General features: G+C 46.3%; 3 protein-coding genes and 1 pseudogene across 3 annotated transcripts; all 4 read right to left on the bottom strand.

Annotated features, from left to right (window-relative positions):
- Positions 1 to 33,054: 33,054 nt before the first annotated feature.
- FIGLA (folliculogenesis specific bHLH transcription factor) lies at positions 33,055 to 47,712 on the bottom strand. Its single transcript, XM_065891332.1, is given in 5 exon segments — positions 33,055 to 33,085; positions 42,829 to 42,893; positions 42,896 to 43,057; positions 44,616 to 44,768; positions 47,420 to 47,712. Coding segments are annotated over 5 exon segments (612 nt in total). The 5' UTR covers positions 47,621 to 47,712.
- Positions 47,713 to 62,719: 15,007 nt separating this feature from the next.
- Positions 62,720 to 74,003, bottom strand: CLEC4F (C-type lectin domain family 4 member F). The gene is given in 8 exon segments (XM_065890814.1): positions 62,720 to 62,851; positions 63,072 to 63,104; positions 63,106 to 63,127; positions 63,496 to 63,614; positions 64,517 to 64,668; positions 69,391 to 70,509; positions 72,990 to 73,106; positions 73,943 to 74,003. Coding segments are annotated over 8 exon segments (1,755 nt in total).
- A 5,812-nt stretch (positions 74,004 to 79,815) lies between these two features.
- CD207 (CD207 molecule) lies at positions 79,816 to 98,144 on the bottom strand. Its single transcript, XM_065890813.1, is given in 8 exon segments — positions 79,816 to 79,970; positions 82,047 to 82,195; positions 82,680 to 82,798; positions 83,465 to 83,616; positions 84,217 to 84,579; positions 84,582 to 84,590; positions 85,940 to 86,056; positions 98,111 to 98,144. Coding segments are annotated over 8 exon segments (1,098 nt in total).
- Positions 98,145 to 99,353: 1,209 nt separating this feature from the next.
- On the bottom strand, positions 99,354 to 132,728 carry LOC136133554 (hypoxanthine-guanine phosphoribosyltransferase pseudogene; annotated as a pseudogene).
- Positions 132,729 to 144,179: the final 11,451 nt, after the last annotated feature.

Here is a 144,179-nt window from a genome sequence, read left to right as displayed (position 1 = left end):
CCATCATGCCACGTGCTCTCCCATCATGCCACAGCACAATCACTCAAGCAAGAGAAATTCATTCTGTCTTCTGCTACATTACCCTTTTCTTTATACCTTCTACACACGTTTTATGTTCCAGGGATAGTATCTCTTTATGGGTCGGTGGCTTGGAACCACTTACAATTTCAGACTGACTGACCTTTCTGAGACATTACTCCAGGATAAAAAAATTGTTTCCTTTGCACTCAGGGGCATCACAATTTGAAATTCAATTGTTTTGTACACTAGATCAACCACCAAAATAGTATAAGGGCATTTGCTCCTTTCAGCCTCTGCCTTCATATCACACTGGATACGAGGCCACTGTGACCTGTGCTTTCTTAGGAATTCATAATGGCATAAAATTTTTATGAGTTTAGAAAATCGTGACATGTTCTTGCTGATAGGAAAAACAGGTGTTTTGACATCCCAGATTGGTTGCCTCCACCCAGAACGGAGGAGACAGCTTGTATTCATAGCAGAAAATGGAAAATAGCATAACCTGTATGATTGTTTTTCCCCCCAGGCCACTAGGCCCTCACTTGTGGAGAACATTCCTGTGCTCAGGTTTGATGACCTGATTGCCTTTTGCCTTATCATGTGGGTCCTTTCCTCCTCCTCACTCATCCGCAGAGGTAAGGTTAGAAATGTCACAAATTGACGCAGAGATCAAAAAGAAGCCTCGTTTGGAATCTGTTGTTTGTCTCTGTATCTTTGACATTACTGTTTGCTGTATTCGTCAGGCTAAGCTAGGTTATGCTACAGTAACGCCTCCTTCCCCCTGCCTGTGCTCTCCCTGACCGCACAAAGTAAAGGAGAAGCCTCCTTCTCCTACAGGAGGCTCGTCATTGTAGGCCCTACCCGGAATTGGAGGCATGTGCTTTAGCTCTCCTGGTGATTAGAATGTGTGGCCGCAGTGGTGATCACTGAAGACCTTTGCCATTGACGAGGTTTCCTGGGCCACAAGGCAGCATCTATCGCCTCTAAGAAAGTGAAAGCCTCTATCTTTTTGCTGCTTTAAATGTTGACCAGAAGAACTGGCGATACTTCTACAGTGCATTCCAAGTGCATTACTTTAAATGTGGCAGCTATATATTTAAGGGATTTCGGATTGTTAGAGAGGGAAGGTCCAAAATCCATTAGAGCACATGGAAGAAATTGAAATTAGTTTAGGAGTGCAAATACACATCAAGCCATTAAATAATTTAAAAGGTACTTAGTGTGGCATGGAGCCATACAAGTACGGGCACTCTTAAGCTGCTTGAGATGTTCTAAGTGAAAATGTTTGGCAGGACTAAACCTGAAGGCTGATGCGAAAAACCTGAAATTCTATAGGAAGCATTCTCTTGTGAAGGACAGTGGGGACAAATGTTTAAGAAGGGCGATCTCCTGGTCGCTAACGCCATGGGAAATTGTGTGTGTGGCAGTCACTGCCAGCTGCCCATGCAATATTCACCCCTTCTTTCTCACTAACAGAACTTCGATTTTATCCAAGGTACAGTATGCCCCCTCAACCTCCATTTCTCAGCCTTCCCTGAAGCTAGAAGCAGCCATTTGATACAGTCCTAGGCAATAATGTGTAAGCAGAAGTCGGCAGGGAATTTCTGGGCAAGTGTAAGTTCCTGATAGAAATGCTATCCCTTCTCCCTCAGCACTTCCTCCTCCTTCTCTCTGTCCAGAAGCTATTCGGTGGACCAAAAAGTTCATTCGGGTTTTTCTGTAACATCTGATGCAACGTCAATAGTTGGGAGATTGGAAACGGAGTAGCTGGTCTGCAAACTTTCGAGAGGAAGAACACCACCTACGAAGCATGGCAGAGCAGAGAGACAGAAGGAGCCTGGCATGTTGATGATGTCGTAAGCCACTGAGCCAACCCTGGGCTGCCGAACTCTGAACTTTCTAAGTGAGAGAAATAAACCCCTATTGGACTAAGCTACTGCAGTTGGTTTTCTATTTCATGAAGTTGGAGGCAATACTTAATCAATATAGCGCGTTAACACAGACAAAGAATTCCCTGCCCAATAAACTTTGGAATTGGCACGGTAAACCCAGGTCCTTGTAACAGGACTTTGCCCAACCATTTATATCCTAGATGCCTGGTGATGCTTTGCGAGGAGGATAAAATACAGGGTCCCCCAAAATTTTGTTTCATGTTACGTTCCCTGAGAATAGTGCTCTACCAGATATACTTTGGGAAACAGTGTTCAAGGCGCCTTCTTCCTCCCACTTCTCTCCCCCTTCCCTCCCTCCAGGGCTAAGGAAACAACATGTCTTTGTAGGGCATACAAGTATAAATTCTTAGCGAAAGTTAAAACATAAAATCATCATAACTTTGCTTGCTGGGTTGAATAGTGAGTGCCTCCCCCACATACTGTGACTGTGACCTTACTTAGAAATTGGGTATTTGCAGAAAGTTAAGACAAAGTCATAGGGGTTAGGATGGGCCCTGAATCCAGCGGCAGGGTTGTTATAAGGAAAAGGAGATTTGGACAGAGAGGCACAAGGGACACACAGACACAGAGGAGAAGGCTACGTGACAGTGGAGGCGGATATGGGAGTGATTCAGCTGCAAAAGCCAAGGAACACCAGGCATTGTGGACCACCAGCGTCAAGCAGTAAGAAGTAAGGAAGGCTTCTTCCCTTAGAGCCTTCAGAGGGAGCACGGCCCTGCCGACACCTTGATTTCAGACGTCACCCTCCAGAACTATGAAAGAATACATTTCTGTTGTTTTAAGGCATCCGGTTTGTAGTATTTTTGTTAAAGCAGCCCTAAGAAACTAATATACTTTGTAACATTATAACAAAGCTTAAATAGCTGTAATTTTCCCCCTGTATCCAGGGCTGAGAATTAAGGATAGATGGAGACCTAGACTCTAGAGAGCCTGCCTCAGCCCCACCCATCTCCTCTACCATATTTTAGATTCTTGAAAGGAATTTATATTCTTCCTGTCTCTTTTCCTTGAAATCAAATAACCTCTTGAGAACTCTGCCATTAAAAAAGGGAGAAGGTGACATTTAGAAAGAAATGCCCTGAAGAGCAGCTTGTCAGGAACCTGGATTTGCAGTTATTATGGACGCCTACACCCTGGGTCAGTGCCTTGTCTTTTCTCGGCTCCATTTGCCTGAACCTATGACTAGGGGCGGGGTGGGGTGGGGGGAGGCGGGAAGGGTGGACTGGAAGATCTCTACGGGCTTTGCACCTCGACAGGCTGGAATTCCGGCGGCAACGTTTCATGTATGTGACATCTGACACGTTACTCAGAAACATAAAGACAGATGAGTTCATTTGTATATAAGAATCTTGCTTCCTAGGGTATTTCTTTGAACTGAACTAGAGAAAGGAATGCAATTTTATGTTTGGGGTAATGTTTGCCTTGGCATATTGATTCTTTAGAGAAAGGTGTAATAGAACTTGCTAGGTAATGAATGTGGGTCTTCCTTTCCTACCCTTAAAAGAAATTCACATTTACAAAATGAATTATTCACATTACAAAATATGTTGTTATTTTATGAACAAGTTTACTAAAGATTTCCTTTAAAATAAACAACAGAGCAAAATAGTGACTTCACCTGCTCTTTCCCAATCTAAACAACCCAAGATCCTTCAGACTTTCTTCATCTGAACTACTTTCCATCTACCTGACCACGTACTTTGTTTTTTCCTGAACCCCAGCCACTTTTCATCATACATTGTAAGTGTGATAACCAACACAGAGCACAATACTCTCAAAACTGAACAATGCACAGAAAGTTTAGGAAAAGAATACATCTTGGAGCCTGAAGGTCATTTTCTCAATGTATCCCACAGGTTACAGAAAATGCAGCGATGTCATGAGAAATGAAAGCATCCCTGCTTTTCACAAGGACACACAAGATACAATGTCTTTGTAAGGTACATCATGATATTGTAATTATCAGACAAAAATGTTTTAAATGCAAATAGGCCTTGTCAAAAATGGTTTGAGGAAGCCAAAGAGACTATAAATTCTGTAACACACACACTTTGGACATTTGCCTGTGGACATTTGCAATGTGATTTGTGCTTACCAAGGACACAGACACCTTAAAACAAGACACTGTCTCCCTAATTATGTAATTATATCAACAGCACTATTGACTCTTACATTGACAACAAAGGAGAAAAATAAGCCAAAATAATGAATTAAGTTTTTTAAAGTCATAAACTGCAGGTCTATGTGGGGTTACCTAGTTCTAAGTTTTTCTCATTCAAAAAATGAAATTAATAATCCCATCTACCTTATAGGGTTGTCATGATAACTAGATTTAAATACATTTAAGTATAAATGTATAGCATTGTCTTAGTCTACTTGGGCTGCTATAACAAAATACCCTAGACTGGGTGGCTTGTAAACAAGAGAAATTTATTCCTCACAGTTCTGGAAGCTGGGACGCCCAAGATCACATCACCGGCAGATTCAGTGTCTGATGAAGGTCTATGTCCTGGTTCATAGAGAGCTGTCTTCTTGCTGTGCCCTCATATGGGACAAGAGGCAAGAGAACTCTTGAGAGTCTCTCTGAGGTCTATTTTATAAGAGCACTAATCCCCATTCATGAGGGATCTGCCCACTTGACCTAATCACCTCCTAAAGGTCCCACCTCCAACCACCATCACATTAGGGATTGGGTTTCAACATATGAATATTGGGGAGATGTAAACATTCAGTCTATAGCAATCATTAATATAGTCTGACATGTAGAATGTACTCAGTAAATGCCAGTTACTACTATTATTATGGAGCCAAGTGGAAAGATTTGGGATATGCTTTAGAGAATTGAACCAATGGAATTTTCTGATGGATTAGACAAGAAGGTGAAGGAAAGAGAGAAACCAAGGACAATTCCAAGACTTTTGGTATGAGCAACTGGGAGGATGATGTAATGAAGAGAAAAGTGGGTTTGAGGAAATATCTCAGGAACTATAACAGGGTCATGTGAGGTTTGGTCTGAGATGCCTGTAAGATGTCCATGCGGAAATGTCAAGGAGGTCATTGGGATTACGAGTCTGCAGCCTCACCACTCAAAGTAAGATCCCAAGACCAGCAGCACCAGCATCACTTGGGAGCTTGTTGAAAATGCAGAATCTTAGGCCCCAGACGAATGAAATCAGAATCCGCATTTTAACAAGATCCCCAGGTGGTCAGCATGCACATTAAAGTCTGAGAAGCGCTAAGCTAGAGTTCTGGTGAGAGAGAGACTTCGAAGTCATCAGCATTTCAATGGAGTCTGAAGCTAAGGCCTGGACGAGCTCTCCTAGGGAGAGTCTGTAAGGAGACTAGGTGGCCCTGGGTAGAGCCATGGGGCTCTCCCACATTTAGAGGTCTGGTAGGGATGAGGGGAACCACACAGAGGAAGAGGAGGAACAGCCAGTGAGGCTAAGGGAAATCCAGGAGAGTAAAAGGTTCCAGAAGGCCAGAAAGTGGAATGTTTCAAGAAGTGTTCAACTGTGTTGAACGCTGCGGATGGGTCAGGTAAGATAAGAACAGGGTAGAGGCCATTAGGTTTGGCAACATGGAGGTCATCGATGACCTTGACAAGAGCAATCTCAGTGGTATAGAGAGGACAGAATCCCAGGTGCAGACAGTGAGGAAGAAGAAGGGGGACGGGGAGCAAAGGCAACTCTTGCAAGTTTTGCTGAGCACGTAAAGAGAGAAATGGGGTAGTAGTTGAGATGCCTACGTAGGAGATACTAGAGCATGCCTGACCACCAAGGGGAATATTGCAATTGAGAGAGGCAGAGAGGGAAGGCGATGATTCATAAAAGGGAAAGACCAGCTGCTGGAGTAGTGTTTTGAGGTGAGAGGGAAGGGGCCCAGAACCCAGAAGGAAGGACAGCCTCTGACAGAAGAAGAACTCAGCTCATTGCTTCTGTTTCTCAGTGAACTCAGAGGCACCCAGCAAGGTGGGTGGGGTGGGGAGGGAAGGAGATTTAGAGAAAGGAGGAGTGAAGTAGTCATTTTGGAGAGTGGGAAAGTAAGTGCCTCAGAATTGCCAGGTAGTTAGGGAGTCTTTTGAGATTTTTGGCTATGCATTTAAGAAAACCCACACTTTCCCATAACATGCTTCATTCCTCCAAGAACGTCCTACCCTAATGCATGAGCCATAAATTATGAGAAAGTGCATCTTCTCCATCCATTCTCATTATTCCCGTAAGCATTTTATTACGTTAAAGGTCACCATCAGAAGAGCAAGGCTAGACAAGGAGTCATTGCAGAGCCACAGCAAGATGGCGAGACAAAAGGACAGATGCCCTCTGTCCCCTCCCTGAGACTTATGGCTGGCGGTGACACAGAAATTAGTGACATGAAAACACGAGATGCCTCAAGAGAGGAAGTTTTTCCTCCTCGTCTCACAATTCACAAGAAGAGCTAGGAGATCCCTCATGAGACTAGTACTTTGGTAAACAACACCAGCTACTGTGAACTGCCTTTAATTGAGTTTTGAACAAGCCCCAAGTCAATAATGCCTCCTTGGTTACCGCCCTTCCTGCTTGGAAACCAAACTCATTGAACAGTCACATAATTCTTTGCAGCACCCACTAATCCAGCTACATACACCCCCTGTGATCCCAAAATCAAAAATCTAAAGCCTGCCTTTTGCCGGAGCACACGGCACTCACAGCACACACCTCACACCCTCAGCACCTGCATGCAGTGTATGTGGCCTCCTCGCGCCCTACAGCCACCTCTATTTTCCCTGTTTCAAAAACCCATTGCCTTGGGAGTACACACCCTCCAACTAGACTTCCCATCACCCCTCCTTTGGGCTAGCCTCTACCGCTCACCTGGTCACTCGTCTCGATCACTGATGACTTCAGCTCCTTCCTGGCTGACCGTCTGTCTTCCCCTCCATCACTATCCTTACTCATTCCTGATGATGTCGACTTCAGCCTCCACATCCATGCAGTGATCCACCCAACACCCAACCTCACATTTTCTTGGCCTCTAGAGCCAATGATCTCTCCTTTCAATCCAGCCTCAGCCACCCACTCCCATGGGCACATACCCTAGATTTTGCTGTCACCAGCAAGATCACCACCTCCCATGCCCTTCCAGCCCACCTACTCAGATATCCCTCCTCTAAGAATTCAGTGTCTCCAAGACCTCCTACTCGTGTTCTCACCCCAAAATCCACCCTTTACATCCCTTCTTCTCTAGCTTAAGTTAACTACTCCAGCTGGGTAACCACTTTGCAGAACACCTCTAACCCCTCTGTCCCTCTGTCCTCCACTATTCTTACCTTGCAGAGCCCCACCTTTGGTCAGACCCTACATGACCTTGATTCCAGTGTGCATCTGAGCGTTGACCCTTGCACACAACCGTGCAGACTGGACTCATTTCAAAATTCCCTCCACACCTTTCAAATGATTCCTTAACATTGCCAGGCAACCTGTCTTTCCCCCGTGTCGACTCTTCAAGAGGATCGTTTCCCACCTTCTCATCTCTCCTCAATTCTCTCCCATACCCTCCTCACCCCCACTCTCAGCCAATGGTGTCGTCTCAAATAGCATAATGAAATGCTTGCAACCGGCCCACGCTACCTCATTCTCCGACCCAATCCCACTAACCCACGTGAGTCAGCTCAGTGTCACCTCCCCAGAGAGGCCTTCCCTGACCACTCTGGCTAAAGCAGCCTCCTCTTGTCCACTCTCTGCTTACCTGAATTTATCTTCTGCATAATAAGTATCAGTGCCTGGCACCATTCGTTTGTTTGCATGTTTAGCATCTTTCTCTTCTTCCTAGAGGGTGACCTCCTAGTTTGCCCTGGTATTCCCAACGCCTGGAACAGTAGCTGCGCCTAGAGGGTGTTCAGTAAATCCTTGTCAACTGACTGACTGATATTCGTAGTTAAACCACGCAAACCTACCTACAACTGTAATAAATCACTCATTGCTGCTAGTATACCTCAATCATGGTTAAAACGTTATGGTAGAATACACATGACATAAAATTACCATCTTAGCCATTTTTAAGAGCACAGTTCAGGGGTATTAAATATATTTATAACGTTGTCCAACCATCACTACCATACATTCCATAACTCTTTTCATCTTGAAAAACTGAAACTCTATAACCATTAAATAATAACCATCCATTCCTCCCACCCCAGCCCCCAGCCACCACCATTCTACTTTCCATCTCTATGATTTTGACTACTCTCAGTACTTCATATAAAAGGAGTCCTCCAGTATTTGTCTTTCTGTGACTGGCTTATTTCACTTAGTGTAGGTCCTCAAGGTTCATCCATGTTGTAGTATATGTTAGAATTTCCTTCTTTTTAAGGCTGAATATTATTCCACTGTGTGTATATACCACATTTTCCTTGTCCATAGGTGGACACTTGGGTTGCTTCCTTGTTTTAGCTAATGTGAGTAATGCTGCTACGAACATGGGTATACAAATATCTCTTCAAGTCCCTATGTCAATCAAATTTAAACATAGATTTTCTTGAACATCTTTTATTTAAACTTTTTTCCCCTTCCTTCACCCCCGCCCTCAATTAACAGTAGGGCTGCTATCTGGGCCAAATAGATCTATTTTAAAGAGGTATTGGGGAATTCCCTGGCGGTCCAGTGGTTAGGACTCTGGGCTCTCACTGCCAAGGGCCCATGTTCGACCCCTGGTCAGGGAACTAAGATCCTGCGTGCTGGGCAGCACGGCCAAAATAAACAAATAAGTAAATAAATTTTAAAAATTACTATCCCTCTACTCGACCATCAAAACAACTCCTCTTTAAAAACTAAAATAAAATAAGGAGGTATTTACTGACTGAAAGTATAAAGACCAGAACTTGGAGTAAGCAAATTTAAAAAATGGAATCAATATTAAAGCTGTCTTCCTCCCTTCCTCTCTCCCTCCCTAAGGGAGCAGCCCCTCATAGTACAAACCACAACATCCTCCAGAGAAGAGCTCCAGAAGCAGCCTGTGCAGGAGGGAAGGATCAGGTACCCCGGTCCTGAAATCAGCCCCCTGACATCACCTTCCTCTCAGCAACTCTCCCCCAGTCTCCCATTCCACTCCCCCTCTTATGTTTCTGGTCCCCCTTTGAGACTAAAGAAAAATCCTTTCCCTGTTTACCTTAGAATGGCAGAGCCTTGCTGACATTTAAAAGACAAGAAACAACAAAAAAGAGATACTGTGGCATTTAAGCAAATGAAAAGATGCTCACTGGCATTGATCATTAGGTAAATGCAAATTAAAAACACAGTGAGGGGCTTCCCCGGTGGCGCAGTGGTTGAGACTCCGCCTGCCGATGCAGGGGACACAGGTTCGTGCCCCAGTCCGGGAAGATCCCATATGCCGCAGAGCAGCTGGGCCCGTGAGCCATGGCCGCTGAGCCTGCGCGTCCAGAGCCTGTGCTCCGCAACGGGAAAGGCCACAACAGTGAGAGGCCCGCGTACAGCAAAAAAAAAAACAAAAATAAAAAACAAAAAACACAATGAGATACTACCCCACACTTATGATGGATAAAATTTAAAAACCAACAACGACAACAACTAACAATACCAAGTGCAGAACAATGAGAACGCTCACACATTGCTGGTGGGAATGCAAAACGGTGCTGTCATTTTGAAACCATTTGGCAGTCTCTTATAAAGTTAAGCATACACTTACCACACTGGAATCCCACTCCTGGGGATTTACCCAAGAGAACTGAAATCTTGTGTTTATACAAAAACCTGTAGGCCAATATATATATATATATATTTACATATATATAGTGGCTTTATTCACAGTCATCAAAAACTGAAAACAACCCAAATGTCCTTTAGTGAGTGAATGGCTAAACAAATTGTGGTACAGCCATCCAAAGGAATATACAAAAAGGAGGGACTATTAATATTGTAACAACATGGTTGACTCTCAAAAACATTAGGCAAAGTGAAAGAAGTCAGACACAAAAAGCTACACTGTGTGATCCCATTTTTATGACATTCTGGAAAAGGCAAAACCAAAAACAGATGGGTGGTTGTCAGGGGCTGTGGGTGGAGGGAGAAGATTCACTACAAAGGGGCACGAGGGCCCTTTTTCTACTTTGATTGTGGTGGCGGTTACATGACTGTATATATTTGTCAAAATTCATAGGACTGGACTTCCCTGGTGGCACAGTGGTTAAGAATCTGCCTGCCAATGCAGGGGACACGGGTTCGATCCCTGGTCTGGGAAGATCCCAAATGTCAGGGAGCAACTAAGCCCGTGCACCACAACTACTGAGCCTGTGCTCTAGAGCCCGCGAGCCACAACTACTGAGCCCACATGCCACAACTACTGAAGCCTGTGCACCTAGAGCCCATGCTCCACAACAAGAGAAGCCACCGCCATGAGAAGCCCGTGCACCACAACGAAGAGTAGCCCCTGCCCGCCACAAGTAGAGAAAGCCCGCGCACAGCAACGAAGACCCAATGCAGCCAAAAATAAATAAGTTAATTAATTTTAAAAAATCATAGAACTATACATCTAAAGGAAGGTGAAGTTTACTATATATAGCATATAATATCATATATAACATATTAATAAGCTTGACTTTTAAAATAAAAAGCACAAGTAAACAAATTAAAATGTGACCTTCTGCATAATACTGGGAGACACAATAGTAAATAATACCAGCAATACAAACAGCACCAGAAAAAATCATTTTTAAAGAACTGGTTTCTGATCCTACGGTAGTGGGGTACAGTGTGTACAATGTAGATTATAAAGCAAGAATGGAGACCTTCTCAAAATCTCAGTAACTTTGAAAGACTATTTTAGCAGGTAAAAGGTAATGGAGAATCTCAAATAGGAGAGACACCAAGATATTACAGATCAGCTCGTGGGCTTGCTCTGCAAATCAAAGCCCCTCTTTCTTGTCCCTGCTCATTTCCCAACGGCCTTGACCTTTCTGGGGCTGCAGCCACCCATCCGTAAAATCCTGGTGAACCCAATTCACAGCAATAAAAACAAAGCTCCCTTACATAACTAAAGCTATAGATCTGCTTTAGAACATTGTTAGCTTAATTAAGTATTGCCTTCTGGGTGTCCCAGTTACAGAATTTATGGATTTTTGTCCCACTATTATAAGTCAACTTAATTGATTTGTCATTTAACAGTATTCTCCAGCTATTTTCATTTTGTGTTTGAAGTTGACTAACGGTTAACATCGTAGTTAAGATGAAAGCCTCCAATTTTATTAAGTAGCAAACAGTACAAAACAGTAGACATTCTTTTTTTTTTTTTTTTTAGCGGTACGCGGGCCTCTCACTGCTGTGGCCTCTCCCGTGGCGGAGCACAGGCTCCTGACGCGCATGCTCAGTGGCCATGGCTCACGGGCCCAGCCGCTCCGCGGCATGTGGGACCCTCCCGGACCGGGGCACGAACCCGTGTCCCCTGCATCGGCAGGCGGACTCTCAACCACCGCGCCACCAGGGAAGCCCCAGTAGACATTCTTTGATTATGAAAAATGTTGAAAATATACAAAATTAGAGGGCACACCGTAAGGAACCCCAAGCACCCATCACCTAGCTTCAGAGTAGACTGCAATTTGCCCAGGAGAGTCCGGTATATGCCTCCGGTTCCCAAGTAATTATTAGCAGCACCTCCTTTCACTCTAAAAGTGCCAGTTTAGGTGATAGATTACACTCAGCCTCAACAATTTTTAACTCATGGGCTATTTTAGTTCACCTCCAACCCCACTCATCCCCCAATAAGAAAAAGATTCTTTTGAGACAAATCCTAGACATTGTATCATTTCTTCCATAAGCAAGACAGACTTTGAAAAGGAGATTTTAATTCCCTGACAGCCTTAACTTGATATAGCTTCAGTTCAGAAGTAAATATAACAAATAGTGGCTTCAAAGCTGCTAACAGTTTCATGACCTGTAACTTTAACAGAGCTAAGATATATAAAGCAGGATCCCCAAAACTGTTTTCAGTCTTAATGATCATTGATAAGACTGAAAAATGAAGCAATAATCTCCAAATTAGATGAAAACATAGAGACAACTGAAATTTCTTGTGCATCATAACTCCAGATTTACTTTCTGAACAAAGAAATGTTGGCACCCACAAATCCTTGCTTCTCATCCAGGTAAAAACAAAAAACCAGCAGCCCCTCCCCTGTGAGAATACAATCTGTTAGTTCACTTACTTTTTCTGTGAGTTCCTTACTTTCTAGGTCTAAATCAAATGTACTGTCAACTCTGACAAATGATCTTCCATAGCACTCGGGCAAAAAGTGTGACCCAGGTTCCTAGGAGAACTTTTCATCTTCTCTGAATTTTCATTTTTATCCTAATCTCTTTTAGACTATTAGCCAAACTCTTCTAATTTTCCATTTCCACTTTTCTGGAGTGTCTACAGAGAAACAACTGAGCTCATTAGAATTGTATGTAAACCGGGCTTCCCTGGTGGCGCAGTGGTTGAGAGTCCGCCTGCCGATGCAGGGGACATGGGTTCGTGCCCTGGTCCAGGAAGATCCCACATGCCGCGGAGCGGCTGGGCCCGTGAGCCATGGCCGCTGAACCTGCGCGTCCGGAGCCTGTGCTCTGCAACGGGAGAGGCCACAACAGTGAGAGGCCCGCGTACCGCAAAGAAAAAAACAAACAACAACAAAAGAATTGTATGTAAACTAAAAGTTAATCATTGAGTAGGGGTAGAAAAATGCTTCAGTGTTTCTGGACTATTGTAGATGGGAGAACATATTGGAATTGAGTTGCTAGGTGCTGTACCTATTTGAAAGCATTTTCATAACAGAGAAAAGCAAACTTCACCAGTGTTTGAATTTAAATCACGGCCATGCCAATAGTTTGTTTTATCACTATTATGCATGGCTTGACTGAAAATTAATACCTTGGCTTCTAATTCAAGATGGCAGGCCTAATCCCACCTACCACTATGTTTTACTCTCTTCTTAGACTCCATTAAATTGATAAGGGAATAAAAATACATAATCCCACAATGACAAAGTAAAAGCACATCATTAACAGAGAAGAGAGTTCAACAAGTTTCTGAAGGACAAAAAGCAGATGGAGAACTGGTGACAAATGGTTGAAAGCAAAAGAAGCCTCAGCCTAGATTTCAGGCAGAGGATGTTGGAAGCAAGGAGGCAGATGATCTGTGTGGCAGAGCCCTAAAAATGTCCTGGACTCTGAGATGGCAGGTGTTATGGAGGGGAGGAATTAAAAAGAGAATGAACACAAGGGCACAAACTGCAGTCTCTATACAGAGCAGTGGACCCTGCCCACCCCCTCTCCCACCCCCAGAACACAGTGGTTCACAGCCAGGCAGACAGCTGTAGTTACCTCTGTATCTCAAACCGGTATGTATATACTGCTGTTTCTGAATTTATCAACTTGACTTCTGGGTGAGTCTTCTTAGAGAAACTGTACACACTGCAGGGGCGAACTAGAGCAGCTCTGACGGTGCCGGTGCCCTCAGAGTAACAGAATCCATTTGAACTTCACCCTGGAAGCATTTTCCACTGAGTGGTCCAAAGGTTGAGATGTTGGAGCCCCTGAGGAGGATGTGAAATCCTAGCATATTACTTGCCGTGAACAGTGAAAAACAGCAACCCAGTTGGATAATGAGCACATTAAGGGTTTTCATCATTTACAATTACCTTACAGACAAATCATAGAAACCAACTATGGCAATGGAACACAATGAATATTTTATCAATTTTGATAATGCAGAAGTAAATGTACAGCTAGAGGGAAGGAGGAAGCAGGCAAGGAGAGGTGATGGTATTGGTATAGCCTTATCTTACAGAGTAGAGTCAAGTGACCCAACCAACAGTCCATGGGATGAGAAATCTGGTTTTTATAAATGCATTGTCTGGTGTGGCAGGGGTGACCAGAAGGCAGTGAAGGGATGTAGGTGTGGTGTAAATAGACTACATCCTTGACTCTCACGGCAGAAAGTCACTAGATGATGATCAAAGTCGATAAATTCAGAAACAGCAGTACACAGAATGGAAAACACAGCTAAAATTGGTTCGCCTGTGGAGAAAGCATTTGGGGCGGGGCAGGGATTGTTGCTTTCTGTCAGAAGCCCCTCAGTCCTATTTGATTTCTTAACTATACACGTGCGTTGCCTTAAAAACAATAAAAATTGGGGGACAGGTGACGAAGAAGGAAAAATAATGGTATGTTTTATGAAATACAATAAAGGAAGTCTTCTGCAATATACGGTCGGAACAAGCATGGAATGGGTTAAGCTGGATGCTGCATAACTATGGTAACAGATGTAGCTGATTTAGGACACAAATGAGGGTGTTGGAAGGATCTAAGAGAAAGGTGGTGCAAAGAGGGAAGAAGAATAAATTCTAAATAAAGGAATGCTGGGATAACCAGGATAGACGCTCTGCCACCTGACACAAGTAAAGGTGGAAAGAACTGAACCTGCCCTCACTTTTCCAGTGTCTTTTCACCATCGATTTTTACAAATAAAAGCCAAGAGATCCTTATATCGGCGCCATGCAGAGTAAAGAAAGCAAACACGATGAAATTCATACTCAATAAAATAATTTAGGTGGAAAACCATGTCCGTTAAATGAAATTCCGTCTCCATAAAGCCCCCATGCATTTCAAAGTTTAATAACTTCATTTGTTCTTCGAGAAAAACAATTTATAAATGACACTTAAATGCACATGTATTGGCTTTCCCTTCAATAAAATGATTCACAATTGAGCATATGCAGTTAACTACCCCTTTCAAGATTCCACAGAAAATTACTGCAGGAATATAAAAATAGGAACAAATCTGCATCACTTCTGGTTACCAGGAAGACTGCCATCCACACGGTAGAATCTCTGAGGAATCGACATCTTTGTAACATCGATTCTTCCCATCCAGGAACATGACATTCGATTTCTGGAGTAAATATTGGTAGTTCCTATTTTCTGTGGAAGTTGTCCATTTCATCAAGACTTTCACACGTTAGGATACAATAATGCATAGTGTTCTTATGATTTCAAATCTCTTCTTCTCCCCTTCACTCCATATATCATTTCTAGTGTTGTTATTTTTTTTTTCTTTTTTCTTTTAATAAGGCTTGCTAAAAGTTTGTCTGTTGTGGAGAGGGGGAATGTCCAGAAAGATGGTCTAGCCTACATCTCCAAGGAAGGAGATGTAAAGCAGTAGGGGTAGGTACGGAATTTGGGCTTTATCCTGAGGGTAGAGGAGTGACAAGATTCAATTTTTGTTTTGGAAAGATCACTGTGGATGGATGGAGAGAGGTTGGGCTCCATGTAGGGAACAGAAGCCGGAAGCTCTTGAGTAAGCCAGAGTTCCAGCCGGACATTATGGCTGTCTGAAACAGGAGCCCAAGCAAACTAGACTAGCAGGATGGAGGGCAACCTCATCAACCTAGGGACCAAGGTCTAGCTGGACTTCATGGAAGCTACTAGAACTGGAATCACTGTGGCCACCTCAAGGGAGCCAAGTGGCTTCTCTAAATCGGCGAGATAAGTAGGGGGATGACCCATGATCTATCCTCACCCTAACACCCTCCCCTGTTTGGCCTTAAATGGCTACCAGCCCTGAGGTTCCAAGTCTTCACAGGTTCATGCCTGGTCCAGTCAGCTGTCTGTGTGTGGGGATGGGGTAGAGGGTGTCCAATGGTCCTTAGTGCTGCCATTCACAGAAGCCAGAGGGATTTGCTACTTGGCTTGATAAGTTCTTTCCAGCCACTTCAAGGCTGGGCCCAGGGAAGACCATTCTAAGTATTGTATAGAGCACTGAAAGTTGTTTTCTGGCTACCACATCCTAAACTCCCTAACCTCCAGGTCCTGCTTGGGTTGTTTGAAGGTTGAGGTCCTGGGTCAGATCAAGTATGTTAGGGATATTTACTGGTGGGCCAAGAGGCACTTATTTATATACTTATGTATCATTGTCTTTAGCCACAACTGTTGGGTTGACTTGAACCAACCTGGTTGGAAGCTTCACTGAGGGCCCCCTGGGCACACGTCAAGACTGGGTCCAGGCACTCAAGGTGGAAGGTGCTGAAAGAGTCCCTAGAGCCTTTTGATTGATACACCCACCCTCTCCCCAACCACATCACAGCCCTTCCAGGACTTTCAGGCCTGGAGCTTAAGGATTATTCTAGGTCTCAACTAGGAGAACACACCTGCCTCTTCCCAGGAGAGTCACTTATTGAATCATGGGCTGGCTGTTGTTGGCTGGCACTATTTGTACCATATCTTCTTCGTAAAGAATATGAGCCTATTGTCTGCTCTCTTGCTGTTCTCTAAAACTAAAATAGATCTGTCTTCCTTTGCCTGGCACCGTTCCAATTTTAGCATTGAAAGCCCCCCATCCCAGGAAACCCACCAGTCCTGGGCAACCAGGTCCTAAGTAACACACCATCAAATAACTCTGTGTGTGTGTGTGTGTGTGTGTGTCTATATACATGCATATGTCTATGATAAGTGGATATCAAAAGGAAAGCAATCAAAAATATGATGATAGTGGAAGACTAACACACTTCTTGTAATCTCTGACAGATCACCTAGGTACAGAGAAAATTTTAAAAGAGATTTGAACAATATAATCAGTAAACTTGTTTTAGTCCATACAATCAAACATCGTACTCCACAGAGAATAGGCTTTCTTTTCACTTCATTCAATAACGTTGGCAAATCTTTCATTTGGAGCTTATCCTGGAAGATAGACCAGGATGAATTTTTGCTGGAAGCTTGCCATTCTTTGAGTCCAGGGCATTTTGCTATTGTTGTTGAAGACAGAGGCAAGTTTTGTTATTACTGCCTTAAAATTCTTTCAGACTAAATCTATGGCAGTTAAGGTATATAGAGTCAAATTTGGGGCTGCAATCTCTCTTCTAGAGGTTCAAAATTCTATTCCAAGAATCTTCGGTCTGTCAAAATGCTTGAATTATATAGCCCAAAATGCTTGAACTGTATAGAAATCCCTTTTGAAGGAAAAAAAATATCTCATGGACCGAGGGTTGACCTAAGTCACTTTTATTAAAATATAACTTAAGTATGTACACTCATAAAGACCAGTTCAAATACTTACACTTTATAACTTTTATAAAACTAGAATGCCAAAACAAATGTGCAAATAAATACAACTATCCAACTTTAAAAGGTCAAGTTAATAAAATTAATTTACTTCAGCAGATAATATTGTTTTGCTGAAACTAAAATACCATTTGGGTTTAACAATAGAAAGATGTAGCTGCAGGTCTAGTTACTACATACTGCCATTATCTGAATTTTTCACTTCAACATATTAATGCAAACAATACATAAAAAATGCAAAACAATATTAATAACCTCAAAAATGTGTCTGCTACTTGAAGATAGTTCAGATATCATAACTTAAAATGCTGATATCAAACCATCCTGGGGTACCTACATAAATGAAGTGCCATTTCACACTAACAAAAATAGTATTAGTTGCTAACATTTACTGAACATAGATATGCTCCAGGTATTTCACATGTAATACCTGTAATCCTCACAATCTTACTATGAAATCAATAACGCATATTCATCCACATATTACTGTAGCAACAGAGAGGTTGAGTAACCTGCCCAAAGTCTCACAGCTAGTAAGTGGAAAAATGGATTTGAAGCCAGGCAGTCTGGCTCCACTTAACCATTACACCAAATTAATTGCCTGTCTCATTGCTTTGGACATAAGGTACTTATTGGGAGATTGCTAAATCTGCACTAAATGGAGATCTAATCCAATTATTCTAAAACCAGCAAAACCAACTCTTTCATTGTGTTTTTACTACAACACCTGCTGCAAATAAATTGCTGCAACTTGGTCCATACAAAGGTGGAGCTGGCCCAAGAGCTTCATTCCTTGACTGTATAGCAGCGGTCACCAGATGCTGTTCTTTTTTGAGTCTGGCGAGCCTGTGCCCTGGGTGGACTCACCACTCTCCCCAGGTGTCTCGATTTAAACTCCCCTCCCCCTCATCTGTGCTGTGGCCCCAGCCACCAGGCCTGCTCCTGGCCCACATGGGAAGTTACAGAGGCAAACAGAGGCCCCAGCCTTGCTTTGGGGGTTGCCATCAAAATGATCCAGAACATGGTTTTAATATTTATTATTGAAGATTATCACTGAAATAAAACCACTGAATTTTAGGGAATACACAGACCTCTCAAAATACATATATTCGCAGAACCCCAGGGGTCCGAGACCTGTGGGGTAGTAGCAGGATCCCTCACACTAAGGGACACTCTAAAAAATGCTGAGTGAAACCCATGTGTCTGATGAGGGCATGATTTAGGACATCTTTCCAAACACTGCATCATATCTGAAAAAAGTTCCTTTCTGCTCTTACAATCAAGAACTGTTGTGCTTCTCTAAAGAAGTTTTTATTTCGTGTTTTTATGTCTGGACACATGACATTTTGTGTTTCATGCTTTTCCTGCACAGCTCTTTTTTTTTTTTTTTTAACATCTTTATTGGAGTATAGTTGTTTTACAATGGTGTGTTAGTTTCTGCTTTATAACAAAGTGAATCAGTTATACATATACATATGTCCACATATCCCCTCCCTCTTGCATCTCCCTCCTACCCTCCCTACCCCACCCCTCTAGGTGGTCACAAAGCACTGAGCTGTTCTCCCTGTGCTATGCGGCTGCTTCCCACTAGCTATTTTACATTTGGTAGTGTATAGAAGTCCATGCCACTCTCTCACTTTGTCCCAGCTTACCCTTCCCCCTCCCTGTGTTCTCAAGTCCATTCTCTAGTAGGTCTGCATCCTTATTCCCGTCTTGCCCCGAGGTTCTTCATGACCATTTTTTTTTTTTAGATTCCATATACACGTGTTAGCATATGGTATTTGTTTTTCTCTTTCTGACTTACTTCACTCTGTATGACAGACTCTAGGTCCATCCACCTCACTACAAATAACTCAATTTCTTTTCTTTTTATGGCTGAGTAATATTCCATTGTATATATCTGCCACATCTTCTTTATCCATTCATCTGTCGATGGACATTTAGGTTGCTTCCATGTCCTGGCTATTGTAAATGGAGTGGCAATGAACATTGTGTTTCATGACTCTTGTTGAATTATGGTTTTCTCAGGGTATATGCCCAGTAGTGGGATTGCTGGGTCGTATGGTAGTTCTATTTTTAGTTTTTTAAGGAACCTCCATACTGTTCTCCATAGTGGCTATAGCAATTTACATTCCCACCAACAGTGCAAGAGTGTTCCCTTTTCTCCACACCTTCTCCAGCATTTGTTGTTTGTAGATTTTTTGATGATGGCCATTCTGACTGGTGTGAGGTGGTACCTCATTGTAGTTTTGATTTGCATTTCTCTGATGATTAGTGATGTTGAGCATTCTTTCATGTGTTTGTTGGCAGTCTGTATATCTTCTTTGGAGAAGTGTCTATTTAGGTGTTCTGCCCTTTTTTGGATTGGGTTGTTTGTTTTTTGATAATGAGCTGCATGAGCTCCTGCACACCTTTTATCACAACTTGTAATCAGATACTCGTTTTTCGAGATTTCTTCGTGATTGTCCGTTTCTTGCATTCGGCTGTAAATGTTGTCAGGGAAGAGACCATGTCTGTCTGCTTCACCCCTTTGTTCCCAGCACCTCTCACAGAATCTGTGCAGAGTAGGTCCTCAGTGAATGTTTCTTGAGTGAACGAGTGAGTGAATGAGTCAGTGAACAAATAAAGCATATGAACCGTAGGCTGGTCAATTTCCCTTTTCGTGTGAGCTGCTAGAAAGTTCAGAGCTGGATTTGTTTGCCCCTCATATGTTTGTATTTTTGCATTAGCCTCATTCTTAATACAATTTTATGTCTTTACCTTTCGCTTTCTTTTTCTTCCCATCTACTTCTAAGTCTGCCTTGCTATATTTTATGAATCCCTGTAAACTGTCTTAAATCCCTTGTAGAACACAGTAGGTGATAAATATATTTATCAGAGTCTTTTTTACATGTATTTAAAATCTTAACCCTAAACCCTCTGCCAACAAACACACTTGATCACCTGTAAACTCTTAAGAATAGCTGAGAGTTACTAATTCCAGCACCAAAAAAGAGTGATTCTCCAAAATGTATTGACATCACACTGATAATGAAAAGTTTGCTTTTACTGTGTCCTTCTAGGGGTGGGGGGGTGGGGATTGAAGGTAAGTGGGGGGGTGGGTTCTGAGCAAGATCTTGGTCCGCAGGCAGAATGAAGGTAGAACATTATAAAGTAGAAATATTAAATGGCCCAGCTCCTTTTTAAATCTGTAACATATACTCTTCATACGTCAGTGAGAGGGGTGACTTGCAAGTGTGAAACTTCACAGCTCTCTTCCCTGGTCATACTCATTTAAAATTTAAAGCACTTTCACTTCAAATGTTACCAACTATTTTTCCCTTAAAATAAAACATCATTTTCAAATCCCATGAACGAGGACATACCTCACCGCACAAGTTCAACATCTCCTGTATCTCCACCAGATCCACACCCTAGATGTGAGAGGCGGGAGTCCACCTTCCCCATCCTTTGCTCCTGCCAGGACGCCGGAAACCCCTCATTTGGGGTTAGTCAGAAAGCACAAAATGTCCCTTTAGGAAACTGAGATTTGATTTCTAGTATTAATAAGGTTCATTTGAGCTGATTGAATCTTAGCCGACAAACTGCAAGAGGAGGGAGGAGTAGACATAAAGAAACAGATGGGTAATAATCATGTGTCAAAGATAAAGGACAATTTTCAAAAGAATTGGATAGGGTGTGGGCTTAGGGGCTTTTCTCCCCCTTCTTTTCTTATCTCTCTCTGTCTCTGTCTCTCTTTCTCTCTCTCTCCCCACCCACCCGCTTTTTTCTTCTTTCTTTTTTGTCAGGGGGTGGAGATTAGAGAAGAAAAGAAAAGGGGAGAAAAGGCAAGACAATAGGCTAGACCCGAGCGCCCGATCAGCATCCTAAAGCAGTCTGCCCCTCCCTTCCCCCCAACACCAGGTAGACTGGCTGTGGTCGCGATTTCAAAACAAGCAGACGATGCCCACCCTCCTCGCGGGTGGTGCGTGGCCTCCTCCCGGGTGCAGGAGGGGAGGGGAGACAGGGGAAGAGAGGGGAGGGAAGACGAAATCTAAGAGATGAACAGCCTGGCCCGATCTCCTCGGGGACAGTGGCCTTTTTTCCCTCCAAAGTGGTGGAGTCGCATAAAAATTCAAACCCCCTGGGGTCCGCTCACGTGCCAGCGGCCCTCCTCCCAAGGCAAGCTGCTGCCGACGCCGCACCTGCTAGCCCCGCAGCTGCGGCGTCGCCACGGCGATGGCGAGGCCCGGGGAGCGCGCCCAGCCCTGCCGAGCGGGTCCCGCGGTTCCCCGGGAGGGCGGCGGCGGAGCGCGGAGGGAAGGGAGGGGCGGCCCCGCGAGGCGAGGCTTGCCGCCCGCCAGCCAGCCCGGACCGAGAAGAAAGCCCCACCTGTGAGGCGCTGCTCTCGGGGCGGGTGGGTTCGATCTTCCCCAAGCAGAGGCCAGCGCTTGGCAGCCCGCTTTCCAAAGAACCTCCAATGTTACATCAGCAACAGAAACCTTTAGGCATAAAGCACAGACGAGGGGAAGGGCTGCCTCGCAGACGCACTCACTAACAGACGCTCACCGATCTGGACCAACCAGCTCCCGTTCGGTAGAAGGATGCTGTAGGGGGGGTCTCAAATTCGCTTAAAATAAACAAAACCAAGGCCAGCCCATGGCGCCCATTCCCAAGACGGGCTTACCTCCTGCAAGGCATCTTATCCATCTCTCGTCTTCCGCTGCGGGTTGTTGGGGGTTTGTTCTGTTGGTTTTTCTTTTGGGGATCTGCTTGATAAATGCACCCAGCTAATCGGCAGAGCAATGTTTTCTACTCATCCTGCAGCCCCGCACTTGCCAGAGCTGCCTGGAATTCCACCAGCAACGCAGCTTCTCCGCGTCAGTGGTAATTACAGACAACAGAGACTGCTACTCCTTGACAAAAGGCTTTCGTTCCCGCTCGTCCCTTACAGCCCCGATGTCAGAATTAAATCCATTTCCAGCACGAGGCTAGGAGGAAATGAGAGCTCTCTCGGCCCTGTGCGCTGACAAAAGGACGCTTGGCGGTGCCCACAGCGCCCCCTCTAGCGGGCCGCTGCCCGGACGCCCGAGGGCCGCGGTGCTGCAGTGCCCCCGCCCGCTCGCAGTCTCGCCGCCCGCGCTGCCGCAGTCCCGCCGCCCAGGCCCTCTGCTCACCGCCACTTCCGCACCACGAGCTGACCGGAACAGCCAAGAGCCAGTGTGAGGATGTGGTCACTAGGAAGAAAATCTGAAACTTGAGCTCAGATAGAGGTTGTATCCTCTTGGGATTAAATAGAAGCAAAGTCTTGTATTTGTAATATTTTTTGTCTAGGAAGGACATCTTGCTTTAGAAGATTAATTCTATTCATAATTTTAATAGCAATTGTTTGGCCATTTGAATTCCAAGCCAAAATCATCCCTATTCTAATGATGACTCCATTTTTCACAAGGGCAAAATGTTTCTTGTTGCCCTACCCTCTGGGGTTATGGATGGGCCCAGCTCCCACCAATTCTCACTACTTCCACCTCTCACCCGCTCCCCTCTCGCAGTCTCCCACCCCGGCGGGAACAGGTGTTTGGTGAACGTGCAACTGGAGGGAGAACCAGAATACTTGGTTACGTCCCAGACATGCCATTAACCAGCTGTGTGACCCTGATGAAGTCACTTAACCTCTCTGGGCCTTATTGTCTTACTCTGTAAAATGACAGTGTACCTAAGGCACCTCCCACTTCTACTTTCTGATAGTGTTTCTCAATGTGGGGCCCTCAGAAAGTAGGGATGTCAAGTGCTAGCTTGAGACTTTAGGCCCCATAATCTTTAGTCTTTAGACTTTAGAGCCCATAATCTCCATCAACTCCCCAAAGCTCACCTAAATCAACAATCACACTATGTTTTTTTTTTAACATCTTTATTGGAGTATAATTGCTTTACAATGGTGTGTTAGTTTCTGTTTTATAACAAAGTGAATCAGTTATACATATACATATGTCCCCATCTCTCTTCCCTCTGTGTCTCCCTCCCTCCCACCCTCCCTATCCCACCCCTCCAGGCGGTCACAAAGCACTGAGCTGATCTCCCTGTGCTATGCGGCTGCTTCCCACTAGCTATCTATTTTACGTTTGTTAGTGTATATATGTCCATGCCTCAAGTCCATTCTCTAGCAGGTCTGTGTCTTTAGTCCCCTCTTGCCCCTAGGTTCTTCATGACTATTTATTTTTTTAGATTCCATATATATGCATTAGCATACGTTATTTGTTTTTCTCTTTCTGACTTACTTCGCTCTGTATGACAGTCTCTAGGTCCATCCACCTCACTACAAATAACTCAATTTCATTTCGTTTTATGGCTGAGTAATATTCCATTGTATATATGTGCCACATCTTCTTTATCCATTCATCTGTCGATGGACACTTAGGTTGCTTCCATGTCCTGGCTATTGTAAATAGAGCTGCAATGAACATTGTGGTACATGACTCTTTTTGAATTATGGTTTTCTCAGGGTATATGCCCAGGAGTGGGATTGCTGGGTCGTATGGTAGTTCTGTTTTTAGTTTTTTAAGGAACCTCCATACTGTTCTCCATAGTGGCTGTATCAATTTACATTCCCACCAACAGTGCAAGAGGGTTCCCTTTTCTCCACACCCTCTCCAGCATTTGTTGTTTGTAGATTTTCTGATGATGCCCATTCTAACTGGTGTGAGGTGATACCTTATTGTAGTTTTGATTTGCATTTCTCTAATGATTAGTGATGTTGAGCATTCTTTCATGTGTTTGTTGGCAATCTGTATACCTTCTTTGGAGAAATGTCTATTTAGGTTTTCTGCCCATTTTTGGATTGGGTTGTTTGTCTTTTTGATATTGAGCTGCTTGTAAATTTTGGATATGAATCCTTTGTCAATTGCTTCATTTGCAAATATTTTCTCCCATTCTGAGGGTTGTCTTTTCATCTCGTTTATGGTTTCCTTTGCTGTGGAAAAGCTTTTAAGTTTCATTAGGTCCCATCTGTTTATTTTTGTTTTTATTTTCATTTCTCTAGGAGGTGGGTCAAAAAGGATCTTGCTGTGATTTATGTCATAGAGCGTTCTGCCTATGTTTTCCTCTAAGAATTTGATGGTGTCTGGCCTTACATTTAGGTCTTTAATCCATTTTGAGTTTATTTTTGTATATGGTGTTAGGGAGTGTTCTAATTTCATTCTTTTCCATGTAGCTGTCCAGTTTTCCCAGCACCACTTATTGAAGAGGCTGTCTTTTCTCCACTGTATATTCTTGACCCCTTTATCAAAGATAAGGTGACCATATGTGCATTGGTTTACGTCTGGGCTTTCTATCCTGTTCTATTGATCTATATTTCTGTTTTTGTGCCAGTACCATACTGCCTTGATTACTGTAGCTTTGTAGTATAGTCTGAAGTCAGGGAGGCTGATTCCTCCACCTCCACTTTCTTTCTCAAGATTGCTTTGGCTATTCGGGGTCTTTTGTGTTTCCATACAAATGGTGAATTTTTTTCTTCTAGTTCTGTGAAAAATGCCAGTGGTAGTTTGATAGGGATTGCATTGAATCTGTAGATAGCTTTGGGTAGTATAGTCATTTTCACAATGTTGATTCTTCCAATCCAAGAACATGGTATATCTCTGCATCTATTTGTATCATCTTTAATTTCTTTCATCAGGGTCTTATAGTTTTCTGCATACAGGTCTTTTGTCTCCTTAGGTAGGTTTATTCTTAGATATTTTATTCTCTTTGTTGCACTGGTAAATGGGAGTGTTTTCTTAATTTCACTTTCAGATTTTTCATCATTAGTGTATAGGAAGGCAAGAGATTTCTGTGCATTAATTTTGTATCCTGCTACTTTACTGCATTCATTGATTAGCTCTAGTAGTTTTCTGGTAATATCTTTAGGATTCTCTATTTATAGTATCATGTCATCTGCAAACAGTGACAGCTTTACTTCTTCTTTTCCGATTTGGATTCCTTTTATGTCTTTTTCTTCTCTGATTGCTGTGGCTAAAACTTCCAAAACTATGTTGAATAAGTGTGGTGAGAGTGGGCAACCTTGTCTTGTTCCTGATCTTAGTGGAAATGGTTTCACTTTTTCATTGAGGACGATGTTGGCTGTGGGTTTGTCATATATGGCCTTTATTAAGTTGAGGAAAGTTCCCTCAATGCCTACTTTCTGGAGGGCGTTTATCACAAATGGGTGTTGAATTTTGTCAAAAGCTTTCTCTGCATCTATTGAGATGATCATATGGTTTTTCTCCTTCAATTTGCTAATATGGTGTATCACATTGACTGATTTGCGTATATTGAAGAATCCTTGCAGTCCTGGGATAAACCCCCCTTGATCATGGTGTATGATCCTTTTAATGTGCTGTTGGATTCTGTTTGCTAGTATTTTGTTGAGGATTTTTGCATCTATATTCATCAGTAATATTGGTCTGTAGTTTCCTTTCTTTGTGACATCTTTGTCTGGTGTTAGTATCAGGGTGATGGTGGCCTTGTAGAATGAGTTTGGGAGTGTTCCTCCCTCTGCTATATTTTGGAAGAGTTTGAGCAGGATAGGTGTTAGCTCTTCTCTAAATGTTTGATAGAATTTGCCTGTGAAGCCATACGGTCCTGGGATTTTGTTTGTTGGAAGATTTCTAATCACAGTTTCAATTTCAGTGCTTGTGATTGGTCTGTTTGTATTTTCTATTTCTTCCTGGTTCAGTCTTGGAAGTTTGTGCTTTTCTAAGAATTTGTCCATTTCTTCCAGGTTGTCCATTTTACTGGCATAGAGTTGCTTGTAGTAATCTCTCATGATCCTTTGTATTTCTTCCATGTCAGTTGTTACTTCCCCTTTTTCATTTCGAATTCTGTTGATTTGAGCCTTTTCCCTTTTTTTCTTGATGAGTCTGGCTAATGGTTTATCAATTTAGTTTATCTTCTCAAAGAGCCAGCTTTTAGTTTTATTGATCTTTGCTATCGTTTCCTTCTTTTCTTCTTCGTTTATTTCTGATCTGATCTTTATGATTTCTTTCCTTCTGCTAACTTGGGGGTTTTTTTTGTTCTTCTTTCTCTAATTGCTAGGTGTAAGGTTAGGTTGTTTATTTGAGATGTTTCTTGTTTCTTGAGGTAGGATTTTACTGCTATAAACTTCCCTCTTAGAACTGCTTTTGCTGCATCCCATAGGTTTTAGGTCGTCGTGTTTTCATTGTCATTTGTTTCTAGTGATTTTTGGATTTCCTCTTTGATTTCTTCAGTGATCTCTTGGTTATTAAGTAGTGTATTGTTTAGTCTCCATGTGTTTGTATTTTTTTCAGATTTTTTCCTGTAATTGATATCTAGTCTCATAGTGTTGTGGTCGGAAAAGATACTTGATATGATTTCAATTTTGTTAAATTTACCAAGGCTTGATTTGTGACCCAAGGCATGATCTATCCTGGAGAATGTTCCATGAGCACTTGCGAAGTATGTGTATTCTGTTGTTTTTGGATGGAATGTCCTATAAATATCAATTAAGTCCATCTTGTTTAATGTATCTTTTAAAGTCTGTGTTTCCTTATTTATTTTCACTTTGGATGATCTGTCCATTGGTAAAAGTGGGGTATTAAAGTCCCCTACTATGATTGTGTTACTGTCGATTTCCCCTTTTATGGCTGTTAGTATTTGCCTTATGTATTGAGGTGCTCCTCTGCTGGGTGCATAAATATTTACAATTGTTATATCTTCTTCTTGGATTGATCCCTTGATCGTTATGTAGTGTCCTTCTTTGTCTCTTGTAATAATCTTTGTTTTAAAGTCTATTTTGTCTGATATGAGAATTGCTACTCCAGCTTTCTTTTGATTTCCATTTGTGTGGAATATTTTTTTCCATCCCCTCACTTTCAGTCTGTATGTGTTACACTACGTATTTTTTAAAATGTGGTGACAGAGCAAGTACAGCTTCCAGAAAATCCTCTGGTCACCACCGCCAACCAGATCATAGCCCCTCTGCTCCCTCAAGATTCTGGGGTACCACAGTCCCATGAAAATCACCAGACCCCACCACAGTGTTGCTGCAGAATCAGAATCCCTGGAGGTGGGCCCAGGAACCCATATTTTTAACAAGCATTCCTAGGGATTCCTTTGCACACTAACATATAAGAAATGCCACTGTATGCAAGCTACTACTGACATAGAAAAGGAGAAAATGCCCACCACAACCACCCTAGGACACCTGGCAGTCATTTCATTTCAGAAGCCAGAGTAAATTTTGTCTTTCTGCTCTAGCTCCCCCAGCCCTCCGTCCCCTGGTCTCTACCCATCCTTCCCACTCAGAGCTCCTCATCCATTTCCACTTCATCTTCAGAATCAGAGTCCATAAGTTCTCTCCCCATTCTCCCATCAAAAGCCACTAGAATTACAAGTATCTCAGCCACCAGGACCCGAGGTCTGTCTGGCCAGAACCAGGAAATGATATGTTTATGGAGACACTTCAGGCAACTGTGCACTACTGGTGCCGAGTGACAATATGTGGGAAGTTGGAAATTCCTTCTCTGGAGCCCTGAAATCACAGGTATGGTAGCCCCTTTTCTGAACTAGAACCCAAAAAGGGAAGAGAGAATTTTTGTTTAGTCCAGAAATAGCAGGTTTCATAAATCCCCTTGGTCATCACCATCTCTCAAAAATTTCTCTTCCTGGTGTGTTAGTAAGCTTTCTCAGGCTAATAATAGCAAACTCTTTTTGGCTCCTGCCATTGTTCTGAGAGCTTTACATGCATTTTACTCATTTAATCCTCACAAGAACTCTATGGGGTGGAAATATTATTACCCTATTTAATAGATGAAGAGACTGAGGCACAGAGAGGTTAGGTAACTCTCCCAAGGTTGCACAGCTAGTGGGTGGCCAAGCCAGGATGCAAACTTAAGCACCATGGCTCCAGAGCTGAACCCTAACTACTACGTTGCCCATGCCCTCTCAGAGGGGAAAAAATTTTGACTTTAAAAAGCAGAACTAGTACAAGACACTGATAAAGTCCATAAGGCTGATACATTCTCCTTTGCCCCCACCAGAAAAAAGAAAAAACCGATTCTGCTTTGATTTTGCTCTTCTAGCCATCACAGAATCTTAAAAAAAAAAAAAAAAAAAAATCCCTCCAGCTTCTCCCAGTATGCCATCTGAATATGATGAGTGCTGGGAAGAGTTGTGCCATTCTGTGGCTTTAGGAATTATTCAAATGTCAGATGGGAAACAAGACTTCATTGTATTAATTTCCATATTAATAGCCTATATGGAATTTTAGTTGAAGTTCCAGAAGTTCTCACTCAATTCCAAATTCACTTTGAAATCCAACAGAAGGAACTAGCCTCCAATAGCCAGATAAAATTAGACTTTCTGTTAGGCAGTAAAATTATTTCTAATCTCCAAGCCTCTTGACAAAAATGTTTCTAGTCAGCAATAACTTGTAAGGAGAGACACCTGCAGTGTCTAACACCTGCAGTGTCTAACAGATCTATGTGGCAAGGAACTGAGGGTGATATCTGGCCAAAAACCAGCTAGAAACTGAGGCCATCAGTCCAGAAGTCCTAGAGGAAATGAATTCTGCAGACAACCACATAAGCTTGGAAGCAGATCCTTCCCCAGCCAAGCCTTCAGCCGAGACCCCAGCCCAGACTGACACCTTGATTTCTGCCTTGAGAGAGACCTTGAAGCAGAGGACCCAGCTAAGCCACACCCAAGCATGACTTCTGACCCACAGAAACTGTGATATAATAAATGTGTTGTTTTAAGTTGCAAAGTTTGGGGTCATTTGTTGCTCAGCAATAGGTAACTAACACAGGGCCTTAGCACTCTCCAGGGCCAGACATTCTTATCAACGGCCTTCCCCAGGGCATGCTGGAGGTGCTGGAGGAATTGACACCCCAGGGAATCGGCTCTCAACCTATGACCATCAGGAGTTAGTGGATAAAGAGCCCGGCTCCCTCCTCTGTAAGTGTGGGGAGGACCCCCTGAGGCGTGTTGTGCATAGTTTCCCAGGAGGCCCCAGCAGGACTGAGCCCCAGCTGCCCACAGAATCACCTGCTCAGCATGCATCTTTCATTGTCTGGCTCTTCTTGCCTATATCATTTTCCCACTCCCCTATTGGTATTTCCTGGAATTGCCTCCCAGCTAAACCGCAAATTATGGCCTCATTTATGGAAAGCAAACATAAGACAGGAGAGAGCAGGGAAGACAGGGCTTTCAAAGCAAGACCAAGGGTAAATTCTAAGTCTAGATCTCCTGAAGACACCACTCTCCCAACAAGTAAAAGGTCAGCCAACCCCATGGCTGAGGCCTGCCGTGGAAAGAGAATGAAACTTGGGTCCAGGGCCTGGGGCTCCAGCCTTGGTCCCATGGACTGTGTGGCCTCAGTAAAGACTCTGACGCCCGGGTCCAGCTGTAAAGTGAGGGTAACAGCGCTTGCTCTCTGTTATGGGCTGACTTGATCCCCCCAACCCACATTCCTATGTTGAAATCCTAACCCCTAGTACCTCAGAATATGACTGACTGTATTTGGAGTTAGGGTCTTCAGAGAGACAGTGAGGTAAATTAATAAGACAATTAAGAGATTAAAAAACTAGGTCATGAGAGTCCTAATCCAATAGGATGCTGCCTTTCTGGAAGAGGAAATGTGGATACAGACTGACACAAGGAGAAGACAGCCATCTACAGCCAAGGAGAGAGGCATCAAGAAAACAATCCTGCTGACCTCCATCTCTTGATCTCAGATAAATTTCTGTGGTTCTAGCCCCCCAGTCTGTGGTATTTTGTTATGGCAGCCCTAGAAAATGAATATTCTCCTACCACCCAGGGTTGTCATGGAGACCGAATGGGACAACAAGTGAAAGTACTTACAGTCTTATTATTGATGCCAAAAGCTCAGCCTCTGTGCACTGGTGCTGAGTCAAATCTCAGTGGCGGAGTTTTGCATGAAGTAGAAAATAATAGCTTTATTGCTTTGCCAGGCAAAGGGGGACACAGTGGACTCGTGCCCCTCCAAAACTATGTGTCCCACCCCAGGAGGATTTAGTGAGGAGTTTTATAGCAATAGTTCAAGGGTGGGGTTGCTGACAAGACTAGGGTGTGTGCAGGGCCTGCACTCCTCTAATCTGGTCTCAGGTCATCTTCTTGATGAGCTTCTCTGGTTCCTTTGATCTCAGGTGGTCTTCTCTGGTATGAAGAATGCTGACATCTTCCATTTGTTGGGTTTTAATTCTATAAAGAGTTTAAAGATATTGTTATGTGTATCCCTTGAGGTGGAACCAGGACCCTGCCCCAAGGCTGCACTATTGTTTCTTAGCTGCTCCTCCCCTGTCTCTGCATCCCCTCCCTTCCTGGATGACCAACTGTTCGAGTCTGCCCTTTGGATCTCAGGGAAGGTCCTGGAGGCTGGAGTCTGTTCCCTACAAGAAACGGGGAACACGGAAAGGCTTCCGTGCCCAGGAGCCCCACAGGGTTCTGCTCAGTTTCATTATCACTGATTAAAATGAGGCCACCAGCAACGGTAACCCCACCCACATGAGGGAAGAACCACACAGGGCAGGGAGGCAATAAACACGATTGGTGTGGAGAGGCCCCAGACTCCAGAGGCAAGGCAATCCTTGTTATAAAGTGGCAAAGAACTTGGCTAAATTGTGTATTAGTGTTTTGTCAAAGGTAAAACTTGAAAGTAATGACCTTGGATATTTAGCAGAGGAGGCTTTTAGGCAAAATATTGAAGGTGCATCCTGGGTCCTCCTTACTGCTTACAGCAAAATGCAAGAGGTGAGAGATAAATTAAAGGAAGAATTGTTAAACAAAAAGGAACCAGAACTTAGAAATTTAGAAAATTCTCAGCCTATCTATATTGCAAAAGGTGAGAAAGCTTGCTCTGAAGAGAGCACTAAGGGTGTGGCTGAACAACCGTTTGATAAAGAGATCATGGGTGCAACTCATAGACTTAATCAGCTATCTCAACAGAGGCCAGGAAGAGAGATGGCATTAAGAGCAGCAAAGACACTGCCAATTTGAACTAAAGCAGGACAGAATGAAGGAAGGTTGTCAGGACAAGACCACAGAGCTATTCAGCGGCAAACATGCACTGTTCTTCAAGGAAAGGGAAGAACGATCCACAGGCGATTCAGAGATTCATCTGGGCTGCCACTCTGACCGCAGGCCCCCTGGGCAAGTCTGTTTCCTGTTAGTTTCAAGGGCAGGGCCACTGCAGAGAGCTGTGTGGGGTTATGCTGCCATCCCAGTGGACCTGGAAGGTGGGACGCTGAGCCAAATAGGATTATTCTGAAACCTTAAAATATAATGGAATTTGCTTTGCTAAGTTCAGGGCTTGCTTGGGACCCATCACCACTTTCTTCCAATTTCTCCCTTTTGGAATGGGAATGTCTATCCTGTGCCTGTTCACCACTATAGTTTGGAAGCACATAACTTGTCTGGTTTCACAGGTTCACAGCTGGAGAGGAATCTTGCCTCAGGATGAATCATACCTCGAGTATTACCCAAAAGTGATTTAGATGATATTTAGATGAGCCTTTGGACTTTAGAGTTGATGCTGGAATGAGGTAAGACTTTTGGGGCTGTTTGAATGGAATGAATGTATTTTGCATGTGATAAGGGCATGAACTTGGGGAGTAAGGGGTGGAATGCTATGGACTGAACTGTGTTCCCCCAAAATTCATGCACTGAAGCCCTCACTGTGACTGTATTCAACGATAGGGCTTTTAGGAGGTCATTAAGGTTAAACGAAGTCATAAGGGTGGGGCCTTAATCCAATAGGATTGGTGTTCTTATAAGAAGAGGAAGAGAGACCAGAGTTTGCTCCCTCTCTCCACCATGTGAGGACACAGAGAGAAGGCAGCTGTCGGCAAGCCAGGAAAAGCAAACTAAACCCTTCAGACCTTGATCTTGGACTTCCCAGCTTCCAGAACTGTGAGAAGTTTCTGTTAAGCCACCAAGTCTGTGGTCTAGGTTATGGCAGCCTAAGTGTACTACACACTTTCTATGCCTCAGTTTCTCCATCTGTAAAGCAAGGATCGTTGTGCCTATCTTGCAGGACTGTTATGAGAACAAATTAACATATGTAAAGTATGGAGAAGAGGCCCATTTATTAAGTGCTAGGTCTTTGTGAGCAGTCATTATGACCATGACTGTCTGTGTTCAAGCTGCTTGAGCTTGCACGAAGGTGCCATATGGTCCTAGCTGGGTGCATGAAATTGAGAGAGTAGAGTCAAGTAAATTTGTGACAGGCAAGGCCATTTAAAGGGTAATTGTTAAACTTTGAATTATGACAATTTTTTTTTTAAAGAGACTCTAAAACTTTCAAGACTGCATTTATTTGTCTGTAGAAGATAGCCCTGGGCCAGCCTTTTCACTTTTCATACTCGAGGGAACCTGAAACAGAAGAGAGCCCATTGTAAATGGCTAACAGACAGTTTAAAAACAAACAAAAACTTAGTTAGTAATCAAAGATGTTTAAATTTAAAGATACCATTTTTTGCCCATTACAATTCTATCATTTTAATAGATCTCATCGTTGGCAAGGATATGAAGGGCTTGGCACTCTTACATAGCTGGTAGTATTATAAACTGGCACCAAGTGGGACTTCCCTGGTGGCGCAGTGATTAAGAATCCACCTGCCAACGCAGGGGACAACGGGTTCGAGACTTGGTTCGGGAAGATCCCACATGCTGTGGAGCAACTAAGCCTGTGCGCCAAAACTACTGAGCCTGTGCTCTAGAGCCCGCAAGCCACAGCTACTGAGCCCACGTGCCACAACTACTGAGGCTGCGCTCTAGAGCCTGTGAGCCACAACTACTGAAGACCGCACGCCTACAGCCTATGTTCCGCAACAAGAGAAGCCACCGCGATGAGAATCCTGTGCACCGCAACGAAGAGTAGCCCCTGCTCGCTGCAACTAGAGAAAGCCTGCGCACAGCAACGAAGACCCAGTGCAGCCAAAAATAAATAAATAAGTAAATAAATTTATGTTAAAAAAAAAAAATTGGCACCAAGTCACAGATTGTACCTACCTATGACTCAGTTCTACTTCTGGGAATCTATCCTAAAAACAAAATGAAATACAAAAAAGAGCTAAACACATCAGGTTGAGAACAAAAAACTGAAAACAAATGTCCAACAATTAGAAAATTGTCCCATTTAATGAACCATTAAAACTTGTTATAAAGACGATATAATAACCTCCAACCATGCCAATGATAGAATAAGAAAACAACATACAATGTTATACACCTTATGATAATTTCTTAATTCAGTTGTAGGAAAAAATTTTGCCAGCATAGTAGTAGATTTCCATCTGTGGCTTTTTTAAGATGGTAAGATCACCCTGGGCTTCTCAATTTTCTGAAATCTCAACTTAAATCCATGAGCTAGAAAATAAAGTCACTCAAATCATGGTCAGGCACTTCAGAAATGGAAACCCGGATGTATATTAATATGAAATACTGCAAGCAAATGCTTTAATTTAGCGTTAAAAAACATTTATTTACTGCCTAGTCCACTCATTTGCATTTCAAGGGTAGCTCTGTTAGAACGAAAGACCATTAAAAGGTTTAACACTATTTCCCCACATCTCCCAGGCCCAACCCTTCGTCCACGCGCTGGATGTCGGGCCAGTTACTTAACTTCATTCCTTAGTTTCCTGACATGTAAAATGGGCATAACTGTTAGTACGTCACAGGACAGTTATGAAAATTAAATAGGTTATTACGTGTAAACTGCCAGGAATAGTGCCTGGCACAAAGTAAGTATCAATATCTATTTTTTCTGATCTTGAACAAGTCTTTCCACAATACATGTCATCAAATTTCCTTTTTTTGAGTTCAAATTTAGCTTTAGAAGTATTATTTTAAAATTTTTAAACTTTTTACACAACCAGAATGTTCTAAACCTAGAAGACAATTCATGTATTGCTGTGTTTACCTAGAAGGTTAAAGGATAATTTCATCTTATCAGCCTACAGTCCAGTGTATTACAGATTGTTGTCTTAGTTTCTTTTTTTTTTTTAAGTTAGCTGGGAAATTCCAGGATTGTAGTATTTAAGTATCGGAATACAAAAACTTGAAGTTTATTGATGTTGTCTTATTCTCACAGTTCACTTAAAAATGTTGGCCTCATCTAAGTCAAGGAGTTGAAGGTCCAAGAAGAAGGGCGTCTGAGGAATAGACACCCAGCCTGCAGTTCAGCAACTTTAGTAAGGTGGGTGTAACTCCTGCTGTTGGTTGTGTAGCTGGATAATCTGACATACTATCCAGTGTACCCTTCCCTCCACCCACTGAGTCAAGGCTGGGGGGTGGAGTGACGGGGCGGGAAGGGATGGATAGATACCGACCAGAAGTCCTCAGAGTTCATTTCCAAGCTTAACAACAGTCTGAAAAACAAGACTCTCATTTGAAAGAGGCCAACTTTGTTGAAAGGGAGAGCTCTGGTGGGCAGAGCTCAGATGGCTGCTCATGGGGTGCTCACATGAGCAGGGAGGAGGCAAGATATGACAGCAGAAAGCCTACCACAACCGAGACGGAGATGAGATTGAAACAGCGGGAGGTGGTTCCTCAGGGAGGATGGACCAGTGTGTAGAAGCTGCCTGACCCCTGGGAAGGGTCCTGTACTGTGCCATCCCGGCCTTGACCAGGGGACGGGGGAGAGTTCCAAAGGTAACAGAACCCAAGAAAGGCAAAGTAGAATCTGAGGAAAGCAAGGATCAGTACCCACTTCTCAGGATATAGTCTCTCAGAGGAGCTGGTGAGCACTGGCTGAGGGACATCTTTAGGAACATGGGCCTGAGGGCAGCCGTACAGCCCATCTGGGGCGGGAAGGCTGGGGATACGAGAAGAGGCCTGCGTTCTGAATGGCGTGGCTTAGACAAGAGAAGCCACAGGGGGGCCATGGACACCCACAGTGGATGTCAGCTCAACCACACCTAAGATAAGGGGCCAGAGAACTAGCTGGGCCAGAGGTGGGGCAACACACGAGGCTCCCACCACAGCCTCTGGAGTGTACACACTCCTCACGGTACCAGAGGAGGGGCAGAGGGAGGAGGGAGATCACTTAGGAGGCAAAGGAGCCGCCACACGGAATATTCTGAACGCTGAACTGACTTGGCTTTACTCAAAGAAGACAGGCCTTAACGGGGCAAGATAAAGAGTTCTCCCACCATCTGCGTCATAAGGGGTTCTCAAGAACAAGTGGAGAACAGTGTAGCAAGTAAAGTGGCATTTCTTCCCATCTAAACTGTGCTCTCATTGTTAATACTGCTTCAGTGTGTGAAAGTCCAGCCAGGACCCAGAGATCAGAATCCAGCCTTGTGGCTGCAGCCTCACTGCCTCCTGTCTGGAGGGAAAGCCATACAGATGATCTTACAGCAAATGAAGCTCATTCTGAGCAGGGCTTTGGCCACAAAGTCCCATGTGGTCTGTCTCCTCTCCTGGGGACCTGGCCCAAATAGCATGATGCAGGGGGACTCTGCCCCTCAGTGCCTCTCACCTCAGAGCAACCCCAATGAGGCAGGTGTCCCAGGCCTGTCTTCTACACCAGAGGTACTGGAAGGACGACTCCTGGAGGGAAAAACCTTCCAAAAAGGAAGAGAGCGATCCAAAGAGGACCGGAAGAGTTCTGAAAAATAATTGAGTCGTATTTCTAATCCCTTTACGCTCCCACTAAAAGATCTACCTTTAATACTGTGTCTTTGGCGTACATTTTATCCCTGATCTGCTCTGAATAGCCCCGGAATTAGAACAGGGGAGAAGGTGGCAGGTGGGAGGATACACTGACCTCCCTCAGGGGCAGGTTTATGTGGTCCGAGCATTTGGTGGTTTTCTGCTGACCCAAAGGAGCTGTCTGTCTCCAGGGAGGTCCCACAGCACATCAGAGAAGTCCTGCCTCTAAGGACCCTCTCAGAGAAGGGTCTTTGAGAGATCCTTCCATCCAATTCTTGCCATTCTCTTCCTTGTTCATGTGGGACCAATGAGATGAATCTTTCACAAAACTCATATAAATAATCCCTCCAAAAGTCCACAAGAATAGATGAGAACTAACTCCAGTTTATTTAATCACCAGACCCATTATGTGTCAGACAAATGGCTTTCTCAAATGATTCTCAGCTCACTGACAGACCCAGGGGCGCACACCATATAGAGATCTCCTCAAGCACACCAAGCTTCACGCCACACACACAGTCACATGCACACGCACAGGCAAAACCCACTTCCATGACTGACTCAATCTTTTGTCCCCATAGAAAAATCTGAGTTACGACAAAAGAAATCTCCCTCTCTTATTTTCACAAAGAAATAAGGATTTGTCTTCCCTGTAACCTTTTCTTCTTACTTGATCAGATTGGGCCTTAAGGGTCTTCCTTGGGTGCTGGTTGGATCTCTTCCTAAGTAGCTGTAGCCTGGGGAACACTCCACCAGAGGTGGCATTACTCCAAAGTTAGATGGATCCTGTCCTGCATGTACCACATCTCACCTTCCCAAAGTTCCAGACAGAATGACCAGCATTCATATCATCAGAGCACCGACCCCTAAACCCCCGAAGTTTAGAAAACAATAACGTCCCAGAGCCAAATGCAACCACTCGTGCAGCCTTTCCTCTGTGCCCAGTGCCCTTGGTCCAGCACGGCAAAATTAAATGCCTACACTGGAGATGCAGCAAGAGGGGGTGGGGACTGACAAACCAAAGAGCACCTACCCCATCAAAAGGGAAGTTCAATTTTTTAAAACACTCTGCTGGCTAAACTCATCAGAATATGCCCACTAGGCCACAAGTAAATACTGGGGCAGATAAAAGTGATTCCCAAGGATAAGCCTAGACCTACCCCCTGTCCCGCCACACACACACACACACACACACACACACACACACACACACACACACACATGCTCTACTATGGTGGAATTTTTGCTATCACACATAACCGCTACCTGGAGGAAACGTGAGATGGAAGGCAGAACGTAGGTGTTTCAGGGCTTTCTCAGGATGCTAATAAATTCATCCCAACTAGCCAGACCATCTCATTTCAGAGCTTAAATTGCTATTAGAAGAAATGTCCCCAGTGGTTAATTTCACACACAGATGACCACAGCCTGAAGAGGAGGGGTCGAGGAAATCTACCACCCACGAGGCTTCCTTCTCTCAGAAACTCTTTCCAAGGAACGCTCCTATGACAGGCCAAAATTTAGAAGTGTATAATGGCGACACATCCAGGTCCCGTAATAGGCACTTACGTTCATGCATATAACGCTTTCCAGAGCTTCTCTGGCCCCAGCACAACTGGCATCTCACTTCAACACTGAGGGTGGTCTGTGTCCAGGGACACAGTCTCTACAGGAGGACAGGCAACTCTGAGCAAAGTTCAGAGCCTTGCATGATGTGAAATGCCCAAGCCATAGCCACGGGTGACAAATAGAAGGAATAAACAATGGTGGGTTAGTGAACATCTTGCCACCCAGTAATGTCTAATCCCAAAAGAACAAAATCCTACACCTTGAAAGTCCAATTTTAAACAAGCCTCCCTGGACCTTGACATTAATCCCTATCCCTACCGAGGCCAGATGCATGGCTGGCCCACGTCCTCTCCATCCACGCACACACTTATTTGCTGATTCGGTCCCCAAGTGAACCCGCTCTGGCCCGAGCAGTTCATCTCCCGTCCTGCCATCAGCAGATTCTTATGTGCTTCACTGGGGATTTTGCCTCTCAGGAATGTTGTTGATATTACACAGCCTTTTCTGACCACACCCCCAAGTCCCTCCAAATGCCCATCTCTACCAGCACCAGATTCCACTCCTCAGAGATCCTCTCCAAGAGCAGGAAGAAGGGTGCCATTCCTGCAAACTGAAGCTGGAGGGGACCTGCCTCCCAAATCCTGAGCCCCTCTGTATATGAGCATTTCAGTCCAATGAGCCACATCGGCTGTCCCCAGGTCTCCAGTTAGGGTATCTGGGCAGACCCTGAAACCCTATGTAGTTGCCCTTCAAATAAATGGGAATGACCCCTTATGACGATTGTTTGGCAAATAGAGACCAGTCTGAGCTTTGTTTCCTTGGCCCCTTTATCTTGATCCATCCTAGAGAGGGTTATCATGGAGGGGCAGCCTGTCATGGGTGTTGTTATGGGCTGAACTGTGGTCCCCAAAATACAGTGGAAGTCCTAACCCCCAGTACCTGTGACTGTATTTGGAGTTAGGACCCTTAAAGAGGTGATTAAGTCAAAATGAGGCCATTAGGGTGGGCCCTAATCCAATCTGACTGGTGTCCTTATAAGAGGAGGAAATTTGGACACATAGAGGAGAGACACCAGGGCAAGCACACACCCAGGAAAGGCCATCTGCAAGCCAAGGAGAGAGGCCTCAGAAGAAACCAAACTTGCCAACACCTTGATGTTAGACTTCCAGCCTCCAGAACTGTGAGAAATAAATTCCTGCTGTTTAAGCCACTCAGTCTGTGTACTTTGTTACGGCAGCTCTAACAAACCAACTACAGGTACTAAAGCCCAAGAGGGGCAAGGAGAACAGCCATGCAGGGAGGAGATGGTATGGAGATGGGAGGTGAGTTACCCACTGGATGTCCTTGAGGAAAGTGATTCCAAGGCTGGAAAAGTACAAGATGCTCAAGCTTGGACCATCTTCTGCCAGAAAGGAAGTGATCAAAGAATGATGGTGACATTCAAGCGGAAAGGCAGCCCACTTACAAGGGCTGTCACTGGCCACAATGAGGACAGTTTGAGTAACAAAATAAGTCATGATATTATATGATGATGTAATAATCCACTGAATGGAAAACCACGTGTCTATAGTATTAAAAACTGAATATAGAAACAACCAAAATGTTCTACAATAATAATTAAACTGTGGTACATCCATCCCATGAAGTAATACTCACCAATAAAAAGGCAGAACAGACTACTGATACAATAACTTGGATGATTTAAAGCACATTGTGAAAAATGAGCTTAAAAAGGCCAGTCTCTAAAGGTTATGCACTGTATGTTTCCACTTATACAAAATTCTCAAAACGATAAATTAGAGAGATGGAGACCAGATTAGTGGTTGCAGGGGTTAGGGAGAGTGGAGGAGTAGGGGCAGTGGGTGGGTGTGACTATAAAGGGTAGCATGTGGGACAGTTTTATGGTGATGGTTCCACAAAACTACACATGCGATAAAATGACATGGAGGGCTTCCCTGGTGGCGCAGTGGTTGAGAGTCCGCCTGCCGATACGGGGGACGCGGGTTCGTGCCTCGGTCCGGGAAGATCCTACATGCCGCGGAGCGGCTGGGCCCGTGAGCCATGGCCGCTGAGCCTGCGCGTCCGGAGCCTGTGCTCCGCAACGGGAGAGGCCACAACAGTGAGAGGCCCGCGTACCGCAAAAAAAATAAAATAAAATAAAAATGACATGGAACTATACACACATAATACCAATATCGACTTTCTGGTTTTGATATTGTACTACAGTTACATAAGATGCAGCCATGGGGGGAAACTGAGTTAAAGGCAATAGGGGACGTCTCTGTCGCAAAATAAAAAGTTTAATAGAAAGTTTGATGGGGCTTCCCTGGTGGTCCAGTGGCTAAGACTCGGCACTCCCAATGCAGGGGACCTGGGTTCAATCCCTGTTCAGGGAACTAGATCCCACATGGCGCAACTAAAAGATCCCCCATGCCGCAACTAAGACCAGGCCCGGCCAAATAAATAAATAAATAAATATTTTAAAAATAAAACAATAGATATCACTTTAAGAAAAAAAATAGAATGTTTGATGAATAATGAGATATCTAGATAATTTCAAAGCACCTTCGCACAAAATGCAGATTAATTACAAAAGAAAAGGGCTAACTTTAAAGTGGAAAGGCCTGGAAGTCACTACGTTAAGCACCTGATCAAAGTGAATGTCCTTAGTAATGCGACAAATCAAAATCTGCCCCTCTCTGATAGGGTGCAATGAGTAGAAAACCACAGCACTTCCATATTGCTGCCAAAGAGGCATATCTGAATCTAATCAGGAGGAAAGAGACAAAACGACTGGCCTGTAATCTTCAGATGTGTCCAGGTCATAAAAATTACCTAAAGACCAAGGAATTTTTCCAGGTAAAAGGAGGCAAAAGGCAAGGGACAACTAAACGCAATGCATGATTCTTAACTGGGTCCTTTTGCTAGAAAGCACATTTCAAGACTGTTGGTGCTACTTGAATGGGGCCTGAGGATTACATGACTGTAATGCCACATAATCTCCTGATTTAGTGGCTGCACTGGGGGTCATACAGGTGAACGTCCCCATTTCCCATTTGAAGGAAATGCATGCTGACGTCATTAGGGGCGATGGCCATCAGGTTGGCAAATTACTCTCAAATGGATCAGGGAAAAAGTTCTTTGTACTATACGTGCAACTTTTCTTAAGTTGATTTTTTTCAGGATAAATGTTTTTAATTTTTTAAATGAATGATCTGAATGTCAAAGACTGAGAAACCCCTGACAAAACTGATGAAATCCTAAAATCCTTCTGCAAAAACTGGCACTCTTTACATTCAGGCCTTGGAAGTCACACTTGACAGAAGTTATACACATACGTAAAAAAATCTCAACTATGTGATTCTCTGTTCATTCTAAGAATTAGCACACCCTTCCAATTAACACCTTAGACGTGGTTAGCTAAAAGACTAAAAATTGAGTGCTGTGTTCCCTTTTTAAAACATTTCCAGCCAGAACTTTCCTGTTTCCTACTAGAAAATGATAGTCCCCACTTTAAATCAATTTACCATAAGTTGGCAAATTCAATGATCAATTATCCTTGGAAAAGCAGGACTTCCGTTGTACATCCTTGATGCTGGCACGGGCCTGCTCTGTACCAGGCCCAAGGGGACTGGCTGGAAGGACTAGCCAGGCACCTCACTGTGAGAATGACATGGTGATGCCTACCTGATAGGGACCAGTGAGGATTAAGTGCAAGCAAGATTCTTGCCTTAATATCTAACGCACTAAAACCACATTTGGGGAAGCATGACCATTACTAACTTAGACAGTCAGGTTCAAGGTTCAGTTCACTCTTCTCCTTTTCAGTTTCACTCTTTGTTCTCAGTCATTCCCTGTCAGCTCACGTAATAGAATAGGAATTCTGTATCCTAAGAGTTGACTGGAGAGGGAAGTTTTAAATCTCAAGTGGCCAGAACTGGAAAATCTAGACTGAGCATGTGCACAAGTGGGATCCTTAGAAAACAGTAATCAAATCAGAAACGAGGCCAGCCAGTCAGCAGAGAGCCTGTAAGACCTCAAACCACAGCGGAGCACTGGTAAGAGCCAAGTGAGAAAACCCAGACCACTTGTTGCAAACAGAATGACAATGCCTGGGGCCCGTTGTTGACTGCTCACCGATCAATACTGACTGCTTCGGAAAGAGAAAAACAAGTACCGTATGCTAACACATATATATGGTGTCTAAAAAAAAAAAAAGGTCATGAAGAACCTAGGGACAGGACGGGAATAAAGACGCAGACCTCCTAGAGAATGGACTTGAGGATATGGGGAGGGGGGAGGGTAAGCTGGGACAAAGCGAGAGAGTGGCATGGACATATATACACTACCAAACGTAAAACTGATAGCTAGTGGGAAGCAGCCGCATAGCACAGGGAGATCAGCTCGGTGCTTTGTGACCACCTAGAGGGGTGGGCTAGGGAGGGTGGGAGGGAGGGAGACACAAGAGGGAAGAGATATGGGGATATATGTAGAGCTGGTTCACTTTGCTATAAAGCAGAAACTAACACACAATTGTAAAGCAATTATACTCCAATAAAGATGTTAAAAAATAATACTGATTGCTCGTGGCGTGGCAAGCAGACTTAATAAAGTCCAAGTGAACACTGACATGCCAGGTACTGTGCTAGACACTCTGCTGACATGATGTCATTTGAACCTCACAGTTACCTTATGTAGGTACAATTATCATTCCCATTCTACAGATGGGGAAACCAATGGTTGGAAAATTTTAGTAGCTCACTCCAGGTCACACCGCAAACAAGTGGTAAAACCAGGGTTTGAACGTCAGCATTCTGCCTCCAGAGCCTGCACTCATCTGCTCTTCTAAACCACCTCCCACCACCCCCCATCATTTGTTACTCCACGGCCCCCACTGTTCCTTATACCACGCTGAGCAACTTGCTTAGTTCCAGACTCCTGCAAGCCTTTCTTGTTTCGGCAGCAATCGTGTTGGAGGATGGAACAAGGGGTCTTGCTTGTGTAACACTGAGACACAGCAAGAGCAAGGCGTCCACTTTCTAGACTTGGAGAAGCAGGCTGCCCCACGCAATGGCTTCCTTAGTTTGGCCAGGTAATAAGTGATAATGTTACAGTAAACCCCTTTGTTATTACTTAGAAAACTCTGTCTTCCAACAAGGCCGACTTAAAAACAAATGCGCGTGTGTAAGTGCACATGTGTGTGAGTGCGCGTGTGTGTACAATGGGATCACCATGCAGCTTTATGGAGGGCAAGCTACTTATTTCTTTTTCTGGAGACGTCAGAATCCGGAAAACCTTTTGATGTATTAATTAGGGTCGTACAAATGTAAGCTTAGGTCCCTATTGGGTGATTTTGGAGGAGTTGCCTTCCCCTTGAGCAGCTCTCCAATTAACTTGGGAACATAATAGCAGCCCTTTCAAACGAGCAAACTCACCTCCCCACTTAGGTGCTTTCACACAATGATCTTGTTTCAATCATGTTTTAACATGGAAAATACCTCATGCCCAAGGGATGCATGATGAGTTTTTGGACATCAACATGACTAAGAAGAAAACACTTCTCCAGACTCCTGGCTGGAGAGATAACTCCCATTGTAGACATCGCCCCCTGGCGACAAGTGTGTGTGCCGACTCACCATTGCCGCCATCTGCCCAGGACCCTTCCTCCTCATTCTTCAAGCCCACAGCACAACCGGCGTGTGGTATATTTCTCGATAGCTCTCTAGCCAAGGACATGTGTGGTTCAGAAGTACTGTTGCTACAGTTCTGATGACCTGGGTCTTGTTTCTAGAAACCATATTTAGTTGTCAAACAGTATGACAGATTTTAAAGATTTAAATCAATATATTTCAAAGTTCTAAGGTACGAAATGGTATTTAAGTAATGAGGGCAATGCTTAAGTTATTATGGAAAGAAAATCATTGCTCAACAGACTGTATTTTGTTCTACTATAACCTTAAAATGTTGTGTGATTGGCAACTGCATTAAAAAGACTATAGCATGGGACAGATTCTATATTTTATAATGAATGCGGCACAAAACAAAGCACTTCTGTTAGACAATTCACATGCAAGAAAAAACTAAGGCCACCTGCACCTGTCCAGGTATTATGACCATGCCACAACCCAGCCATCCAGTTTGGCCAGTAGGACAATCCATTCCCACCACTGCAAAACGTGTCCTCCCAGTAGTCACGTAATTAGGACTAGCAAACAAGAGGAAGAAACTAAAAAGTACCATTATACACTTGGCTATTTCTGCCCTAAGTTCCTAGAACGAATACGTTTCTCTTCTCTCTACTATCTGTCCTCTTTTGTCCCTAAACAGGATCACATAGCTAATTAGAAAAGACCTTCACGGATCTAACAACTGTTGTTCTTCCATCCTTCTGATTCTTCTTTCCAGGCTCAGACTTCCAAGTTGAATGAACTTGAAGTCTGCCACTTCCCTCTGCTTGGATTTCAGATATTTACCAACCACATACCCTCAACGCACAGCAAGGTGACTTCCAGCCACTCCTGGCCCCGCCTGCAGCTTCTCAAACGACTTCCCATGCTCGGATTCCCAAGATGCCCCCTCCCAGATTGTAGGACCCCATCCTGTTTCTCCACCTGCCCCTCTCTGATGGCTCCTCCTTTAGCGCTCATTTCTTAGGCCTCTTCTCTCTTCATAGTTTACCTCCTCTGACGACTAACCCATTTTCAAGCCTTCTGCATAGAATGAGCCCATGAAACCAGCCCACACCTTCCACTGCCTAATGGACACCCCTGAGCTATGTGCCCCAATAATGGTGGCGACATTATGGTGCCTCACAGTTTACAAAGCAGGTTCACTTGTGTCGTCCCACTGGATGGTCACAAAACCCCATGAGATCAGCATCACCAGGAAATCAATGAGCTCTCCGGCAGGGCTGCCCCTCAGGGAGGGCCTCTCCCAAGGGACATCCCTCTTCCTTTCTGTGTCCTGCCTAAGGTGCGTCCTGCTGAAGGAAAGCACTGCCATAGAGAGGGTTTAAGGAAACTCCTCTCATGCCCCTGGTGTCAAAGTCCCAGTAAAGGCTAAGCAACTTGGAGCTAGATGCCCTGGACAGCAACAGGAGGCAGGGATACAGATGGTCAGGAACTTGGCTCCAAAGCTTGCACAGACCCAGATTCAGACACCAGCTCTGACATTTCTTAGCTGTGTGGACTTTACCTGCATTTTGGCATCTTCTTCAGTAAAACCAGGATCACAAATAGGTCAAAGGACTGTATAAACTAACTAGAACGGACACATCAATTGTCTGGCACCTAGACAGGGCTCAATAAACGGTGGCTATCGTTGTTCTAACTTCTTAAACCTTTACCTCAGAGTCTTTGGCTCCTTCCAAAACATCACTGAGAACTTGTATGTATTCAGTTGCACCTTTGAGGATATCAACTTTGCTAGGCTTCCTGCTTTGGGGAAGAAATGGCACCAGCGCCTTCAGTTTGGCAAAACCACGGTTGAGATTTTTTATCTGGAAAGCAAAAAGGCACAGTGACACACAGGAAGCTAACTTGTAAGGCATCCCCCCAAACCACGGAAGGCAGTTGTGAGGGCTCGTTTCCACAGCTCTCTTGTCTGGGCAGGGAATCTAGGCAGGCACGTGCCGAAGAGCCATCGCTCCACAGCCATCACTTCCTGGCAAGGGGAGAGGGAGGGGCATGAACCTGGCAGCAGGGATGGATGGACTGGGAGGCGTGTCTAGGTCCACACAGACCTCCTTCTCTTCCTCTGAGAGCATCCCCACTGCAAGGTAGAGGCGGGCTGGGTAGAGGTTAAAAGCTCTGAGTCAGTACATCAGGATTTAAAACCCAACTCTAACATTTAGCTTTACAAAACTGTGTAGGATACTTCATATCGCCAAGCCTTAGTCTGTTTACCTGCAAAGTGGAAAATACTCCCCTTGCTGTGGTGTAGCTTTTTTTGTGGTGATTAAGTGACATAATTACACACCAAACACTTCCTCCTGACACACAGAAAGTCTTCAATAAGTTGTAGTAACGATAATGAATAAACTGTACAAACACTCGTCTATTCAGGTACTGTGCCAGCAACGCTTCAACCTCTTTCCCAGCGGAGTTGATGATATAGAGGCCAGAGAGTCTGCACGTTGGCAAGACTTGAAAAGTAGAATGAAGAGCCTTTTTCCCTTCATCTCCAGGGTCTAATTCCTTGGCTCTGAAGGCCTAGAATTCTGATGATCAACCCGCCGCTGGAGGACACAGGCCCTCGAAGAACCGGTTCCCACTACACCATGAAGCCAATATACTCACTCACTTATATTGAGAGCTCCCTCCTACCCCACATCAAAGTGGGCAAAGGACATAGTCAGCCCATTCACAGCAGAATACCGTGAATGTATTTCATAAGTTTATTGGTCATAATGTATTTCATACATTAAGTTTATTGGTCATAAGTTTCAATAAACTTATGAAAATATTAAACTTTAATAATCAAAGAACTACAAATTAAAACAGAAATTAGATACCATTTTTCATGTACCAAGCTGGCAACATTTTTGTTTTGATTATCATACCCAGCATTGGGGATGGAAAAAGGGAACAGTCCTATAGCCTGCAAAAGGGGATAAAAATTAATAAACTTTTCTAGAAAGCAATTGGACAACTTGTATCAAAAGTCACAAGACTGTTTATATCCCAGTAATTCCACTTCTACTGTCTTGCTCTAAAGCAATTATCAGACATGGGCATAGATCTATGTACCAGTAAAAAGCTGCAAAAAATCATATATGCCCAACACTAGGAGACTGAATAAGTAACAGTCCATTTATATGTTGGACTATGCAGTCAAAAACTGCTCTGCTTAGAATGTGAGGAAATGCTTTTGATAACGTTAAGTGAAAAAAATACAAAGATATGTACCAAATCATAACAATTTTGTAAGATTATGAATACGCACATATATAAGTAGAAAAAAGACTAGGAGGATATACACAAGAATGATAGTTCATGGTAGTTATATTTGCATTGTGGGTGTTTCCGTTCCCTATTTAGTCATTTCTCTGTCTTCCAGGTGTACTAATTTCATCATTATAAAGAATACTAAGGTCATTAGTTTTAAAATAGTAGGTAACACCAGGAGCCATTCTCTGCAGAAAGCAATTCCTTCCTGGTGGGGAAAGCCCAACTTAAAATGCAAAATATGGGATCAGAATCTCGTTTGAGAGCCGCATCAACACATCAGATCACAGGGTTATCATAAAGGGCTCCCAACTTTCCCTTAAGTCTTCTACACCTGCTTGGTCCTTTCTCCTCACACCCATACCTAAACAAAGCTCCGAGTTGATTGACTGGGGCTACGTTTCTAAAGGGCCCAGGAGTGTGCAGGAACAGTCCCCAGCAGAACTTCCTCCTCAAGTCCCAGGCCGGAATGTGCGTGCACCCTCTTCCAGCGTTCGCCCTTCCCTCTCTCGGTAGCCTCTGCAGCAGCCCAACCCAAAGACTGCAAAGGGCGGAAAGGAGACGGAATCTCACAAGTTTGGGGCCCGAGTTTAGTTAGTAATACTAAAAGCTACCAATAGATGGCGCTCCAACTCCGCCCGAGGGACCATCCCCGCGGGTGATTAACCGCGTACCCGCCAGAGTGGGAAAGATCCACTTTCTGTCCCCCGCCAGGGGGTTGAGTGGGAGTCTGGGTGCACACCCAGGCTTTGTTTAAATTCTTTGTTTAAAGTAAGGAAAAAAGTAACTTCCATTAGGCTCCCTGTGCCTCGCCCTATTTGTGTTTGGAGGCAGAGCGCTGGGAAAAGGGGACCCCAAGCACCCACCCAGCGCAGGAGGTAGTGAGACGTAAGCGCACTGCCGCCTCTGAGGGTTCAAAGCGCCTGCCAGGAGGAGACGTTTCTGAAGTGGTAAGGGGCCCCCTCGGCCTTCCCCAGACCCGCTTCCTGCACCGGTCCAGGTGGGTCGCAGGTGAGGCGCCATCCCGGGGCGGGTGGAGGCGAACAGGAGCGGCCCTCGGGAGGTCGCAGTCGCCCCGGGCCCCCGAGCGGGGAGTGGGCGCCCCGGGCCCCCGAAGGTGTCCGAAATGGGTGGTGGGTTTGGGGGGAGCCGGGAGGAAGGCGGCCGGGTCCCGGGGCAGGGACCTCGTGGGGCCGGCGCTCACCCGCTCGCGCTCCTTGGCGTTGGCCACGCGCCGCCGCTCCAGCACCAACTGCAGGTCCTCCGTGGACGAGTAGCCGCCCGACGGCAGCCGCTTGAGCCGGCAGACGGCGGCCAACTGGGGCAACGGCCCGAACTGCTCCCGCAGCACGTCGTCCAGCACCTCGGCCGGTGGGGCCCTCAGGAGCGCCGGCGCGGCGTCCATGGCGGCGCGCGGGGGCGGGAGGCCGGGCCTTCCCGCGCGGGCACCTGGGGCCACGCGGGGTCGGGGGCGGCGGTGGCGGCCCGGCCACCTGCCCCCATTCCCCTGCGCGCCTGCGTACCTGCGCCGCCTGCTCTGGGGAAACCGCTCCGGGACGCTCGGTTCAACAAGCCCCACAGGTGATTTCCGTGAAGCCTGGATTACAGCGCTGGCTCGCAAATCGGCTGCGCACTGAAGTCACCTGGGGAGTTTTAAAAAATCCACCTGCTCGGGTACCAGTCCCCCACATTCTGACTCAACCAATCTGAGTTGGGACCTGAGCGTCTGGACATGTGTACACACGTGTAGGCAAATATACATACGAACATATATACGTTTACCAGAAAAAAATTGATAGATACACACAAAACGTTTTTCAATTTCATTTTGAAATAAAAGTTGCAAGAGCAGAAACAAAAAGGTCCTATATCCCCTTCACCTAGATTTCCCACTTAACTTTTTTCACATGTGCTCCACCACTACCTTTCTATGCGTATTCCCGTTTTCATTTTTCTTTTTCTAAAGCGTTTCCTTAGTCTTGTCCTGTCTTCATGGCTTTGACAGTTTCAGAGAGTAGAAGCCTTTCAGTGTGGAGGATGTCCCTCAGCCTGGGTCTGTTCAGTGTTTCCTCATGTCCAGACCCAGGTCCTGCCCTCTTGGCAGGGACTCGATAGGAAAGATGCTGAGCTTTTCTCAGTGCCTCACATCAGGAGGCGTGATGTTGACCTGTCCCACCGCTGGCAATGTTAACTTTGATCACCCAGTCAAGGTGGTGTCTGCCAGGTTCCTTCACCATAAATTGACATTTTTTTCCCTCTTAATTGATAAATATTTCGTGAGGAGATATCCTTAGCATCCATTACTGACTCCTGCCTGAATTAACCGCCATGCTGATAACAGACAAATGGTCAGCATCCTCTTTGAGGAAGAGCTCTCCCTTCTCCCCAGTAAGTGTTTCATTTTGTGTTATGTCAGCATGAGCTCATGAATTTCTATTTTAGTCAATAAGATGTAATTCATTCATATCATTTATTTTAATGCTTATATTGTCCGAGATTTGGGACAATGACACCCAGGGGCGATGATGAAGGAGCAATGATTTGGAAGGAATCTCAATCCCTGAGTGACCATGAGGGTCAGAGATGCACTACTAACCTCCACGTTTCACACTGTTAGAGGCGAGAGAAATAAACTTTTTGTTCATCAGGCCACTGCATTATCGCGTGACGGAAAGGTGTAGGCCCCTCAGCTCAAAGCTTAGGGCCTGTGGGGTCACATGAAAGAGCTGAGACTTAAGAGCTGAGAGTGGGAGCCCCTTCAAACTGGCTCCTCTGTCCTTTTGACATGACCCCTTCATTGTTTGAGCACTTACTTACTTGTGCCAAAAAGCCAACATGTTCCAGGCTCATCCCGAATTCTCCTAGTCCCCGCCCTGAAATGGGTCAATTCTCCTTTTAGTGGAAGATAGGATTTAGAAACCAAGTTTGGATGTTCATTCCTTTTGGGATGTCATTACTTCTAGGCTGTCTTTGCAGACAGGAAATAGATGTATGCATGCACAGAAGCATACACACACATACAGCTGTATCTATCTCTGTATATAGATGGACAGATACATTTAAAAAGCATGAGTTCACAGTAATACCTCCAGTTCCAATCCAATACCTCAGGTTTCTCTCTAGTTTCCCCCTTTCCCCCTTAATTCCCTTCTTCAACAGTGAGAAACTTCACTCTGGTTACTTATTTGCTCGGTTCCCACATAGAACTAATTTCCTAGCCACACCAGCCACCTCCTCAGCCCCATCTCCATGGCAACTGCCTTCAAAGGCAGGGCAAGGGGAAAAGAAGAGGACACACCAAATGCTTAACTGGGGTTCCCCTGAGCAGTGGGCCTGGGAATGGGGAGCTTTGATCTGTGAATCCCATCTTCTGTGTTGCTTGCGTTTTCATAGCATGAAATTACTTTTATAATTTTTAAAATATATTTTTTAAAGAAGGGAAATTGCTTTATGTGCTCTGAGTTCATTTGGTGCTGTCTGCTGACAGGCAGAGAGAACGCAGCAAGAGCCAGGTGTGTGGGGATGAAGCTTAAAATGGAGATGGTTTACCCCTTTACTTAACTTTCCTTGGGTGTCAAAAAGAACATCACCAACATTATTATTTTTTTAAACAAATTTATTTATTTATTTTATTTTTAGCTGCATTGGGTCTTTGTTGCTGTGCACGGTCTTTCTCTAGTTGCGGCGAGCGGGGGGCTACTCTTCGTTGCAGTGCGCAGGCTTCTCATTGTGGTGGCTTCTCTTGTTGCAGAGCACGGGCTCTAGGCACGTGGGCCTTCAGTAGTTGTGGCACGTGGGTCCAGTAGTTGTGGCTCGCGGGCTCTAGAGCGCAGGCTCAGTAGTTTTGGCGCACGGGCTTAGTTGCTCCGTGGCATGTGGGATCTTCCCGGACCAGGGCTCGAACCCGTGCCCCCTGCATTGGCAGGCGGATTCTTAACCACTGCACCCCAGGGAAGCCCCCTCACCGACATTATTTTATTGCCAAAAGCTCGCGTGGGCAAGCTGGTGTGCATCAGGAACCCAGTGTGAGAAACCCAGACTTTATTCTTTCAGACCTGCTCCCCTCCATCAACTCCAGCTATCATTTTCTGGCCCCTTGGCTGTTTGATTCCTCAACTGAGCCATCTGTTCTGAGGGAGAGCAATGATATACACCAGTTTGAGCTGAGGGGCCTACACCTTTCCGTCACGCAATAATGCAGTGGCCTGATGAACAAAAAGTTTATTTCTCTCGCCTCTAACAGTGTGAAACGTGGAGGTCAGTAGTGCATCTCTGACCCTCATGGTCACTCAGGGATTGAGATTCCTTCCAAATCATTGCTCCTTCATCATCGCCCCTGGGTGTCATTTCCCAGAATGGAGCTGTCCCGTTTGAGGCTTCTGCCGTGGCTGGTGTCTGGCAGGGATCACCTTCACAGCAGCAAAGTCCTCAGGCCACTTGCACCAGTCAAGGTCCAGAAAACTCGTCTAGGGTCAGAAACTCTTCTGGGTATTTCAAGCAGATGCCAAGGGGTTTAATTCAGGGGTTTATAAAGGTGCTTACACAATCAGTGGGAGGGCGGGAGAAGCAGGAGGGGCTCTGAGTCCAAGGACACACCTCCAAAGCAGCAGCCAGGCAGCAGGGAGCCCCTGCCCCTGCAGCTGCCACTCAAGCCTCCGAAGCTGGGGGAGGGGCCCGGGAGACTGCTGCAGAGAAACCCCAATTTCCCATGCCCTGGCATGTCCACAGGAAACAGTAGGACAGGGAGGGGCGCTCTGCCTCACTTCCACACTGGTAATCTCACACACCTGTTTCTAACGAAATCTTTTTTTTTAAATAAATTTATTTATTTATTTTTGGCTGCGCTGGGTCTTCGTTGCTGCGCATGGGCTTTCCTCTGGTTGCAGCGAGCGGGGGCTACTCTTCGTTGTGGTGCGCGGGCTTCTCATTGCGGTGGCTTCTCTTGTTGCGGAGCACGGGCTCTAGGCCCGCGGGCTTCAGTAGTTGTGGCGCATGGGCTCAGTATTGTGGCTCGCCGACTCTGGAGCGCAGGCTCAGTAGTTGTGGTGCACGGGCTTAGTTGCTCCGCGGCATGTGGGATCTCCCCGGACCAGGGCTCAAACCTGTGTCCCCTGCGGGCAGGCAGATGCTTAACCACTGAGCCACTAGGGAAGCCCTAACTAAATCATCTTAACTGGCATCCAGAGCCATGGGTACAAGGGGTTCTGGGAAATGGAGCTTCGGCCTTCCTGCCTCTGCGATGCAGAAAGGCACCCTGGAGAAGGGAGTGAGGACAGTCTGGTCCACATTATCTTCCACCCCGAGACAGAGAAATTGCCCCAGCACGTTCACCTCATCAGTCTTTGCCTATTCGTTACCCTGGGACCCAGCTGAGAAGAACACCCCCTCCTGCTGATGGAAACACCCATCGTGGGTGCTTGGAAGCCTCTACCACACCAGCCAGAGCGTGGCTCAGACACAGTTCCCTTAAGCTCCTTAGGTCAGTCAAGACATGAGAGAGCGGTGAAAACCAGCTCTAGTAAGAGAAGGCAAAGAATGACATTTTACAAGGATCAAACACTCTAAAGGGACATGTTTGCGTTGCCCAGAATGCCTACCCAAGTCAATTTGGTAATTTCACATTAGTATTCATTTTCCCATAATATGTATTATTATTATTACGTATTATTTATTACATACTATATATTATTCTATCTCACCACATTCTTGGGACTTAGACTTTACTCCGATGTACAAGCGGGAAAGTTAATGCCAGAGACGTTGAGTACCTAGCCAAGGTCCTGCTGCTGGTCAGTGGCAGAGCTGAGCCTAGAGCTCAGGCTTGCCGTCTCCGTGGCAGTCCTTTTTCCTCGAGGTCTGAGCGGCCCCCATCCCAAGGGCTCTGGGCCCAGCCCTGTGCCTCCGGTTAGCCTGGTGCCCCAGCACCCGGGCCCTGCTCCTCTTCCAAGGTCCTGCTCCCTGTGCCCCACACCTCACCTCCCTTGAGCTCCTCCTGCACCCCCTGGGCATGAGCTGGGGTTAACTTCTTGGCCACATCTTCAGCAGAGGTAACAGTGGGTCAGAAGTGCTTTTCCACCAACAGCGGAGAAGAGGAACAGACCCACAGGCTGTGTCCCCAGGAAGCTGCTTTAAGGTAATTTCCCCACAGGGACCCTTAACTCGTGCCCTTCTCATTTGTGCTGCTGGGCTAAGGCCACAGCCAAAGCCTGGAGCTCTGACAAGATGCCAAAGGTGCCTGGCAACCTCGCAAAGGGGTGGATGGAAGCTTAGGGCCTGTGGGGTCACACGGAAGAGCTGAGACTTAAGCAGGGCCCAGGGGTTCATCGTGGCTCAGAGGGGAAGAGCTTCTGCAGCACAGGGGTTCCTAGGACTTTTGAGCGAGTCATCCAAACTCTAGGCCTCACCTTGCCATCTATAAAGCAGAGATTATAATAGGAACTTCCTCAGAGCTGTAGTGAGGAGTCCATCAGGCTATTGGTGTAACAATAACAGCTACGGCTTATACAGTGGGATCTGGGTGCCATGAAGTATTCGAAGCTCAACATACGTGCTAATTTTCTAAATTCACACAACAGCCCCAAGAGTGAGGGATTCTCATTTACTCACAGAAGAAGAAATTGAGACACCAAAGTCAGGTAACCGGCTTTCACAGCTAGGAAGGGGCAAAGCTGGGACTGGACCCAGAGAGTCTGGCCACAGAACCTGGGTCTACAACCACGAACCTCTCTTGCCTTGTGTAACTCCCACCCCATTGGAAGTGATGGTGAGAACAGCCATGATGATTTATGAACCAGATGGAATGTCCAGAAACTTGGCTATTACACAGACCAATCCTAAGTGACCCAGGCAGAGGGATGTTCTGAGCAACAGTGCAGGAACTGCAGTCAGAGCTGGTTGAGGGGCACTGAGGCCCAGGGCTCGGTTCCAGTGACCCTACAGCGAGGATGCCATGAGAGGCTCGGTGGAACCACCTTGAAGAGGGCCTAGATTCCTGGTCCTGGGATCTATGCAGCTGAGACTGGGAAGTTCTTGTCAAATCGAAGAAGGGTAAGATTGCAACAAAAGCAGGGCTCTGGGAGGTTCGAGAGGAAGTGGGATCCAGACTGCTTTGGGGGAGGGTAAGGGGATCTGAGGGGCACAGCTGTGCTGTGGATACCCTGCTGCGTGGACACTTGTCCTGCAGGAAGAAGCCTTCTTGAGGCCCAGCTGGCAGCCCCTTGTTCTATCCTAAATCACCACCACCACCCCCAAAAAGCAGCCCATAACTCCTCACTCTTCTGTGACTCTAACTGAGGCCTGGAGCCTTCATTGGCAGTGTGGGTCCTTGGGGGTGTTTGGCTTTGAGCTGCAGGAATTGCTAGCAGCAGACTGAGGTAGAGCCATTTATAACTGGCCCCTATAAGTGAGAAAATACAAAGAGAGAGGGTCTTCCTAGTAGGCACGGTGTAGGCTTATGGGGAGACCTGGCCAAGGCCCAGGCCCAAATCTGGGCATTGCTCATGGGAGCAAGTGTTGTAAGAGTTCTGGAGCATGGAGGGCTGAGACATTAGTTGGTAGAGGACATTTGGAGTTTACAACTATAATAAGTAGGGGTACCTTTTCCTCTAAACTAGTGACCTCCATCCTCAAGATGCTGTGCCATCTTCCTCCAGAATGCGTTCTCCCTCCTGACTGAGAAATTATTCTAGAAAACTAGGCCTCGAAGGTCATTTCATGACAGCCAAAAGGTCTATGCCTTCCCCTCCCTATGCCAGAGTCCGGCTGTCCCCTAAATCACAATGTGTAGACAGACCCCAGCCTCATCAGGTTGGGTCCTCCTACTGAGGGAGACTGGAAACCATGGCCCTGGGAGACAAGGCTGTGGGCACACCCCAGGTGGCGGGAATCGTCACAGCCTGCTGTTGCCATCAATGCAATCTGAGTGGAGGCAGAGTGGGACAGGGTGACAAGCGGACTACTTCCCCCAGGACAATTGCAGATTCACTCTGCCTCCCCAGATTCTCTCTGCTCCAGCTACAGAAAACTTAATTCCTCTGCCTTTCTCTTTCTTGGGGAGACTGCAGCTTTCAGAACCTCCTCTAGAGGAGAGAAAGGGCCAGCCCGGGCATGAGAATTGACCCTAGAATGTGAGCGGGAGAGAGTCTTTCAGGTTTACCAGTTCCTGTTCTGTTAGCTCTAGACCACAGACTATGGAGGGCTGGGTGAGCAGTGGCTACTCCAGAAGGTCCCCAGCCCCAGGTTTCAAGCACCACAGGACTCCTTCCTGTGGCTCTGAGAAGGGGGCAGATTTCCTAACCACCTCTCCTCCCTACTGGAATGCCAGCTTCATGAAGGCTGGAATTTTTATGTTTGGTTCGCTGTTGAATCCCCAAAACCTAGAAGAGTGTTTGGTACATAGTGGAAGCACAATAAATAATCCTTGATTGAATGAATATGGATAAAAAGTAAAATTCTTCAAGTATATGTAATGGTTGTGATTTATTTTTATTTTTTATTTTTTGGCCAAGCCATGCGGCATGTGGGACCTTAGTTCCCCAACCTGTAATCGAACCCATGCCCCCTGCATTGGGAGTGTGGAGTCTTAACCACTGGACCACCAGGGACATCCCAATGGTTATGAATTTTTTAGACATTAAACAAAGTAACACTGAAATACCTAAATCAAAAGCTACTAGAGGGCAGCTTCACTGGTGCACAGTGGTTAAGAATCCGCCTGTCAATGCAGGGGATACAGGTTCGAGCCCTGGTCCGGGAAGATCCCACATGCCATGGAGCAACTAAGTCCATGTGCCACAACTACTGAGCCTGTGTGCGCGCCTAGAGCCAGTGCTCCGCGACAAGAGAAGTCACCACAACGAGAAGGAGCCCGCACACCACAGCGAAGGGTAGCCTCTGCTCGCCGCAACTAGAGAAAGCCCGTGCAGCAATGAAGACCCAACACAGCCATAAAATAAATTAATTAATTAATTTTTTTAAAAAGCTATTAGAAATCTGAGAATGTGGATAACCATAGATAAATGTTAAACATGGGAGAGTTAAAATCCTCTCAGAGAAATTTATAGGCTGAGTAGACAGAACATAAATGAGGATATAGACTATCTGAATAATGAAAATTACAAGTCTAGTCTAACAAATATGCCTATGGAACATTCATAAAAAGTGAAATACACTAGGTCACAAGGAAACTCTCAGTAAATTCTAAGAAAGTGGGACATATTATTTAATACTGGCTTCTACTTTTCTTTGCGTAAGCTAGGAAAACCCTAAAAGAAAGAAATGCATACAAATAAAACAATAAATCCATCTCTACATATATCTATATTGCTATAGCTGCAAAATACCAAGGAATCAACTATCAGGAAATCAAATCTAGCAATATATTAAAATAATACTATAACCAAATAGGTTTCTACTCAAAAACTGCAAAGATAATTGATCATTAGGAAATTACTAATGTAATTTATTATACTAACATATAAAAGGATAAGTTTTTTTAATGGTTTATTTATTTATTTGGGCCACACTGCACAGCACGTGGGATCTTAGTTCCCAGACCAGGGATCAGACCCGTGCCTCCTGCAGTGGAAGCATGGAGTCCTAACCACTGGACTGCCAGGGAATTCCCAAAAGGATAAGATTTTAATTAATATTTTGGTATATACTGAAAACCCATTTGACAAAATTCAGTATCCATCCTTAATTTAGATAACCTCTGGTTATTTGGAATTAAAGGAAATTTCCTTCACTTTATAAAAGGTAATTATCAGAAATCAACAACAAACAACTTAGTGTAAAACTGGAAATAGTCATATTAATGTCAGGAACAACACAAGCATGCCAGCCATCACCACTACTAGTTAACATTTTCCTGGAGGTCTTACCAATACAGTAACAAAAGAAAAAGAAATAAGATATAAATTCCAGAAAAGTACAATTGCAGTTACCATTACTTGCAAATAATGTTTTTTATCCAGAAACCCAATGCAGTTAACTAGAAAAAAAAAAGAACTAGAGTTCTTGCATATGTATTCAATAACATGTTTTATATATGATAAATATGCAAAATTAATAGCTTTCCTCAATACTATAATATCCTATTAGAGAATATAATGAGTTTTCTTTTGAAAGAGGTAGATTCAATGCCCACATTCATGTCTGTTTTCTCTGAAGATCTACTATAATGACAGTAAAGGAATAAAAATAAGAAACACCCACAATGACAAAGAGAATGGAAGAAAAATCAACAGCAGATAAGAAATTTCAACAAAACTTGGAAGCTGGTAGTGGGTGGATGAGTGGTAACTGAATCAGCAGAACTGAGAAAATGGAACTCAAACTGGCACTAGTGAGCAAAGTGAATAAAAATGAGCACAACCCTAGTAAGTTCACAACCCTGAAGTAGCAGTTACCTCTGAAGGCAGGGGTGCAGGGCAGACTAAAAATTGGAGAATCAGTTGAAAGTTTTATGAAAACCATTTAGAGCTTACACATCCCCTCCTCCACCTCCTGTAACTAGGCAATCCCCTGCACTGCAGAAGGGCAGTTTATATCCAGAGAGGTCTGCACAGCCAGACTGAAAGCAGGGGCACTCAGGGGCCACCTCTGTACCAAAGAGTGAGATGCCTAGACCCCTTTCCCCTCTGCGGAAATGCTGGCAGTTGAGCTTCTATTTCCCAAATGTTTGGGGAATTCCTTTCTGAAGAGCCCTCCACGGCCATTGGATTAACTGCAGCAGGGATGCTCCAGTGAAAAATCCAGCTAACCACCTTATGCCCTTTAGTGAAACCCACCAATAACCAAGCCCCGCCCACAAACGGATCTAAAAATTTTTGAAAAAGTTAAAGGGGGGGCTCACCCTTCTGGATAACAAAACGTATTATAAAGCTACAATAATTAAAGCAATGTGGTTCTCATAAAAGAAAATGAGAGCTCATGGGAACGTTGCAATCAAGAAACTTGTAAGTACTCATCAATAGACAATTGGCTTAAGAAGATGTGGTATACTGTGTATATGCTGTCTACAAGACACCCACTTCAGATCTAGGGTCACATACAGACTGAAAGTGAGGGGATGGAAAAAGATATTCCATGCAAATGGAAATCAAAAGAAAGCTGGAGTAGCAATCCTCATATCAGACAATATAGACTTTAAAATAAAGACTATTACAAGAGACAAAGAAGGACACTACATAATGATCAAGGGATCAATACAAGAAGAAGATATAACAATTGTAAATATTTATGCACCCAACAGAGGAGCACTTCAATACGTAAGGCAAATACTAACAGCCATAAAAGGGGAAATCGACAGTAACACAGTCATAGTAGGGGACTTTAACACCCCACTTTCACCAATGGACAGATCATCCAAAGTGAAAATAAATAAGGAAACACAAGCTTTGAAAGATACATTAGGGGCTTCCCTGGTGGCGCAGTGGTTGAGAGTCCGCCTGCCGATGCAGGGGACATGGGTTCGTGCCCCGGTCCGGGAAGATCCCGCATGCCACGGAGTGGCTGGGCCCGTGAGCCATGGCCGCTGAGCCTGCGCGTCCGGAGCCTGTGCTCCACAACGGGAGAGGCCACAACAGTGAGAGGCCCACGTACCACAAAAAAAAAAAAAAAGATACATTAGCAAGATGAACTTAATTGATATTTATAGGACATTCCATCCAAAAACAACAGAATACACTTTTGTCTCAAGTGCTCATGGAACACTCTCCAGGGTAGATCGTATCTTGGGTCACAAATCAAGCTTTGGTAAACTTAAGAAATTGAAATCATATCAAGTATCTTTTCTGAACACAACACTATGAGACTAGATATCGATTACAGGAAAAAATCTGTAAAAAATACAAACACATGGAGGCTAAACAATACGCTACTAAATAACCAAGAGATCACTAAAGAAATAAAAGAGGAAATCAAAAAATACCCAGAAACAAATGACAATGAAAACACGACGACCCAAAACCTATGGATCCAACAAAAGCAGTTCTAAGAGGGAAGTTTATAGCAATACAATCCTACCTCAAGAAACAAGAAACATCTCAAATAAAAAACCTAACCTTACACCTAAAGCAATTAGAGAAACAAGAACAACAACAAAAAAAAAAACCCGAAGTTAGCAGAAGGAAAGAAATCATAAAGATCAGATCAGAAATAAATGAAAAAGAAATGAAGGAAATGATAGCAAAGATCAATAAAACTAAAAGCTGGTTCTTTGAGAAGATAAACTAAATTGATAAACCATTAGGCAGACTCATCAAGAAAAAAAGGGAGAAGCCTCAAATCAACAGAATTAGAAATGAAAAAGGAGAAGTAACAACTGACACTGCAGAAACACAGAGGATCATGAGAGATTACTACAAGCAACTCTATGCCAATAAAATGGACAACCTGGAAGAAATGGACAAATTCTTAGAAAAGCACAAACTTCCAAGACTGAACCAGGAAGAAATAGAAAATACAAACAGACCAATCACAAGCACTGAAATTGAAACTGTGATTAGAAATCTTCCAACAAACAAAAGTCCAGGACCCGATGGCTTCACAAGCAAATTCTATCAAACATTTAGAGAAGAGCTAACACCTATTCTTCTCAAAGTCTTCCAAAATATAGCAGAGGGAGGAACACTCTCAAACTCATTATATGAGGCCACCATCATCCTGTTACCAAAACCAGACAAAGATGTCACAAAAAAAGAAAACTACAGGCCAAGATAACTGATGAACATAGATGCAAAAATCCTCAACAAAATACTAGCAAACAGAATTCAGCAGCACATTAGAAGGATCATACACCACGATCAAGGGGAGTTTATCCCAGGAATGCAAGGATTCTTCAATATACACAAATCAGTCAATGTGATACACCATATTAACAAATTGAAGGAGAAAAACCATATGATCATCTCAATAGGTGCAGAAAAAAGCTTTCAACAAAATTCGACACCCATTTATGATATAACCTCTCCAGAAAATAGGCACAGAGGGAACTTACCGCAACATAATAAAGGCCATATATGACAAACACACAGCCAACATCGTTCTCAATGGTGAAAAACTGAAACCATTTCCACTAAGATGAGGAATAAGACAAGGTTGTCCACTCTCACCACTCTTACTCAACATAGTTTTGGAAGTTTTAGCCACAACCATCAGAGAAGAAAAAGACATAAAAGGAATCCAAATCGGAAAAGAAGAAGTAAAGCTGTCACTGTTTGCAGATGACATGATACTATACATGGAGAATCCTAAAGATGCTACCAGAAAACTACCAGAGCTAATCAATGAATGCAGTAAAGTAGCAGGATACAAAATTAATGCACAGAAATCTCTTGCATTCCTATACACTAATGATGAAAAATCTGAAATAGAAATTAAGGAAAAACTCCCATTTACCATTGCAACAAAAAGAATAAAATATCTAGGAATAAACCTACCTAAGGAGACAAAAGACCTGCATGCAGAAAACTATAAGACCCCGATGAAAGAAATTAAAGATGATACAAACAGTTGGAGAGATATACCATGTTCTTGGATTGGAAGAATCAACATTGTAGAAATGACTATACTACCCAAAGCAATCTACAGATTCAATGCGATCCCCATCAAACTACCACTGGCATTTTTCACAGAACTAGAAGAAAAAATTTCACAATTTGTATGGAAACACAAAAGACCCCGAATAGCCAAAGCAATCTTGAGAAAGAAAAATGGAGCTGGAGTAATCAGGCTCCCAGACTTCAGACTATACTACAAAGCTACAGTAATCAAGACAGTATGGTACTGGCACAAAAACAGAAATATAGATCAATAGAACAGGATAGAAAGCCCAGAGATAAACCCATGTACATATGGTCACCTTATCTTTGATAAAGGGGTCAAGAATATACAGTGGAGAAAAGACAGCCTCTTCAATAAGTGGTGCTGGGAAAACTGGACAGCTACATGGAAAAGAATGAATTTAGAACACTCCCTAACACCATATACAAAAACAAACTCAAAATGGATTAAAGACCTAAATGTAAGGCCAGACACTATAAAACTCCTAGAGGAAAACATAGGCAGAACACTCTATGACATAAATCACAGCAAGATCCTTTTTGACCCACCTCCTAGGGAAATGGAAATAAAAACAAAAATAAACAAATGGGACCTAATGAAACTTAAAAGCTTTTGCACAGCAAAAGAAACCATAAACGAGACGAAAAGACAACCCTCAGAATGGGAGAAAATATTTGCAAATGAAGCAACGGACAAAGGATTAATCTCCAAAATATACAAGCAACTCATGCAGCTCAACATGAAAAAGACAAACAACCCAATCCAAAAATGGGCAGAAGACCTAAACTGACATTTCTCCAGAGAAGATATACAGATTGCCAACAAACACATGAAAGGATGCTCAACATCACTAATCACTAGAGAAATGCAAATCAAAACTACAATGAGATATCACCGCACACCAGTCAGAATGGTCACCATCAAAAAATCTACAAACAATAAATGCTGGAGGGGGTGTGGAGAAAAGGGAAGCCTCTTGCATTGTTGGTGGGAATGTAAATTGATACAGCCACTATGGAGAACAGTATGGAGGTTCCTTAAAAAACTAAAAATGAAGTACCATACAACCCAGCAATTCCATTCCTGGGCGTATACCCTGAGAAAACCATAATTCAAAAAGAGTCATGTACCACAATGTTCATTGCAGCTCTATTTACAATAGCCAGGACATGGAAGCAACCTAAGGGTCCATCGACAGATGAATGGATAAAGATGTGGCACATATATGCAATGGAATATTACTCAGCCATAAAAAGAAATGAAATTGCGTTATTTGTAGTGAGGTGGATGGACATAGAGACTGTCATACAGAGTGAAGTAAGTCAGAAAGAGAATAACAAATACCGTATGCTAACATATATATGGAATCTAAAAAAAAAAAAAAACAATGGTTCTGAAGAACCTACGGGCAGGACAGGAATAAAGATGCAGACGTAGAGAATGGACTTGAGGACACGGGGAGGGGGAAGGGTAAGCTGGGACAAAGTGAGAGAGTGGCATGGACATATATACACTACCAAATGTAAAATAGATAGCCAGTGGGAAGCAGCCGCATAACACAGGGAGATCAGCTCGGTGCTTTGTGACCACCTAGAGGGGTGGGATAAGGAGGGTGGGAGGGAGACGCAGGAGGGAGGGGTTACGGGGATATATGTATACGTAGAGCTGATTCACTTTGTTATACAGCAGCAACTAACACAACAATGTAAAGCAATTATACTCCAATAAAGATGTTTTTTAAAAAAGTGAAGAAACCATAAAAGAAAAAGCCAAAGGAAAAGCCAAGAGAAAAAAATGAATAAAAACGGATTAAAGTCCACTTCAGCCAAATATGTCATAAAAGAACAGGTTTCTAATTCTGGTCATGATGGAGTCACTGGACCAGCCCTTCTACTGTAAGCAACCTGAAAACTGGACAAAACACATGCAACTATTGTTTTCAGACATCGGATAACAGGTAGAGCAAAACCAGGATTTGACTGGATGAGCCCAAGACCCTCCCTGGATTTCTTCCTGGTGGATTTTTCCAGACCACAGTGCAGGGGAAAGGGTGCCACACAGGGCGCGGCAGTCTCACTAGGCTGAGGAGAGAAAGATGGGAGTTTGGGGAGACTGAGCATTCCAGAATTGGGGAGCAGAGTGGAAAGGAGAGTAATGAAGAGAAAGAGCTCCAGAACTTTGCATGGCATTCCCTGGGCAGGCCTACGATGGGATTCCAGTATTTGCTGCAAAATAAAATTGGTCTAGAAATTCTCATTCTAAGCTGAGCTGGCAGAAAGCTGAGTCCCTGGAAGGGTGAATGGGGACAGGAAGAGTCAGAGAAATGGCTCTGAGGGTTAAAAGTCCGAAGACAAGATAAAGCCAGCAACCCGAGAGAAATGAGTTCTTGGAGTTATTTAAAGGGCTGGAAAAATCCAGCTCCAGCCCCATCTTCTACAAAGAAAGTACAGAGAACACCTGGGGTGTCTATGACTTTCTGGGAATTTGTACCCCTACCAAGTCCCTGTAGTTTGTGTTAAACCTCTGCTGTTTTCAACAAACCAACTGGAAGTTCCTAGCTATAAAGCCCTTAAACAAGATATGCCTATTTCAAGACAGAAGGTACCCCAAGGGAAGGAGAACCAAGGCAAGGAGCAGCAAGCCTGGCAGCTGTCACAGAGACAAGTCCAAACTTTCGTTCATCCGAGTATTTATTGAGGACCTGCTGTCTGACAGGCCTGTGCCGGTTGCCAAGGGAGATACAGAGGCAAAACAAGGCTCTTGCCTTGAGGAGATATTTCTTGTGCTGGGTCACATGAGGTAAACATGTTGGAAAGATTTTTTTCAAAAGGACAGGGCAGGAGAAACAAAGGCCAAATGGAAGGCCCCAGAGAGCCAGCTGAGTTCAGAGGCTCCCAAGGCATCCTGGAGAAGGGGCTCAGCTCCACCTGCCTTCAGGCTACATCTGGCCCACGGGCTTCTCGCAGACCCACTGGTAGAGGGCGGTACAGTACATGTCATTCCACTTCCTCCTCATGTGAACACAGTCTTCCGTTTGCCCATTCTCGTGTCGCCAGTTGTCCGGCTGACTCTTGTCCCAAAACCTGGAAACAAGAGGGCTGTATTCTGCTAGATGAAAGAAGTGTCCCTTTGCCCTGCTGTGGCATAAGGAGCTGAAGTGACACAGGTCCCTAATACCCTGGTAGCCCCAGGATGGGGCCAGTGGTGCCCTCAGGATGGCTCTGCTGAGGTTGTCCTTAGTTACTGAGAATGGAGGGATGGGAAGGGTGTCTAAAGATGCAAGTCCCCACCCCAGAATTCATATTCAGATACCTTCAGATGGGGGCAAAGCTCCTTGGGACCAGGCCTAAGTAGTAGGGTATAGGATAGGCAAAAACAAACAAAACAGAAAGACCCACTCATATTCTGCCTGCCAGCCCCAGGACCTGTCCTGTTCTGACGCCCCCGTTTAGGAGTCCAGGCAAGGATCACAGCTATGCTGGTGTACACACACATCATACACACACCACACACATGATACACACACACACACACATCACCCACACAATCAATATATACACACACTTCATACACACATCACACACACACATAGTACACATATATCACCCAGAACACTAACACTTCATGGGCAGGGATACACACACAGGACAGAGTCTCTAGCCAGACCTGCCCAAGACAGTGCCTGGGACAGCACCAGACAGTGGCTGGACTCACGCACTGCTCCTGGCACTATTGAATGGTGTGCCATCCGCCCAGCGCCAGAAGCCCTGCAAATCGCTGTCAGTGAGGCCAATCCAGTGGTAAGAGGCACTTGTGAACTGTATCAGAAATGCCTGTGGAGGAAAAGCAGGGTCGTGTGACCTTGTGTGAGGAGCTTGTTCACCAGGCTGCATGGAAGAGGGATCCAAGCCACGCCCTCCCTAGTCCCAGGGACATGAAGCCCACTTTCCAGGAGCTGGGCCTCCTCCCTATGCGTTCCATGGTTTTCCAGATCTAGGCCAGCAGCCAGGTCACCTCAGGGAAGTCCAGCTCTCCCATGTTGACCTGGTGAGGAGTGTGGCCTTACTGGGACAAAGACAGATCTGGTCACAGTTTTTTTAAGATGTGTTTTACAAAATAGCATGTCCTTTGACGGACAGACAAGAACAGTCTCAGGAGAATCACAAGGGTTGGACAGATCTGTAAGTTAAATTTGACCAAACATACAGTGGGCCCTTGTCAATAACCCTAGTAACTTCTGATAAGAACCTTCGGCATATGGGCCACTCTGGGCCTCTATTGCCTTTGGTGGTCCTCAAACTCATATGTGTGTCTTGTCTTCCCAAGAAGCCTGCATCTTCTGCTCGTGGGCCTTCCATAGCCATCAGATGAACTGACATTAAAATCAAGATTGACAACTAGAGAGGAAGACTGAGAGGAAAATGAGGGAATGGGGAGGGAAGGTTGCACCCGACACATTAAGGGCAGTCACTTGGTGCCATCTCCCTCTGCCCTTCCTCTCTGCTGACTCCTCTGGGTGTCTCCCTCGTTCACTGAGGACATTGGGGTTTGCTGTCAGTGCTTGTACGTCCAGAGCAAGATGCTCATCACAATTCAATGAATATTTGCTCCCTGACTGACAGAGGAGGCATGAAGATCTCTGCCATGCCCACTCCAAGAGGGGGAAGGCCAAAGCGCCAAAGTCCCTGATACCACATCAACCCCAGCAGCACCACCCCAAGCCCACAGCTCTGACCTGCTCCTCCTCAGAGGTCACCGAGGCCAGGTGGGCTCCCCGGGACACACAGAACTGCTCAGCCTCCTGCCAAGTCTTCTTGGAAAGAGAAAAGTAATACAAGCTCCCGCTGTAGGACTTCCAGCCTTGCAGGATCAGCTGGAGGAGTTGATCTGGAGCAAAGGTGGGGGAGGAGAGAGAACCAGGAGTTGGCTGTGGATCCTGATCTGTCCAGGGACTGACCACTGAGGGTCACAAGCCCATGCAATTCTTGATGCCCAGTGCTACAGGGGCACGGTCTGGGAGGGTTCACCCCCAGCCCACTGCCCAGTAGCAGCTCAGGACATCTGGCTCCATCACTCCGGGGATATTCAGACAGCTCTGCCACCCAGCAATGCTCTTTCGAGGCTCCTGCTTCCCAGCTATACCACCCTCTTTCCCAACTCATTGCTATCACCTGACAGTTCTCTGCACCTCGATTCCTGCCATTTCCCTGGGAGAGTTCACAGCCAACCTGTAGCTTCCCTCATTTCCTTGACTCCACCTCCATCCACTTCAGCTGCCCACACCCAGGACCACGCTTGGGACCTTTTCATCCCCTGGTCTGCCTGACCTCACAATTCCAGACTCGAATAGCTCATCCCGTGAGCACACGCCCTGATTCGTTCAGCTGTTCCATCTCTCCTGTCCTGACACTCTCTCTTCTTTAACATCCTCCTCATCACAGCTGCTTGAAATGGTGCCAAAATAGACTCACTTATTCATTCATCTATTCTGTTCAACATTCCTCAACTTCCATGAATCAGGGACTGTTACAGAGAAATCAATAAGGCATGATGCATGCCCTCAGGGAAATCACTGTCTAGTAAATGAGACAGATGCTCAAAACGGTGTTGAAGATGCATTCATTGAAAACCATTGCATGTTAGAGGCACAAAAGAGGGTGTGGTCTATTTCACCTGGGCTGGGAGCGGGGCTCAGGAAGGACACCCCAGGTGAGAGGTCACTTGAGCTGAGTCTTAAAAGACTGAGGAAGAGTGTTCCAGATAGGCAGTGCCAAGGAGAGCATTCCAGGCAGGGGACAGAGTAGTTGCAAAAGCACGAAGGTGTGAAACAGCATGGCATAGCCTGATCTGTTCGAGTACCGGAACGGTCAGTGCACAAGGGATGGGAAATGAACACGGACAGGTTCACCAGTGCAAAATCGCACATCCCATGTAAAGGAGTTTGGAAGATTTTTCCTGTGAGCAGTGGGAAGCCCTGAAGGGTTTTCAAGAAGGATCATGGTATGCTTAGATTTGCACTGTAAAAATGTCAGCCTGGTAACGTGTGGATGCTCAACAGGGAGAAGGCAATCTTAATCGGACCAGAGACACCGATTACAACACAACTGCAATGTCTGAATAATAAATGGTGAGTGTGTAAACCAGGGGTTTTCAAAGTGTGGTCCCAGGACCGGCAGCATCAGCACCTGGGAACTTGGTAGAAATGCTGATTCTCAGACTCACCCCAGACCAGCTGAATCCAAAATTGTTTTTTGACAATCTGCGTTTTAACAAACTCTCCTGGTGATTCTGATACACTCCAAAGTCTGAGAAACAGCAGTCTAAACCAAGGACTAGGTAAGCTACAGCCTACCAGCAGCTTCTTTTTATAAATAAAGTTTTATTGGAACACAGCCATGCCCTTTAGTTTACAGACTGTCTTTGGCTGCTTTATCATTACAACAGCAGAGATGTTGCAACAGAGACTGTTCAGCCAAAAGCCCAAAATATCGACTGTGTGGCCCTTTAAGAAAAAGTCAAACTAATGGTTCTCAGCCCCCGACTGCCCATTAGAACCACCTAGGGAGCTTTTTAAAAAACTCTGATGCCCAGGCTGCATCCCAGAACCACCCCTCTCCCCAACGAAAAGTCAGAGTTCTGGAGGTTCGTTCCAGGCATCATTTTTGAAAAGCTCATTGGGTGATTCCAGTGTGTCCCCAAGGTGGAGAAGCATTGGTCCGTACCAAAGCAGTAGCAAGATATAGGAGGGAGTTAAGAGGACAGCATAAGAGAGTCATTAAGAAGAGAAGACTTCCAGGCTTCTGACAGAGGGCAGCAGAGCAAAACAGTAGAGTTGGTCCTCAGTGTTGTCTGTCAAGCCCCTCATTTGTCAGCCCCATCTTTTCAGCAGATGCTCCAAATGGCCCCCTCCCTCAAAACTCCCTCCCTCTTCTCTCACCAGGGATCTCCTGCTCTGCAGAGACACCACTAAGTATCAAGCTCCCTCAGTGTCGTGTACCCACATCTGCAAACCTGGGTGAACATCTACTTCCACACCTCCTCCCCTCCCAGCCTCAGAGATTCAAGTACTATCCCAACCCTTCAAGGCCAATCACTCAGCTGTGCATTTCATTCTCTCCTCTCTCTCTCTTTCTGTCTCCCCCAATCCACCACTGTCTCCCCAATCCCACCCCACCCCACCCCCCGGGTCTCTCTCTCCTTCAATCTCCTGCCTCTTCGCTGGTGCCTTTTTCTGACCCGCAGATCAAGCCTATCCTAATTTAGAAAAACCCTCTCAAGGAAGTTCACCAAAATATTAGCAGTGGGTTCTTATTGTAAAAATAGACATTTTTACAGAAATACAAGTTGTCATAGTCTCACCTTTCTATTTTTCAATATTTGCCACATTGTCTATAATTAATATGTAAGTTTTGTGATATTAGTATGAAAGATACAGGTTGTTTTTTAATCCCCCCTTCTACCCTTCCATCCCCTTCACCTTGGCCTCATCTCTCTCCTCTTCTCAGCTAAGACCCCTGAATGACTTGGGCACCTGATCTCTCATTCACGCCCCACTGACCATGGTCTGGCCTCCAGGCCACATACAACTCTCCACTGAAACTTTATTCCAATGACTTACTAATTGACTGAAGTTTGCGGTTGCTTATTGATTTTTTTACCTGGCCTCTCTTAGATATTTGCCAGAACTAGCCACTCCCTTCTTGAAATGCTCTCCTTCCTTGGCTTCCCCAACTGCACATCTCCTAGTTCTCCTCCTGCCTCTGAGACTGCCTTCTCCACTCTCCTTCAAAAACACCTCTTTCCCTTCTTGCCACCTAAAGGTTGACTTCCTGTTTCCACCCTCAGCCTCCTCCTCACAAAACGTTTTATCTCATGCAAACTCCCCACTCCCACTGCCACAACCAGAACCAGCATACCCAGGGCTCCTGCATCTCTGTGCACAGCAGGGCCCCTCTCCTACACTCCAGACAGACTGCAGATGATGGCCACTTGAATACCCCCAAAGCATCTCAGACTCAGCATGTCCAAATCTTGCTGCTTGTCTTCCTCTTTTATTCCCTGTCTCAGCCTGGAGACCCATCTAGCCAGCCCCCTTGAAGCCCTTCGATAGATCCTCATTTCCTGAAGGACAAAACCCCAGCTCAGGGACTTCCCTGGTGGTCCAGTGGCTAAGACTCTGTACTCCCAATGCAGAGGGGCTGGGTTCAATCCCTGGTCAGGGAACTAGATCCCACATGCCGCAACGAAGAGTTCACATGCTGCAACTAAAGAGCCCACGTGCCACAACTAAGATCCAATGAAGCCAAATAAGTAAACATTTTTTGAAAAATTTAAAAGTACATTTAAAAAAAGAGAAATCAGAGGCCTTCCGCATCTAGCTGGTGTCTCTCCAGGTCTGCCTCCCTTCTTCACATAGTGTTTTTCCAGCCACAGTCATCAACCCACTAATGGGTTGTACTGAGGTTGTAGGGTTTTTTGGAGAATAGATTATAAAATAATATTTTATAATAATAATGAATAATATTATAAAATATTAAAGTAGATTATAATCTATTATAAATAATATTATAATAATAGATTATAAAATATTACCATTCATGTGGTAAAAGTTTTGCTTTCTGAAATATGTGTGTGTGTGACACATAATTATACTGGGTCACAATATAAGATGGATTTCATGCTGTAGTTACATTCAAAACAGTTTGAAAGCCACCACTCTGGCCCCTGGCTACTGTCTTTTCAGCCTGTGCCTCACCAACCACCCACTTGGCCACAGTCCAGTCAGACAGAACTGCCTGAAGTTTCTGGAACCTCATGGTTCACATCTCCATGCCTGTGACCTGCTGTTCCCTTATCCTGTCTGCTCGGCGAGCACCTACTGGTCCTTCAGGACTCAGTTCAAGGGCCAAATTACCATCGAAGCATCTTTTGATCCTTTCTGCCCCAGAAGATTTCCTCCCCCCTTGGAAGATCCTTGTCTACACCAGAGGACATCAGCCCGGTGAAGATCCCTTCTTTTCCTTCTTTTTTGCTCCTCCCCAACCCCAGTTTTTAGACCTGCTCCCAACATAGCACCTCTTACGCCTTTTGTGCAAGGCTGCTCTACCCGCCTGCAAGCTTCAAGGGTAGGCATCACATCTTGTTCATCTTTATGCTCCTGACACATCCTAGGGTCTCAAAACATTTTTGTCAGATGAATGCAAGAATGCTGGGTACTTAGTTAAATGCTTTGTATGTGTTAATTCATTTGATCCTCACTGTGAAGCAGATATTAGTGTCTCCACTTTGCAGGTGAGAAAAGTGAAGCCCAGAGAAGGTGAACAGCTTGAGGAAAATCACAGCATCTGGGCTAGCAGGAAGTCGGAAATAAGGCTGTCTGGCCCTGCTAGCACACTCTGTCCCTGTTACACACCTCCACCAGATCTCATTTGTTTCCCAGATGTTTGTTTTGTCACTCTGGTCAGATGATAAGCAGGGATTATGCCGCCTTTGGTGGGGTCCAGACCCCCTCCAGCACCCACACTTCTTCCCAGGGGGGTACATGTAGAAGTAATCAAAAGGCTGAAGGGACAGGAGACTCTACCCTCCCCAGCACCCCCTCCAACTTACTTTGGGTCCTCTGGAGCTGTTCCTGCGAAGCAGACGCTGCGCGGAGGGTCTCCAGGCTACCCTGCTCCTCCTGGATTTTCGCAGTCATTGCTTTGGTGTTCTCCAAATCCTCTTTCAACCTGTGGACCTCAGCTCTGGCCTCCTGCAGATTTCTCTCTAACATCCGGGTCTTGGAATTTAAGGCCGCAGCATCCTTCATTCCTTGTTTTAAGGTCTGTATCTCTTGGCTGGCGTTTCTCAAAAGACCATCTAACACCTGAATCTTGGATCTTAAGGCAATGGTGCTTTCTAGCTCTGTTTTTAATACTCGCATCTGAGCGTCTGTCTGTTCCAGGCGACCATTTACTGTTTGGGTCTGGGCAGTGACAGTTTCCAAATCTCTTTTTAACAGGCGAGTCTCATCGCCAGCCCTTTCCAAATGACCTCTTAATACCTGAATCTCAGCACTGGTGTTGCCTAAACTGCCTTTTATAAAGGTCTGGGTCTGGGAGTTTAAAGCATTTGTATCTTGCAGACTTCTCTTTAGCTTCTGCATCTCAGCAGCAGCACCTTCCAAACTACTTCTTAAAACTTTCTGCTGGGCCCTTAAATCATTGACACTATCCAGATTGCCTCTCAAAACATGGATCTGGGCATTAACATTCTTTAAACTACTGTTTGCCAATCGGACCTGAGCATCTGCCGTTTCTAACCCTGCCTTCAACACCTGGATCTCCGTGTTGGCATTTTCTAAGCCTCTGTTTAACATATGGAGCTCAGTGCTAGTGTTTTCTAAACCGCTTTTTAAGAAACTCTGGATCTGGGAATGTGAAGCTTGTGTGTCTTCCAGATCTCCCTTTAGCTTCTGCATCTCAGAAGTGGTCCCCTCCAAGGAACTTCTTAACATCTGGGTCTGGAAACTCAAGGTGCTGGCATCCTTTAAGATGCCTTTTACCATCTGGAGGTCAACACTGGCATTTTCCAGATGACCACCGAGCATCTGGATCTGAGAACTGACATTGTCCACCCTGTACGTCAACATCTGGATCTCCGCACTCCAGGTGCTGGAAATCTCCACGTGCCCTTTAAACATCTGGATAGCCTCTTGCAGCTCTGCCTCCCTGCCAAAGTGGTAGGGATCTGGAGGGAGGAAATGGAGAAGGCAGCTAAGAGGCCCATTACATAGGGAAGCCATTCATTACATGGGCCAACCAGAGTGTTCTTAAGATTTCCAAGGGAAATGTCTATGGCACAGCCCTGAGTTCTCCTCAAGCAGCCTGTAACCACCCAGACCCTGGGAATGGCCACCTGAGAATGTAAACCCAAAAATGAAATAAAGGCCTACTTAACTATCCCATGTGAACTGGGGAGCAGAAGGATTGAAATACTTGCCTACTGGATTATTTTGCCATTGTAATTGAACTTGAAAATAACTGATTATATCATTGACAGCTGTTGATGTTTAATTCCACTGAAATTTCACCACTAGATGGGTCATTACGGTAAAGAAAATAGGTAAGAATAAAGCCCATATTTAGTCCTACACTGTATTTGTACACTAAGCGTGAAGCCTCTTGATACACAATTTTTACTACCTAAAAAACATGTAGGCCAGGGCTTCCCTGGTGGCGCAGTGGTTGAGAGTCCGCCTGCCGATGCAGGGGACGTGGGTTCGTGCCCCAGTCCGGGAGGATCCCAAGTGCCGCGGAGCGGCTGGGCCCGTGAGCCTTGGCCGCTGGGCCTGCGCGTCCGGAGCCTGTGCTCCGCAACAGGAGAGGCCACAACAGTGAGAGGCCCGCATACCGCAAAAAAAAAAAACATGTAGGCCACAAACATAGAAATTTTAGAAAGTTTCTGATCACAAATCCATGGGGTGAAAAAAACAGAAACAAAATAAAATAGGTACCCGTGGAGGAAGCATTCTGCTCAATGCACAAGGCTATGGTGGAAGTCCTCCAGGTGACACTGAACCCTGAGCTGCAACAGCCTTTTAAAGGGCTGGCACCCCCAATGTTATGTAGGGCAAGGATCCCTATAGAACCATTTCAGGATGTGGGAGACCTGAGTGAAAGGCTTTGGTCATTGGGGTCATTCAAGGAAACTCTGTAGCCCCTTCCATCTGCATGGCTTTTCCCACCAAGCCCACCTGCAGCTGTCTCTGGTTCTTCTAGCACCCTCTGTGAACCTCATGAGCTAGGACGTAAGTTCAGACATTCGTGGTGTGAGGCTCCCACTCCAACCTCCTTTCAGGAATAGGGAGAAGAACCCAAGTAGGCAAGGACCCTTTCTGGAGGATTCCTACCCTATTTCTAAAGCCCTGCCTAGGTAAGTGTGTGAGGCCTCAGCCACTGTGCTGAGGTAAGACCAGGAGGGCCTTAGATCAATGGAACAGAATAGAGAATCCACACATGTATGGACAATTGATTTCCAACAAAGATACAAAGGAGAAAGGATAATTGTTTCTACAGTTATATACCCATATGCAAAAAGAAAAAATGAACTTCAAACCAAACCTTGCATCATTATTCAAAAAATTAACTCAAAATTAATCATAGACCTAAACGTAAAACCCAAAAACGATAAAATTTCCAGAAGGAAACATAGGAGAATGTCTTTGTGACCTTGGTATAGGCAGATTTCTTAGATACAGACCAAAAGGACAATTCATAAAAGAAATAAAAAGTGGATAAATTGGACTTTAGCAAAATTTAAATCTTGTTAAGAGAATAAAAAGACAAGCCACAGACTAAAAGAAAATATTCGCAAATCACGTGACTGATAAAGGTCAAAAAAAGAGTATGTACTATCAATCCTTTTATATAAAACTCTAGAAAAAGCCGAGTAATCTATATTACAGCAAGCATGTCAGTGGTTGCCTGGGAACGAAAGGAGGAGAAGAGAGGGAGGATGACAGAGGATACAAGTGACCTTTGCGAGGAGGACGTTGAATATGTTCATTATCTTGATGGTGATGATGTTTCACGTGTTTATACATATGTCAAAACTTAGTTTGTAGGCTTTAAATATGTATACTGTATTATGTGCCAATTATACCTCAAAAAATCCATTAAAAAAAAAAGCAAGATAATGCCTTTCTGTGAGGAGCGTGGCCCTGAGGGTATCAGGGAAGAAGCGTGTCCGAAGGGTCTGGGCATCCAAGGTTCCAGCTCCCTCCCACCCACCCCCTACTGTGGCTACTTACAGTCGTGTGCCTTGAGGAACTGCCCAGTACTGTTGTCTTCCGGAAACTCTTGGAGGGAGGCATATGTCTCCAGTGCAGGTCTTCGGTGCTGTAGAGCTGAGATACCCCATTCCCAGGTCGGCATAATCCCTCAGCACTGAGCCTGGAGGAACAGGCTGCCCTACCTCCACTCAGGGTTCCAGAGGGGATGCGGGAAGATGGCACCAACAACCCCTCAGAGCTCCCCTCATGGGCCTCATCTCTTGGGAGGCTCCCCTTGGACAGGCCTTGGTCAGGTCCCAGGAAAGCTCTGGTTTGGGCCTGGGACTAGAGGTGGAGTGACCCTCCTGGGAGTAGAGGGCGTACATCTGGGGCTCTTTGGGACCTTGATGCAGGAAGGAGAGACAGTCAGCCAAGTTCGGGTCACCTAGGAGCTTACCCACAACGCAGAGAGCCACAAGAGAGGAGACCACGGTCGCAGCCACAAAGGCCAGGATGGCCTGCAAACGCCTCGGCATCTTGGGGGCTGCAGGAGCCACTGCCCCGGGGTCCAGCCCTGCAGGGGAGAAGCCAGGGTCCAGGAGGAGACTGTGCTGTGCGGGCAGACAGGCTCCGCTTCTTGGGCTCCCTCTCCTGGCTGCCCGCTGGGGCTGAGAACACTTGCTACACTTACCGTGGGGAAGGGCAATGAGTGCTAGCAGACGTGCACCAGGGCTCATGGAGGCTGTGGTAGCAACATAAAGGCTAAGAGAAGACCACAGCCTGGAGCCTGGAAGGCGTGCACAGGGCACAGAACCTGGCGCAACCAAGGTGTCGTTTGAATGAAAGCAGAAGGAAGGGAGGGCAGGAGACCCAGCAGGAACTCTGACCTCAGCGCCCCAGGGCCAGCCTTGCTCCATCGATCCTGACCGGAGTGAGACGCAGAGCCCTTGGGGGCTGACATGGGTCAGTCCTGGAGCCTCCCTGGCTGGGTCAGAAAGTCCCCCATGGGTGTCCTAAAAAGGGCTATGCCTGGGAGTCTGGGGGCTGAGTGTACAGGGAAACCCACTAGAAGGGGGAGAGACGACAACCCGGAGTCCCGAAGGCCTCATGGGACCAGCCCAGTGTGCAGAGATGGGATCCAAAACCAGTCCCCCTAAATTCAAAGTTCACTCTCTTTCTCTTGCCAGGTTGCCATCCCCAAGGAAAAGGGTCCGGGGAGAGTTCACATGGAGACTGGGTGTGGGTCGCAGGCTCTCTGTCCTCACCTGCCGCACCTTCTGCCCTGCCTGCTAATTCTGGAAGCTGAGCCAGCACTGAGCCTGCCAGACAGGGGCTGAGGAAACTGACGGAGGGCTGGGGCCCAGCAGGCCGGTCCCTGGTGAGGACGGGCTGGGGCCCCAGTTTTCTCACCTCGGGAGCACAGGGAGACACTCTGGTTGCCTGTGCAGAAGCGGACCTCGTCACCCCTCATCTCTGCTTCCTTCATCCTCCAGTACTACTCCCTGCCCCAGGCTCCTAAAGGTCACGCTGCGGGCCAGCAGTGGTGGGAAGTGAAGCTGCGATACCCGGATTTATATGCTCCTGAGTCATTCCTAACCAGCGCTGCCTGTCTCCCTCCGCTGCTGACTTTGCAGAAGCACCCCATCTGGGCTCTTCCCCTCAAGTCTCCCAGGCGCCAGTCTGCACCCCCATTCTCCCGCTCCCTCAGCACCAGCCTCTGCTCTCCCCCTCAGGCCCATCCTCCCCCTCTCCGTGCTCCAGTGTAGCCCCAAACACTAACCTCTGCTCCAATGTCACAGACACTTTTCACCGGCCACTTAGGAGGGGGTCAGGGGTTCCTTCTCAGCTTTGCAGAAAAAACATCCTTGTGACCCATGGCTGACTTAATCCCAGCCCCAGACGCTCTTAAATAACAGGAGATCAGGTAAGGGAGGAAGCTGGGTCAGTGTAAGCAGGTGTTTGCAGGTCAAAGGAAGGGCTGAGGTGACTCTCTGCCCACTCGGGACCTCACACCTGGCATGACAAGAAAGGGATTCTAGTGGAATAAAAAACATATTTCGTCTCAATCCCGGTCCCTAGAACAGAGCTCCTAAAATGCTTGGAATTTTCTGAGCGACAGGAGTGTCTTTTGTTTTTCAAAACAAACACTTTTCAACAACACTTGAGTTTATGGTAACAAGGGGACTGAGAATACACCCCTAGATAGCGTCTAGATGGGAGATAGTCTCAGAAAGACTAAACTCTCACCTCTCTTATTGGGTTATAAAAGCTCATAAACACCAAGAGAGATTCAAGGAGTTTTCAAGAAGTTTCCTGGCTGGTGAACACGCCTACATACTAGAAGGGCGTTGCACCCCACCTCCATGGGGACAGAGGCTCCCATGCTGCCAGGCCCCTTCTGTACCTTTGTACCTCTGCATGGGGCTCTTCATTTGTATCGTTCATCATAAACTTTAATAGTAATTACAGGGCTTCCCTGGTGACGCAGTGGTTGAGAGTCTGCCTGCCAATGCAGGGGACACGGGTTCGTGCCCCGGTCCGGGAAGATCCCACATGCCGTGGAGCGGCTGGGCCCGTGAGCCATGGCCGCTGAGCCTGCGTGTCCAGAGCCTGTGCTCCGCAACGGGAGGGGCCACAGCAGTGAGAGGCCCGCGTACCGCAAAAAAAAAAAAAAAAAAAAGTAATTACAGTGTTTTCCTGAGTTCTGTGAGTCATTCTAGTGAATGATCGACCTGAGAGGGGTCATGGGGTTCCCCAGATTTGCCGTCATCTGGGCAGAAGTGTGGTTGCCTGGAGAGCCTGCTTGCACCTGGCATCTGAAGTTGGGGCGGTCTTGTGGGACTGAGCCCCTCACCTGTGGGGTCTGTGCTAACTCCAGGGGTGAGTGTCAGAATTGAATTGAATCGTAGGACACTCAGCTGATGTCAGAGAACACCACACATCTAGTGTCAGAAGTGATGTCAGAAAACATCAAAGAGGACCTAACGTAATCCAAGATCTCACCCCAAGCTGACTGCATCCGTGCTCCCCTCAGCTGATCAGGTTCAGGACTAACTCAGAAGAAACCGCGGGGTAAGCCAACGTGCTGCTTTACAATGAGACCTGTAACTCCCAGGAGGAACAAACACTGCGTCAGGGGGCTCCTGCTGCTTCTGGACCAAGACCTAGGAGTGAGCCATCCCAGTGGAGCTGTGCAGCCCCAAGTCCCCACCCCCATGGGGGTGACCAGCCGGACAGAATCAGTAGCCCCAATGGCTGGTCAAGGCAGCCCTCCTGACGTCAGTTCTGAGGATGACGGCAGATTCTCGCTCGTCGGTTCCCCATCAGTCCAGAGTTACAATCTTATCGAAATGGATCACATTTTTTTAATCTCATGAAAATCTAATTATGTCTTTGTCCCCTATCTCACCAGCGGCCCATTTACGAGATGTCAGTTTCCTTGCAAGTGGCTTATTCCATCCAAATTGTGTTGATTTCTCCCGTTTTCACCTTCAGTCCCTGCATCTTATTCCCATAGTGTTTTTCCAAATGCTGGAGTCAGCCTCCCATAGGGCCCCGAGCACCACCTGAGAAGCCCACCGTCCGGCTTCCGTGGTGGAGAAGCCACACTGAACGTGCCTCCTCCTGCGGCCAGGCCAGGAGAGCAGCTTAGGTCCAGCAGGAGCCTGTGCCATGGACGGCCACTGTCAACGCAGCCACAGCCAGCCGGGAGCACAGCTCGTCGGCAGGGCGAGGAGGGGCGTGCCTGCCTACACCCAGCTCGTGATGCCATGGCAGTGTGTGTGTGTGGGTGTGTGTATGTGTATATGTGTGCATGATATGTATGTGTATGTGTTTATATGTGTGTGTGTGTATATATGTGTGGTGTGTGTATATGTGTAGGTTTATGTGTGATGTGTGGTGTGCATATATGTGTGTATGTTTATGTGTGGTGTGGTGTGTGTGTGTGTGATATGTGTATGTGTTTATATGTGTATATATGTGTGTATATATGCGTGGTATGTGTATATGTGCATGTTTGTGTGTGTGTGTGTGTGTGTGTGTGGAGAATACAGAGTCACCATCCACAAGCCTGCTACCTCCTGCCAGTTGAAAGCTGAGCAGAGAGGACAGGACACAGGAAAATGTGAAGTCCATAATAGTACTGCCTGAGACCCCAGGAGTGTCCAAGTGGGAGGGGAGATGCCAGAGGTACCCCCCAAGAGGCTTGTAAGAGGCCCAGGGGAGCAGCAGAAAAGAAGGGGCCTGCCTTGGTTTCTGTTTCCCCACATTCAGGAAGGGCCCACGTCAGCCCTCTCAGGAGCTGTTTCCTCCTGGGCCTGAGAAGCTGAGAGAACCTCAAAAGCAGAACTTTGGAGAACCCTTGCTCAGCTAGAAGGGCGAGGTCTGGGCCAGGAAGGGGCACCGTCCTCCAAGCTTGATCAGCAGGACTCCTCCTCTCGCCCCCTTCCCTGTGCCCAATTCCCTCCCCACTCCAGGCTCCCAGCTCTTATTTCTCCCACAAGAACGTAATCTGCCAGCAGGAAAGAAGCACCAGGAGGTTTCTAATCCTTGCCGAGAGGTTTCTCTGTTCTCTGGCCAGAAAAAAATCAAATGGACATCTTATACATTAACACTTAGAACCACTCATTGGTCAGGACCTCTCACAGGTTGGTTGTCCCTGTGTCTGCTGAATGGTACAGGGCCGTCCTCCTAGAGATGCAGACCCTTAGCTTCAGACACCCCAGAAGTTTTTGATCAGCCATATCAACCCCTGACAACACAGGGTGAACAGCTGGGAGTGGCTGATCCCGCAGTTTTGATGGAAGGAAGAGAACCACGGCTGCAAGCAGGGCCCTGGGCAGCTGTGAACTAACAGTCTCCCTCCTTCAGGCATCTCTCCTGGGATCAGTCTTGAGAACCATCCTGCCCTCGTGCTCAGTCTTCTGGCAGGGGTGAGGCTGAGCCCGTACCCAATTCCCAGGATTAAGCCTATGGCTCAATCAAAATAACCCATGTCCCTGACCTCCATTACTGCTTCAGGGCTGAGCATGTGACCCAATGCTGGGCTTTTGTTGTTCTTTCCTCCGAAGTTACAGAGCTGTGAGGTTCTAAGCTTGGAGCTACCCAGATCACCGTTGGGGAGAGTCCGCCTGGCATCAGCGCCAAAGCAGAGGCAGCCAAGGGCAGGGCTGGAGACAGATAGCTTTGTGGCATGATGTGAGAAAGAGAAAAAAAGAAGGAAGGAAGGAAGGAGGGAGGGAGGGAGGGAAGGAAGAAAGGAAGGAAAGAAGGAAGGAAGGAAAGAAGGAAGGAAGGAAGGAAGGGAGGAAGGGAGGGAAGGAGGCAGGGAGGGAAGGGGAAGAGAGGTGAGGGGAGGAGAGGGGAGGGAAGGGAGGAAGGAAGGAAGGGTGGAAAAAAGGGAGAAAGAGGGAGGGAAGGAGGGAGGAAGGAAGAGGGAGAGAGGAATGGAGGGGAAAGAAGGAAGATAGATAGATAGATACATGGATACATAGATGCATAGAGAAATAAAGCAGAAAAATAAAATATTATAGCATGTACCTGTTCACAAGAGCTAGGATCAGTCAATCAGTAAGAGTGGGTCAAATATTTTTTCTCCTCTTCTTTGTATTCAAATACAAAAATATAGATTTTTCAATAGCATTTCATTGCAGCATTCAGAGTAGGCATGTCAATCATTGGTAGCCTGCAGAATCAGAAAAAATATATAATACTATAATAAAATAAATACACAACTTGGATGAGATAAAATTCTCACCCATCCTTGGCTCCCAACTTTCCAGCTTATAATGGAAACAATCCTGGAATTTCATTAGACATAGTATCGTGTCCATGACCTGAGACAAGGGCTAAAGCTCTGTCAATGCTGAACTTCTTGGGTAAGGACCCACTGCCAGCAGAAGGGCAGGTACCCGTGTAGTGACCTCACTGGAGAAGTAAGCCCTGCCTGTGGGGGGTAAGTGAGCCAAGGTCACACGGCAAGGCAAAGCAGCAGCCGTCCCAGTTTCCTGAAGGGAGGAGGGCCTGGCAATGCTACGCTGGTTGGTTACAGAGTGGGGTACAGACTCCAAATAAAAATACATCCTCACTGACCCAGGCTCCTTCAGTTTGCAGTAAAAGCAATGGGCAGGGTCATGGGGGCAGGTCGTATCGCAGGGTACACGGGCACAGGACCCAGGAGTGTCAGGAGGGCTGGACTGCATCTGAGGAGATTCCAGGAACCTCAGCAGCCTGGCTCTTGGGCCTTCACTCTGCTGCCCTCCCCTCTGTGTCTCGCCTATTCCCTCCTCTGCACCATTCTCTTTTCTCTGCCAGATGTATTCCTCGTGTGCTTTGCTTCTCTGCCTCACAGCTTCTGCGTATTCTTAGTTTCTGCAGGTGCCCCATGGTGGCCCCTCCAGCCTTTCTCTAACTCAGGGCCCTTCCAACTCAACTTCTCTCTGTTAACTGCCTCAATCCCTGGGTATTTCCAAGTTCAAATTCTTTTCCAGAGAAGTGGTCAGAGAGTCCCATTCATCCCTTCACATCAGAACCAACCAGAGATTCCTGGCCAGCCTTGTTCTTATGGCTTCCTATTTACCCCAGTGGTGAGTGTCTTAGTCAATTCAGGCTGCTATAGCAAAAACATCACAGTCTAAGAGGCTTACACAAGAGAAATTTCTTTCTCATGGTTCTGGAGGCTGGGAAATCCAAGATCAGGATGCTGGCAGACTCAGTCCCTGGTGAGGGCTCTGTTCCTGGTTTGCGGATGGCTGTCTTCCGTTGTAAACTCACAGGATGGAGAGCAGACAGAGAGAGGCAAGCTCTCATGTCTCTTCTTTAAAAAAAAAAAAATTTAGTTATTTACTTTGGCTGCACCAGGTCTTAGTTGTGGCCTGTGGCATCTTTGTTGTGGCATGCGGGATCTAGTTCTCCGACCACGGATGGAACCCAAGCCCCCTGCATTGGGAGCATGGAGTCTTACCCACTGGACCACCAGGGAAGTCCCTCATGTCTCTTCTTATAAGAGCACGAATCCCATCGTGAGGGCTCCACCCTGGTGGCTTAATTACCTCCTACAGGCCCCATCTCCTAATACCATCCCAGTGGGGATTAGGGTTTTAACATATGAATTGTGAGGGGATGCATTCAGTCAGTGAGGGAGGCATCTCCTGCCCCAAATAATACAAGATGGCCAAACATGACATCTGACGCTGGGCAGATAATACTCACGGCAGTTTACTAGTCACAAACTGTCACAGTCCGGAGGAGGACACTGCATACCATGCAGGGCCACACGGGGGTTACACCCAGGAGCAGAGGGAGCCAGCAAGAGCCGTGAGAGCCCGGCTTTGCAGCAACAAGAGGATGGTGTGTCCCTGGTTCCGCAGGAGGAGGTGATGGGCTTGTTTGAACAGTTTCTGGACTGGCGGGTTAGCGGAACCCAGTAGGTTGAAGACTGGGTGGAGTGCAGCTGGTCCAGTTAAGGGGAATTGGCCAGGTGCGGGGACATATCTGGTGAGAGCTGGGAAACTCAAAGTTAGGCTTTTGAGGCCCTGTAAGCCTCAGAAAATATCATGGCAATAGTGAAATTTTAGGCCTTACAATGCAAGCCTCTGAATCCGCTGCCCTGGTGACAAGTGCCCACCTCAGGGAAGAAGCTGGAGCGTGGGGCAGGGTCCCATGCTACTCAGCGTGGCAGCCCAGACGTGGTGACTAACACGCCAGGCGTGACAGCAAGATGGAGAGCAGTGTCATGTTTGGACACACAATGGGATAGCTCCCCAGAGGCAGCCCTGAGCCCACAACTTGTATTTCATTTCTACATCAGCTTGTGCTATGAGCACACAGCCGACACTGGGAAGAAACAACATTCTCCCGTAACTTGCTACTTCGAATTATGAAGGGTGGGAACAACCAAGTATTTCTTAGGGAAGACATAGATGCCTTCCATGCCCACACATCCACCCCTGTGAACTTGCCCGTCTTCACTTCCCTGACGCCCTTGCTCCCTCAGACCTCAGATGTCCCTGGAGCTGGCCTACAAATGCTCCCTCGTGGATGCCATCGCTGACTGCCCATCCCTCGTCCATCACCATATTTTAAAAACCCCAACTGCCCCATGTTCCTTCAAGATTCCTCCTAATGCCCCTGACCTTAGCCCCGACCCCTTTGCACTCAGAACACCAGGCTGCTGGTCACAGTCACTGAAGGAAAACGTCCCCTCCCCAGGACCCTATAAAGGACACCTAACTAGGACCCCAAGGAGGGGAGGGCTGCTCTGCTGAGCCCACCCCACACTCACACCGCACCCTTTCTGCTTCCTCTCTGCTCCTCTCCTGTCTGGTGTGGGCCTGGATTCCTGCCTCGGCCCCTGGATGGGGGATTTGGACCCGATGTCTGTGATCACGGTCTCTGTGAAGAGTGGGAAACTTGATGTGTCTCCCCATCGGGAGCAAAGGCAGAGAACAAAAGATGGTCCATGAACATCTGGAAGGAAAGACGACCAGGAGGGTCGTGACACCGCAGACACTGCAGTGCTAGCTCTGTTGCACTTCAATAAAAGCCAGAGATCAGTACTACTCATATTTCATGGCATTTCTGGGGCTGGAACATTCCTACTCTGTTATTTTGAACCCCCAACTGTTTCCTGAGGACACCCCAGAACTTCATGTCCGGGAGAGCAGATGTTCTTCCCCGCACATTCACCTGTACCCGCGGGAAGAAAACAACAAAAGAGACTGACCTTTTCCTAGGCAGCATTTTATTCTAATGAAGCTCAGAGGTGCCCTCTTCACTGAAGGCCCCTTCCCCTGCCCTCTGGGGAGAGAGGAGATGCAGAAGAAAGAGGAGGGGAGGCAGAAGGGCTCGGCAGACAGACTGGTCCCAGAGTTTAGCGAGTGAGGGGGAGGGAGAAGCGCATGGACGCTGGTCCAGCTCTAAGGAGACACATTCCCATGTCAGCCCCAGATCTGAACCAGTCAAGCCCGTCCCAGGGAGGAAGGGTCTCAGATCTCAGAGGATGTGGATGAAGGGGGCCATGGGTACATGGCATGAACAGGGTTACCAAGAGCTGAGCTCTTCCCACTGAGAACACAGCCACCTCAGCAGGCAACTGGGAATTCTGGGGAGTCAACCAGAAAAGCCCTGAGTCTCAGTCTCCAGACAATTGCTTGGGTGGTCGAAGCAACTTTCATGCAGTGAAGACGAGGCTTCTCTGAAGGGATGGGACACCCCAGGGTGCTGCCCCAGATTGCAGGTTCGGATTCACCTCACTGGGTGAATTAGTGAACTTCTAATCCTCTCCACCCTCAGCTCCCACTTCAACCCAAGATCTCCTTTCCATTTCAGCTGACTCTGTGGGGTCAGAGAACTCCTAGCCAAGGCAGATAGACTCCCGGATGCCTTCAAGACAATTTCGAAACAAGAAAAATTAAAGTTCAAAATCACCCTGGAGTATGAAGGAGAGAGCCACACTTCCTTGAATTCAACAAGCATTGGAGTTTAAAGTTTGAGCTTGGGGGCCAGTCCTGACATGGTTCTGATGGCATGTAGGGTCGTTTACAGATAAAAAGAAATTCCTTGTCACAGGAGGCATCATTCCGTGACTGCAATGAGGACATCTTTATATCGGCACAGTGTTCGTTGTTCCCAGTGTTGTTGGGCTCACCTGGAATCCAGAACCTATGAAAGGAAAAAAACAAAGAAAAACATATTTCCAATGAATAACTGAGAGATTTCAACTCCAGCTTTGGTGCCGGGTGATAGCATCTCAAGTTTTTCCATGCCTGAGAGGAAGGGGACCAGTGATCTGTCAATCTCTAAGCCTGCAATCACCCCCCAAGTCAGGGCCAAACCAGCCCACAACTCTCAAGGCCCTATAGGAACCCACAGTGCAAAGACCTAAACTTAGAACGAGGTCCCTGCCAAGTCTGGGTGGACGGCCATGCTGCCAAACCCCAGAGGGCACCGAGAGGCCATGAATTTGTCCCCAGTTTTACAGCCAATTAGTGGCAGAGGTCAGCTAGATCTCTGTTCAATGCTCCTGCCGCCCAAGGATGGGGAAGAATCACAAACCCTGTGGTCAGTAGGAACTATCACTCCACTCTTCATGCCCTGGCCCTGGCCCAAGAAAGTCAGTCTGGGAAGGAGGGTTCTCGGGGCTTACTTCACGCTCTGGACCTTGTTGAACAGCGAGTCATCCACCCAGTACCAGTACCCCTCACTCCCTGCTTTGCTCAGGCCGATCCAATAGAGAAGTCCGCCTGTAGTCCTGTAGAGAAGCTCCTGCAGAGAGACAGAATGAGCAGAGGTGCTGCCACGACTCCGAGTTGGAGCATCTGTCTCTCTGGGTGCTCTTCACCCATCCTCAGTGACAGCCCCTGAACCCCCAGACACAGGGTTAGGACTCTAGACTCTGACTCCAGAGCCCATGATCTCACCTGCTCTGCTAGCCCACCTCCAGATGAAAGGAGCTCGTTCAATATTCTGCCTCACCAGGTACGAGACTTCTTGGGTTAGACAATGTCATTAATGCTATTCACAAATATTTCTACTTTCTGGGCACATGGAAAGATTGTACTACCCTGCCCTCTTTGAAGCTACAAATACTGCCTCATTTATTTGGCCAATGAAATGTGAGCTGAAGTGATGTCCGTTGCTTCCAGCAGAAGCTTTAAGGGCCAACACACAATGTGCCATGTTCCCTTTTCTCACCTCAGCAATTGTGGAAACATATGTTGAGATGAAATCTCCTTTGACCTAAGCCCTGAGTAACCACAGTGAGCAGAACCCCTTGCTGACCCTCATTGGACATGCAGTGTACAAGTGAGAAGTAATTCTGAAGAATTACCGCTATTTGGGGATTTTTGTCACTGCAGCGTAATCTTGCCCATCCTGCCTGATACAGCTACCAGTACACCCCCTTCCTAGAGCCCACAGGACAGCACTCACCTGTTCACTCTCTGAGGTCACTGAGGTCAAGTGTGAATCCCTGGACAAGCAGAACTGCTGGGCACTGTACCAGGTCCTTGTGACTTGAGAAAAGTAATAGAAGTTCCCCCTGAAGTACTTCCACCCTTGAGAAACCATCTGTAGGATGTCATCTAGAGAACAAGAGTGAAATATGTACTCTGGTGTTCCTGTTTTCTCTGGTGCTGGCTAGGTAGGGATACTTGAGTGGGATCCCAGAGACAGAGTGAATGGGGCTGGTCTCTGGGGGTCTTTGGGTCCTTGTGTAGGAGCTTGGGGACATTCCCTCAGATCCTGAAAGTCTGACTGAGATTTGTAGAGTCTCTGGGCTCAGAGAGGGGAGAGCGAGAGAGGCTGAATCAAGAATCTGTCTCTCCTGTGAGGAGGAGTAATTTTCCATTGGCCATCACAAGTGTCTGAGCCCCTGGGCTCTAGGTAGAGACTAATGGAAAATGGCTGGCTTTGGATCAGGACAAAGAGACTCCCTAATGCCTTCATATTCTATGCCTTGGTGTGGGAACCCTGGCTGGTCCCTAGTGTCTTCTCTCCTGAACAGCCCCTAAGCCCTCCCCAAACCCAGTGCTGAGCCCTCTCTTCTTAACTTTCCAGCCATGGCTGCCCTGCTCCTCTCTCCCTTCCCTTCACACACACCAGCCCAGTGATGTCATGCCTAAGAGTGGCAAGGTCCCACGGGCCACTGGTCAACTGGCAACGTTCTTTTCTGAGTCACTTACTTTGCTGTTGGAACAACTGGCTGACATTCTCCAAACCTCTCTGGAGTCCCCGGACCTTTGCATTTAAAGCACGGGCTTTATCCAAATCTCTTTTTAGCTCCGGGATTTGGGCATTGAACTTATCGACTTCTTCCCAGCTACTCGTTAGTATCTGCAGCCGTGCATTGGCTTCCTTCACGCTGGTTTCCAACCTCCGGATCTGAGAACACATACGATCCAGGCTGGCACTCACCATCTGGACCTGAATGCCAGCTGCCGCCACGCCACCTCTATTCCTCTTTATTTCAGAACTCAGGGTGCTGATGTTGCCCACACGACCTTTCAGCAACTGGGCATTGGTCTTGACATCCGATACTGTGCCCAAAACCAAGGATCTGGATATGAGAGAGTCAAGAGGTCAGCCAAGGGGATCCCCAGGGACTGGAGTGGGGCTGCTGCCAGGGTAATAAAAGGAAGGGGAGGGAAGGGATGGGCTCAAGCTTCCCAAGGACCCAACCCAAGGAGCAGTTGCCTACCCTCCACTCATTCATAATGTATTCATTCAACAAACACGCGATGGGCACCTTCCGTGCACCAGGAACTCTGGGAGAGGCAGATCATGCAAAGATCGACAAAACACGGGCTCTCTGTTAGAGGCTCTCACGGGTAAGCAGAAGAGGGGGTTAGAATCCAGTTCTAAATTTTCTTTGCATGTTCACGGCGCATTTGGTAAAGGGATGCCTTCAAACACCCCTTTGTCATACTTCCCATGTCCCTCTGGGCCGCACGGCTTATGACTACCCATAAGCCCCTCGCGGCTATGGAAGGGAGAGCCTATGCAGACTTCTAATCTGGAGATGATCTCTTCTCCAGAGAATACAAAAAGGGAGAATTACGAAACCACTTCTTCTCTTCCCTTGTCCCACCCCCTGTCACACTCTGTTCAGGCCACAGGCTTAGGTGCCATAGAGGAAACCAAAAATAAGCCAAGTGGGCTCAAAGCAGAGGAGACCCTGCTCAGACCCTCCAAGTCCAAGACCAAATATGTCCCGAGGCCTTGAAGGGAGAGTGCAGATGTTCCCTCCACCTGCTTTCTGGAGACCTAATGAGAGGCAGAAGAAGCAGAGGCCATGAGGCTTGGCAAAGCCAGAGAGGGAGAAAGGTACATCACACATCCAATGAAGAAGTAGGAAGTCTCCCTTGACATGACCTTTGGGGGAGCAGGAGAGTGAAGAGAAGCGGTCCTGTGGTGGGGGGTGGGCAGTGATCCCTAACCCTAACCCTAACCCTAGCCCTAACCTGTTGGCCAGGTTCTCCATCTAGTCAGTTGGGGCTGAGGATGCAGTTGGGACACCATCCCCTGTGGGGTCAGGAAACATCATGCTCACTGTTGGGGGCCACCCACAAGGCTCTCGATCAAAGGGACATGAAACTCAGAGAGGAAGGAGGGAATGACACAGGATGGAGATGGGCGAACATTTCTTGGGGACAAAAGAGCGTGTCCTAGAGCACAAGCGTGCTGATCCCTGTCGGGAAAATCTCCCCGGAACTGGAAAGGAAGCTGATCTTACGGGGGACGGCGGCGGTGTGGAGGTGGGAGGGGACCCTCTGATTGCACGTGGAAAGAGGGGAAACAAGACAAATGAAAAAGCCAGAGGCAGGAGAGACCACCAGAGAGCGGGGGAGAGAGGGAGCCGACTGGCCGTGGGGAAGGATGGAGCCCAGGTGGAAGCTGAGGACTTACAGAGAATGGCCTGCAGCAGGATGGAGGCGACCGGGACCAGCATCAGGAAGATGACTGCAGCACGGACTGTGAGAAGTCTTCCCAGAACCAGAGATGGACGCCTCTTGGGAGGAGGCTCTGCAGGAAGAAGAGGAGAGCGTTCGTTGGACCAGCAAACTGTGGGTTTGGGCACAGAGCCCTGAGCAGATTCTGCACCGTAACCCTCCTGGCACAGGTGCCCCCGGCCAGCTCTCTCCCCAAAGTCCTTTTATCTAGAGGAAAAGGGAAGTGACCCCCAGAAGTCATTGTGTTATCCCAAAGTTCCCCATTCCTGGCTTAAGCACCTAGGCTACAGCTCAGTTCTCTCCTCAAGGGCCTGAGCTTTCAGGAAGAGGCCATTTGTCATCTTCTCCGGGGGGTCTATTACATGGGCACTTTAACTACCTTGTCCTCAGGCTAAGCTTTTTCTAAGACGGCTCTCATCCATCTTCCATCCTGCCATCCATTCACCCCACAAATACATATTGAATGCCTTCTAGATACCAGGCACTGTGCTAGGACTGAGACACAAAGCTGAAGAACTCACAGTCCTTGTACTCAAAGGGCTCACCATCTGGTAAGAAAGACAGACCTGAGCAAATAAATTACAATACAGGGTGATAAGCATAACGATAGAAGAATATGCACAGTTCAAGGGAAGTACAGAGACTGAAGTAATTTTAAGAAGTTCCGGGTAGAGGGATTAGCATATTGGAAAGTATGGAGTGCCTGGCAAATTATAGGTAGTTTGGCACTGTTGGAGTATAGAGTATCAATATATGACCTGAGCAGGGAGGGCTTGGGCTAAGGAGGCACCTGGGGTCAGATCATAAAGATCCTTTTGGGTCGTGTTAAAGAGCTTGAACTCTGGCTTATAGGTGATGTGGAGCCAGTGAAGGACTTTAGGCAGGAGAGAGACAAGGACAGGAACACTGAAGAAAAATCCGTCTGATCGTGGTGAGGGGCAGAGATCAGGGTGTGGGGAGTCTGGAAGCAGGGAGACCAGTAAGCAGACCACTGCAATAAAATATTCTACTTCTGTTTAGGGCATCTTAGATGATAGAATATCCCTCTATAAAATGGGGCTTGGAGATTCAAACTGTAAATGTACGATTTGGCTTCTCCTCTCTGCTTCCTGCATTTGTGAGGGTCTCTGACAATGTGGGAGGCCCAGCAATATCAGACCAGGAGCTGCTCTTTCATTCATGGGAGACGCTCAGGGCAGGGAGGAGCTGATTTGGGGCTCCATGAGGGACTAAGTTTTCTCCTGGGAAGCTTCTGACACTTTGAAGAAATCTGCCACATCTGAGAAACCTGGTATATAACAGATTCTAAACAAATATTTCAACTCTGAGATTCCAGCCTGTGGACTGGAATCTGTCTTCTGGAAGCTACTGCATCTTTCTATGGCCTCCAGCAGTTCTCATTCATTCACATAGTAAAGGCATGAGGCAAGTGTGGTTTTAAACCTTACCCAAAAATGCATAACAACTCTGGCCACAGGACTAGAAACCTGACCGGGCTTCGCTGACCCTGAGCCAGTGGAGCTGGATGACAGGTTGGTGTCAGGGACCAAGGTTGGAGGCTAAATGATCAGGGCCAAGGAGATAGCTACCTTTACTTGCAGAGGCTTCTACTGTTTTGATATTTGAGAGGATCCCAGCTCCCTCTCTGACCAGTTCATTGTGATTACAGACCCATTGCTGCTCCCCTCTCCAGACTGAATAGGCCTCAGACTAGAGCTGTTTCTCTGACTGGTTGAGGGAAACCGGAGAGGACTCCACACCACCCTTTCCAAGTGTTGGGAAGGAAGCTGGATCACAAGGATGGTGTTCCTTTCATCCTGTCTCATTTCCTCCCTACCCACATAACGTCCAGGCCTGCTGTCTGCTCTAAGCTTTGACGTTAGCTAATCCCACAAGCTGAAGGCCTCACTCCTAATTCACTGCCAGTCTCTGAACATTTATAACCACGCCTGTTCTCTTAAAGCCGCTCACCTAGCTGAAGAGCCTTGGTTCTACCAGGGCTCAGAAGGAGTCAGAATGTTCTGTTTCTGGGCTCTCATGCTTGTTACCCAGCCTAATCCCAGGATCACGTCAGCCCTTCTGCTCCTGGTTCCTGGCCTCACATCCACGTCCCAGGGCCTGGGGATGGAGAAGAATCCAAGTTACTTTGGATTCTTGGTAGAAAGTACCACTGGGGTCCTGGTCTCCTCCTGAGGCATTTGAGGGAGAGCAGCTGCCACATAAGACCTTGGAATGTCTGTCCCCTTCCCTCTCTGTTGAAAAGTTGACTTTCCCCAACCTCTGCTGTTATGTAGCATGAGTGATTGGTAGAATGCCCATGTGCCCTCCCAGTGGTCCCAGGAAAGAATCTGGAAGCCTCGCCAAGCTGGGACGGGACTCACTGCATAAGATGGGACTGGGCTTGGGGGGCATTTACTCCAAGTGATGGAAATGGAGGCTTCAGGTAGGCGTTCCGCTGATAGCTGGACAAAAGGCTGATCCAGCATGAGGAAGATAGGCAAGAAGCAACCGCAATCCTCTGGGCCCTCTGGGGTTTCAGAGATGGTTTCTGTAAAAGTCCCGACCATGAGGAGTTTCATTTCCCACTTTGCAGGGAAGACGTGGGTCATGAGCTATTTTCCTCTGGCCATGCTTATCCGCAGGTATTTCCTGAGCAGTCTCCCAGAAAAGACCAAGTGGAAGGTGGGTGCCTCAGCCTCACTTTCCAGACAGGAAGGAGGGCAATTCTCCCAGACATTTAGGAGATCCCCGCTCCTCCAAACAGAGGAGGAACTTTGGGCCAGATCTAGAGTGACCAAAAATCACTGCTGTGATGAGAGAGAGGGAAGTCAGTGCTCATTTTGCTGTTGCCCCACTGCCATGCTCCTGGGGTTCTAAGGCCTCCTCTGGATAAGGATGGAGGAAGGAAACAGTTTGGCCACTCTCCCCTTCTCTGGTTGGGACTCTCCTTATGCTTGGAGGTAGACCATAGGCATAATCAATGGGAGTGGAAAAGAGACCCGGGCTGTTTGAAATGCCCCAGCAGTGCTGAGGGTCATCTCCAAGGAGTGGTGATCTGAGTCCCTCCATCCAAGGCATAGAGGAAACTAAAGTAGACAACAAACCAGGGAGAGGGGTTGGAGGAGGCTGGGAGGAATGGAGGGGAGGGGAGAATGAGATGAGAAAGGAGACAGTTACGACAGCTGGTCAGACTGATTCATAGGGGACTCCTGTATATAATGTGATGTGGTATTTGACCAGCAGAGCCCAGATAACCAAAGGATTCCATGCCCCCCTCTGGATGTGTGCTCTGGGAACAGGGGATAGGGCAGAGAAACCAAGAAGAAAGAAATGGTAGGTGGGGCCCTTCATCCATCCTTTCCTCTAGAATGCCTGCTCTGTACCAGCTGCAAAGAGAAAGAAAACCATGGACCCTGCCCTCAGAAACAGTGCTTCTCTTGGGAAAACACGGCATCCATCATCCCAGGGAGAAGGGAAGACTTTCCCAAGACCACAGAGGGCCTCCTCAGCTCTCCCTTGACCCTGGGAATGGTTCCTCTTTTTTAGAACATTGTGTGAGGGCAATGTTTCTCTGGCACAGTGACAATGGGCTAGACCTCAGTGAACAGGCAGTTACGTCAGGTGCAATCATAAATAATGTGGTATGGATATGGGGGAGCCTCCTGGCTGCATGGAAGGATCACTGTGTGCCAGGTAGAGGAGGCTGCTCTGAACTATCCGGGTCAGAGAGCCCTTGCCTGTGTCCTTAGTGAGAGGGCAAATTCACGGCAGGAAAGTAACACAGGGCTCTTGGGAAAAGTATGCATAGTTTCCTTTTGTATCTTTTATTTCTTTATTAATGATATTCATTACAGAAAAAAATCCAGGTGAGTGAAAAGAAAAAAAAAACTATCTACCATACAGAAAAAAAAAAGCTGTACACACAGTTCATTCTTCCTATCTACATGTACGTATATATATATTTACGTCTATATCCATAGCTATACCTAACTATAACTGTGTATATATTTATATAAGTATTGAATGGGACAACTCCTGTGTCTTTTCCCCAGCATCATTCCCATCTCCATTTGTGATACGAAGAGTCCTCCTCCTTTGGGAAACTACGCCCCCTCCTCACCCCCCACTTTGCTTGGCTCAGAGCCAGTGTCCACAGGTTGGGTTTTTAACACAACCCATTACTCTGACATTGAGTCTTCTGCCTCCTGCTTCCACTTTTAAGGCCTCTTACATTGGGCCCACCCAGATAATCCAGGATAGTTTCTGTATCTTAAAGCCAGCTTATTTATTTATTTAGCTGTGTCACAAGGCTTGTGGGATCTCAGTTCTCTGACCTGGGACTGAACCCACACCCTCGGCAGTGAAAGCACCAAGTCCTAACCACTGGATCATCAGGGAATTCTTAAAGCCAGCTTACTAGCAGCCTTAATTCCACTTTGCCATGTAACTTAATGTACTTCCAGGTTCTGGGATTACGATGTGGACATCTTTGTGGCCATTATTGTACCTACCACACTTCCTCACCGTATTAAGTTAGGGTAGCCTTAGTAGAAATTTTGGTATATATCCCTGAAGTTTGAGAGATAAACAGTCTGGTACTTGACACATGAATGAAAGGTCTAAGGCCTTCAGTAGGTGATAATAAATAAATAGTAGGATGGGACTTCCCTGGTGGCACAGTGGTTGAGAGTCCGCCTGCCAATGCAGGGGACATGGGTTCAATCCCTGGTCTGGTAAGATCCTACATGCCTCGGAACAACTGAGCCTGAACGCCCCAACTACTGAGCCCACACGCTGCAACTACTGAAGCTGGCATGCTCTAGGGCCCACATGCCGCAGCCACTGAGCCTGTGTGCTGCAACTGCTGAGGCCCACGTGCCTAGAGCCCATGTTCTACAACAGGAGAGGCCACCGCAGTGAGAAGCCCATGCACCGTAATGAAGAGTGGCCCCCGCTCGCTGCAACTAGACAAGGCCTACAAGCAGCAACGAAGACCCAATGCAGCCAGAAGTTTTTTTATAAAATTAAAAAAAAAATAAATAGTAGGATAAACAAACTGTGTTACTTCTAAACAATGGAATATTATTCAACACTAAAAAGAAATGAGCTATAATGGTACTGAAAGAAAAACAGATATATAGGTCAGTGAAACAGAATTGAGAGCCCAGAAATAAACCCACACATATATGGGCAATTAATTTATACAGACAAGCAAAGAACATACAAGAGAAAGAATAGTCTCTTCAATAAATGATGTTGGGGAAACTGGACAGCCACATGCAAAAAAAAATGAAACTAGACCACCATCTCACACTATACATAAAACTCAACCCAAAGTGGATTAAAGACTTGAATGTAAGCCATAAAACTCCTAGAAGAAAACATAGGCAGTACACTCTTTTTGACATCAGTCTTAGCAATATCTTTCTGGATATGTCTCCTCAGGCAAGAGAAACAAAAGCAAAAATAAGCAAATGGAACTACATCAAACTAAAAATCTTCTGCACAGCAAAGGAAACCATCAACAAAATGAAAAGACAACCAACCATCTGCAAATGATATATCTGATACGGGGTTAATATCCAAAAAATATAGAGAACTTATACAACTCAACACCAATAACAAAATCAACTTGGTTAAAAAAAATGTGTAGGGCTTCCCTGGTGGCACAGTGGTTGAGAATCTGCCTGCCAATGCAGGGGACACGGGTTCGAGCCCTGGTCTGGGAAGATCCCACATGCCGCGGAGCAACTAGGCCCGTGAGCCACAACTACTGAGCCTGCGCATCTGGAGCCTGTGCTCCGCAACAAGAGAGGCCACGACAGTGAGAGGCCCGCGCACCGCGATGAAGAGTGGCCCCCGCTTGCCGCAACTAGAGAAAGCCCTCGCACAGAAACGAAGACCCGACACAGCCAAAAATAAATAAATAAAATAAAAAATTAAAAAAAAAAAAAAAAAATGTGTAGAGGGCTTCCCTTCCCTGAGAGTCCGCCTGCCGATGCAGGGGACGTGGGTTCGTGCCCCAGTCTGGGAAGATCCCACATGCCGCGGAGCGGCTGGGCCCGTGAGCCATGGCTGCTGAGCCTGCGCATCCGGAGCCTGTGCTCCGCAGCGGGAGAGGCCACAACAGTGAGAGGCCCGTGTACCGCAAAAAATAAAAATAAAAAATAAAGAGTTCTCAAATCTTTTCAAAAAAATAAAAATAAATTTGTCCTGGCTACATGTAAAGAATGAAATTAGAACATTCTCTAACACCATATACAAAAATGAACTCAAAATGGATTGAAGACCTAAATGTAAGGCCGGGTACTATAAAACTCCTAGAGGAAAACACAGGCAAAATACTCTTTGACATAAATTGCAGCAATTTTTTTTTAGATCCGTCTCCTAGAGTAATGAAGTAAAAGCAAAAATAGACAAATGGAACCTAATCAAACTTAAAAGCTTTTGCACAGCAAAGGAAACCATAAACAAAATGAAAAGACAACCTATGGAATGGGAGAAAATATTTGCATATGATGTGACCAACAGGGATTAATTTCCAAAATACAAAAATGTCTCATACAGCTCAATATCAAAAAAACAAACAACCCAATCAAAAAATGGGCAGAAGACCTAAACAGACATTTCTCCAGAGAAGACATAACAAAATGGTCAACAGGCACATAAAAGATGTTCAACATCACTAATTATTAGAGAAATGCAAATCAAAACTACGAAGAGGTACCACCTTACACCGGTCAGAATGGCCATTGTTAAAAAGTCTACAAATAACAAATGTTGGAGAGGGTGTGGAGAAAAGGGGACCATCCTACACTGTTCGTGGGAATGTAAACTGGTGCAGCCACTGTGGAGAACAGTATGGAGGTTCCTTAAAAAACTAAAAATACAGTTACCATATGATCCAGCAATTCCACTCCTGGGCATATACCCGGAAAAGATGAAAACTCTAATTCAAAAAGATACATGCACCTCAATATTCATAGAAGCACTATTTACAGTAGCCAAGACATGGAAGTAACCTAAATGTACATTGACAGATGAATGGATAAAGAAGATGTGGTATATTTATATGTACACATATATATGCATACACACACACGTATATATACACATTGGAATACTAGCCATAAAAAAGAATGAAATAATGCCATTTGCAGCAACATGGATGGACCTAGAGATTATCACACTAAGCAGTCAGACAAAGACAAATATATGATATCGTTTACATGTGGAATCTAAAATTATGATATAAATGAACTTATTTACAAAACAAAAATTTCAGTCTGGGGCTTCCCTGGTGGCACAGTGGTTGAGAGTCTGCCTGCCGATTCAGGGGACACGGGTTCGTGCCCCGGTCCAGGAAGATCCCACATGCCGCGGAGCAGCTGGGCCCGTGAGCCATGGCCGCTGAGCCTGTGCGTCCGGAGCCTGTGCTCCGCAACGGGAGAGGCCACAACAGTGAGAGGCCTGCGTACTGCAAAAAAAAAAAAATTTCTGTCTGTTATTTTCACAGACATAGAAAACAAATTTACGGTTACCAAAGGGGGAAGGTGGGGGAGGGATAAATTAGGAGCTTGGGATTAACAGACACATACTACTATAAAAGAGACAAACAACAAGAACCTAGTATATAGTACAAGGAATTATGTTCAATATCTTGTAATAACCTATAATGGAAAAGAATCTGCAAAAGAATATATATCTCTTTGCTGTATACTTGAAACTAATACACATTGTAAATCAACTGTACTTCAATAAAAATTTTTTTTAATAAAATCAATTTATCCTTGGATTCAAAAAATAAAAAGAAATGAGCCATCAAGCCATGAAAGGACAGGGAGGAAACTTAAACGTGTATCATTAAGTGAAAGAAGCCAATCTGAAAAGGCTACATACTGTATGGTTCCAATTCTATGGTATTCTGGAAAAGACAAAACTATGGATACAGTAAAAAGATCAGTGGTTGCCAGGGGTTATGGGGGAGGGAGGGATGAATAGGTGAAGCACAGGATTTTTAGGGCAGTGAAACTACTCTGTGTGATACAGTAATAGTGGATACATGTCATTACACATTTGTCAAAACCCATAAAATGTACGACAACAGGAGCTCACACTAATGTGAACTATGGGCTTTGAGTGATAACGATGTGTCGAGCAGGCTCATCGATTGTAACAAATGCACCACTCCGGTGGGGTGTGTTGAGAGTGGAACAGGCTGGGGGCGCCCTCTAGAGGCAGGGAGTATGTGAGAACGCTCCATACTTTCTGCTCAATTTTGCTGTAAGCCTAAAACTGCTCTAAAAAATAATCTATTTTAAAAGAAAGGGAGGGACTTCCCTGGTGGCACACTGGTTAAGAATCCATCTGCCAATGCAGGGGACATGGGTTCGAGCCCTGGTGCATGAAGATACCAAATGCCGCAGAGCAACTAAGCCCGTGGGCCATAACTACTGAGCCTGTGCTCTAGAGCCCACACCGCAACTACTGAACCCCGCGCGCTCTAGGGCCCATGTGCCACAACTACTGAGCCCGCATGTGCAACTACTGAAACCCATGCGCCTAGAGCCCATGCTCTGCAACGAGAAGAACCAGCAATGAGAAGCCCAAACACTGCAACAAGGAGTAGCACCCGCTCGCTGCCAACTAGAGAAAGCCTATGTGCAGCAACGAAGACCCAATGCAACCAAAAATAAATAAAATTTTTTTAAAAAAAGAAGAAGTGGAGAAAATCTAAGGCAAGAAGCTTTAGCTAACTACTGCGTTGGGACAGCAGAGTGGGGAAGAAAAGCAAAATATAAAGATGAAATCTCTTCCAGAGTTTGATGGGGAAAAACTGTGTGTCAATGGACCAGACCTACCTCCGTTCCCTTCCACCCCCGCCCCCTGCCCTGCACCCTCTCCCTGTAGGAAACTCTTCTTAATTGATTGAGAGGGACTGAGCCAATATGGACCACCTGGATGAGTGTGGGGCAGGACCACAGAAAGCAGGCGCTGAGGTCAGGCCATAAGCAGACAGCCTGTGCAAGAGGAAGGCCATTGAGAGACCTGGGCAATGCAGGTCTCCTGAAACCCCCCCAAATACATGTCAAGGAAAATGAATTGACATTTACAATATGCTGCGTCCAGAAGCATGCATACCAGATTTCAACTGTTCCCATCAAGGAAGACCTTTCTGACACCTGTAGCAAGCTACAATTTAGGAGTGGGGTGGGTAGAATGAAGAAGAGAGAAAGGAAGGGAACAAGATAAAAGCCAAGCCCTCCCCGCAACATCTCATACTGGGGAAGGGGAGAAACTCAAATCTGATGGGCATTTGCCCTTTTGTGACTTTTTGACTCGATTTTTTGATTATATTAATGTGACTAGAAAAGCTATAACACCTGCCTGAGGTTCCATCCAGGGTGAAAAAGAACAAGAAACGAAAGCAAGTTTGAAGGGCAATCATAAAGTTACTGTCTAACTAGTCCCGCTCATTCAGTAAACCACTTACTGTAGGCTAGTTAACCGTTAGAAGTCCCCAGAGCTCTAGAGACCACAGGTCCAACATGGGGCAAGAATCACCACCTGCGCCCCCAGGCTTTCTTCTCAGGCTCATCCAAAACTTGGCTGCATAAACAACAAGGACCTACTGTATAGTGCAGGGAACTATATTCAGCATCTTGTAATGACTTATATTGAAAAGAAGCTGAAAAATATCTATATATGTATAACTGAATCACCTTGCTGTACACCTGAAACTAACACAACATTGTGAATCAATAAAAAAAAGAATATATGACAACTGTAAAAAAAATAAAATACATATGGTTTGGATGTGATTCACCATGCTAAATATACTGATTACATAAATTATTGTTGACTATTTTCTTTCCCATAAAAAAGTCTATATTATTACTTCTAATGGAGCCCTAGTATTCTATCGTATTATATAGCTATAACAATTTATGTAACCAATTCTTTATTAGTAAACAATTAGGATGCTTTCAGTTCCTCATCACTATAAACAACCTCACAATGAATATCTTTCAGTAATATCTCTGTGTTGTATCCATGATTATTTCCTTAGGATAAATTCCTATAAGCATACTTGCTGGACCAAAACATGTATTTTTTTTTTAAAAAATAGATTTTGTGATAAGTTTGGACAATTATGCTCTAGAAAGGTTTTTATATAATAGAACAAATCATTTCTCCTGGACCCTCATCAACAGTGGGATGTACCACTGTTGTACCCATATTATAGCCAATTTTTATATTGCATTTTCTTGATAGCTAGTGAGATTACTGAAGACTTCACATGTTTTCTCTGACATGTGTTATTGTCCTTTGTGGATGGAGTTTATTATTATGATTGTCTTCATTTGTAAGCATGCTTGAAATATTAAACCATTGTCATGTGCTAAGAAAACACACAAAAAGACTTAGCTACGATGGAGAGCCGCCAGTTACGGCCATGAACAGAGAAAGGACAAGAGGTGAAAATGGGTGCAGCCTCAGCCTTTGTGTGGAAAGGATGTCATGGAACACGCAGAAGAGAATCCCCAGAATTGAAACTGTCCCCTTCACCACACTGGTTAGGAGTTACCACTAGTTAGCACTAGTTAACTAGTCAGCAAAGAGGAACTGAAGAACTGAGACAATGACAGCAGCATAACCATGGCACATATTTTATAATTCATTCATCCATATTTCCCACTGCTCCTGTCCAGGGACCTCTCCCCGAGAACTGGGGGGATGTGGAATGAGAGCTGACCTTTCACTTCCATGCATAATACATAAATAACTTGTATAATAATCATTTAGTCCTTGACCTCATAGATCCTGTTTGGCCATTGGAGTCAAGTTCCCAGTGCCCAGAGTAAGTAAAACCCAGCAAGTGTCCAGTTCTGTCTTAATGGGACTTTTTTGTGCTGCATGTACTACTCAAACCTGTGCCCAAACCCACAGAAAAGAACAGGACCTCCAAAAACCCAAAATCCCGTGACAATATCTCCAATACCACAACGGGACATTTGTCCTCCACGAACTAAAATCATTAAGCCAAGAAATTATAAAATCCCAACATATGTCCACGTTCTGATGAATCATAACTCCGTTCACTTTATACACCGAGGATGTGGATGGTTCTCTCCAACTTGCTTTTTCAACCTTAACTACAGGTGTCTTTTCCAAACAATTCCACTTTGCTCTTTTCAGAAAGTAAATGAGATAACTGCTCTCACCTGCAGTCGTTCGCTTTTAGTTTCTTTTCCCATCTTGCTAAGGTTCCAAACTTCTTTCCCCCACTAAGCTCTCCAGCTGGCCCTTTAGCTGGGTCAGTCTCCCTAATAGAACTTTAAACTTTCATTTGCCTCCTGCTGGCTCTCTAGAGATGTCCCTGCAGCTGCTGCTTTGATCTAGACACTTACAATGAGTGTCTTCCATCATATTTCAAATGGGAATATCCCCAGAGAAGTGGATGGTCTTGTCTCTCATGCATCCACTCAAGCATCCATTTATCCATCCAGTGTAATTTATCAAGTGCCCTCTGTGTGCCAAGCTCCGTGCTGGATGCTGAGAACTCAGCCTTGAACAGAAGGACCATGGTTCCTGCCCTGTAGGGGAGTGCAATTCTCTCTGGATAATTCTTGGCATCTTGCACGTAAGAAAAATAAAATATATCCCTGATTAAGCCTAAAGCAGCAACAAAAGAAAGATATAGTTTGAAATGGTGTAATACATGACATTTTTCCAAGCTGCCTTTATTTAAAACATAGTACAGAGATATAGGAACATGTTTTCATTTCCTGCAAATAGATCTGTTTCTCATAATATATCTGACTCTTAACTACAGGAGAATTACGTGCTCACACTGCCCTTGCCCAGAGCTCCCTTCCCTGGGAAGGCGTGGAGGAGAAGGAGAGCTACGTGTCTAAGACCTATTGCGGTGGTCCTCACCCTCAGAGCATGTTTGTAAAGATGCAGCACCCTACCCCCAGAGATTCTGACGTAATTGGTATGGGTTGGGGCTCAGGCATCAGTATCTTTGTTAATTCTTGAGGTGAGTCACATGCAGCCAGGTTTGAAAACCACCCATCCAGTGGACACCCATGAGTCCTGGGATGGCATTCTGGCTCTGCCACACCCCAGTTGGGTGGGTGATCAGGGGACCCCTCCATCGCCTATGCCAGTTCAAGTCAAGTGAGATAACGCTATGCGGAAACATCTTGCTAAGTCCCACATAACAAGAGTTGCCCAGGCTGAAATACTGTATGTTATCACTTATATGTGGAATCTAAAAAATGCAACCAACTAGGGAATATGACAAGAAAGAAGCAGACTCACAGATATAGAGAACAAACTAGTGGTTACCAGTGGGGAGAGGGGAGAGGCAATACAGGGGTAGGAGCTTAAGAGGGACAAACTATTAGGTATAAAATAAGCTACAAGGATATATTGTATATCTGGGGAATATAGACGATAATTTATAATAACTATAAATGGAGTATAACCTTTAAATATCGTGAATCATAATTTATATTACATTGTAGAGCAACTTACTTCGATAAAAACATGAAAGAAAGAAAGAAAGAAAGAAAGAAAGAAAGAAAGAAAGAAAGAAAGAAAGAAAGAAAGAAAGAAAGAAAGAAAGAAAAAGAAAGAAAGAAAGAAGGAAGGGAAATAGACTTAAAAAACAAAGAGTTGCCCAGTCTAGATGCTTGGGTGTTTTTGTTCGTTTGTTTGTTCTTTTAAAGAGACAGACTTTAAGGATTTTTACATTGAAGAATTCAAAAGGTGGTACATTTCTGGAACATACTGATCTGTATTTAAAAGGAACCATTGACAAAGATTCACCAGAAATAATCAGAACAAGCAGGAAAATACAGTTAATACTACTGAAACCTACTAAAATAACTCCAGGACATCTGGTTTATCTGACATAATGATACCTCTAAGTGCTGTCACTGATATGAAACTGACTGCTTCTTACTTTTCTAAACACATAGTGGTCTAAGTAACAATATTCAATCACTTCTTTCCTGAATATACAAAAATTAAAATACCGACTAAAAAACTAACATATTCTTTTCTTTAAACGTTTCTTACAGATACAATTTCATTCAATAGTGGTGTGGTTTAAGAGATTTTTCATTCACGGGTCAAACAACAATCCACCCAAAGGGAACTGAGCCTATAGACTAGGCTCAGAGCAAATAAAGAGTTCTGGAATGCAACAACTGACATTGCTAAAATACAAAACAGATAAAATTCTTAGAAAGTACATGCAACAAGCTCTACTAAGCAGCTGGCCACAGACCTAGAACATTTGACAACTTTACTGGTGATTTCAATGGGACTCCAGATGTTTCCAAACTTGACCTCTCATCTTAGGCTTCGTATTTTGCTTTTCCAGTTTCTCTAATGACAAAAACATGATTCAAATCCCTGAAGTATTCATTATAGTCAAGAGCATATCCTACAACAAACTTGTCTGGAATTTCAAATCCAACAAAGTCAGCCTATATCCGACACTTCGAGGGGTCCTTTTCACCAGCAAGTTTGCAACCTTGACCATCTTTGGATTACTCTGCTTGACCAAGGAAAGCAAGGTTTGCATTGTTTTGCCAGTGTCAGTTATATCTTCAACAATCAAGACATCTTTTCCAGTGAAAGTTAAGAGATCATCTCCACCGATTACTTTTATGTTGGCTGGTCATTACAGTAGCTTTTCAGTCTGATAAAGTCTACAGTCATAGGAATGGATCTATCACTATTTCTGTTCAGGGCTTTGATGTAATCCAGCAGGTCAACAAGGAATTTATAGCCCCCCTTGAGCACACAGAGGGCCACGATGTGATGTCCTCCCATTTCCTTCATCACATCTCAAGCAAGCCATTCAGTCCTGTCCATAATTAGTCCATGAGGAATAAACACCTTTTCCAAACCCTCAGCATAATGATTAGGTATACAAAATGAATCTAGGTCATAACCTGGTTCATTATCACTAACCTCAAATCCAAATAGTTCCTCTCATCTAACAGTAGGAAAAAAAAATCACCAAAAAAAGCTAAGTGATTCCTTAAAAGCCCAAACTTCTAGAAGTCTGAGATTGTTATAATCAACCCATGAGGTGCCTTCCTAGAGATGCTCTAAGGCTGTTTGTGTAGGACCGCGTATTGGTCATCTTGGTATGTCCAGTCCCAAGACACTGGGGCTGTGGGTCGCCACAACGGAGCTGGCTGGCGTGCTGGAGTGCAGGCTGATTGTTGAATGAAAATGTCTGGCAGCATTGGTCCAGAGTTAAGAGTCTTGAACCAGAAATGGAAAAGAGAAGTGAGCCACCTTGTGGCCAAAAAACAAACCTCAAGACTCTGTAGCCTAAGTGCCCTAGGGTTGCAAGTGTGTGCACGGGGCCTTGAGTGGCCTACCGCCTGTCGGTCACGCACATGGAACACAGAACACGTGCCCAGAAAATCAAAAACACGCCCAGAACTTCTCACCAGAGTGAATCAGATGCCACCACTGTGTGACTGAGACAGTAATGCACAGTCTCAGAGATATCGGAGGTTCTATAAGGGACATCTCTGGAGTCTTCTCTGATGGCCAAACTTCCTTGATCCTGCCCCATTTTCCAAGTCTTCCCATTGAGTCTGAGAGCAAGGGGTTCCCTTCCCAATAAATTCTTTTTATGCTTAAATTATGCAGACATGGGCTTGTAATTCCAATCAAGAACCCTGAGTGACATATCCACCAAGATAGCTCCTTTCCTATTGACTGACACCGTTTTCCCAAAGTGTGTTGCATGGGACACTAGTCCAGAAATATGCTCTGCCCAAAAAGGGTTCCAAGATTAAATAAGTTTGGTAAATATTCCATGCTGTGTGCCTTTTTAGAGATTCATGGTAACTGTGAGCTTATTAAAGATTCTGAGACATCCTACCTTAAGAAAAGCTGTTTAGGGAATTCCCTGGTGGTCCAGGGAGTAGGACTCCGTGCTTTCACTGCCGACGGCCTGAGTTTGATCCCTGGTCGGAGAACTAGTATCCCACAAGCCGAGCAGCATAAAAAAATAGAAAAGCTGTTTAACATTGTTTATATCAGAGGTTTCCATTACTGCTTTTCTTCTATGCTTACATGATGGATGACACTTCTCACTCTGAGAAACCCCGGCCTAAAGCCATGAAAGGAAGATTCAGAGAGACTGCAGTTTCCTCAGATTTCCAAGTTCTAGTTTGCTCTGAAGTCTTGCCACCTTCCCAGTTTAATCTCACAAAGACGCATCAGCCCCTTCACAGGTGTCCATGCTAAGCAGAGAATTTCAGCACCATTCCGTTGAACAATCTGTACCTTCCACATTAATTTCAGATGTTTCCTTTGTTTGACGTTTATAAAGTGTTTTATTCTGGCGTCTGTTAAGAGTCTATTTTGTTTCAGTCATCTTTGAATTCTGTCAATATTACCAAACTAATAACTGCTTTACAAAATATCTTAAAATATGACAGGTCCCCTTCTTTAACCTTTTTATTAATTAAAATTTTCTTAGCCATCCTTAACTTGCTCTTTCAAATTAACTTTTGGCGAGTTACAAAAACAAAGTCCTATCAAGAGTGTAAGTAAAAAAAAAAAAGTGTGGACTTCCCTGGTGGCACAGTGGTTAAGAATCCGCCAGCCAATGCAGGGGACACAGGTTCGATCTCTGGTGGGGGAAGATCCTGCATGCCGCGGGGCAGCTAAACCCGTGCGCCACCACTACTGAGCCTGCGTGCCACAGCTACTGAAGCCCGTGTGCCTAGATAGAGCCCGTGTTCCACAACAAGAGAAACCACCGCAATGAGAAGCCCGCGCACCGCAACGAAGAGTAGGCCCCGCTCGCCACAACTAGAGAAAGCCCGCGTGCAGCAACAAAGACTCAACGCAGCCAAAAATAAATAAATAATGTAAATAAAGCTCAATTTTAGTAAATTCAGTAATTTTAGTAAAGCTGTAAAATAATTTGGGAAGATTTGGTGTCCTTAAAAATAGTCTTCAGGGGGCTTCCCAGGTGGCGCAGTGGTTGAGAGTCCGCCTGCCGATGCAGGGGACACGGGTTTGTGCCCCGGTCCAGGAAGATCCCACATGCCATGGAGAGGCTGGGCCCGTGAGCCATGGCTGCTGAGCCTGCGCGTCCGGAGCCTGTGCTCCGCGACAGGAGAGGCCACAACAGTGAGAGGCCCGCATACCGCAAAGACAAAAAACAAAACAAAAAACAAAAATAGTCTTCAGGGCTTCCCTGGTGGCGCAGTGGTTGAGAGTCCGCCTGCCGATGCAGGGGACATGGGTTCGTGCCCTGCTCCGGGAAGATCCCACATGCCGCGGAGCGGCTGGGCCCGTGAGCCATGGCCGCTGAGCCTGCGCGTCCGGAGCCTGTGCTCCTCAACGGGAGAGGCCACAACAGTGAGAGGCCCGCGCACCACAAAAAAAAAATAGTCTTCATACCTAGATGCACATGAAGTTTCTCTATTTCCTTTATATCTGTCAGTCAACATTTTTCAGTTTTAATGTAAGTCCCAACATTTTTTTAAGAGAAGACAAAGTTATTATTTGCATATGACATTTTTTTTTTACCTATGAAATATGAAAGAAGCATCTGGAAGATTTATCTACATTGATAAGAGAGTTCAATAATCATGTGGACAAAAATAATCCACATGAGTAACTTTCCTTTATATTAAAAATATGGATATACAGAGAAATTGAGAGGATTCCAGATATATCTAGGAACAGAATTCACAGGACTGGATAATGGGTTTGGTATAGGTGTGGAAGGATTAATAAAATTTTTCAGAATGTTGTGTGGCTTCCTTTTGCCCTATCATCACTCCCCAGTAGAATCATCTTGGGTTATATAATCTCATTCAACTTTAGAGTCCAGATTGTTGCCTCCAGATACCATTTTTCAAAGTTCTTGGCATTCCTTGTCTCAGCGCTGCTGGTGCGACTTTTGGCTGCTTTTATTCATGTTGTTCTTTTCATTTCGGTTGGGTGGAAGTGGGTTTGGTTAGCTAGTCAGCTCCTAGGAAACCGTCTGTAAGGTTCTCTGTGACTATTTATCTCTCACTCTTTTATGGTTGTTTGATGAAGTAGGAGGAAAAGATCATTTGCTGGAACTAAGAAAGAGTTATCTGCTTGTAACTGCATACGGGGAACTGAAAGGCAGACCGAGTATTTACAATAGCATAGAGGAGAATGAAACAGGAAATTCATCAAAGACGAGGAAATTCATCAAAGACGAGGAAATGGACAGGCAGCCCTGAGACCACATACTGCATAGTAGCCCTATGATCCAAAGCGATCCCGTAAATTTCATATGCTCTCAGACCCTTTGAATAAGGAATTTAGCATGCATGGAGGTAGGCAAGGAAATGCCAAAGGCTCTTTTCTGGACCAACTTAAAAACTTGCAAGTTATGCACTCAGAAAATATATATATATATCAGTGTAAATATTGTTATCAGGGCATCAAACTATTGAGTGACAACCAATCAGAATTATGGACTTTTAAGGGTTAAAGGCCACACTTCACAGTACATAACAATCTCTGAAGTCCAGGCATCTTAAAAGACTCCTTTGTTATATGAAAACAGAGCAGGATTATGCACTTTCAACAAGTCTTCCCACTGGCAGGAGAATAAAACTAATGCTCTTTGTGAATATTCTCAATATACCTCTTTATCAGAACTCACTTTAAATAGGTCTGCTTTCCTCTAGTTTTACGAGAGGGAATATTTTCTCCTTAAGCTTACAAGATCTTTTTTATGAGCACCATGCTCAAGGTTAAACCTATTCTCAAGGTTAAGTTCACTAGTCCAGGAGAAAAAGAAAGTGCTGAGAAACCTCAATATGGGGGAAAATAAGGGTAAAAGAGAATTTCAAGCAAATGGAATACGCAGTGATGTGCTCATAGATGTTTAACAACTGGTCCTCTGGTTCTAGAGGGGAACCCTCTTGTAACATTTGCTAATTTCCATTGTGTAAATATCCCTACATTAGCCAATTTCAAGTTACCATCCTGATGTCACTGAATGCAGAGTTGGGAAGATATGCACACAATAGGCTCTTGAGAGCCAATAAGGTCCAAATGCCAGCACATCACTAAGGGACAAGTAGTATTTTCCAACTGTGGCCCCAATCTATCCAATTATGTGTTTTTTTCCAAGCTTGCTCTCCAGGAAGGAGAGGAGGAGATTCCGATGTAGGTTTGGGACAGAATGTCAGGGGTACTGTCAAATGCCATCAGGGAGACTCAGAGTGGGGAAAAGATGCAAAGACTCAGTATAAAATGGAAGAAACGAGTCCCTGTTCCTCTTGGAGATCCTCTATTCCAAGAACTTATTTGTCCATTTATACCGATTTCCACCAAGAAAGTCCTATTGCTTGTTGTAAGTTCTCTCTGTAAATTCCAGAACGAACCATTCCTCTTCCCTGGCCACAGGAGACCTGGCTGCCTCCACAACCATAACTGCCTGATGTGGGCAGGGTTCCCTTTTCTTGGTGTGATGTATGGTCACCTTCTCAGGAGACAGTGACTGACAGGGAAACCCCCTGGTTCCTGGGTACTTTCCCAGGGACAAGAACCACAGGGACCACAAAGGCCCCATGTTTGGCCACCAGAGAGACGGGTGGGGGAACAGCTACATGCTACAAGGAATAAAAATCCTTTCCATGGGTGTAGCAACTCCAGGGGCCTGGGGACATTTGCCGGGTATATGGGAAGAAATAAGCTGCATCATGGGATTTTAAAACATAAATCTGGGGGCTTCCCTGGTGGCACAGTGGTTGAGAGTCCGCCTGCAGATGCAGGGGACGCGGGTTCGTGCCCCAGTCCAGGAAGATCCCACATGCCACGGAGCGGCTAGGCCCGTGAGCCATGGCCGCTGAGCCTGCGCGTCCGGAGCCTGTGCTCCGCAACGGGAGAGGCCACAACAGTGAGAGGCCCGCGTACCGCAAAAAAAACAACAAAAAAAAACACATAAATCTGACCAAGTCCCTTGCTTCAAAGGGATTCTTCCTTGATTCTCATTACCCTTAAAAGAAAATAAAAAATCCTTATCATCTTTAACAAAACCCTTCAAGATCTGGCACCTGTCTCTGCATTCTCATCTCTCACCATTCATTCCCCCCGCCCTCTTTATGTTTGGAAATATGCCAAACCTGTTTCTTCCTCCGGCCTTTTGCACTTGCAATTGTATATATGTATACATATGTATGTATGTATGTATATATATTTTCTCCTTGCTGAACCATTTGAAAGTAAATTGCAGCTTTCTAGTATTATTTAATATTTCAGCATTTATATCCTAAAAACAAGGACATTCTCTCCATAATCATAATATCATTGCCACACCCAAGGAATTTAACATGGTTGCAATATCTAAGCTGTACATAAATGTCCTCTTAAAAAATAAGTCCCTTGTAGCTGGTGGGTTCCCGACTCTAAGATCCAATTAAGGTTGGTACATTGTGTTTGACTGTCATGGCTCTGTAGTTTCCTGTAACCTACAACAGCCTCACCACCTCCACCGACACTCACACACACCTCTTTTTATCTTTCATGCCATTGACATTGTAGGAAGTCCAGGCCAGTCGCTTATAGAATGCCCCCAATTCTGGGTGAATGCCCCCAATTCTGGGTGTGTCAGATTGTTTCCTCATGATTAGATTCAAGTTAATGGTTTTCTTTTTTTAAAAAACACTGTGAGTGCAACTTGACAGCCCCTCATGGGCAGGGCGTTGAGTGGTGACTGAACCAGGAACCCAGCATGTGTACACCAGCCATGGCCTAGCCTGGCCTCCAGGTGTCCCCCAGGCTCCACAGCCTTGAAGCTGCTCACATCCTGAACCCTCCTGGCTGGAACCAAAGAATTTTCTGGGCCAATAAGTGTTCCAGAGCTCCTGCGGCCAAGTGTTTATTGTCTTCTGACAGTGATACCTGAGCCCTGGGGCAAACATGTCTTGATGGAGGACATAGAAACTAGGAAGCAACTCTATCCAGAAGCCCATGTTCTGGGAACCCCTTACCAAGACCAAGAAGATGCCTCATTATTAAGCAGAGAGATGGTTTCCTGCCAGTGTTGGCCCTGGCTGTATCCTTAAGGTCTCCATAGTGGGACCATGAACCAGACCTATCACATATCTGTGATACCAACCACACCTAGCTGGTTGCAGAGGACAATGCCTTTACTGTGTGACCCTGGGAACAGGGGCTGGGCCCAAATCCACTGAGATGGACCGGGATCTTCTAATGGTGACTTTAGCCATCCAGGAATTTGGCTTGGCCCAGTTCAAAACTAAAGTGGTTGAATGAAGTCTTCTACTGCTGGCCAAGACAGGGTAACAGAGATAATGTTTACTCTCCCGCCTGGTGGAGGGGGGAGAGGGGTGGAGAACATTCAGGAAACAATGGTCTTTAAAACACTGTACATCAGGCAATGAAGGATGTGATCTGTGAGATGAAGGAAACAAGTGAAGTGAGCCCTAAGATCGCCCCAGTTTACTCTCTTGAGAGTTTCCACAGCACAGGGAGGAAGAACAGGCAGAGCCAGGCAGAGCCAGAGCTGAGAGTCTGGGGGGACTGAGGCAGCCAGAGTACATAGGACAGAGCACCCAAGAGAAGAGAGCTGCTCAGATACAGAGCTCCTGAGACCTGAAGAGGGGCCCCTGCAGCTTCCAGAAGAGGACTAATCATGCATGTGTGTGAGAGAAGCACACGAGGCCAGGGAGAGGACCGTGCAAGAGAATTAGAAGGAGTAGTGTGGGCGTTCACACAAAGCCTGGAATAGTGCCTGTTTCCATCAGCCAGACGGAAAAACTGTAATTCACAGGGCACGGGGTAGAGTTCTCAGGAAGGCCTTGTCTCAGCTGTAGAGGATTCCTAGCCCTAGACTGGGCACTTCTCTGGACCTGCCTCACAATCCGTAAGAGCTAAATCTGAAAGGACCTGTTACCCAGTAACCTTACTGCACCCCCAGAATAAAGTAAAGAAGATTCACAAATATGCAAAACTATCCAGTGTCCGAAAAGGAAAAATTCATAATGTCCGGAATCTAATCAAAAATTACCAGGGGGCTTCTCTGGTGGCGCAGCGGTTGAGAGTCCACCTGCCGATGCAGGGGACGCGGGTTCGTGCCCCAGTACGGGAGGATCCCACATGCTGCGGAGCGGCTGGGCCCGTGGACCATGGCCGCTGAGCCTGCGCGTCCGGAGCCTGTGCTCCGCGGCAGGAGAGGCCGCGACGGCGAGAGGCCCGCGTACCGCAAAAAAAAAAAAAAATTACCAGGTGTGCAGAGAGGAAGAAAAACCAGACCCATAATGAGGAGAATAATCAGCCCCCTGAAATCAACCCAGAGTTGATATAGCCTTTAGAATTAGCAGAGAAAAACATTAAAACAGACATATAACTGTATTCCATATGTTTAAAAAATGAAGTAGAGGGAATTACCTGGTGGTCCAGTGGTTAGGACACTACGCTTCCACTGCAGGGGGCACACCCAGGTTACATCCCTGGTCAGGGAACTAAGATCCCACAAGCCACATAGCATGGCCAAAAGAAAAAAGAAAAAAAGAAGTAGAGGCATGGAAATTTTTTTAAAAGACCCAAATCAAACTTCTAGAGATGAAAACTCTAACGTCTAAGATTTAAAAAAAAAAAAAAAAAGACATGGGATGGGATTAACAAAAGATTGGACATTGCAGAAGAAAAGATTAGTAAACCTGAAGGCATAGCAACGGAATCGCAAATGAAGTACAGAGAGAAAAAAGACTTTAAGAAATGAAAAGGGCATCAGTAGCTATCGGACTTTAAGCAGCCAGTTGGATTTCCTGAGGAGAGAAGGGACAGAAAATTTCCTGAAGAAAAATAGCTGAGACCTTTCCAAACTTAAAGAAAACTATAACCTGCAGATCCAAGTTCAACAAACCCCAAGCATAAGAAACATGAAGAAATCTACATGAAGAAAGGCACATCACAGTCAAATTGCTCAAATTAACATGGTCAGTATTATCAAGGGTTTTAAATATATCTTAGCCAAGCTAGAAAGTGAAGATCCTTCCAAGATGCCTGTCAGGACTGCAGAGGAAGCCTTGGGGAGAAGTGAAAGAGATGATAGCATCCATGGAGACACACCAGCTACGCCACCACCAGGCAGCAGTGGCAGGAAGTATTCCGTGTGGCCAGCCCGGCCCCTGGCGTGGCCAAGGCCCTCACCACTACTGCCACCACACAACAGTCTGACATGTGCCCTACCCCCACTTCCATCCCTGTGCCCCAGGTGTACTTTGTCATGAAAGACACCTTTCAGTCCTATGTACTGTTTAGGGGGTGTCCTCTTTTGCATCTAGAGCCTACCACAAATTATTCCATGGCCTCATCTATCCAAAACGACCTCTCTAAGCTGGACCCGCTTAGCCTCCTTTAAATGGATAAGGAAACTGGAGAAAAGAGTCACAGTGTTTTGCCCAGGATAACAGACAGTATGTGACAGCGCAAGAGTTCAAACCCAGCCTGTGTCTGAAATCAACGATTTTCCTGGCAAAGACAGTTGGGGAAGCATAATACGGCTTCGACCATAAGCCCCATGAGGTCAAGGATCTTCACCTGTTTCACTTTCTGTTGCATCTCAAGTGCTTAGAAAAATATAAGCCATTCCAATAAATATGTTAAATGAATAACCAGCTCTGAAGTCAGACAACTTTTGTTCAGATCTTGGCTCCACTCTTTCCCAGCTTTATGACCTCAGAGCAAATCATCTCAGCCGGACAGGGTTAATAATCAATAGTACCTACCTGCACGACCTGTCAGGCTTCACTGTGGAGATTCATAAAAATGACTAGCAGTGTCTACCACAGTAGACATTCAATAAATGTGTTAAAAATTAAAATAAGTAAATAAAGGAACCTAGTTAAGGCTCCCCGTTACCTATCCTGGCTTTTATTCTTGTGGCAGATGTTTTATTCTTTGCAGTTCTCTGCTTTCCTAAATTTAGAGGCTATTTGAGCCCCAACTCTCCTGTGAGGCCACCAAAAGGGAGGCTGACAGTGGAGAAGGAAGGCCTGGGGAAGGGGTACAGACACCGTTGACAGCTCCTGCCTGTCTTATTTACCTACCACCCAAGGTGGTTAAAGGGCAGGGAATGAGGCGGACAGTGTGTGCAGACAGACATCCACGTCCTTCATACACTGCTGAGGCCATCCAGGGCCATGGCCACCACAGACCAGCTGCCTGGTTAAGGAGGTGAAAGAGGGCGGGCCTCTGCTCTGGGGTACCAAGCACCTCAAAGGCCTCCCCTGATCCCTGTCACCCCTCACTGCCAACAGCTCAATGAAGGTGGGGATCTGGATTGGCACCCGGAAAGGAAGAGGCCAAAAGGGGGTTCCCATTCTTAACCAAAGGGAGTGTGTTAGTCTGAGTCCTCTGAGAAGTAAATGTCAATACAGAATGAAACATGCAATAAATGTATTAGGGGAAATGCCTGTGGTGGAAATCTGGAAGGGCTAGAAGAAGCTGGGGAGCCGTCAGACCCCAGTGAAGTAGAGAAGAGAGGAGGTTGGGTGGAATCATCCCAGTGTTCTCGTCATCCAAGGGGTTTTTGGCAAGGCCAACGGGGAGTACTGGAGCCAGTGACCCATCAAAGGAGTGTTACATCCCCCGGGCATCCCCTTGGTATCCTGCCTTAGTGTCCCCATTGCACTCTGCCTCTGACTGTGAGAACACTGTCAGAAGTGTGGCCTCAACACCCAGGGGGTGATGGATTTCAGAGAGCAGCAGCTGAGGACCTCCATCAATTACACTCCCTGGAGTTGTGGATCTGACAGGCGCATTTTCGGGCTCGCCATGGGGCGGGTCTAGCAGAGTGGAGGTTAAGGACAAGAAAGGGGTAAAAGGGTTCTTGCAGAAACCTTCAAGGGCATGAAATTTCTCTGAAGGTTGCTATGAGCTTCTCACCAATCTGTGACTCAAATTTTTCTGCCGAATCAGGACACCTCCTCCTCTTTCTTGGAGGCCTCATTTGTTTCAGATTCATGCTGCAAACAAAATGAGAAAGAGAAAGAAGAAAGAAGATGATCGTTCCAGAAAGGACCTCTGGGTCATCCCATCTAGCCCTCTGCCAGTGGGGGCCCCTGCAGGCCGGGGCCAGCAGAGTATTGCTGTGGCTATGCTGGGGGCAGTACGGACCCAGATGTAGGGAGTATATATCCCCCAGGAATGCACAAGCCCTTGACTATAGAGCTCAGATCAGACGGTTCCCACCCCCACCCCCAACTGGGGCTCTACACTCTGGATGGGGAGAAGAATCAACCTCTCAAGGAAACCTGCAAAAGACCCTTTGCTCCAAATTCAGCCCCAGCTGCTGCCGGGTCTTTCTTGAGTTCAGCAGCATCTCCCTGCTCACAGTCTTCCCCTTTCTCAGCACCCCTTCCTTCCTCTTCCTCCACATCCCCAGATGAAGCCAGCAGGAGAATGGCAGCTGCTAAGATGCTTAAGCGCAAGGGCCAGATCTTCCCCAGTGGACTTACCCAGAGCTGCAGGGGAGCAGACAGCTGCCAAAGCAGAGAAGCGCAGAGAAAGAAAAGCTGTGTCCCAAGGCACTCCAGGGGAGGACCATGCCTTGGGAGTGCTCTGAGGAAGGAGTGGGGAGACCTGACCAGACTTCCCCTCCAGAGTGTGGTTCCCTCCTTGTCTGCTGAGCCCTGGACTGGCCTGTTCTGAAGGGTCCCCCAACCTAGTTCCCATCCCAAGATTAGAAAAACCAGCAGGATGATTTGCCTGGGGCTCCGCACTCTCTGAAAGGGCTGGGTGGGGTGCCCGCAGGACTAGGAGGTAAGGCACTCACCAGGGTACCCAGCAGCCATTGCCAGCTGGGTCTGCTCCATCCAGCAGGCACAGCCCCCGCCCCCTGCCCCCCCAGTCAGCGGCACCAGGGCGATGCACATGACGAATGTTGCATCTCCATTGAGCAGAACGTCACCAGAGTCCCCAGGCCTCACTCACCGAGCACCTAGTCCTTCTTCCAGTGAAACAAGATGGAGCAAGGGCAAAGTCCAGAGGCAAGGGCAGACAGGTGCTGTCTTCTGGAGCACTCTGACAGGACACAGTCACCTTGGGAGGCATTGAGGGCAGAGAGCAGAGAACGAGAGAGAAGATATCTGACCACAACTCACCTGGGTTCTCCATGCTTCTCACTCACAGACCACCCCCTCAAACCTGTGCCCAGAAGCCAGGCCAGGAGACCACACCTGTAGGGAGGGGCTCCGGATTCACAGTCATTGCTAAGTCTCCATGTCCATCACCCTTGGAGAAGACCTAAATCCGTTTCTAAAACTTAAATCGGACCATGGCACTCCCCTGCTTAAAATTCTTCCATAACTTTCCATCCCTCATCAGGTAAAGTCTTCAAAAAGTAGACTCAAGAACCCCAAATGACCTGGCAGCTGAGGACCACCTCTCAGCAGCCTCTGAACCCGGTGCTGTATTAGTGCTATTGTGGTGATGAACACTTTAATCAAAACCACGAATAAATGCTTACTTTATGATCCTCATGCAGCATTTTGAAAGGCAGGGAACACGTAGTGCATTTAGAAGGATGTACAGCAGGTGTTGGTGCAGATGTCAGAAACACAGGACAGTGCTGGAGCTGCAATCTTGGTTTCCTCATGCTGTGTGTCTTTGGGCAAGTTACCTAACCTCCCTGTGCCTCAGTTCCCTTCTATATAATGGGAGCTAAGACAGCATCTACCTCATAGAATTGTTCTGAGAGTTAATGAGTTAATACACGTTTCGAGGAAGTCTGGCACTCGGTAAGCAAGTGTTGGGTATTATTAAGTAACTGAGACACACAGACTTGACTTCCCAGGCTGTATTTGATTGCATCCAGCCCTAAACTTGTCCCTAAGCTGTGATCCACTGCCTCTGCTCACACAACTACAAACCCCATTTCCACCAGGTTTTCTTGTTTTTTGTTTTTGGTCATGTTCTGGGAAGGAAGCCTTTAGCTCTGCTTTTGTAGGACACAGACTTCCACAAGCTTTATCTTTCCCCCCCCTTAATTCACACTCAGGCTCACATATTGGTCCATCCATCTCTTGTGTTTCTTTTACACGTCTGGTCATTAAACAAGCATCGTGTCACTGTAGAGTTCACTTCTCATTAGTCAACAGGAAGAGCATGGAATCCTGTTCCTGAGGGCCCTGCCACTGCTATTCCCTTTGTGTTATTACAATTAAATGGATGCTCTCGCCTCCAGTGACCCGTAGATGGCGCTATTACCTTTGGCTGGGCACAGCAGGACGGTGCTGCTTAGAGTATTTTTACTATGGGTGTGAATCTGGTCCTCCTTGCAATTCTGTAGGACGGAGTGATAGATATGATGGAATCCTGGCTTTCCAGGGATTTCCAGACCCTCTCAATAAATGTGGCCAGTAATACTAGTAATCCTATCCCTACCCCTTCCTCCCTAGGCCAGTAAATGGATAAAGACTTCAGTAAATGGATAAAGTTGCCAGATTCTTTGAACAGAGAGACAGGTGCTGGCTTCATGGAAGACAGACAGCTGCGGGCCTTATCCCCACGGAGCAGACACAGAGGATCAGTCGTGGTCTTTGGGACAGAGTGGAGGTGGCCTCTTTCCCACAAACTGTTGCATACACCAAGCCCTGACAAGTTAGGTCCTGAGAGTCTAGAACCTCTAGAAACACCAGGGTCCCCTGTTGTGAGGCAGCCCCCAAAAACAGGAGTCAGGTGGCAGTGGGACTGCACACATCCTTGCTCCACCAAAGTTGTTCTTACCAAGGTCATGGTGAAATGACCATTTTGTTTTTCTTATAGTCTGAATGTATACGTCCCCCCAAATTCATATGTTGAAATCCTAACCCCAGTGTTATGGTATTAGCAGGTGGGGGCTTTGGGAGGTAATTGGATCATGAGGGTGGAGCCCTCATGAATGGGATTAGTGCCCTTATTAGAAGAAACACAAGAGATGACTTCCATCTCCACCATGTGAGGGTACAAAGAAACAACAGATGTCTGTAAACTAGGAAGAGGGCCTTTGCAGAACCCGACTGTGCTGGTACCCTGGTCTCAGCCTCCCAAACTTCAAAACTGTGAGAAATAAATGTTTGCTGTTTAAGCTGCCCAGTCTGTGGTTTTCTGTTATAGATGCCTGAACTAAGACACTTTCCAAATCCAATAGGCACTTTCCTCTCTTTGTCTTTTCTTACCTCTTTGCACCATTCTATCCAAACCCCACCCCCTTCAAACTCCCAGTGCCCTTGAATTTTGTGGTCCCACATGCTCCTGGTTTTTTCCTATTTCCCTGGCTGCTCCTACTCAGAAATCTTCCTGAGCTCCTTTTCTTCTACCTTTCCCCTACTGTCGGTCTTCCTTGTAGGTCTAATCTTGATGCTCTTCCCTGCTCTCCACACAAATTCTCCCTGGGTAACCTTCCTTCCCTCCTCACTCCCCAATTCTCTCTCAACCTAAATCAGTCAGCCAGACTCCCCTTCACTTGCTTATCACACAGAGCCTTCAAAGGCAGTAAAACCTGAACCAAACATCATCTGTCCAAAACAGTTCCTATCCCCTCCCTGGCCCCCAAGTCTGCCCCTGTCTTTATGTCCCCAAGTCACCTAAACCAGAAACCTGAGTATCACCCTTGACTCCTAGGGCTCCTAGTTTCCTAGGGCTGCTGGGAAAAAGTACCACAAACTGGGTGGCTTAACTTAAAACAACAGAATCTTTTTCCCTCACAGCTCTGGAGCCCAGAATTCTGAAATCAAGGTGTTGGCAGGGCCACTCCCTCCAAAGGCTATGGGGGAGGATCCTTCCTTACCTATTCCAGCTTCTTGTGGCTCCATGTGGTCCTCAGCTCGTGGCAACATCACTTCAATCTCTGCCTCTGTCTTCTCATGGCCTTCTTCTCTGAGTCTCTGTGTGTTATTTCCTCTTATAGAAAGACTCTCCTTGGGTTTAGGGCCCAACCTAAATCCAGGATGATCTTGTCTTGATCCTTGACTTAATTACATCTGCAAAGACCCTGTTTCCAACGAAGGTCACACGCTGAGGTTCTGGGTGGTCATGAATTTGATGGGGACATTATTCAACTCACTAAAACTCCTCCACTCCCCTCGACAATCTAACAATTCTACCTGCCTCACACAATGGATCCACTCACTTCTCTTCATCCACACGGTCAGGCCACCACTTCCTGGATCATGGCACCTGGTCCAGGTCTCCAGGCCTCCAGCCCTGCCTTCTATCCACTCCCTACACAGCAGCCAGAACAGGTCAAATCCTGCTTCTTACCTCACAACCTTCAATACACACACACACACACACACACACACACAGTCCCTGGGAGAAAGCTCAAGCTCCTTAGCCAGGACCCCACTCCCTCTGTAAACTGCTTTTGCCTTCCTCTCTGCCTTAGCCTATAACAACTGTCCACCTGCTCTGTACTTCTCTTCCTCAGGCTCCAAGCTTAACTGGACCAAAAACGCTCACGCTGCCCGAGCCCAGGTCTCTGCACATGATGTTTCCTGTGGCTGAAATGCCTCTTAGCCTTCCAGACTAACCTCACTGCCCACCTTCACCACCTCACTGACTCCTCCAAGTCTCCGTTTGGATGCGAATTCCTCTCTTAGATGTTCCTGATCCTAGTCACGGAAGATTCCCCTTGGGGCCCCCCAGGCCACCCTCAGCACAGCCCTGGTCCTACTGTACCACGTGTGTTTCCTCAGGCACTGGGTCATGTTCACCACGCAGCTTCTGCCCCTGGCTCAGAACTAGATGCAACAACAAATAACACATTGTGAGTGCCCAGCCTATGGCAGGTGCTGTCCTCAGCATTTTACTTGCTTTAACTCATTTACTCTTCATAACAGCCCTGTGAAGTGGTTAGTATTATTCCCATTTTTTAGATGTGGAAACAGGTGCAGAGATAGGGGGTAACTTATTCAAAGTAGCAAAGCTAGGGACTTCCCTGGTGGTCCAGTGGTTAAGACTTCGCCTTCCAATGCAGGGGGTGTGAGTTCTATCCCTGGTCGGTGAGCTAAGATCCCACATGCCTCGGGGCCCAAAAACCAAAACAGAAAACAGAAGCAATATTGTAACAAATTCAATAAAGACTTTAAAAATGGTCCACATCAGAGTTTCCCAGGGCAGTGGTTATGAATCCGCCTGCCAATGCAGGGGACACGGGTTCGAGCCCTGGTCCGGAAAGATCCCACATGCTGCGGAGCAACTAAGCCCGTGCACCACAACGACTGATCCTGCGCTCTATAGCCCGTGAGCCACAACTACTGAAGCCCGCGCGCTTAGAGCCTGTGCTCCGCAACAAGAGAAGCCACCGCAAAGAGAAGCCCGTGCACCACAAGGAAGAGTAGCCCCCGCTCACCGCAACTAGAGAAAGCCTGAGTGCAGCAACGAAGACCCAATGCAGCCAAAAATAAATGTAAATAAAATAAATAAATTTTATTTATAATAAAATAATACATTTACTATTTTAATAATAAATTATAAATATAAATAAATAAATTATAAAATATTTTTAAATTAAATAAATAATAAATTTAATATTTTTATTTATTTATTTATTCTTTTAGGTCCACATTAAAAAATCTTAAAAAAAAAAGCTATTAAGTGACAAATCCAGTATTCCAACACAGGCAGTCTCACTCCAGAGTCTACTCTTAATCATTATGCTATAGTCAAATATTTATGGAAATAATTAATTAGTGAGTTCACTAGTTAATTCGTTAATGTAAAATGGAGACACCAAGGTCCCTAAACATGTATCAAACAAACAGAATGTGTGGAGTTCATTTGCAAGCTGATTAAAGCAAGCTACCTATAGAAAGACACATATGAGATAACACAAAAGATGTGAACAGTGACTAGATACTTGATGATGTTAAGAATTAGTACTAATTGTAGTTATAACTATTGTGGTTTTTCTAAAGAGTTCTTACTTCTTAGAGATACATACTGAAGTATTTACAGTAGAAATTATATAATATCTGGTATTTGCTTTAAAACAATTTGAGGAAAAACCATAGGGGTGTAGATCAAATAAGATTGGTTGACGCTGGGTAATGGGTGCATGGGTGAGGACATTATACTATTTTCTCTACTTTTGTATTTGCTCAAAAATGCAGAAAAAAAGGCTAAAATAAAAGAGTGCCCAGCACAGTACACGAGGCAGCCACAGTCAACCAGTCAGAGTTAAAATTATAAATCAGCCTTCTCTAGGTGGGAGTGTGGTAATCCTGGGAAGGAGGCTGTGAACCAGGAAAGAACCCAGGGGTCTGGTTAGGGCCAAAAGCCTGACCTTTAGAACCTGGCTATTTTTATAGAATGCATTTTTCCTTCCTTCTTTCTTTTTTTCTTTTTTTTGGTATATATATTTTTTATTTTTATAAGGGAAGGATCTCTTCCTTTTTATTTTATTTTTTAAATAATTTTTATTGGAGTATAGTTGATTTACAATGTTGTGTTATTTTCAGGGGTACAGCAAAGTGAATCAGTTATACATATACATATATCCACTCCTTTCTAGATTCTATTCCTATATAGGCCATTACAGAGTAATGAGTAGAGTTCCCTGTGCTATACAGTAGGTTCTTACTAGTTATCTATTTTATATATGGTAGTATGTATATGTCAGTCCCAATCTCCCAATTATCCCTCCACCCCTTTTTCTTTTTCTTCCTTCCTTCCTTCCTTCTTTCTTTCTTCCTCTTTCTTCCTTCCTTCCTCCCTCCCTCCCTCTCTCTCTCTCTTTCTTTCTTTTAATATTTATTTATTTATTTTGCTGCATCAGGTCTTAGTTGTGGCACGAGGGATCTTCATTGGGGCATGAGTGATCTTTTTTTTTTTTTTTTTAAATTGCGGCATGCAGACCTAGTTGCATTATGCAAACTCACTGTTGTGACATGTATGCAGGATCTAGTTCCCTGACCAGGGATCAAACCCAGGCCCCAGGCACTGGGAGCGCGGAATCTTACCCACTGGACCACTAGGGAAGTCTCTCCTTCCTGTCTTTCTTTTCTTCTCTTTTCTTTTCTTTTCTTTCCTTTTTTTTTTTTTTTTTTTTGTCTTTTTTTGTTGTTGTTATTCTCTTTCAACCTTTGGTAGATTTCTTTCATGAAAATTTGAACTTCTTTCAGCTGTAATTAGTGGAACCAAGGAAAGTTGAGTTGGTTTGCCAAATGTTGAGACCTCCAATTCCATGTCCAGATGTCTCCTCCTACTAGCTCCCAGCCTGCTGGCAAACCTGGGCTTTCCCTCAAAGCAGGAGACTGGGAGAACCCTCTCTGGGGAATCTGACCAGCTCAGGAGCAATATCTTCAAGGTGATGAAACTGATAGATTTCTCTGAAGTTTTTAAGAGGAGTTTTGGAGAGTTGACAGGTTGAATATTTTAAAGTACATAGAGAACTAAACAAACAAGAAAGAGAAAACAATTATTAATTTTTAAGTAGTACAGGAAAGGAAAATACACATTGTGACTCAGCTGTGAATAATTTTTACTTATTCATATTAATATAAATACTGAATTAATGTGTCATATGTTATTTACTGGTTTTCAATGTCCATTTCTATTCCTGCTATGTTCTCCCTTATGTTGCTGGGAGTGAAAGCTAGAAACTATATTTCCAGATTTGCATAAAGCTTGGGATCTGACTGTAATTTTAGATCTGCCACAGAGACATGATTTTTAATTTTTGGCCTATCAATAATTTAGAAGTGTGCTGAAATCCCCAATAGGGATGATGAATTTGTACCTTTCTTCCTGTAATTCCATCAGTTTTTTCTTTATCACCAGAAGCTATGTTATTAAGTGCATACGTGTTTAGAACTGTTATATCTTCTTGGTGATTGTTTTTGTCATTTTCAGTGTCCCTCTCTACCCCTAATGATGTTTGTTGTCTTAAAGTCCTTTTCGTAGGATATTAATATGGCCACACCAGCTGTTTGTTGTTTGCCTGATATATCATTTTCCATCTCTTTACTTTCAGTTTGTCTGTGTCTTTATGCTTTAGGTGTGTCTGGGGTTTTTTTCTTTTTTTTGCTGAAGTCTAGTTGATGTACAATATTACATAACTTACAGGTATACAACATAGTGATTCACAATTTTTAAGTGTTATATTCCATTAATAGTTACTACAAAATACAGGCTATATTCCCTGTGTGGTACAATCCTTGTAGCTTATTTATTTTATACATAATATGGTAATTCCCTGGAGGTCCAGTGGTTAGGACTCTGCATTTCCACTACAGGGGGCACGGGTTTGATTCCAGTCAGGGAACTAAGATCCCACAAGCCACACAGAATAGCCAAAAATAAAATAAAATAAAGTAAAAAATAAAAATATTTTATACATAATAGTTTGTACCTCGTAATCCCCTATCTATATCTTGCCCCTCTCCCATTCCCTCTCCCGACTGGTAATCACTAGTTTGTCCTCTATAAGGTGTATCTGTTTTAAAAAACATATAGTTAGGTTTGTTTCTCCTTTTTTCAATTGTTTCTCCAAAAGTGTTTTCAGTATAGGTCATTCTACAGCATATACTGAGAAAAATATTTATTATGCCCTGATATATTTTTTTTTTTAATAAACAAATTTATTTATTTATTTATGGCTGCATTGGGTCTTCGTTGCTGAGCCCGGGCTTTCTTTAGTTGTGTCGAGCGGGGTTGCTCTTCCTTGAGGTGCGGGGGCTTCTCATTGTGACGGTTTCTCCTGTTGCGGAACACGGGCTCTAGGCACGCGGGCTTCAGTAGTTGCAGCATGTGGGGTCAGTAGTTGTGGCACATGGGCTCTAGAGCGCAGGCTCAGTAGTTGTGGCACACAGGTTTAGTTGCTCCGTGACATGTGGGATCTTCCCGGACCAGGGCTTGAACCTGTGTCCCCTGCATTGGCAGGCAGATTCTTAACCACTGTGCCACCAGGGAAGCCCATGCCCTGATACTTGAATGACAATCTGCCTACATATAAAATTCTAATTTCAAAATTCTTTCCCTTGGACTTTCCTGGTGGTCCAGTAGTTACAGCTCTGCACTCCCAATGCAGGGGTCCCAGGTTCTATCCCTGGTCAGGAAACTAGATCCCAGGTGCATGCCACGAGGAAGTGCCCACATGCCGCAGCTAAGACCCAGCGCAGCCAAATTAATTAATTAATTAATTTAAAATATTATTTCCCTTCAATATTTTAGAAATACTGCTTGATTGTTGTTTGTATCTGGTGTTACTATTGAGAAATCTAATGTCAACCTGACTTGTTTGGAGATCATCTACTCTTACTCTGTGGAAGCTTTCAGAATTTTCTGTCTTTATATTCCTAAATTTTACTATAATGTATCCAGGACTGAGTTCTTCCTTAATACTCCACTGTTTCTCCAGGGATACTCTGTAAACCCTTTCAAACTGAGGTTGTTCATCTTTTTAACATTTTAAGAAACATTTCTATTATTTTTTCAAAGATTTCCTCTTCTGCATATTTAGTTTTCTCTCTGTCTATTACTCCTTGTTATCTGGATCGTGGCACTTGTATTTCTACTGCCATGCCTCTTTTATTCCAAATTTCCTATTTATCCTTCACAGCTTCCTTCTAGGAGGTTTTCTTAATTTGATCTTCCAACTCACTCATTGTTTGTCAACTGTGACTGTTCTACAATTTATCCCATCTCTTGTGTTCTTTGTTTCAATTATTATATTGTTCACACTTAATATTTCCTCTTGCTTTTTTACAATTCTTTATTCTTACTTCATGTTACTAATATCTTCCCTTGTCTCCTTAAGTGTATTTATCAAGCTCATTTTGAATTATTGGTTGTCCATCTATTATAATTCTTCAAAAGATGTATTGTCTCATTTGTTATTTTCTTTTAAGATAGTTGTTGTCCTCAGGTTGTTTTGGCCTGTGGGCTCATCTTCCCCACAGAATTCCAACTACTCCATCTGATAGTGTGAGGGAAGGACTGTTGCTCAGACCCTAGACCTTGTCAGCCCTGTGAGCACAAAAAGAAGGAGTGGGGCGAGCCCTGAGTTCTGAGCACCAGAACCACAGGTAATCACACCTGTTTTCTATCACCCCGCCAGGCAACTTCTCAAGTCAAGCCTTGAACTTCAGACCCCATGGAGAAGCAGCATTGGGCAGAGGTGGTCTCCCTGGAGACCCGGGGGTATGAAGGAGGAGAAATAGAGGATAAATGCAGGAGTCCAGTCAGTGGCCAATGATTTTCCCAATTACCCCAGCAAGGGCTGTGTTCTGCCCTAATAGTACCCCCATGGACACCTGCCCAAGACTTATGGGCCATTTTCACAGACCAAGGGAGCAAACAATGGTGTCCCAAAGCAACAGGGTGGGGGCAGAGCAAATGGAAATTAAAATAATAGTCTGCCCAGGACTTTCCTGGTGGCACAGTGCTTAAGAATCCACCTGCCAATGCAGGGGACACGGGTTCCATCCCTGGTCTGGAAGATCCCACATGCCGCAGGGCAACTAAGCCCATGCACCACAACTACTGAGCCTGCGCTCTAGAGCCTGCTCGCAGCAATGAAGACCCAACGCAGCCAAAAATAAACAGTCTGCCCAAAGTTAAACTGACACCTCCACCTCTTTGAAGCCTTTTTTAAAATTTTATTTTATTTATTTATTATTTTTTTGGCTGTGCCGGGTCTTAGTTGCGGCACGAGGGATCTTCGTTGCGGCATGCAGGATCTTTTAGTTGTGGTATGCGGGCTCATAGCTGAGGCATGCATGTGGGATCTAGTTCCCTGATCAGGGATCGAACCCAGTCCCTCTGCATTGGGAGCATGGAGTCTTACCCACTGGAATACCAGGGAAGTCCCTCTGAAGCTTTTTAATGGCAGGGTTTGAAGGAGCAGTTCCAGGTTCACTTCAAAAATCACAGTCCTGTCCTTGGCTACAGGGGGAATGCTTTCAGTGTTCCTCCAGTAAGCTCATGGCAGCTCTACACGTACTGATACAGAACCATCTTCAAAATATGATAAGTGAACAAGCAGGGTACAAAACAGTACGGTATGATGCCATTTGTGTAAAGAGAGTGGATGTGTGGGGGTGTGTGCATTTACCTGTATATGTACAGGACACCCCTGGAAGGTTACACAAGAAACTAACACTACTGAATGCCTCTGAGGAAAGTGCCTGAGTGACTAAAGACTGGGGTAGGGAATTTAAGCTGTTACGCTTTTTTGTAACTCTTGATTTTTAAACATGATTTTTTTAAGTTGATAAATATCTCAAGCAGTGTCTTACCTTCAGGTTCCAGGGACCCCTCCCAGCTTGCAACTAATGTCTCAATGAATACAACACTTCCCAGGTCATCTCTTTTTTTTTTGGCCATGCCGCACAGCTTGCGGGATCTCAGTTCCCCAACCAGGGACTGAACCCAGGCCACAGCAGTGAAAGCGCGGAGTCCTAACCACTGGATCGCCAGGGAATTCCCAACACTGCCCATGTCATCTCAGCCTGTTGCAACTCTCCTCATTTTTCACTAGCCATCAAAAACACCACATCTTTCATTAAGCCTTCTCTGAACGCCACAAGAAGATTGTCTCTCTCCTTTGAACTCTCAGCTCCCTTTGGAGTCAACTGTTTTAAGGTCCTGGTCACTTTGTACTACCTGTTAGTTACCTGCATATCTGTCATGCCACTGCTCATTAATTCATTTGGCCTTGAGGAATATTAGCATTCCATTTTATCCTGAAATGGTCCCAGTATCCAAAACACCACAAATTCCTAGTGGCATCCTCCAGGCCCCGTTTAGATGATTCTCACTCACACAAGCCACACATTTCCCCATATCAATGTCCCCTGGTAGCCCCTGTCCTGGTCAGGGTCTACCACATCCTAGGCCAGTGACCTAAGGACCACCAGGATTCCACATTCAGATAAACCAATGAATTAATGGCCATGGGCCATTTCCTCCAATTTTGGACATACAACAAAACTGAACCACAGAAACCAATAGTCCAAGGTGGCCAGATTTATGGATGAGAGCAGCAGCCTCTGACTCCCCTCTGTGGCTGATCTTCTGGACAACAGTCCTTAGCTAAGGAAGTCCTTCCCACAAGACAGAAGAGGGGTCTGGGAAAGGCCTGTCCTCCTGATCCTTAGGGGGACCAACCTTCCCCTGACATATTTCATATTCCTGTTGTCATGCTTTATTTGTTCAGTTAAAGATAATTATTGTCCTCTTAAGTTGGCAAACACAGTAAAGAACTGTCACCCCGTGGTCTTGAAGGACCTAATCTCCCACATTGTGCCAAGAAGCTCAGGAAAGAGACAGGTGCTGCTTGGAACAGAGCAGACCCAGATGCATACATCAAAACTGCTACCCACCATCTCTCTTCCCAGAGCCCTCCTGCATAGGAAAAGTCCACCGGATGGGCTCCAATAGATGCTACCAAGCTTTGCTCAGGTGCAACCTCTTGGTGACCCCTAACCCTCCTAGCACCAAGCTTGTACCTTATACCCAGAATTATTCTCCTATACGTCATCCTGCATCATTTGCTCCTATGTCTGTCTCCCCTCCTAGACACCCAAAATGGCCTGTAGTCACTAAGAGGAAGAGGGCGATGACGTCTGGCCACAGGGAGGCCTGGGATAGGGGCTGCCATTGTTCACTACATTAAAGTGGGTGTTTTCATCATCCTTGGACCCTCAGTCCTCGGGACGTACCTCAGGAATGAACATAAGACGCCCCTTGCCCCGGCCACAGTTCTCTGGGCTCCCGGTCCTAACGGCCCTCGGTCCCGCCCCCTTCCTACCCCTCAGGAAGGACCGGGGTTGGGCGAGTGCACTCAGGTAAACCAGAGAAATGACACGCGTGACCAGCTGCTCGGCCTCTGTCCGAGACATTTCCCTCGCCCTCCACCGCTACCCGGGACCCTGGGCGTGGACGGGAGTCACGGGGAACCCAGAGGGCCGGCGCCCACCACCAAGAGCGCATGCGCAGGGAAATGGCAGCTGGGCGAAACCCCCTCTTCGCTGTAAGTCCTTGACTAGCAGGGAGCGGCACGCGGCCGCTTCCCTGAAGGTGGAGACAAGTTAGCGGCGTCCGGCTGGAGGACCGGCTGACACCCGACTGCGGTGGCGGGAGAAGGAGAGAAAGGCCCCCCCACCCCCGCTCGCCTCGCGGTAAAATTAGCGGAACGACAGGGACGGGGTAGTAGTGCGCATGCCTGGCGCACGTCCCGCGGCCCCTGACCCGCGGGACGGAGTAGTTACAACCTCGGCCCGCTGTCACTAACGTATGACATGGGTGGGGTCCTGTGGTGCAGAGGTGAAGGAAACGGGCTTTGCCCTGAAACTAAGCGAATTTCAGTCTCACTGTTCACTGTGTAACTTTGGGCGAGTTACCGAACCTGCCTGAGCCTTGGCTTCCCAGTGTAGTAAATGAAGGTAGTAGAGCCCATCTCTTTGGGTCATTATGGATCTCAGAAACTCACGACAAGGGCTTAATAAATGTTAGCCCTTATCAGCACTTTTTTTATTGCATCGTAACTGCCCCTGTGCGCATCTGTCTCCTCCCCCCTCCCCGCCCCCACCACTAGACCCACCACAGGTGCTCACACTGTGAGCTCCCCTGGGGAGATAACACGAGTCAGTCATCTTGGTATTACCTGGCCCAGCACCAGCCCTTATAAAAAAATAACTGCTCAGGAAGTGAGTGAGAAGCCAAGCAGCTGAGTTGGGATGAGGTTATGGGGGTTCCACATAGGGCCCTACAGAATACTGCCCAGACCTCAGTCCAAATCAGACACTCAGACCCTCAGACTCCAGCCCCACAGAGCTCTGCTCTGTCTAGGCAGCCTGGCCTCCCTACTGTGCGAAAGGAAGTACTGTCTCCCAGTCCCCAGTGGTCCATCTAGACCACACTGGCTGTTTAGTCCACCTGAGAGAGCTTTGCCTGCACCTGGGTCTCCATACATTTCCGTCTCTGGCTCCACCTAACTCTACCTGTGCTTGTGTCTGTCACAGGCTGTGGATTCCAAAAGGAGGAAGAGGGAGCACCATCTCTAATTTCTAACTCAACTGCCAGAAGTTGGTATATATAATTAGCCCTCCTCAGCTCTCTGCCAAAGAAAACAAGTTGAAAGCTCAACCCAGCTGCTTCAGCCTGCAGCCTGTGAAAATTCTACTCTTCACTGCACAATCCCACTGAGGCCCCGATGGGTAGGATCTCCCCCAGAGAGCCTGGGCTAACCTCCCTGGGGGACTGCTGGGAAAGGAAACATGTCCTCTTCTGGAAGAGATGGCTGTGGAGAGAGAGGTCCTGGGGACCCTCCCCTGGACAATTTCATGAGGCTGGCCTGAGGCCAGGAGCCCTGGGCACTGGCTCTCTTGGCTCACAGGCAGGTCCACCTCTAACCCATGCAACACCTCTCTGAAAGTGAGCTTAGGCTGGTTTTCAGTTCCCATTTACCTTCTGGGCCAGGCGACCTTGTACGCTGAACAAACTGCCCAGCTACATGGCAGAAAACTGCATCGTGCCAATCCACATGGAGAGGAGAAATTCAGACTGTGAATATGTCTGTGATCAGCCAGATGGTGACTTTTCCACCTCCACACTCCAGGGCCATGGAGGGGGGGGAGGGAGGAGGGGAAGACAGTCCTTGTTCTTATGAAAATATAACACTTCTTACTCCCATCAGTGGACCCACAACTCCACATGGCTCCCTCCAGAGCCTCTGACTCTGGACCTGATGGAGTCTACAGGGCAGTTTCAGGAAGCTTGTCAGGGGGCCTCCTCCCCAACTGCCTGGCATATCCTGGCCAAGATGGTTGACCACTCCTCTGTGCTCAGCTCTATCTCCTGGGCACCACCTTCTACGCCTCTTCACATTTCCAAAACCAGGAGCACTTCTCAGTGATGCCTACTTTCTTCCCAAACTCTTGTCTGACTGAGTCCCAACTCTCCACTACAGACTTGAGGACACTGTTACATGTGACTACATACAATGTCTTCAAATGTACATTCTAAATGAAAGACAACACTTCTAGAAATTCATCTAAAGAGACGTGCAGAGATGTGTGTTCAAGGATGGTTATGGGAGCATTTGTTTGCGAAAACTCCTGAAAGAGCCCAGATGCCCATTAATAGGGAAATGGCTTACTACTTTATGGGTCACCCAAGCTGTGGACTTTTATGTAGCTGATGAAAAGATTTTCAAGACATTTTAAGTGAGGGAGGAAAGTTGGAGAATAATGTGAAAAGTCAGATCTATTTAGGTCTTAAGGAAGGAGAGGACCAACATAGCTAAATGCTTACGGACAGACCTGGGAAAGCCAAAAGACCACTAAGCACTTGGAGAAGTGCTCAAGACTATTAATAATCAGAGATATGAAGATTAAAACAAAATATCCACTTATGCCTCATAGACCAGCAACTAGAGAGTCAGACATGCCAGGTTGGGGGCGGAGGGGATACCCAGATACAGAAACCTGTGTGCCCTGCTGGTGAGTGTGGACTGGAGCAGCTATCTGGACAGCAAGCTGCCAGTGTTTAGGCAAGCTGGACATTTTCATATCGTGTGACCCAGAAATTCTATTCATGGGTATATAACCCAAAGGTATTTCCTGTAGGTGCTTAAGGAAACCTGTACAAGGATGTTCATTGTGGCATTATTTGAGGTGGCAGGGGAGTTGGAGCCACCTGGGTGTCTTTCTCCAGAAGAGCAGATAAGTAAAATGAGATGGTCACACACTATGGAGTGTTATACAGCAGGGCAAAGCAACAGATTAGGTGTGCACAGAAAAACAGGGATGGATCTATAAAACCGTAATGTTGCTCTTCCTTCCTGAAAATTCTTCCCAAAAGCCATTACGTGGGGCCCAGAAAGGCAAATGTCCACACAAGGGAGCGTGTGTGCCACAGTGATCCAGCACGGGGGTTGGGATCCAAGTAGGGAGACCCCAGTGGTTCAGTCCTGAGTGAGCCCCAAGAGGGTGAGAAGGGCCCCTGCATTTGGACCAGGGGGTGGGGGGAGGCAAGGCAGCAATAAGAAACTGGTTACATGCCAGAGAAATGATCAAGTAAACAGATTGAGGTTACTAGGAGCCAGGTTTCTCACTTCAGAGAAGGGAGCTACAAATACAGAAAAGAAGAAGAGCCCTGTGATGTTGGATTGGAACTGGAGCTATTGGTGTGAACTTATGAGTCTCAATAAATGTAAGTGTAGATGTGTTATAGGTGCATTCACATATTCCCTGGCTCTGTTCACTGAGAGGGTCTTGTAGCTACAACCGCCAACAGCAATGGTCATGGCTAGAACCCAGATCTTTGCTTCTAAAATAACATTTTCCACTAAGAGAACCAGAACTCCTTGAGGAAAATGGCTGATTCAAGAGCTAGAGCATGGAAAGGTATGAGGTGAAACTGAAGCCTCTTGTGCCAGAAAGTAAGGAAGTGCTCAAAGAATGATAAGCACATGTCAGAAAGAAACAGGAACTTTTTGACAAGGGTGCCAAGAGAATTCAATGGAGAAAGAATAGTCTTTTCCAAAAATAGTGCTGGAGCAACTGGATATCCACAAGCAAAATAATGAAGTTGGACTCTCCTCTCACACCATATACAAGAATTAACTCAAAATGAATCAGAGATCTAAATGTAAGGCCTAAAATTATAAACCTCAGAAGAACACATAGGCCTAAATCTTTGACTTTTGATTTGACAAGGGTTTCTTAGATATAATACCAAAAGTATAAGCAACAAAAGAAAAAATAGATAAATTGGACTTCAACGAAAGTAAACACTTTTGTGCTTCACAAGAACACTATCAGAAAAGTGAAAGACAACCCACAGAGCTGGAGAAAATATTTGCAAATCATATATCTGATAAGGGACTTATATCTAGACTATACAAACAACATTTACAATTCAATAATACAAAGATAAGTAACCCAATTTAAAAATGAGCAAAAGATCTGAATGGACATTTCTCCAAAGATATATGAATGGCCAATAAGCATATGAAAAGATAGCATCATTAGTTATTAGGGAAATGAAAATCAAAACCTCAATGAGATACCATTACACACCCACTAGGATGGCTATAATAAAAAAGACAGGTAATTACCAGTATTAGCCGGGATGTGGAAAAACTGGGACCCTCATACACTGCTGGTGGGAATGTAAAATGGTGCAGCCACGCTGGAAAACAGTGTGGCACTTCCTCAGAAAGTTAAACACAGAGTTAACTGTTTGACACAGCAATTCCACCTCTAAGTATATACGCGAGAAAAATGAAAGCATATACTCACACAAAAACTTTTTTTTTAATTGAAGTATAGTTGATTTACAATGTTGTGTTAGTTTCTGGTGTACAGCAAAGTGATTCAGTTGTGTGTATATAGATATACTTTTTCAGATTCTTTTCCATTATAGGTTATTACAAGATATTGAATATAAAAAACTTTTACAAAAATATTCACAACAGCATTATTCATAATAGCCAAAAAGTGGAAACAATCCAAATGTCCATCAACTGATGAATGAATAGACAAATTGTGGTATGTCCACACAATGGAATATGAATCAGCATTTAAAATGCATGAAATTTTTACCCAATATCTTGTAATAACCTATAATGGAATATAACCTGAAAAAAAGAAAAAAGAATCACTATGCTGTATACCTGAAACGAACACAATATTGTAAGTCAACTATACTTCAAAATAAAATAAAATAAAAGCTATGGGACTCCCAACTGGGAGAGGCTTCCTAAATTTAAATTTAAAAAAATTTTTAAATGAGTGAAGTAGTGCCACATGCTACAACGTGGATAAACTGTGGAAACACTATGCTAAATGAAAGAAGCCAGTCACAAAAGACTGTACCTATTGTACAATTCCGTTTATATGAAATTTCCAGAATAGGCAAAGCTATAGAGATAGAAAGTAGATTGCTATGCAGTTGCCTGAGCCCTGGCGACATGAGAGGCTTAGGAGCAGATGGCTAAAGGGTATGAGGTTTCTTTAGGGAGTGACAAAAATGTTCTAAAATTGATTGTAGGGATGGTTGCACAGCTCTGTGACTATACTAAAAACCATTGAATTGTACAGTTTAAGTAGGTGATTTGTGTGGTGCCTGAATTATATCTTCATAAAGCTGTGTTGTAAAAAGGCGCAGAGGCCAGCTTGAAGGGACTCCCACTGACTACACTTGGGACACCTTGAAAGTAAGTAAATAATGATAGTAACAAGTTATGACCCTACTGAATACAATAGGAATCCACTGGATTTTTTGATATAAACAATGAATAGAGAATTTGATAAGTAGCAGGATATATACATAGTCTCAAAGTTCTTCCCTGAACGATACGCATTAATTACAATGGAAAAAATCATTTTACAGGGAGAAACGTAGCAGACACCACCTTATACAATCAAAGTTAACATCACCAGTAAAGGGATTAATCAAAATTATACCCCACCCGGTTAAGATACAATGAGAAGAATTCAACATCACTTCACTGATATTCCTGCCCAAAATGGATAATCTGAATTGAATCGTGAGGAAACATCAGACAAGCCCACACTGACAGCCATTCTACAACATGATAACTGGCCATGGAAGTCAAGACAAGACTGGACTGTTACAGACTGAAGGAGACTGAAGGGCCAATGACAACTCAGTGCAACACACAATCTCCCCTGGATCCTTTTGCCATGGAGATATTGTCAGGACGATTGGTAAAGCTTAATAGGTCTGAACAGTTGACAGCAATAATGTTGAGTTTATGCTTTTGATGATTGTATCGTGATTATTGGGGAGAATGCCCTTGTTTGTTGTAAATACAAAATAAAGCATGTGTCAGCAATTCATGCTCAAGTGGGTCTGGGGTGCCGTAAGATCTTTATGCTTGACAACTTCTGTGTAAGTTTCACGCTGTTTAAAATAAAACAAGAAACCGTAACGTGTATAAAACAACTGGTCCCTATTCTTCAAAAAGGTCTATGTTACAAAAGGCAAAGAAAAGTTGATAAATTGTTTCCAACTAAAGAAGACTAGCAAGAATTTGAAAACAAAATGCAACGAGTGATACAGGATTAGATCCCGGACCATAAAAAAAATAATAATAGGGCTTCCCTGGTGGCGCAGTGGTTGAGAGTCCGCCTGCCGATGCAGGGGACACGGGTTCGTGCCCCGGTCCGGGAAGATCCCACATGCCGCGGAGCGGCTGGGCCCGTGAGCCATGGCCGCCGAGCCTGCGCGTCTGGAGCCTGTGCTCCACAACGGGAGAGGCCGCAACAGTGAGAGGCCCGCGTACCGCAAAAATAATAATAATATAAAGAACATTATTGGAATAACTGGCAAATTTTGAATAAGATCTGAAGATTATATAATAGCATTGTAGCAATGTTAAATTCCTTGATTTTGATCATTGCACTGAGGTCATATAGGTGAAGGTCTCCTTTCTTAGGAAATACTGAAGTATTTAGGAATAAGGAGGCATAGTGTCACTTATTCTCAAATGCTTCAACAAAAATAATTTTATAAATACATAGGGAAAGAGAAAGCAAATGCAGCTAAGAAACGAGTATACTGGAGTTCTTTGTACTCTTCTTGCAACTTTTCCATAAATTTGAAATTATTTTAAAATAAACTTTTAAAAATAATGTAAAAAATGAAATATAAAACCCAATGTACACAGGTGAAACACACACAAGAAAAAGACAATGCATATTTTGTGAGAACATATAATGACAAAGATATACACAGTAAACAGAACCCAATGGTTCCTTACTGGGCCAGGGAGGAGAATGAAAGTTTGCAGGCTAAAGAGAATAAATAAAACAATCTTTTAAAATTTATTTTATTTATTTATTTTTGGATCTGTTGGGTCTTCGTTGCTGCACGCGGGCTTTCTCTAGTTGCGGGGAGCGGGGGCTACTCTTCGTTGCTGCACCCGGGCTTCTCATTGCAGTGGCTTCTCTTGTTGCAGAGCACGGGTTCTAGGCGTGTGGGCTTCAGTAGTTGTGGCATGCAGGCTCAGTAGTTGTGGCTCGCGGGCTCTAGAGCGCAGGCTCAGTAGTTGTGGCTCACAGGCTTAGTTGCTCCGCGGCATGTGGGATCTTCCCAAAGCAGGGCTCCAACCGGTGTTCCCTGCATTGGCAGGCGGATTCTTAACCACTGCACCACCAGGAAAGTCCCAACAATTTCTTTTTTTTTAAGATTGGAAGGAGGGCTAAAGGAACAACTGTCAAATTTCTCACCTCACACTTTTGAGGAATGAGGTGGGATAGGAGTGGAGGTGAGCATGTAGAGAGGAAACATCAGGAAAAACATGTTTTCTCTTTATATTCTGGAATTGTTTGAATTGTTTTATGATATAAAGGACATTCATGTATTATTTATGTAAATTTTTCAACAGAGGAAACAATGGTGAAACTTCCATATAATGATATCTAGACAGCTGTTAAAAATGAGACAGAGTTCCATCCATTGACATGTAAGAATGCCATGGCCGGTCTTCCCTGGTGGCGCAGTGGTTGAGAGGCCGCCTGCCGATGCAGGAGACGCGGCTTCGTGCCCCGGTCCGGGAAGATCCCACATGCCGCGGAGCGGCTGGGCCCGTGAGCCATGGCCGCTGAGCCTGCGCGTCCGGAGCCTGTGCTCCGCAACGGGAGAGGAGGCCACAGCAGTGAGAGGCCCGCGTACTGGAAAAAAAAAAAAAAAAAAAAAAATGCCATGGCCTTTTGCTGGTTTTCTTTTTTAAAGGGCAGTTTGTAGAGTAGCAGGGATAATACGAATCATTGTTAAAAAAAACATATAAATAGTTGGCATAAGTAACATCGTAACTATCAGCCATGCTACTTCTGGAGGGAGGATTAAGGCGCGGAACTTGTATACACTTCAGTCTGATTATTTTACGATAATTTTGTTTTAACTTACGATTTTTAATTAACCACATAATACATGAATATATTCTTATTGTGGCAAAAAATCAAGTAATATATGTGTTGCTTTTAAGATACATATTACTGTAGCTAAGGGAAGGAATTATTTCTTAACGGACAATTGGTATATTTAAATAAGGAAATGTGAGCTCCTTTCAACAAAACGCAATTTTTACAAAGAATGACTAAGTATGCCTCTCTTAACATAGCATTCGTTTAAAATAGTGCAAATGCTCAATGATGAGGAAGGTTTCCAATTCCATTGGAGGGGGTGGTGAGTCTCACTTTCCGGACTCTCCCACCCACGTTCTACACTCCCGCAAAATATAAGCCACTACGCCCTCTCCAAACCCACAAAGCTCTCCCAGCGCCCAGCCGGTGCACGCGAAGGTCACTTTGTCCTTCCCTCAGTTTCTACCTGACAAGCCCTGCCTGAGACTGTCTGCCGTCACCTCCACTTTGAAGCCTGACCAGGCTTTTTTCAGGCAGGGGAGGAACCCCGGCCTTCTCCCTACCCCAGAGCTCCCAAGCCTCGTCTTCCCTCTCCTGGAGAGCTTACCACTTTGCGCAGCAATTCCTGCTGCGGGAGCCTGTCTCAGCAGAGCCTTGGGGCACAGGGAAAAGGCTTTAAGGTCTGACCACCAGCACCACGCCCAGCCCATAATGACCCGAAAATAGATGCTGTACAAATTGCTTTGGAAAGTGGTTTGGCAATACATAAGAGCAGTGAAAATGTCCCTATCCTGTTGTCCCAGTATGGATCCTGAGGAAATAAACCTTCCCGAAAGAGAAAGCTATATACTTGATCATTTTGGTTTGACCATTATTTTAATGCTGAAAAACTGGACACACTGGGATATCTAACAATTGAATGGCTCTTTTACACAGTAACATATTATTACGCGGCCATTGAAAAGTATACTTATAGGGACCATAGCACCAGACAAATATGTAGGCGAGACCTGAAGTATTAAAGGCTGAATACAAAACTACATGTTCACCATGACTAAAATGATGTAAATTAAATGTGCAGTGAAAAAGCCCTGCCTCTTTTCCCTCGTTTTTTAAGGAGTGAGGAGGAGGATTTTAGGTTTGGGCATAGGGATTTTTTTTTCTTCTTTAAATTATATTACCGTTACTGTAACCTTTTGAACAGTGTGCAGAGGTTGGAAGCGGCATTAAGAAGAGTCTCAACATTGTTTATATGATTTAAAAACCGAAGGAGGTATTTTCACTTGGAGGAACGCATTTTGCACCTTGACTGGCCAGTGGGGGCCAGGGAGCAGGAATGAGATTCCCAGGGCCTTTCAGAACAGAGCCAGAGCCACCGAGTGCATCTGGACGCAGCGGTAGGAAAGGGACCCCCTTGACCACTACCCACCGACCCCACACCCGCGACCAGAGTCGGGTTGGGCAGAGCTGAATGTCAGTTGGTTGAGTGAGTGGGATTTCTCCAGCGATCGGTCCCTTTAGACCGGCTCCCAGCCTGCTTGTCCCCACCCTAGACCAGCCGATCTGCCGACCAAATCGAAAGATTCAAGAGAAATTGGGGAAAAGGCGGATCACAGTCGGCGGAGACCCGGCGGCGCTTTGTTTGGGTCGCGCGCGGCCTCAGGCTTTCCGGCGCCGCCCCTTCCCCCTCTCCGCGACCCCGGCTCTAGCTCTCGGGCTCCTGGGACCCAGTTTTCTTGGCTTCTCTCCCCTACCTGCCGGCTTCGTCCCCGCTCTCTTTCCCTTTCTGCCATCTTCACACACCCACCCTCCGCCCTCCATCTCCACGAAGTCCAGCACCGCCTTCACCATCACCGTTGCCCCAGGACTGTCAAATTTTGCCCCCCGAGGAGTGGGCTCTTCTCGAGAGTTCTCCGCGGAAAATCAGCAGAACCCAATCCAGAGAGGCCGGCTTTCGTGGAGATCAGGACATATGCCTGAGCATCCCGGCTCCCTCTCTCCCGATGGCGCCGGCCTCGCCCTTGAGGAAGGGAAGGTGAAAGGCCGAGGATGGGGAAGGGAGAAGCAGGTCCCCGGGGAAGGAGTGACCGAACGTGGGGACACTGGAGATGGCGACCGGGGCGGGGCCACTTCCACCAAGTGACTCAGAGCCATCCGTCGTCTGTTTATCTACCAACACCAGAATCTGAGTGGATCACCCACTTCGCATCACGCAATATCCCCAAGTTTATTCTTCACCAGCATCCAAGAGATCTTTCAGGAGAGGGAACTCAAGTAATATGTGAATACATTCTCATTCTTCTTAAAAAAAAAAAAAAAGGTTCAAGTCAGGGGCTCCCTGAATGACACACACACCTCCAACACTCACTTCTTTCCGGGAAGAGCTGTCTCGCTCAGCTGTTCCTCCAGCTCTCCCTTCATACACTTTCAGGATTAACAGAAGTGTGGGCTGTGGGTGGTGTTTATCTTTACACATAGGTGTGACACTCCGCAGTTGTTCCTTAGCAGAAGCCGCAGAAATCTGCCGCGGGAAGAGAGAGAGCCCCGCAAGAAATTCCTTAGCACAGCTCCGAGGAGTTTGTTGAACTATTTGCGTAAGAGATGTTCTTACCTTGCCAGAAAGAAAAAAAAAAAGTTTATTAAAAATGGGGTTTAAATCTAAAAGAAAATAAAACATCTAAATAAAAGTAGGCTAACCCTGTTCCGCAGATACATGTGCGCGCATCGAGAGATCAGATACGTTTGCTCTTTATTCATTGAAATTGTTTCGGGCGGGTCTCCGGGCTCACCTCCCTGCCGGCTCATTCCCCGAAGGCCGAGACGCAAGCTCGGCGGGGTGCTAGTCCCGCGGCCGCCCGAAGGCGAGGCCTGCCCCGGGGAGCCCGTCCAGCCCCTCCGCGCCCTCGGACCTCGGGCTTCCCCGTCTAGCCTCCCTGCGATCGCAGTCCCCCCGCTGCCGTTCCCGCGCCCGGCCCGGAGCCCGCCTCTACCGAGGACCTTGACCTCGCACGGACCTCGTCGCCTCGTTTAGCTCTCCCTGACCTGCTTTTGAACCCGCTAATCCTGTCCCGAACTCTCGCTCCGTGGCGATCCCTCGCCCCGGCCCCGGCGCTCTAATTCCCGCTGACCCCGCCGCCCCGCCGCCACTCTCCGCTCTCCCGGCTTTGAAGCGCGCCGAGGGTTGCGGGTCTCCAAAGGCCGGGCGCTTTGATGCGCTGGTTACCACCGCCCGGCCTCGCCCTGACCCACGCTTACGCGACCTCCGAACGCAACAGCCGGGTGTTGCATTCTTTCCTTCTCTTGCTTTCCCTTGTTTCCCCTTAGATTAATTCGTTTCTTTTAGAAATCTATCAGACCCACAAAGATCAAAATTTTAGGTAACACCCTAAACTGGCGACCCTGTGGGGAAGCCACAAGAGTCTGGCAAGCAGTGAGGGCGCAGAAAGGGTAAGGCGGAGGCGGGCTTCCAGGAGCAAGCGCTGGGCCTCGGGCGAAGGCGGAAAAGGCAGGACCAAGTACAGAGGACAGTGTGATTTAATTCCTTTTTTAAGGCTGGGGTGGGTAGATATTTGTGCGATACGGGGCAACAGCTTGGGACTTCCAGCGATGGGGCTGAGGGTCTGGAAGACACTCACTTGTCACTTTATAATCCTTTGTGCTGTTTAGAATTTTTTCCCTCAGATGCATGTTTTCCTTTCTGAAGATCAAATTGATTGTTTAAAGAGTTAATGAAATTAGTGCACACCGTATGCACTTACAAACACAAGTTCACATGCTGGGTCCACATGTTTGTTTGGGGGGGTTGTTTGTATGCTTGTTTGTTTTGTTTCGTTCCGTTTGTTTTGTCAGCCAACTGAACCGGACACGAGACCATGTGTTCCCTTTCTTGGCCCTTCGTTTAGTATAGGGCGGCTGAGGCTGCTCTAGGATGTCTCTTTAAGGAGAGTTATTTTCAGAGGCAGTTCTCTAGCCAGGAAAACTAATCAGCTGGCATGCATATATCTGTGAACGACCAGGTGGAGTGGCCTCACAAGATCAAACTCCAAGGTCCCCTGTCCTGACCGTGGAGATTTGTGTCTGTTCATTTCACAACTGTCTCCCAGTGCCTTGCACAGTGCCCGGCATATAGTAGTAGCTCAATAAATATTTGTTGAATGAAAAATATTCCAAAGAGTGTGGCAGCAACTCCTGGAGAATTGCTCCCAATAGACATAAATTACTGGCAACATCTCCAGAGTAAGGGGCCAGGCTCCCTAAGGGACAATCACGGGATCACGAGGGGCTCTCGGCTACTGGTCAGGGCATTCTCAGCATTCCCACAGAGGCCAACAGTTAGCCACCCAACGCCCACTGCCAGGCAGCTCCTCCCCCTTCCCTTCGGAAGTCCTTTCCCTGGGTCAGGTGATAGAGAATTCCTCCAGCCTCACCCTACCCCTGTCCCTAGGTAATCCCATCTTTCACCGCACCCCTAACTGGACTCAACCCACACAGAGAGCAAAGAAGCCTCGGGCCCGCCAGGTAGGGGAGACTCCAGAGCCAAGGTGGCCACGGAAGGGGTGCCAGCGACACCGCTCTTCCTCGCTTCCCTGCCAAGCTCAGTCTGGAACCCCACCTACAGGTGACGCTGATTGCAAATGATCACTTTTGGGGACAACAGGGCCCAAGGCTCGCGGGTTCCCCTGCGCTGGGAACTGGGGATCGGGGTAGCTGTTGACCTTGAATGTGCAGCGTTCCGGAGGGCACGGCCAAGACAAAAAGGCACCTGTCTACACGATAAGTCGCTGCCGGCCAGCTACCCGAGGCACAAAGTCGGGGAGGGAAGACGAGCAGCTAGCTGCCCTTGATGGAAGCGTGGAAACGAAACGCTTCTTCAAACCTCTTCTAACAGCATTTAAGAAGTTGTTTTTCTAGGTTTGTTTGAATTGCGTCATCCTACAAATTCAAAAGAAATCAAACGGTATAAAAGGCAGTCCCTGGGCCGCTGGCGCTCTCTCCTGGGCGTGCCTCGTGGGAAGTGCCCGGGAAAGGGTGAAAGGCCTGGACCCTGCCCACCGCGAAGCCCCCTGCCTCTAGGCAGGACTGGGAACCTCCCGGGCTCGTGATGCTGTTCCTCGCCGCATCCCTGAGTCGTTCTTCCCGGGGCGTCGGGAAAGACCGCCGGGAGGCTGGCGATCGGGAGAATCTGGCTTGGGAGCCACAAATGGCACGAGTGGCACTATAAACACGCAAAGCTCGGCAGTGTTGGCGCCAGGGCTCCGAGCTGGAGGACTGAAGGCAGGGCTGAGTCCGGGTCTCACCGCTCACCGTCTTCTCTCAGTGGCCGCTTGGCCGCTTTTGAAGGAAGGTTGGGCTACAGCAGAAAGAGTTCTGTCCCGCGGCTCTGGCAGCGAGTCTGCTTTCACCGCACCCCGACGCCGACTCCAACCGTGGAAGCTGGGGTTGAGGGCCTGGAATCTGGGCTCACAACCCACAGAGTAGACAACCTCCCCCTGTCCCCCTGGGCAGCGCAAGGAGAAGGACAACTACCAACTAGTGCTGAGAGTGGGCTCTCGGCTTTAAGCCTTAAACGATAAAAGAAAGCGTCAATATTCTTTCCTCCGGCACCCACAGAGTGCCGGATCCTGGATAAAGTGCTCTACACAGACTAACTTACTCCTCATAACAGCTTCAGGTGGTTGGTACTAATATTATCCCCATTTAAGGGATGAGAACACTGAGGCAGAGAGAGGTTAAACAACCCATTAAGAATGAGTTCTCAGTAGAACCAGGATTCCAACCCTGCCTAGCAGAGAGCCAAGGCGCTGAATCTTTACTCCAGGGCCTATATAATTCCTACAAGCCTCCCAGTCCTGCCTGGCCCTCTTCTTTAGACAGAAGTAGGAAGGATGCTTCTGGAAGGTGATCGATTAGCTGGGGACACACAGCCAGTGGATGGCTCTACCCTGAGCCTCACCAGTCTCCTCCATCTGCTCCCAGAAAACTTCCTCCCTCTTCTGGCCAAGCAGGGCACCCTAGGCCAGGGGAGCACCCACATTCTCACCCAGGTAAAATGGAACCAATCCAGATGTCTATCAGTAATGAATGCATAAACAAATGTGGCATAAACATACAATGGAATGTTATTTGACCTAAAAAAATGAAGTGCTGATACATGCTACAACATGAATGAAACTCAAAACATTAAGTGAAAGAAGCCAGACACAAAGGTCACATACTATATTATGATTCCATTTATATGAAATTTCCATACTAGCCAATTCCATAGAAACAAAAAGTAGACTTGTGGTTGCTTAGGACTCAGGGGGGATGGGAAGTTATGGGTGATAGATAAAGGTACAAGTTTCTTTTTTTTCCATTTTTAAGTTGAGATATAATTGACATATAACATATTTGTTTCAGGTGTTCAAGATACGATTCCATATTTGTATATATTGCAAAATGATCACCACAATAAGTGTAGTTAACATCCATCATCACACATGACTACAACTTTTTTTCTTGCGATGAAAACTTTTAAGGTTGACTCTCTTAGCAACTTTCAAATATACGATACAGTATCATTAACTTTAGTCACCAACAACTTTCTTGTGGAGGTGGTAAAAATGTTCTAAAATTGACTGTGGTGATGTCTGCACTGTATATCTGTGCCTATACTATGTATTTTATTATACCTGTGAATATACAAAAACTATTGAATTGTACACCGTGAAGGTGTGAATTGCATGATATATTAATTATATCTCGATGAAGCTCTCACCAAAAGAGCAAAAACAAAACACATACACAGGACTTCCCTGGTGGCACAGTGGTTAAGAATCCTCCTGCCAATGCAGGGAAAACGGGTTCGAGCCCTGGTCCGCGAAGATCCCACATGCCACGGAGCAACAAAGCCCATGAGCCACAACTACTGAGCCTGCACTCTAGAGCCCGCGAGACACAGTACTGAGCCCACGTGCCACAACTACTGAAGCCTGTGCGCCTAGGGCCCCTGCTCCGCAACAAGAGAAGCCACCGCAATAAGCCCGCGCACCGCAATGAAGAATAGCCCCCCTCGCTGCAACTAGAGAAAGCCCGCGCGCAGCAACGAAGACCCAACGCAGCCAAAAATAATAAAGAAATTAAAAACACACATTCACACACACACACACACACACACACACACACACACACACACAGAGTTCTAGGAAGTCAGTTCACTGTCCACATCAACCCAGGCTCTGCTCTGCCAGAGTCTGCATCCTCCAAGTCCAGATTTCCTTCAGTCACCACAGAGGCTACAGCTCCCTGCGAGGGTGGGTGCTTTGCCCCTCAGTCCAAAAGCCCCTCCCCGAAGCTCTGGCCCAAGAGTACTTTCCTGTGTTTGGGAGGGAGCCGGGTTCTCAGAGTGAAGGAAGAGTGAAGGCAAGAGATTTTTGCCTTGGCTGAGCCCCAAGATCCGGCACCCAGGTTTGAACCCACCGCTTGACCTTGGTCTCGGTTTCCTTCTCTGCAAAATGCAGCAACTGAGTCACCACCCTAAGACTTGTGACGATTTCATGAAATTATGAGCCTAGAATAGCTTCGGACAATTAACCACATATCCCTTGGTAGAAAAAAAAAATGAAGGTGCAATTGTTTTAGGGGATGATCCAAATAAAATCAGAATGTGCTGGAGTGAAGGGGTTTTGTTAAGAAAGAAGGAAAATGTTTTAGAAGATTCTCTCAAGTCACTGGTATCTTTTCATTGATTTTAACTCCGTGTGCATGTCAGGATCGTAATTTCCAAAGACGGACAAGTAGAAGAGGGCACTCCTGCTGCAGCAGGGAGAGGGCTGAAGAGAAGAGGGAAAATAAGGGCTTGTGAGAGGCAGAGGGGGTGGGAGAGAGGATGGGGAAGGAGGATGGAGGGAGACTGCCATGGTCCAGAGGTTGGCCTGGCGGGGAGGACAACAGTGCAGGGAACTGATGGCCCAGAGAAGGGAGGAAAGCTGGACAACCTGAAGGAGAAAAGGAGCAAATGGAGAAGGAAGAGGTGGCAAAGTCATCAGAGGAGGGGGAGCAAGGAATATTCACAGACAACTATGTGGGGAAGAGAAGCAGGAAGCCAAGAAAGTTTTCTCATGGACTCTGCCTGGAGGAAAGCAAATGGGAAGAGAAGATCGCCAAATCCTGAGTCACCAAGCTCCTGTCCTAGAGCCTAGGGACACCCACCTAGCCCTACGCGGCCTTTTCCCTCACCCTTGGGTGGCCTCTACCCAAGAGAATCCTGAGTCCTATTGGGGGAGAGTTTTCAGATCAAGTTGGACACTTCGAGTTGGGTCCAGTTGTGTCCTGCCCAGGCCTATTCACCCTCTCTGATGCCCCTCCATGAAACTGCCCCCACCCTCCAGCCCCAAGCATGCTGGCTTCCCCTCCCCCACTCCACCCAAGGTCTTGGCTGAAACAACCATTTCTCATTCCCTGACCTGCCAACTCCAGGCCTTTACACCCACCTTTCTCTCAGTCAGCAATGCCTGCTTCCCCCACTCTTGGCCCAGAATGGCTTCCAACCAAGCTTCACCTGGAAGCCATTCAAATATGGCGAGCCCTCTCACAACCAGATTTTAAGCCACTTGGTCTGTGGCCAAGCAGAAATTTTATTCTCTGAATTCTCCAGGTAATTTAATACATGGCAGGTGTTGAGAACTCCTTTGTGTCCTCCCTTAGGCCTTCTTGGCCCTGGGCCAAGGCCAGAGTCAAGGCACAAGCCACCCCTGTGTGGTAGGTATCTGGAGAATCTCATCAGACCAGATGAGGGTCACTCCAAGGGGCTCCTCCTTACATTCTGGACAAACCCACAGCTTCCCCTGAGCAGCCCTCCCAGATAGAACCCTGGACTCACAGGCTCAGGAAAGGCATCAGCAAGTTCTACCAGGACTGGGGTGGGTGGCGGAACTTGATGGCCCTGGAGCTCAAGAGAGCCCAGCTGGGATCCTTGCCCAAGCAGAGGAGGGGACAGAGCCAAGCAGGAGAGCGCTGTCTTGGGGAGGGTCCAGGCTGTGCCTAGGAGGTGGCTTTGGGAGTCCAGACCATACCCCAGGACTCAGAACTGGACAAGGTGGGGTGGGGAAAAGGATTCAGCAACCACCCAGGCTACCTAGAATGGGAAGCAACCAGGTGCCGGAGAGGAAATGTCAGGCAGCTGGACAGGCAGCCCCAGGAGGTGGTGCAGCAGCAGGTGATGCAACAGGAGGTGGTCCCCCATCTCACCTGTACCACGGCCCTGGCCCAGCCCACTGGGTTCCCTGCTCTCCCGACAGGGGTGACCTCCACCCCCATGGTGGGCACCTCTAGCTCCCCAGGCATCCTACTCCCTGCAGAATTCTCAGAGTGTAACACTGGCATCCAGCACAGACAAGCCTCAGTCGTCTTGTGTTGCCTGAAATAAGACAACGACACTGCAGTGACTGAGCCTGTGGGCAGCTACCGATCTAGGAGTGGCCTAAGCACTGGAATTTGAAGAGCCTCACTCTGGCCCGAGCACCTCTCCCAACATCCCATCATTAGAACTGCCCTCCTTGGGTTTCAGCACTGCTGACGTTCTCAGAAACAGATACATTTGATTGTGTTTTACGAAAATAATAATGCTCATTATAAACAACAAGAACAACATCCTATCTCCTTTCAACATGCCAATCCCTCCCTACCTGGGGCTGGGACAGTGGCTCCCTCCCTAATGTGCCAGTGCAGGGATCCAGCTCCCAGGCATGTGGGGTGGGGCACAGGTGGGTTGAGGGAAGGAAGTGATGAATGGGCTATTTCTACAAGCTGGGTCTTGTGCCCCCCAGCTGAGTGTGTGAGGAGTGTCCTTCCCTGTTCACCCCAAATTCCCAGTGCCCTTCAGTTACAGGGAAACCCCCATCCCATCAGTGATGGCTGAGCAGATTCAATCACCTGGGGGAACTAGATTCCCTGGGGGCAGAGCAAATGCTGCCCAGGATCTCCCACAGACATTTGGGTAGGGCCCCAAAACCAGCGGGAAGAAAGGTGGACAGGAGATCCAGACAGGAGGTGAATCAGGGCAGAGGAAGACAGACCCCCTGAGCCTGTAGGCACCGGGAATGGGCTGGAGAGATGCACAGGCTGAGAGAGGGAAGTGGCACAGTAGAGGCCAAGAGGGAGGACGGGAAAGAAAAGGAAGCCATCTGGGGAAGGCATCTGAATCGGCTGTAAGCTCAACCCAGGCTCACCAGCAGTCGTGGGGGAGTGGGCTGGCCCCGGCCTCAGCAAGGACAAGAGGCGTAAGGAGTGGGCTGAGCTGATACCAGAGGTCCAGGTCTGGAGACCTGATCGGGTACACCTGCCGGAGCACCCAAGGGATATGAAAGATGGAAGAACAACCAGACACAGGACCAGACCTTTGAGGTTCCAGGTTCTGAGCGCCAGAAGATGATGCTGAAGGCTCCTGCCAGAGGCCAGAGCTTCAGGCCAACCGGCAGTGGGGGACTGGAGGGCTGGGCAGGCAGGTATAGGTAGCTCCTGGGGGAACCCAGGATCTGACTCCCATCCACCCACATACACACCTTGGCTCCCCTAGAATCCCACTTCTGACCCTAGAAAGCCCTGATGCTGGGTGTGGGAGGGGGCTGCTATTTACCCGCAGGTGGCTGGGACCCCACTCTCAGCAGCCCAGCAGCTCGGGAAGTCAATCTCACCCACTGAGGCGCCGAAAGGCATGGAGATGGTGGGTGAGAAGGGACTGAAACGTTCTTGGAGAAAGAGTGGAATAGGCTTACTCCCTGGCAAAGTGGCAGGAGTTGGAAGGAATTGGAGACATATGGTACTGAGCCAGGCAAGGGGGTTCTTGCCCCAACTCAGGGGGTTCCTTGAAGAAACTCTCTGGAAACCTAGTCCTAAGGGGCATCTGAGGGGAGCTGGGGCTGGTGGCCCCTTCCTGATGACCCTCTCCCCACTTCATCTGCTGAGTGGAGAACCTGACCACCACGTGTCCGAGGAACTCCTAGTGGCAAAGTGTCACCCGACTCCAGCCCGGGACTCACCAGCTCTCTGTGCCCAGACCCACTCATCCGCTAATGCCCAAGGCCACTAATTCCCGGGGACCTGCTGAGGCCGGAAGGGAGATTGATAGCGCAGATCGAGCGCTGCCAGGGCCCTCCGGAACCCCGGAAGGGACGGATCAGTACCTGGGGTTTGTCTACGCTCAGCTGCCTCGGGACCAGAGCCACTGAAAAAGCAGTTTAGGTTAACGCCCCGCCCCCTATAGGCTGAGATCGCCCCACATCTCCCAAGCTAAGGTTCTTCAATCGCTTTACAAAAAGGGTAAGTGTGTGGGTGGGGGCAGAGAAGCAGAGGGAATTCTAGGGGTTCCTTGCGTCTTGGCAGGGTCGAGATGTGTCAGACGGCGGTTGGAGACTGGCGGTGACGGTGACGGCAGCAGGCATAGGCCACGGGCCCTCTGGTCCCCGCTGCCCGGTGAGGAATCCCCGGATCCACCCAGATCCTCGAAAATTCGAGCCAGGCGGACTCAGGACATCTGGAGCTCTGTGTCCCACTTACCCTCCTGGGCGGGAGAGTCCCGGCAGAGCCAAACAGCTTTCCAACCTGTCCGCAGGCGCGCACGCACGTGCACACACACACACACACGCACACTCACACTCAACAAGGCCGATCCTACACATCCCTGCCACGTGGCCATACAGAGCACTGGCGTTCCCAGCCTTCCTCAGCCGGGGCTCAGAGGATGTAGTCCGACAGGGCACGGGTGGGAGCCCAGTGGACACGCTTCCTGGGCGGGGAACTGGGCAGCCTAGGCAGCGTGCCCCAGGAGGGTTCAAGAGCCTGGGTTTAAGGGTCGCCCAGGCTCCCGGATCGGCTTGGTCAAGGTCTCTGCTGGGCCAGAGCGGGGGATTGACGAGGCCCTCCAGCCCACCACCATCCCCATCCATACACACACGCACACCACAAACTCCGCCTCAGGGAGCAGAAGCCCTGCGTTCCTCACTGGATCCCCGCTCGCACAATCACGGAGGCCGTGATTCCATTTCCCAGTCCTGCAGAGCAGAGAGAGCCGGGACTTCTGCGGGACGCCAAATCCCTTACTGCCAAGAGAGAAGGAGAGGAAAGAAGAAAGGGCGCGGGAGGAAGACTGGGAACTCCCAAGAGTCAACCTGGGGCTGGCCTGTAGCCGCCTCCCATGCTCCCTGCCGGGCTCTCCCAGCAGACAGGAAAGGGGAGGCGGCCCCAATTTCCCAGGTCACGGTTCCACGGGACCCTGCGGGAGGCCACCAGCCTCTCTCGGAAAACGGCCCGGCTCCCCCGGAAGTGTGCGCATGCCCGGAAGCCCATCGACTGACTTTGGAAGAGGACGCTGGGACGTAGACCTGAGTTCCTGGCGCGTAAACCATCATTCATCAAATGAAAATTTAGAAGGGTGAAAACAAACAAAACCTGGTAGGGTTCAGCAGGTGCTGTTCTATTTTTCTTTGAACAGAAACCCGGGCCTCCCATGTGGTCGACGGAACAGCGAGGACTTGGGGGCCGGGGAGATTCCAGCCGAATGTTTGCTTTCTGCTTAGAATTTTTCTACACCAGACACGTCTTACTTGAATAATAAAAATAAACTTGAGAGAGCCAGAGAGGAAAGACTGAAGTGCAGAGCGAAGATGACGGGGGCTGGATCAAGCGACCAGCGCCCTACGGGTCTGGGGTGGAGGGCGGGCGCCCTGGCCCATTGAGGCGGAGTGGGGGGGTTCACAGAGGAGTTCGGCATCCCCTCCAGGCACCAGGCTCCGAGGGACCAAATGCAAGTGCAGGGCTCACGGTGCCACGCGGCATGGGTCCTTCCAGCCGAGCTGGGTCCCTCTGGGTTACACTCCCTAGAGCCCTTCTGTAACTATAACCCTCCTTTTTTCCCTCAGAGAGTTAGGGCGCCACAAATTCTCGGGCCCCGCAGCTGGTCCGCGCTGCTCTCACTCTGCACACCCTGCCCTACACCCTGGGCGCGATCCCGAACTCCCCTCCCCCACCCAAACTACCTTGCGACCGTTTCCTTCCTTTCTCCCTCCCTCCCTCCCTCCCTCCCTCCCTCCCTCCCTTCCTTCCTTCCTTCCTTCCTTACTTCCCTCCTTTCCATTAGTACGGACCAGCAGGCCTCCTCCCCTGCCCCTTTTTCCCGTCCCCAACCCTGTGGGGAGGCGCCATTAGTCACCCAATTAAATAATTGGCGCGCCCCTCCCACTTCGCCTTCAGTTGGGGACATTTGAGATTGGACACACGCACACACTCAACCGCGCACAAGCACACTGGACACCCACTAAGGCACTG

This window comes from Phocoena phocoena, chromosome 14 (genome assembly GCF_963924675.1).
Source record: "Phocoena phocoena chromosome 14, mPhoPho1.1, whole genome shotgun sequence".
Lineage (NCBI taxonomy): Eukaryota > Metazoa > Chordata > Mammalia > Artiodactyla > Phocoenidae > Phocoena > Phocoena phocoena.
Note: the sequence above shows the minus strand (reverse complement) of the source record. Positions and strands in the feature narration are given on the sequence as shown.